Source organism: Pan troglodytes, chromosome 18 (assembly GCF_028858775.2).
Source record: "Pan troglodytes isolate AG18354 chromosome 18, NHGRI_mPanTro3-v2.0_pri, whole genome shotgun sequence".
NCBI classification, from domain to species: domain Eukaryota; kingdom Metazoa; phylum Chordata; class Mammalia; order Primates; family Hominidae; genus Pan; species Pan troglodytes.
In genome coordinates this window covers 50399981-50519873 of record NC_072416.2, presented here as the reverse complement: position 1 = coordinate 50519873, position 119893 = coordinate 50399981, and the positions used below count along the sequence as shown (strand labels likewise).

Below are 119893 nucleotides of genomic sequence, written 5' to 3'. Positions count from 1 at the left end.
TGTGTAGGTTCACTATGGTGAGAGTCTTGGTAGGTTCTGACTTGCTTTTATCTGCATGTGGTTTAGACTATGCACATGAAGTGTTGATTTGCAGACACGAAACTCTCCTAAATTTCATGAGGATACACATATTAAGAATCCAGTCTGGGTAGGAATGCTACGCTTTATGACACAACACCAAGTTCAGACATAAAACTGAATATAAGATATTTTAGCAATATAATACATTAGCTGTTACTATGGGAATAGATGAGAGGAAACGTGAGTAGCCCTGGCCTTGTTAATTTCCACTTGGAGCTATCGTTAATTTGGTCACATTACGTATTGCAAGGATCATAATATTTGGATAGGATTTTTCATCACCAAAACTCAAGAGAATTAAACTGTATATACTGTTTAATAGTATTTGCATCTCATCTTGGGCAAGCAGAACACAGAGGGGTTAAATTACTTTCATAGATTCGTAAAAGTGGGGGTTCCAGTGAGGTTTTTGGTTATAAAACTCTGGCAGGTTTAATGAAGTCCTCATGGGGACTTTCTTGCATAATTTGAAACCAGATAAAGTAGAGAAAGTTTTCAGGTTCTGTCAAGATGTAAGGTAGTTTTCCCACAATGTAAAGTTTGTGTATTTTCTCCCCATTTTTAAGGGATTCTTGGATGACATCAACTATTTAATTAGAAACATCAAGTATTATAATAAGATGGACAGTTTTGATCCGAATCATCTCAAAACCCTAAAGGAATTTTCTTATGCCCAGAAGTTGTATTTTGGCTGCAGAATTGATTCTTCTGCTGCCCTTCTAAATCAATAACTGTTAGCATTGTTCAGCATAAATTCAAAGCATATTTAAGATATGTTCTTGGAGAAGGTTCTTCAAATTCAAGGCTAATCCAGTATAAAGGAAACCTTTGTCTATGGCTTTCAGAAACAAGACTGCTGACAGACTGAAAATAGTGACACCCTTAAGATAACAAATACCATGACAGTTACAATTGCATTTAATTTTTTAAAGCATTATTCTAAAGTTTTTAATGGATAGTCTTCAAAACCACTGGAACTCTTAAAATTAGATGATAGTGCGAAAGCAATGGAGAGTGTAATCAGATCAGTTCTAAAGGAAACCACATAGGATCTTAGTTTTTATGTCTGCGAAGGGTCTACAACAGCAGGGTGCAAAAGGCCCCCACCCCACCCAAAGTAGATTGTTCTAATTCACATCAGAGGTCCTGGATACACTCTTCTCAAATCCTGCCTTAAGGTTCCCTGCAAATAAATTACACTATTAAAACATTCTGTTTTTTTTTTCCTTCTTCCTTCCCATGTTCTTTCTAAACTTTCTTTCTTTAATGAATATTTATTTCCTGCAAACAAACTATGTACCAAGCATGGTCTGAGGTTCTTGGGATCCAGCAATGATGTAGCAGTGTGCACTGCCTCATCCCTTGAGCCTTCTTATACAAATACCATGGGGGTGTAGAAGCTGGCATCCTTCACACTGTATGTGAGTTTGTTTTTCATGTCGCTTCTCTCAACAGCAGCTAGTGGCTGTGCCATGACAGTATCTCCAGGGGACTGGGATGGTTCAGGGCATGTATACACGTGTGCATGTGAGTTCGTGTGTATTTTGTGTTCCAAGAGCCCAAATCATAGTCCTCTTTGAGGACTTCTATATGTGTCATGTCGGGAATTGAATCCTCTTTCTCATTCACAAGTGCCTAAAATCATGTCTGGCACATGGTAGGTACTCAAAAAAAAAAAAAAAAAAAACAATAAATAAAGATAGCTGCCAAATGCGTGGAGATTGGGCTAAATCGTCAAGTCAGCAGCCTTCACCAATGCCCTTTTTCTGTTCCAGTGATTTTCTCATTCGAAATGCCTCAACATACACATCTTCAGCTCATCACCCGGATTCTTCCCCTCCCTCTAAATCAAAATCTAAACTCAGATCTTTTGCTTACCTTATATCCTAAATCAAATAATAAAATGCAGACAGATGAGTATTGTTCCCTTCACAAAGGTATTTGCATCCTAACAGGGAAGGGAAATTTAAGAGAAAGACTTTTCCAAAACAATGGCCAGGAGTTAGGGATTGTCACCGAGCATTCCTAGCTCCTGAGATCCTTAGGGGTAAAGTTCTCGCTTCATTTTCTAGGCTCTACCGCCCAAAGCTGAATGCAGTACATCAGCCCACTTGCAATTCCCATTCTTGCAGCTAGCGGGTTTCCACTGCGAAGCGTATTTATATTCCTGATCCTCGAAGTCTGATTACAAGTTCAGGTTTAGTCTCTGTAACTTTGATTATACTTTTCTTCATCCTTTAATCAAGCTCAGATTGCTTCAGATGCAAAACAGAATGAGCAGAAGGTGAGGATTGTGAGTGTGCAAAGAAAAACTTAGCTTTCCAGACTTTTGGCTCCTTGTAAGAGCTATCTGTAAAATTTTTTTTAAAAAAATTCTTTTTTGGTACCCCAGATCATCACACTGCTCCTCTCCTGTGGCCAGATCCTGCTCTGTAGGCCATTGTTAAATACTAATAGCGAAACTTAAAAGATGTTCTCTTGCGAGACAACAGGTGGCCACTGCAACCTCCAGCTCTGATTGGTGGAAAGGCCACAGGCGCCCAGTGGCCCAGAGAAAGGGCCTCCACTTCTGCGTTTCAAGAACTTACTCAATGGGGTGTTGTCCTGATAATATCTCAGCTCACTGTCAATTTGTGCAACCTGCTGGGCCATTAGGGAGCGCCGCTGGGTTGTCAACGTTAAATGGAGACTAGGGAGGGGAAACCAAAGCTTTTTCGGGAGGGCGGGGATCAGAGTCAACCCAGGGACAACGTGGGCAGTTGTTTCTTTTCTGAACACACACTGCTCTCTCATGCAGTAGTCTCCTGACCCAAGTTTTTGCTAAGAGAAGAGCAAATACACAAACTTTCACCTAATTGAAGTTTATTTTTTTCTGCTCCGTTCCAGAAAGATAATATTGAGTGAAGGTACACACACAGGTGTCACAAGCCCGATCTACTTTGGAGAACAGAAGAAATGAAAAGAAAACCCATGTCATGCTTGTCTGAAAAAGCTCAGGCCCTGGGCCAGCAAGGTGTGACCAGGGGATGAAACTGTTAGCGAGTGTCATAGGAAATATTTCAGAATGTCGCCACTCTGGTTAAAGTAGCTCGCAGATAACTAAACTGGGGAGGGCGCAGATCTCACGGCCTCTCCACAACGTTCCCATTTAGTATAAAGCCCCTTCCCTTCGCCAAGGCTGAAGGCCAAACTCTCAGATTAACTCAAAGCAATAAAGCCGATGAGAAAAAATAAATAAATAAAAAGACGGAGCTTAAGAAAGATAAAGAAATAAAGAGGGGTGGGTGAGTGTAGAGTGGGGAAGTTAATCAGCTAGGACCTTTTAGGAAAATAGGGACATTTTCTCTCCCAGAGCAGTGAATGATCTGCCTAGATCCAGTTACTCAAATGCCTTTCGAATACAAACAAGAGCAAAGAGAATACGAAGAGAACCGACACGAGGCTTCACCTGGGAAGCTTCAAGTCCGCCTACCTGTGAAAGGTCAGGCCCCAACACCCCTTCTGGGAAATCCTACAGGTGAACTTGGGGTCCCGGCTACCGGGAGACACTCGTGCAGGTTGGCGTCTGGGTTAGGTGTGTCCACGCAGGGGACATTCGAAAGGCAAGGCGGGGTCGAGGAGAGGGGCCCGGGGACAGGCACCCATGAAGAAGGAAGGGGGGCGTGGGGAGGAAAGCGACAGGAAGGGAGCAGACGGCTTGGGGATGCTGGGGCCCGGGGAAGCTGTGGTCGCGCAGGAGGAGGGTGGGACACACGGGACGCAGGGCTGGCGTCCGCTTCGGCCGAGGAAAGGAGGGGAGAGAGGAGCGCTCCGAGGCAGCGGGGACAAAGAGGACCGGAGCGGGAAGGGGGGCGAGGTAGGGAGAAGAGGGGCCCCGGAGAGGGGGCGGCCGCGGCGGGGGTGATGGGGCCGGCGGGGCGGGGTGGGCGCGCCCGGAGGCGGTCCGGGCCGAGGAGCGCACCGGCGGGGCGGGCGGCGCGCCAGCTGCCCGCGGTGGGAGGGGCGGAGCGGCGGCGGCGCGGGGAGGGGACCGGCGGCTGAGGCAGGAGGGGGAGAAGGAGGGGAGGGGCCGGGCCCCTTGTCTCCGCGGCTCGTCTCCTCAGTCCGCCCCGGGAGGAGGAGGAGGAGCGGGGCCAGCCGCCGCCGCCGCCGCCGTCCCAGCCTCGCCCAGCGCACCTGAACTCGCCTCGCCGACCCGGGCCCCCGCGCCGCGCCCCGCGCCCCCGGCGCCCGGCCCGCGCGCAGCGCTGCTTCGGTGCCCCGGCGGGGCGCGTCCCCCCGGCCGCCTCCCGCTCTCCCGCGGCTCGCGTGGCCGCGCCTTTGTGTGCGGCGGCCGCGGCTCCCGAGCTCCTCGGGCTCTGGTCCCGGCGCCCCTCCGGCCGCGAGTCCCGCGCGCCACCCCCGGGCGCCCTCGACGGTGGATCTAGCGGCGGCGAGGAGGCGGGTCCCGGCCCCGGCGAACCCCAGTCCCGGCCCCCGGCCCCGGGCCCAGCTTCGGCATGGATGTGAGGTTCTACCCCGCGGCGGCCGGGGACCCTGCCAGCCTGGACTTCGCGCAGTGCCTGGGGTACTACGGCTACAGCAAGGTGACCGGGCTGGGCCGGTGGGCCGGGGGGCGGGGGCCACCTCCCCATCCCGGGCGCGCCCCGCGCTCGGGCTCACCGCCTGCTGCACTTTTCTTTGGCCTCTTTCCTCCCATGTCTCCTCTACCTTTGAGCCTTCGTCTCTGTCCAGCTCTCCCCCCTTCTCTTTCTGCCCCATCCCACGCCGCTTTTTGTCCCCCAGCCGGCGTTCTCCTCAGCCCCTCCGCTCCCTCCCACCTCCCCGCCAGACTCTCCTTTGCTGCCCCAAAAAAGCGAAGAGAGCCCGAGGACTGAAAGAAGGGCTTGCGTGTGATTGTTTGTTGCTGTTATTAGTAAACACGATCGCAGCCCCCCTGGACTGAGTGGGGGCTACGCAGGGGTCCCTGATCTCCTGGTCCGATGATCTTGCCCTCCCCCACCCCCAGTCCTTCTTACCTCCCCCACCTACTCCAGAGCCGGCCTCGGGGCCGCTTACGGACGGAAAGGAACAAACTTTTGAGTATGCCTGGACAGGGGAGTGGGGGGAAGTGGTGGGACCCCGCAGGTGGCCTTTGCTGCCCTTTCGCTAGGGCACTTTGGACCTCGGAACCGGGGTGCCCGCCCCTCCCCGCTTAGAGTAAGTGGCTTCTTTCCTCTCATTTTTTTGGGGGGGCTAAGTTTTGCATTTCGGGGAGATCGGGATTGGAGACCTCCACACCACACCCTGGGGTCACCCCACCTTCTCCACCTCCCCCTGCGCCAACTTCGAGGACCGAGCGTTCCAGGTGGCGAGGTGGACCTCAGAAGGGCAGCGGGCGTCGCTCGGAGCAGCGAGGCGGGCGAGAGTCGCAGCCCTGGTACCCGGGCCGCGCGGAATTCCCCCCCACCACCCGGTGTCCTCTGTCCTCCCTGAAGCCCCCAGCGCCGAATTTGTCGAAAACATCACCCTGAGGGCGAGATTCAGAGAAACAGCCGGGCTCTGGATGGCCTGTGCGTTTTGAATGTGATTTTCTTTCCCCTTCCTCCTGCTCCTCCCTCCTCCCTCCCTTTTTCTTTCAAATCGTAGTTTGTTTGTGATTGCTTGGATAACAGGAGGAAATAAGGAGCCTGCTGAAAGAAAGGTGCTAAACAAAACTAATGAATAAATAACAGGAAGAGGAGGAATTGCATCTAGAGTGAGGAACAGTTTGCTGTGCCCCGTGGCTGATGGAGGCTCGTGTTCCTTTCTATTTGTTTATACTCCGTTCCCAACTCCAGTGCTGAAGTTTGTAAAAGACCATTAGGGTCTCTCTTGCTCGCCCTCGCGTGTCATCATCGCCCAGCTCAGCGTCTGGCACAGAGGGGCCTCCCAAAAAATATAGATCGAGGGGACTTTATTCCGTGTGCTTTAACCCTTTGGTGGTTGGAGCGTTCCTGCTCTCCGAATTCTAAGGGCTACGCTAAGCATTTATAGAGAGGCAAGAAAAGGCCGATCGCTGGAGCCAGAGTTAAGGATTAGTTTGTGTCCTCTGATTTTGGATTTACTCAGGTTATTAAATGCTTTAAAAAGTCCCCCATGTATGCTCAGTAAGGGACTTAGGCAGCCTAATTAAGTATGTAGTGTTTCTGAGAATCCACCTAATTGTTCCAGTGGGGTATTATTTATCTCCTTACAACTTAGCATGTGGATGCAAGCCTTGTATAAACTGGGCATGCTCTTATTTTTGGAAGCCATTACCTTGCCTAATGTAACTCCTTCTTTCTCTGATTTAAGATCAGCAACACTCGAATGACACCAAAATAGAAACCTATTGTATAAATGCAGTCACTGCAATGCGTGGCAAATCTCTGTTCACTGGGATCCCAAGGGTACTTCAAGGGACCAGAGGAAATTGGGGGTGTTTTGTGTGTGTCTCTTTTTTATTTTCTGAGAAAGGCTATTTTGAGTCTATTTAAGCTCAGAACATTTATTTCAGGGAGGGTATATAAAGCTTGAAAACAGACATTATTTATTGAGATGCTTGTTCAGCTTCAGAAGTGTGGATGCAAGTTGGCTTACTGTCGTATTTTCTTAATGCAGCTATTTGCCTGAAATAACTTGCTTTCTTACTTATTTAGCAATCTGATCGTCATCAGTGCTCTGTGTACCCAAGTTATGAAAGTTAGACATAGCGCTTAATATTGGTAGGAATCAAATTATACTTATTGTAAGGGATGTTTGTATTGACTTCCTTGCAAGTAAAAATATAACTATCTTATACTGAGCCACAATACTATATTTTGCTACTTTTATTTTCAGAAGTGAAAAACACAATTTTATTTCCCATAATTTTCCTTTACAGAGAATATAGTAGAAGAGGAAGTATTAACTTTATGGATATAAAGCAGCAAGTGCTAATTAAAGGTTTATAGCATTTTGTTTCACAGCTAATTTGTGTGTCTGAAGTGGTGCTGTTCAATATAGTTTATACTGAAAATGTAAAAACTACCATATAAAGACATGCATTTATTTTATTTGAAAATACTCACATTATTAATTAATCTCTAAAGACTTAACTTTCGATGACATGTATTATCTTTCTGGATGGGAAATGATGGATTTCAAAGAAAGTATGTTTCTTCCCTCTCTTGTTTTAATGACCATCTGGGAAACTTTAGAAGAAACACCGAACTCTTGGCTCTAGGCTTAACAAGTGAAAGTTAGCGCTTATCTTTAAATTTATTTACAAACCGTGAATAATAGGGTTTCATTCATTTCTCTCTTTAACAAATGACCAGAGTCCTTTGTATAAATTATATGCATGTGTATTATCTTTACATTCTGTGAGTATATGGATCCTTTTCAAATGTCAGTGCTCATGAAAGTGTACTGTGTCTGTGGAGAATGGATGAAAGAGTTTTGTGGGTTCAAAAGTCGTTGCAAGTAGGAGAATAACTTCAAATAAAATATAGCCAGGATCATTAAAATCAGTTAATAATTCATGAACCAGCCACTGATGTATAAACTTAAAGTCATCACTGTTTCCTAAGGGCTAATTTCCATTTTAATTTCAAGTAGAAAGTCGACTGTTTGAACATTTCTTTTTCTGGTGTGGTTAACAAATTAAACCCTGTAAATTAAGAAATAAAAACTCATTGTGTTGCTCAAATGATTTGGTGACTCTTTGACTATATATTTGTAATTTTTCTTTCCTGAGTTCAATTTGTCTTTTCACCAGTAAGAAAACAATACACAGAATATCAATTGGCAAATATAATTTAGCACTAATCTGAAATCCAACATACTCCAAAATCCAAAACTTTTTAGAGCACTGATGTGACAGTCAAAGGAAATGCTCATTGGAACATTTCGGATTTCAGATTTTTGGATTAGGGATGCTGAACTGGTAAGTATAATGCAAATATTCCAAAATCCAAAGAACCCCTAAATCTGAAACTTCTAGATCTAAGCATTTCAGATAAGGGATACTCAACCTGTAGTTGTCAGAATTCTGCCATCCCAAAATAAGATACTGTGTTTAATGTGGGTGTGAGGTGAAATCATACAGTGGGTTGTTAACAAACTTGGACTAAACTCTAGTTACTAGCTATTTCTGCATATTTTTAGGGCTTTTCCTTTTGAATTATGGCTATTGACCTCTCACCCTTACTTAGATTAGTGCTATGTTGTTTTTATTCTATCAGTCCCAGACTTTGCTTTCTAATTATTATGTGTATTATTTATTGATCACTCTGATTAATTAAGACATTCTTATATTAGTGCTTTGACTCCACCTGATTGGGCTTCTGCCTTGGCTAGCTTGAAGGGCAAAAGAAACTGCAGGGTAATTTGTCATTTGTCCATCTTCTTGGGGATCATGGTTCAAATTGAGAACATATTGAGAGGGAATTTGATTGAAACTCTTCTTAGATTGAGAGATTCCTGTATCGTATCATGACAGGTCTTCACGTAAGATATTGAAGCCACATTGTGAAAAAGAAATAAGGTTTTCCTAAGAGCCTTAAACCAGGGGGCATAAACTCAATTGTCTCTTGGGACAGCAAGTTAGCCTACATGGAGACAGGGTTTGCGGCCAAGTAGAGAACATACCCCATTTAAAGGGATAGCCTTCGTCAGCATTAGTAGAGTGTTGCCATGCCAACATTTGGGTCCAATATCTCTATACTTTACAATTCTTTTTTCAAGAGGATGATAATCTGGGTTTTTATGTGAATTATCATGAATTTTAAATGTTGGAATAAATTAACAAAAAATAATTAAAATCATTATGTGGGACCCTCAAAACTTGCTTGTGTGCTGATTCTTGTACTTCTTGTCTTAAATTCATATGTAGATGAGGATCCAAACATAACTTTTTAATAAGTCATTTATGGTTTACGTGCAACTATGTGGACAGTTCTGCTCCCATGTCCAACTATGTAGACAGTTGAATAGAATGGAGTAGAGCTGTGTAAAGAAATTTGTGACACCTGTGAAGACCAGACTTACCACAGAATGGTTGGCTTCAGGTTGGTACCCAGGGCCTTTTTAGAACCTTGGCAGCTCTAAGCACTATTGATCTGAGCTCCCCTCCACGCCCCATCAAACATTAAAATGCATCCACATCCTGCATTTAATCTAATGTGATATGATACCATATCTGAGTTGATATGGATCCGTTGACTTAGTTTACATTTTGTAAATATTTAGCTCCACATCTATTAGTTGTAATTTTGTAGTTTTCTGGTGATGTGTGGCGTTTATTTTTTTCTCACATTTTAAACATTGTTGTGGGCCCATGAGAAGCTTGCAGTTCTAAGTGTGTGGTGTATAGTGACTAATGGATAAAACAGTCCTGCTGCTCCTAACTGGAGGTCCACAAACTATTTGACCACTCCAGATGCTGGGCTACTGATGAAGACCCTGTGCTCAGTAGAGACTAGCATATAGTTAGCCAAAGAAAATTAATTTTAGTCATTTTAAATGAAGTCAATGCATGTAGGTGGTCACAGTTTTCAAAGTATGTGTCGATATTTCAAGGAATCTACTTCATGTCACAAACTCAGCTGGATGTGAATCCACTTGAAAATTTGTTTAATCTGCAGAGTATTAAAAAAGGCTTGGTTGTCTATATCTAAAAAACTTTGCATATAAATCTGGATTCCAGCTTTTCTTTAGAAATCTGGCAACACTGAACCAATATCCTTGTATGGCAACATCTGCTCGGTGTCCTTCAGATGTGCCTGTACCCCATAGTTCATCACGGCCTGTTTCACAGCCTGTCTCATATTCAGACCTTTGTAATCCTCTCAGGACCTGAAGGCTTCAAGTTTGAAGATTTTGATTAAGAGGAGAAGAAACTAAAGGAGCAACAAATGATGCTCAAACCCGGAAAGGTTACTGCCACCAGACAAATTGCAGATCAAGTGCATCTCATGCTATGTACGGTAGTAGCTGAGATGGTAAAAAATAATTTGTGATCACTTTGTAGGGCAGTGTTTCTCAAACTTTACCATGCACAAGAACCACCTGGGAGCTTGTTATAACACAGGCTTTTGGACTTTGCCCTTGGAGATTCTGATTCATGGGCCCAGGGCTGGGCTCCCAGGCAATGCTAAGGTTGTGGGTCTGTAGACTACACTTTGAGTAGCACATCAAGCAGAGGGCCTTCTAAGGTCAAGAGTTTGCTCTTTCTAAGTTTATCAGTTAGAGTGCTTTGGGCTGCAGAGAACAGAAAACTCAACAAATGGTGGCATAAACCATAAAAGTCACTTGTTTACCTTCAAAGAAGTCTTTGGGTTGGCAGTGCCAGGTTGTTTTGGATGGTTCAATCATGTCTTGAAGAGCCCTTCTTTGATTTTCTTTTTATTCTGCTATCCTTGGAGTTTTATCAGTCTTCCCATGGCTACAAGTTGGCTGCTGTAGCTCTGGGTGTCACATTGTCACATGAAAACACAAAATAAGAAGCAAGGTGATGGTGGTGGGAGTGGTCACAAATGAGTACTTTCTCTTCCTGTACATCTCTTGGCAAGAAGGAAAAGCTTTTCCACTAGACCCTCTCTTTTATCTTATTGGTCAGAAATGGGTTGCGTACCAACCCTAGGCTACTCACTAGCAAAGAGGAAGATTACTTTGATCAGTTTAGACCAATCCAATATCCCTTGAGGCTGGGCATTGCTACGTGAGCATAATTAATTAGTGTTATGCTCTGTTAGCAAGGAAGAAGGCTGTTGGAAAGTCAACGGTGTCTGCAACTGAGTGCATTCGAAGAACATATATATACACATAAATATTTTTTGAGATGGAGTCTTGCTGTGTCACCCAGGCTTGAGTGCAGTGACCATGGCTTATTGTAGTCTCAATTTCCCAGGCTCAAGAGATGCACACATACCTGTGGTCCCAGCTACTCAGGAGGCCTGAGTAGCTGGGACCACAGGTGTGTGTTCGCCATGCTTGGCTAACTTTTTCATTTTATTTTTTGCAGAGATAGGGTCTTGCTGTGTCGCCAGGGTTGGTCTTGAACTCTTGGCCACCAGTGATCCTCCTGCCTTTGACCTCCCAAAGTGCTGAGATTACAGGTGTGAAACACTGCGCCCAGCCTGAAAAATTTTAAGTGGACCGGTGGCTTGGTTAGAGTTTTACTTTTGTAAAGATTGATCTGACCTTTTGAGTAGATTGGTGTAGGCCCCGGCAAGAGTAGGAGAGACCGGGAGTAGGAAGCCATCACCCAGTTGAGGTAAGGTATGGGAAGGATTTGAATCAAGGAGATGTGAATTTGGATGCAAAAGAAAAGAAAGCACTAAACAGAACCTCCCGACTGGAAGGCAGAAAGAGGAAGCAGAAATGATTGAGGGTGTTTGAATTTGGGGCCTGGACGAATGGTAAGACCTTGAGTGGAAGCAGAGCGGAGAGAGGAGAAGCTGGTTTTGAGGAAAGATAACCAGATCAAGCTCATTTTGGATATTTCAGTGGTATATTCTCACAGAGTCATGCACTGGAACTCAAGAGAGAGTTTGGGGCTGAACAACCAAAGATGGAGTCTTTCTGTTTGTAGTAAAGCAAATGAATGAAATGAATTTGAGTCCTTCAAGAGGAAGGAGACAGGAAATGCAAGGACAACATCCTTGGACCTGAGGATTGGCTGGTGTTGCCAATTCAACTTCCCAGTCAGTGAGGCAGTAATTTAGGAAGTAACATGTGAAACGGAGAATTTGGAAATCCTACTGCACTGTTAAAAACAATGACATAAACAAGGAATGTGTGCTTATGTGTGTGTTTGCATGATGAAACATCCTTTCTCTCTTAATAGTTATTTGGAAGGAAACATTCTTGAATGTGTGAAACTCGGAGAATTTGGAAATCCTACTGCACCATTAAAAACAATGACATAAACAAGGAGTGTGTGTTTATGTGTGTGTTTGCATGATGAAACATCCTTTCTCTCTTAATAGTTATTTGGAAGGAAACATTCTTGAATGTGTGAAACTTGAAGAATTTGGAAATCCTACTGCACCATTAAAAACAATGACATAAACAAGGAGTGTGTGTTTATATGTGTGTATGCATGATGAAACATCCTTTCTCTCTTAATAGCTATTTGGAAGGAAATATTCTTAAATGGTTATTAAGGGGGAATGATGCAAAATTTGTGATAACATAATTTAAAACCATATTAGCCATTTATGAATGAAAACATTTATTTTTTTGGAAGACACATTTGTTTTGGATTTCGTGAAATGTTAATGGTGTCATAACTATTTTAGAGAATCTGTTTTGAGTATGGTTAATAAGAAAGGACAGGATTTTTGTTGAGTATACTTACAAATTCAAATATATTTTGAAGGTGGATTTAGTGCTCTAAAAAAAAAAAGAAAAATCCTGTTTAAAAATATAAGGAGTAGAGGCTTTTATTTAAGGTCCGCATGAGCCTCTCACAGGTTTAATCTTATCCCTTTGAGGTAGATCGTTTTATTTTCTTTGTTTCCTAGGTTTGTATCCTTAATCTCTTCCTCAGGGAGGCCATGTTCTCTTAAATATGTTTCATGCTTGTGTAAAACATGCCAGGCCCTGGAAAATGGCCCTTCTTGTATGATTAACATTCTATCTTTAATCTTAATTCAATTTTGCTTTGTTTGTAAAAGAAGAATTTGAAGATAGACAAATGGGCTAATATGAAGACACATTTGAGTTTTTACTCTAAATTCATATTTGAATGATATATACTCATTCTTTTGGGGGAGTGAGGTTTTAAGCTGGGTCCTTCTATTCCAAATGTTGCAAATTTAATGTAGCCTTATCTACATTGACTAAATTGTTTATGCAGAAGAATTATGTCAAAGATGGTGATGAGTGAGTTTTAAAATTCAATTTATTTTAAATGGATGTAGTATAACTGTACCATATTGTGAGATTTTTTCCAGCAATTTCTACAGCTAATTTGTAATAAGCAAGGGATTTACTGTAGAATAATAAAAATCCTACAGTTTCTTTAAAAAATCTCCTAGGTGTAGGAAGTAGAAGTTCAAAATGCTGACCTGACTAGAAAACTTTTATTAAATATGTATGATTGGTTGGAAGTTGATCTTCTTCAAAAGGGGATGAGTTAAATCTAGAAATATCAAACGGTTAATAAAATATACTCGGTAGATCCATCGTGCTGCTCCTTGATGGCAACTTATCTTTAATGAGAGATTCAACCCTTATTATTTGACTTATTTAAAAATTCTAATAAAAATGTTTAATGGAAAAGTGGTTAAAATGATTGTTTTAGTAAAAATGTTTGGTTGCAGTTCAGTCAAACTGAGTTAAATAGAAAAGGGATTGTAAGTTTTGTTTCAGGCATAGCTGGATCTAGAGTCTCAAGGGATGCTATCAAGACTTTCTTATATTAGCTCTGCTTTCATCTGTTTTTTTCTTTTTCTTTCTTTCTTTTTTTTTTTTTTATCATATCAGCCAGGCTGTACTCAAGTAGTGGGAAGTTGTCCAGCAGCAGCTCCAAGTTACATTCTCACAGCTCAGCCTCTTCAAGAGGGAGAGATTCTTTCTTGCATGTTTCAGCAGCTTTTCTGGATCAAGTCTCATTGGAGAGACTTGGGTCCCATGCCCAGGCTCGTAGCCACGTAGGCATGCCAGTGGGGGAGCTGGACACTGTCATCTTCTTGGAAGCCACACGAGCTAAGAGTATGGAGCAGTGGTTCTTCGGAGGAAAAACAAAGTGCTGATGTCACAATGAGAGAATGTGGGTGTAGGATAGGAAAGCAAAGTCCATTGAAATGGCTAACTGGAGTGAAGCTTGATGATTTTGAAGATTTCTGAGGATTTCCATTGTCTATGTTTATTATTATTCTTTGTGGAAACCAAAATGAGCCTGTGCTTATGTAATGTAAATATCATAAATATTGTTTATATTAGGAACGCCCTTCTTGTTGAGGCTGAGATTGGATGTGGTCTGCCTTCAAGAAACCTATAGGTCACATGGATATTCTATGGATATGAGATTTTCTCTTTCCATGGTGGGAGATGTGGTTGGTTGAGAACAAACTGTGGAGACACTAGAATGTCTGGTGAAAGATCCTAGGTTGTATTGAGTAGGTACTAGTAAACTGTGTATGTGTGTGTCTCGGTACATTTGCATATGTATGTGTTTACATACATATATGTGTGTATAGGTAGAGGGTGACATTTTGAAGTGGGGCTAATAAGAAGATATTTTCAAGACAATGTCTGAACATGGTTGAAGAAAAGATTAGAGAGAGAGTGAGAGAGCTATTGAATGATGGATTGGGTGGTCAGTTGCTGTTGGAACGAACACTGTAGATAAAGGAGAGTTAGCCCTTAAATGAAGCCTTGGTAACTATTTCTTTGTGATAATAGGAAAGAAAGAGAAGATGGCTGAAGATTCATATATATATAAAATATGTAAATATGTGCACACATGTGTATATATACATATATATGTACACACACACAGACACACACACCACTGCACTTCCAGCCTGGGAAACACAGCAAGACCTTGACTCTTAAAAATGTCAAGAGTTAAGGAAAAGGGCCAGTGGATTGGACTGTGGGAACAAGATTCTCAGTGGCTGTATGGATATAGAGTGAGAAATATATCTTGTTCTATATATACACATGTATATATATATATATATATATATAGTGTATATCTATATATATATATATAGTGTATATCTATTTCAGTAGAAAAGATGTTGGGGAAGAGAGGAGAGAGAGAGAGAACAATATTTATGGGCATGGGAATTGATTGACAAGCCTGAGATCTATCCCTGTGTACTTTTCCTACCTCATTTTCTTACCACTCCTCCCCTCTACCCTCGCTTTATGTGTTTTAACGGTACCAGCCTTCATCCCATCTTTTTGAACTTGATATTCTTTCTGTCTAGAGCCCTCTCCCCAAATGTCTTCACTTGGCTGGCCTCTTCTCAGCACCCATGTCTGAGCCCAGATATCACCTTCAAGTATGTCCTGACCATTTAGAAAATCTCAATTTCTAAAATATCCTTTTCCCCATTCCTCTAATTAATATCTGTCTACCTTCATAATTTTGTTCATAGCATGTACCCTATTTGAATTTCTTGATTATTCATTTATTCATCTGCTTCTTGTTGATGTCTTTCCACTGAAATGTAAACTTCATGAGGATAGGGGGTGTATTTACTTTGATGCACATGGAACATCTCACATTTAGAGAAGTGCCTGGCACATAAAATGTGGTAAGAAGTGAACTAGAGATGAATAAAAATACTGTTGAGCAGAAGATCTGGTTGTAGTTTAGTATTTGAGTGAATATGTGTTGACATAGTATGGGTCAGACACTTCTAGGCAATAGGAATGCAGCAGTGAAGTCACTTGTCCATTTTCAAGGAGTTGGACTACAGTTGTGATGATCCCTATTAGAAATGTTTAAGTTTACATTTTATTTTTAATTTTTTTATCAGTATTTGATGTGTTGGTGGCAGGAAGAGAACAATGGTTATGAAGATGACTTGGTGGTGGATTTTGCCTAGGCAGGGATGAGAGAAGAACAGGAGTTGAGGGAAATGTGGTATTGAAGTGACTGCTTTTAATCCAACTATTCAGGCCATTGAAGAAATGGTCAAGGAATAGGAGGCCCCCATAATAGCAAAGAGGGTACATTAGGGTTCAACTTACATGTAATAGAAAAAATCTTGAACAGCAATGTCTTAAATGAAGTAGATACTCATTTCTTGTTTCCATAACCAAATCTAGAGGGAAGTAGTCCAAGGCTAGTATGGAGGCTTCTTAAACACTGAAGAGCCAAGCTGCCTCTAGCTATCCTGTGACCCTTATCCTTATGGCTCAAGATTGACCTCTAGTCAACCTCCATGGTCTGACCAGCAAGAAGGATGAAGGGGATTGAAGGGGATCAAGGGCAAACGGAGGTTTCCAGAAGCTGCCACATGCCACTTTGCTTATATCTCAGTGGCTAGCCTTCATCACATGGCCACACCTGGGTACTCAGGAAATGTACTTTATATTGTGGCTGGCCATGTGCCCAGTGAAACTCTCAATTACTATGGAAGGAGTGAGTGGAGAGGAAGGGACACCAGGTAGTTCAGCAAGTGTGCTGTGTGTGAGTGAGCAATGGGTGAGGTCTGAGAAACCCTTCTTGGGTATCTCCAAGTTTGAAATTTTATGTATACTCTGTAGTGTTCTTGTTTTTCCTAAACTTCAAAGTTTTAGTTTTTATGTGCTTCTTGGATGATCCTCTTTTGGTGAGAGAGACACAATGTGATAAGATTTATATCTTTTCAGGCCTTTCTTCAGTTTTGGGATTTTATTTTGAGCACACTTAAAATACCCAGTGATTTATGTTCTTTGCAAGAAGCACACATCATTATGTCCTAATTTTAACTGATTACCTGCATTTTAGGCCGAAATTTCTCTTCTTTTCAAAATTTTTCCTGAGTTTTTGTAGTGCCATTTATCAAGTCCCAACTCTTGGTAACAAAATTTTGAACATTAGTTAATATTTAGTTGACATTTTAAAAACCAGTTTTTTAAAAACATGATGTTTTTCCTTTTTGATCAAACCTAGTTTATTTCTCACTTCTTATATCCCTATATCCACTGAGAATCTTGTTCCCAGAGTCCAGTCTACTGGCCTCTTCCATTAACTCTTTTTTGTTTTTTTTAAGAGTCAGGGTCTTGTTGTGTTGCCCCGGCTGGAGTGCAGTGGTGTGATCATAGCCACTGCAGCCTCAAACTCCTGGGTTCAAGCAAACCTCCTAATTTAGCTTCCTGAGTAGCTAGGACTGCAAGTGCACACCCCATACCCAGCTAATTTTTAATATTTTTGTAGAGATGGGGTCTTGCTATGTTGACCAGACTGGTCTTGAACTCCTGGCCTCAAGTGATCCTCTCGCCATGGCCCTGCAAAGAGTTGGAATTACAGACATGAGCCACTGCACCTAGCCAACCTTTGACTTTGTATGTAACCTTGACTATGAGGACTTGTCAGCTATGCTTGCCACTACTACCTAATCTCTTCTGCCCCCTTTCTTTGCTGTTGTATTTTTTGTGTCAGCCTTAGAGTTTCATTTCTCAGCTTTGGGATAAACTGTGTCCATTTTCCTAAAAATTAATGCTGCCTGACTCTCCCTGGGCCTTTGCTGCGGAATCCTTTTCATCTGTTTATTCTCTTGGGCATTGTCCACAATGGATATTCCCAGTCTTTCATACTCTTTTGCAGTCCCAGTCAAACCAACCTACCCTCATTTTAGAGGGGACCTCCAATCTTTTACTTATGAAGAATTTGATATTATCTGCCTTAGATCTCTGATTTGTCATCCTCACCCATTCAGGGACCAGTTCTTTCTTTCTTCCAGGCCCAGAGAGGGCAGCTTCTACTCTGGGATAAATCCTTCCAACAGTCCTTCCTGCCTGTTGAATATTCTTTGTTCTGCAAACAGCTCCCATCTTTCCTGTCTCTTGCCTTTCTACCTTCAAATGTGCCCAGATGTCTTCTGACTTCCACTATAGATTTTCCAGTCTTCGCTTTGAGTGCCACCTCACTTGTAACAACTTTTGCTGTCTTCTCATTTGCATCCACATTATTATATGCTACATGTTTTTATTTACCTCTTTTTTTCTCTTAAATAAATTAATGTGAAATTAAGACTACTGCAAATGGAAAACCTGATTGCTTTCCACACATAAAAGAAAATCCTAAAAATAAACACAAAAGGGGTGTAAACAGTGTTTTTCAAATCTCACTGGAGACCTTGCTTGCCTAAGGCTCTGCTCTCTGTTGAACTCTGTTGAAAAGGGAGATTTGCAAGTGTTAGGGAGGTGTCGAAGATGGCTTAGTACCAAGGCAAGACTTTGTGTTATTTTATCTGGGGGATTGAAAGGGAATTCAAAACAGAATGACTTTCTCAAGATGTCATTAAATGCTCTTCAGTTCCTTGTCTTTGTACTTCCTAGAGCAGAGCTTCTCAAACTTGAATGGCACATGGGGATGTGGATAAAAGACAGGTAGTAGGTCTGGGGTGGGCCTGAGAGTGGGCATTGCTAACAAGTTCCCAAGTGATGCTGGCATGGATGGTCCCAGCCACACTTGTGATTGTAGGGTCCTAGAGAAAGGACCATTCACATTTACACTTTTGTCCAACTCTGTTGACCTCGTCTTCAATATCTCTCTGAATGATTCTTCAAACAAGTAATCTTTACCTAGGGTTCCATATCTTTCCCACCCAGGCCCTCCTTAACACTCCATAGACCACTTCTATTCCTCGTTACGTTACTGACACTGTCTTCTCACTCTTCTCCAGCGAGCTCTGCCTTGACAGATCAAACTTCAATCATTCATGCAAAAATACCAGTGCCTTCTCTAGGCAGATTCTCTGCTAAGCCCAGTGCTATACTTCCCTGATGAGTCCTTGATTTCTCCTACCCCCACTTTTATCCTCTGTGTCCCCTGCCCCCATGTTCCTGGTTCCCTGATACTATATACTTGAATGTTTCTGATTGCCATTGCCCTGTTGTCTTGTCTACAGCTTTCCCCCTTCTTCCCAGGAATTGGGAATATCCTCCTAAAGCTTGACCTCTTACTGTTTTGCCTTCGTATGTTTTTCACTTTTTAGGCAGACCCGTGTTGTTTGTACCAGTTATCTATCGCGAGTGATAAACCGCCTCTAAACTTTGTGACTTCAAAAACACATATTTTGTTTCTGATTCTGCATATCAGCAATTTAGGCTGGGCTCAGAAGGGCAGTGCTTCTCTTCTTCTGGGTCTCTTATGTGTTTGCAGTCAACTGCAGATTGGCAGGGAGGGTTTGCTTCAGGAGGTTGGCTGGCTGTCCACCGGGGTCCCTCAGTTCTCTGGCATGTATCTTTCACCTCCAGCACGCCAGCCTGGGCTTGTTCATGATGGCAGTATTTTGGGACAGCAGGAAAGTACACAAGAACCCTTGAGTCCAGGCCCAGAAATGGCACACTGTTCCTTCTACTACATTCTACTGGCTAAAGCAAGTCACTGGGCCAGCCCAGGTTCTAGGGGAGAGGACACAGAATCCATTTCTTGATGAGAGGACTCACAAAGTTACATTACAGAAGGGCATGGATAGACAGAGGTGTGGAGAATTGTGGCCATTTTTGCAATTTACCCCAGGGTCTCAAATCCTCATCTCTACTGTGATCTACATTTCTCATCTCCTGCATAGTGGCTCTCTCCAGGCTATGACCACTTCCCTGTCTGCCGTCAGTTCAAATCCAGCATAAGCCAGAGGGCAACCTGCATCCCCACTGCCCCCCAAACTCCCCTTTGAACTTCTGTTTTTTTCAGTGCCATATTTCCAGGTGCAAAACTTCAAAATTAATTTAGATTACTTGGCTTCTTTCATTCCCTTAGTCCAGGGAGTCTTCATGTCTTCTTTATTATCCTTCTGATAATCTTTTTCTTTTCTTTCAGCCGTCAGTATCCTAGCCCAGGCCTCTCTCCCTGCTTGTCATCTTTTCTCACCTTCAATGGAATCTATGCTTTACTTCTGGTTTAATCTTCTAAAGGATAGCTTAGACAGCTACCATTTTCCTTCTGAACACTTCCAGTGTCTTGCAATGTGTTCTCAGATTTGCTACATTCATTTCTGCTGTATCTACCTATCACTGCTATTATTTATAATTTTTTACATTGACCCACTTTTTAATTTGTATCACCATTGCATATGGCGACCCTGTATTGCTTGCAATGTGTAAAGATTACCCATACAATAAATGCATAGCTATTAAACTTTTAAAAAGTTTTTTATATACCACTTAAGTTAATCTAATATGAATAGTAGACACTGGGAACACTGGCCTGGAGGGTAAATTGCTATGTCCTCAACTTGACATTGAACACCCTCCGTATTTAGTATCAAACTTACCACCTTAAGCAAAAATAAAATTCCTTGGAAAACAACTGGTGAGTTTTCTTAACTGTTTGAGTTCTGCTCAGGGTCACTATTGACAGTCATTGCAGTGGTAATAGATCAGCACCACAAACTAGGATTGCCTGCCTTTATATTTTTGCACCTTTCCTGGATATATTCGTTGTTTTTAAAATAGCTATTGTCCATGTGACTCAAAACCCATTGTTTACAATAAATAACTTTCTTGGTGGCATAAAAGCCTTGCTCTGTCTGCATTAATAACTTTTCAAATATCCTCCCCAATCCTGGCTTTGGCTAACGATTTCTAATTGCCAATGGGGTAAAATAATATATTACATGTTCCTCTTTTTACATCTTGTCTCAATCCTAGATTCCTAGAAGACACTGTAGTTTTGACTATACAGCTTTAATCATTGGAGCCTTTCTTCATAGTTTAAACACTGAAAACAGTGGAGCTTTAAGCAGGTACAAGATGGCAGGTGACAGCACTTTCCTTCCTCCATGTTTTTCAAGGCTGCATGATTATTAGGGTGAAGCTTGTGGAAGTCCAAGGCAGAAACCAAGTAAAGGAAAACGTAGTCAAGTTAAAAGCTAGTAAGATGAGTAAGAAGAGTGATAACAGAAGACCAAGAAGAATGCAATGGATGGGAGTGATCTAGAAGATTCTTATATCAGGGAGAAAGACCATTCAGTTGTAGAGAGGAAAAAGAGAAGGGTATAGTTAAAAAAAAAAAAGAAAAAAAAAAAAAAGAGGGGCCAGGCATGGTGGCTCACGCCTACATTCCCAACACTTTGGGAGGCCGAAGCAGGGCATATCACCTGAGGTCAGGAGTTCCAGACCATCCTGGCCAACCATGACCAACATGGTGAAACCCCGTCTCTACTACAAATATAAAAAGTAGCTGGGCATGGTGGCAGGCACCTGTAATCCCAGCTACTCGGGAGATTGAGGCCAGAGAATTGCTTGAACCTGGGAGGCGGAGGTTGCAGTGGGTTGAGATCATGGCACTGCACTTTAGCCTGGGAAAGAGAGTGAGACACTGTCTCAAAAAAAAAAAAAAGTGGGGTGGGGGGCAGTTCAACCCTAAGTTAACAGATACATTTGATGACAGGCAAAACTCATGGCCTGATTCCAGTTGCACACTAAAATTTCCATTGTAACACCACCCATACATTAGAATTCAACTTCCTGGGACGCTTTTCCTGATGATAAATGTTGCCAACATATGTAATGGTTTTGACACAGGATTTTTGTCCTTCTTGAAGTCCCTGCTGCCCAGTTTGTGTTAATAAAATCTGTTGGAAGAAATAATATATCTAAGGAGAATGGCATGAAGAAGATGCCTTGCTTCCTTCCGTTCATCCAGATAACCTAATTTGATAAGAGATTTCTGCCAGACTTGTGAGAGAGCTGAATGCTCACGATGGCATGTTATGTGGCACCCCACTTCACAGTTGCCTTCACAGGCCCTCTCTGCTTTATTGAATTGCACACTGATTAAGGCTTCACTTTGTATTGAGAGGATCATGAGTAATAGTTTCATGAACATCATTTTTTTAAAAAAGTTCTATTTACAATGTATAGCTCATTACACCTCATGGTGTCTTTTTAAATGATGATTTACAGAGAATCTTCTTAGGTTACTATATCAAGAAGAACTGAAAAAAATCCACTTCACTGTATCTTATTGGGTATTAATCTTACCATTCTTGTTCTTTCTTTGCATTGATGGCCAAGAAGCTTGGAGTCAAACAGGAAACCCATTTAGTAGCTGTCTAGGGCAGTAGGATATGCATTCCTGTGTGCTGGCCATCTAGGCTTTATTATTTTCTCAAATTTACTTTTTCCTTGCTTTGATTCACCTGTTACTTACCTTTTAAAAATCAAATATGCTTTTAAAAGTCACCTCACTTCCTTTGTAGAGAAAGGCAGGCTATGAATAAATACTTAAAGCACTTATAAGTACAATGACTATGTTTGTATAGTGTCCAGGCTAGTATTCTTATCGTTCTAAAAGGGAAATTTCCACATTAAAAAAAAAATAAAGCCTACTATGTCAATATTGTAAAACTAAAAAACAAGCTCTTATCTCTTCTTCTTTTAGTCTTTTTATAAAGGTGGATACAATTCTTTATTTACAGTACTTGCTAGAATTTATTTCTTATGGGATATTTCCCCCTAGAATTATAGAATCTACTGAAATGATGAAAACAGGAAAATTAGTATACTCTCTGAGACTTTAAATTAATGTTTTCATTCTCTTATCATTCAAAAAGTATTAATTCCTGAAAGTTGACCTCCTAACATAATCAGCATTGATCTAGATTTCACCCGAAGACTGTGCTAAGGTTAACTTGGCATTGGGGTTCCATTGGACTGGTGGCCAAGTTGTTGTCTGGTCCACATGTAAATCCCATGATCCCTGAGTTAGATCCCTAGTGGTTGCAAAGAGTTTCTGCACTCATGCAGGGCATTTGTCCTTTGAGAAAGTGGCCATTTTAGCTTCAGGAAGCCTGCCCGGTGCCTAGTGCCTGGTGCCACATGAGTCTTGCTGAAACTGAGAAGCAGTTAACCTCTTATAAAACCAGCCACCCTCTTAGATTGCTTTCAAGTGTCTCATGGCAATACAAATGTACTTCACCATTGTCTTGGGGTCACTGGTTTGTTTAATCAGTCTCTTGAATATTGGGAAACTTTTGGTAACTTTGGAAAGCAGCCTAATTCCTTCCCCCTTAGGTTGGTTCTGCTTATCTAAGGTTAGACTCAAGAGGTCTAATGGGTTTCAATGACTCCACATATGAAGCAGTTGGCCGGCTGGCAGGGTGCGAGAGAGAGAGGCTAGGGAACCAGGCAGTCTGCCCGGTTTGAACTGGGGTTCCACCATTTATTGGCCCTGTGATCTCTGGCATGTTCCTGAGCCTCTCAGCATCATCATTTCTGAAATGGAGATTTCACTCTGCTGGGTGCTGGACAGATGGTGGTGAAAAAAAAACAGATCAAGTCTTGCCCATAGCACACACTTCCTAGGGGGTTATAAACCCACCTACTCCATAGAGTTATTGTATGTGATTAATACAGTTACCTTCTGGAGGACACTAATAACATTTGCAACATAGGGTCGTTGTAAATATGCACTATAACTCTCTGTATACCAAGCATTTCATTAATGTTACCATTATCATCATTATTATTCTAAAATATTGTTAACATCCTAAGATCAGGTCAGTTTTTAACATCTGGTTAAGTTGCTAAACATAGACTCCGGGAGAAGAATCCTACTTCAGAATATTTTAACAGAACTATCTGGGGTCACCAATAGATGCCCCGCTGTTCTTTATTTAATGTATAACTTAAGCAGGATTTCTTAATCTCAGCACTGTTGATGTTTTGGGCTAAATAGGTCTTTGTTTCGGGGAACTTTCCCGTTTATCATAGGATGTTTAGCAGCATCCCTGGCCTCTACCCACTAGATGCCAGTAGCACCCCCAGTTATGACAACAAAATATGTCTTTAGATATTGCCGAACGTCCCCTGGTTCAGAGCCACTGAGCTAGAAGAATATTTTCGAAAACTTTCTGGTTCTGTCATTTAGAAAGTGCTAACTGGGATGAGTTATTCCTTTGTTACAAAGGGCATCTATCTAAATATAGGGCAGTTATTTCTCTAGGGCCTGATGGAGCTAAAAGGAGCCTCCATCATTGTGTTCCCCAGAATAGCTAAGAAGGCCAGCACTCATTCTGAGGAGTAGGTAGTCACCAGGGAAGGAGGCTCCTGGATCAGGTAAAATAATCTACGCGTGTTTCAGCACCTTGCAAATGTTTTCTTTTTCCATCTCCCTCTTTCTGTTAGAGAATATCTCTAGGTTAGCAAAAAGATGTTTCAAACTTATAAAGCTGTGTGATCTGGCGGATTGAGAAGAGAAGATCTTTGTTCATTCGAGGAAATAGTTGTCCTTCAACAGGGGACTTGCCTGAATTGGGGCTCATCTGTCTCTGGGTGCTTGGACTAAGTCACAAAGCTATTTAGGAGGAATTGTTAAAGCACCACCAATGACTGGTTCTGTGCAACGATGATATTAAAATAATAAATAGGAGCAATATGTCAAGGGTTTTGATTTCTTGTTCCATTTCTCCTAATATTGTGGGAGCACACTCTGGCTCATTATTTTGTGTGTTTGGTTCTAGTATACCTGCTAGCCTTTTCTTTTCTTCTTTTTTATTTTTTTATTTTTTAATCTTGAGTCACATGAACCTCAAGCTCTGAAGTCTTTTTATGCATTCATCCCTCAAATATTTATGGAATGGCTACTGTGTCTGGCATGGAGTGCACAGAGATTTAAGAAGCAGTTTTGTCTTTCCTAACTGTGATTTCCAGAGAGTAGTGACCGCTGTGTTTCGTTTGTTCGCTGCTATGTGTTTAGTGCCCAGCACTGTGCCTGGTGTGTAGGAGAATCTCAATACATAACTAGTTATGAGATTTTATGCTAACATTTAGTGTTCTTTGCTTAAAGATTTCATAAGCTGATTACACATTTTTGGAACAATTGACAGGATGTCTTAAGAAAGTCTGTAGCAATTTGTTTAAAAGAACACATTCCAAGAAAATGTATTGTTGTAGGCCAACTTTTCCCAAACAGAAAATCGCAAAGACTACCTGGTTAGAGCCTTCCCAAGCAGTTGTCACTGTGACCCTCTTCTCTCTACTACGCCTGGAATTCCCAAAGGAGAGGGGAGTGCTGAAGACAACAATGTTCCCTCTCTGGCTCTGATCAGGGGTTTATTGTCAGGAAATCCCCCTTTTCAGGGACTTCATTGTCTGTATCCTCTAACCAGCCCTCCCCCACCACCCCCATCCCCTGCCGACCAACGATTTCAAGGCTTTATGGAAATGAAAAGTTGCTCTTCTTCACAAAAAAGATTGGGGGAGATAAAGTGATTAACACTTATTTTGTTCAGGAATCCATCCGAGCTACCATCCTTGAACACTCATTTGGCTTGTTGGAAGGGTAATCTCTTTCAGAAACATTGGACAGAATTGACCAATTCATTATGTATGTAAGTCTGCTTAAGAATGTTTAATTCAGTGTGCCCTCATCTCCTGGCTTCGTAATCTCCTGCCTTGGCTATTCTGTTCTCTTTGAGTTTCTGCAACTCATTTCTCCCTGATTATTGAAGCTTTCGCTGGACATTCCAGGCAGGCTTGGTCGAATCTTGATGAATAGATTTATGAGGGAAAAAAATACCATCCTTTTTTATTTGGTTATTGATGACCAGATTGTTCTGGGGTAATTAAACTTGGGAAACTACAAATTTAGGCAGAAAAGTATGAGAATACTTAAGCCAATGGGAATGTCAGAGAATATTTCAAAGGCAGTGGGAAATTCTTATAAAAAGTAGCTACTTTGGGCAACATGGGCAGTTCCTGAACAGCCAATTCTGGAAGATCTAGATTAAAACAAACAAACCTTTAGTTCTTTGTGGGCATACTAATATTTGCACTATTTAAAAACGGTAACAAGTAATTTAATTATGGGCACCTTTCAATGCGATGTATTGCATATTTTTTTCCTAATCGTTTTCCTTTTGGGTTCATTAGGCAGGTTTCCATTAAAGTACATTATCACTGCTGCTACCCATAACAAGGAAGAGAGGGAGTGGACAAAATATGGGAAAATGTTGGAATGGTGTGCGTGTGCGTGTGTGTGTACGCAGGCATGCACACACTTGCATTTCGGCATGTGCACTCTCTAGAACTCAAATGGACTTCCCAATATTGGATAGGAGTAGAGGTGTGAGATGAGCCCCTCTTTTTAGTTATTGCCTTTGTAGTTCATGCCCCCACTGTCTTTGATAGCAAAGATACTTTGGGTTGCAGTGATAAATCCTTGACATTGCTCTTGATTTGAAATTAGCGTTTGCCCTCTGAGTATAGATGGTAATGTTACTGATTGCAGGATGCATGCTCTTAGCAAGTGTCCAAGTACCCAAAGTAGCATTTGATTATCTTCTTTTGTATGTCCTTTATTGTCTTAGTAATTTAGGTAGGCACTCCGGACTCCACATAAGGTTTTCTTCCATTCCCTTTCCAGTAGGAGAGCTTCAGGAAAAAAGGACAGAGGAAAAGATAGAGAACCCCCCTCCCCAAACTTAATTAAGTGGATCTTTAGTATACTCAAAGAAGATACATGAATAGCCCTCCACCCACAAAATATCATCAGCCTTTGCATTCGTCAGAAAGGTTCTCAAGTCATTTTATTTACTGTACCTGATTAGATTGCAGTGTGATCAGCACACACAAAGCATGGGATTGTCAGGTCCTGCAAATTTATTTTTTAAAAAGCAACAAAACAATATTCTCTTTTTTCCCTCAAATATCTTGCCTTTCAGGTTTTTGAAATCAGAATAGAACAAAGTAGGATTTTTTTTTTTAAATTTAATAATGATCACTCTAGCTCAAGAGACTTTCTGGGGAGGTTACCATCACAGAAGAAGAACATTGGGGTGGGTGAGCCAGGGAGGGAAAACAGCATCATGCATAAGTGTGGAGTTGTGAAAAGGCAGAAAATAGGGGTTCTCAGAAAGGAGACCCAGAGAGGAGGGTCGGGGCCAGATTTTGAAAGGTCTTGCCTGTCGTGCTGCAGTTTAGGCTTTATCTTCTAGGCACTTTTAAGCTCAATGTGCTTCAAGGGCCATGCTGCGATTTCTGTTTGGATGGTGGCTGAAACTGGGGTGAGGGATGGACTGGGAAGAGGAAGAGAGGGAGGAGTGGCCGTGTTCTTGTAACAAGAGTGAGTCCCTTTCAGCCCTCTGTGGGAAGGGGAGGGCACTGAAGAGTTCATTTGCTTTATGTCTTGTTCAGTGAATGCTGAAATCTTCTCAATGCTCATTAAGAGACTTTGTAATTGAGTACACGTACCCGTGGTGATTGGAAATCATTTGCATTTACTGCTCCATACATGTAAATCATAGTAATTTTAGGAAGAAAGAATTGCAAACATCTAAAAAATTCATTTGAATTCATTTCTAAAATTCCATTTTTAATATATCATTTTCTTTCAGGCAGTCTAAAGTCTTATCAGAATTATTTTTTAAAACTGAAATAGACCACTTTTAGGCCCTATTGGATTCAGTGAGTTATTAAATTTCACATCTTCCAGGGTTTATTTTTTCTGATGCCATAGTTCAAGATAATGTTTTTAATACTACATGCAGAATTCTAGAGATTCATAATAGCTTATGACATCTTAATGTCCACAGTGACATTCCACTGGTCATATCCAACTGTGATAAACAGCTCTATACTGCATAAAAGACGACAGTCACTAAGTAAATGCAGAAAGATGCAAACAGCCCCTCAATCTCATGAATAATGTTACAGATCCTGAATGTTAATTTTGAAGAAAACACATGCTTAAATTTAAAGTTTATGTCTTCAATTCACAGTTCTTTTATTCTTCCAGGAAAAAAAGATATCAAGCAGCTATACTTTAAATGAATCTAATGAACTGCAAAGACTGACATTTTCACTATAAAAGTCACACTTCATTTAATGAGTAGTTAAATATTGATGCTATATTCAAATACAGGCAGAATAAAAATGGCACAATGGATTTCAAAATAGGAATTCAGGGTTCTTTTATGGTGAAAATTTCATGAACTGAAAAAAAAGTCTCGTTCATCAGGATATCTTCATAAACACAAATATTCCAGTGAAATAGAATATTAGTTTGCAGTATATAAATCCCCATAAATAAACTGAGGTAAGTCTTCCCTTTTGCTGTTTGGTTCCCTGTCAGTCTTTATTCCCACAGGACTCATTGATGTTAAACGTGGTTCCTGTCTTCAATGAGAGGGGATGATGAAATTATAGAAGGTGGGGAATCTAGTTTCCTTGGACTGACCTCCTTGAATAACAAGTCAAAACAACTGGATGTCGATGACTATTTGAGAAAAATAAGTAAGCTAGGTCCCTGTGACTCCTCTGCTTGGAGCTCTCCAATGGCTCCCTGATTCATTCAGAGGAAAGCCTGGTCTTAACTCAGTGGTGGACATTATTTCCTTGACCTCATCAAGGCCTGTCTGACTTCCCTCCCACCACATACCCCGCTCTTCTTGATCACTTGGAAACCCCTGGCACATGCCCACCTCAAGGCCCAGGTCCTGTTTTCCTCTGCCCCAAATACCGTTGCATCAGATATTTGCATGGCTCAATTGTTCATTCTCTTCAAGTCTTTCCTCAGATGTCCCTTTTCTCAGGGAGGACTTTGATGGGCACCTCATTGCTTTCCCTGATACTCTCCGTCCTCCTGCTTTGCTTCCATTTTCTCCAGGCACTTACTACCATTCAACATTCCCTCTGCCTTATTTATTGATTGTCTCTCTCCTCCATGCTAGAACATAACCTGGCGAAGGCAGAGATTTCTGTCTCTTTTGTTCGTTGCTTCATCTCCAGTGTCCAGGACTGTGCCTGCTATAGAGGAGGCCTTCATCCAAGAAGTGCTTGAATAGCACATGATAAACATGAAGGAAAGTGTGTTTTGAGGCAAAAGTGGGATTCGCAAAAAACAAAAAACAAACAAACAAAAAAATGCTTCTCATGGTACTTGGAAACATGGACCAGATAGGAGAGACACTTGGATTGTAGACTTGGGAACCATCTGCACAGATAGGGTGACCATTTTTTCCCAGGTTTCCTGGGACTCTCCCTGTTGTTGCATGAAAGACCAGTGTCTTGGGAACTCCCTTGCTTTCCCAGTGGGACAGTTGTCACCCTGTCCTGCACACAGAGGACACACTTAGAGGCCTTAGAGTTTGCAGAAGGACAGGGCTCACAAACCCCTATGTCATAGGTGTGAGGAAGATGGTGCATGACTGCAACTGAACTGCCCATTTGTGTGAGACTGCAGGAGACGAGACTTCTTCAAAGGAGGTGGTTGCTCCTCCACTCTGCCTGCCAGTAGCTCTAGGGAATCCTAGAGTAGTGTTGTCTGAGGTCCTGATTTTTCAAGGGGAACCAGAAATTTTGATTTCTGTGATATTTTAACATTTTTAAATGTTAGCACTATTTGGAAACTGTCTAAAGTCGGCATCTGGCCTGTGGCCTGACATTTGGCTGTCTCTGCTGAAGTTCCACATTTCCACTTTATTAGGAGACAAAGCCTATGAACCTCATTTTGAGTGTCAAATGAAGCTTGTAGTTATTAATTGTCTTTATTATTTGGAGAAAATACTATTATTTAGCTGTAAGTAAAGGTTTTATGTAGCTTACATGGAATACTATTGATATTTGTGCAGTATTTTCAGGAACTATTCTAAGTACCCTATCTGTATTAATAAATTTAATCCTCCACGACTCTATAAGGTAAGTACTATTAATGTCCCAGTTAACAGAAACGGAAATGGAAGCATGGCTGAAATTAAATAACTTGTTCAAAGTCTCAGGCGAGGAGGTGATTGATCTGGGATTCCTTCAAATCAACAGGCAGGTTCCAGAGACTGTGCTTGTTACCCACAGGCTTTTCAAACTTCACTGAGCATCAGAGTCACCTGAAGGCCTTGTTAGAATCCACGTTGCCGCTCCACACCCAGAGTTTCTGATTCAGTAGGTCTGGGGTAGGGCCCAAGAATTTGCATTTCTAACAAGTTGCTAGGTGATGCTGATGCTGCCTTCCTGGGATCACAGTTTGAGTTCTACTGCTCAGAACCATCCAAAGGCCTCTGAAGGGACCCGGGATCATCGGAGAGATCATACTTGCATCCACTGAAGCTGTGTACGCACAGTTGATCACTGCACTCGTATTTAGGTACTCTAATGGTAACAGTGTCATCGGCACAGATGGCCATGCACAAAGGCAAAACATATTTAAGGGGCATAAAGTAAAATGGGCTTTATGTAAAATGAAGCACTTCCTGGACCCCTGTGGTCTTATACCACTGAACTTTTTTTTTTTTCCCAGCTGAATACTACAACCCTTGTATGTTTCCAAATATCTGGCAGAGAAGGTAGAGCTGGCCAGGGACATGAGCAAACATGGTGTGCTGTTTGGCATAGGATAGATGGAAGTTAGGCAGGTGTTACTGGGCTTCTACCGTTGGTAGGCTGTAGCTTGATTTTTAGCTACAAGGATATGTTTTTAAACCATATTGAATTACATAGAAAGCATTTCCATTTTCCTTTCAGGCTTGCTTATTACATCAGTGAGAAAATCTCAGTTTGGTGCAAATATGTCTTTAACACCTAATACTTGCTAATCTCTTTTTTAGTAGAGAGATTGAGACACATTATAGGGGAAGAGAGAGAGAGGGAGAGATGGAGGAGAACATACAGGACCCAGTTACAACCCTTCTGTAGCTTTGGTTTGCTAGAATTAAATAGATTATTTTGTATTTATTGTATTTATTTTGATGGTTATGTGCTATTTATAGAAAGGAATACCAGTTTTCCATGTATGACATAAAGTGTCCTTTTGTTAACAAAAAAGCATATTAATTTTTATGCAAATGCATGAATTAAAGAAAAATAAAGGCTCACAATACTATACCTTAGCCATAATTCCAAATTCTAAATGCTCTGAAAAACAAATTAAAAAAAATGTTTATGGTTACACATTTGCATCAAAACTTGACCTGAATTCACATGAAATTTTTTTTCCTGTATTTATCTTTATGTGAATATTCAGACATTTTGCTACAAAAATGTCCACATGTTTGACTATGGGGTGCTGCCTCAGACCACTAGAGGTATTATGTAATAATGGAATATGCACCATATTACTTTTCTAAATCTTGAAAACTTTCAACTGTAAAATACATCTGGCCCTAAGGTTTTGGATAAGGAAGAGTGTGGACCTGCTTTAAATGGCAAAATGCATGAAAGTGATATACAAATAACTGAAATTTGGCAGACACTGGTCTAAGAAGATGAGCTGTCATTGAACATGAGTCTATTAACACGAGCAGAACAAACATAACACCTAATAGGGCTTCCCAGCTTTTGCTTGCTGTAAACAGCTGGCAGTGGTTACATCTATATTTGTTAAGAGGCAGAGCACTGTATTTTGTATAAGATAAGGTGCTAGTCTTGGCCAGGCTGCCAAGCATGGGCTTTTAAAATAAAAGTTTTAAAGAAAAATTATAGCATAATAAATTACACAATTTTATTGGAAAACTGAAGATGTTCAACCAATGCTAGTTTTTAAATATATTTAGAAATACTATTTCAGGAACTTTTAACTACACTCATTAGTCTTATGGATCTGATTTTTATGTTTGGATTTTATATACCGATATTTAATAAAATTAGATATATGGGACATGTCATATCTGCATCCATACTTCAGTTTCCTTCAGCCATTGGGGCATTGTATTTGTAGCTCATCTACTACTATTTCTTCTCCTTCTTCTTTTTTTTTTTTTTGTTTTTGAGACAGAGTCTTGCTCTGTCACCCAGGCTGGAGTGCAGTGGTGTGACCAGTGCTCACTGTGCTCACCGCAGCCTTGACCTTCCAGGCTCAAGCAATCCTCCCACCTCAGCCTTTTGAGTAGCTGGGACTGTGGATGCGTGCCACCCTGCTCATCTAATTTTTTAATTTTTTTTTTGTAGAGATAAGCTCTCAATACATTGCCCAGGTTGGTCTTGAACTCCCAGGCCCAAGAGCTCCTGCTGTGTTGGCCTCCCAAAGTGCTGGGATTACAGGTGTGAGCGACTGCGCCCAGCCCATTCTACTACTTCTTGCTTGGTAAGAAGTGATGTCTTCTCAGTGTGACAAATAGCTGATTGCCCAACCATGTTGGTTTTTTTTTTCGTCTGCTCAGCTAGGATGCATTTCTCTCACTGAACCCCATCCAGCAGAGGACAGAAGAGTCAGAAGAGGGTAGAGAGGATTTAGATACTCATAGAAGATGTAGCAGAGGATGATTAGTGCCAACCTTGCTCGGGAGCCAGGCGCATTGAGGAGAGCCTTCATTACCTGATAACTACCTATCTGAAAGTAAGACCTAATCTTCTGGTGAGGTTTCTAATGGATCTGGACAGGCTAACCAGATAGTGTCTTTTATCAGTTTGTCTGATGAATGCACTAACCCTTACATTTCTAGTTTAAGAATAAGATGAAAGTGGTTGGGAATAATGAGGTGTAGATTCAAATATAACATGCATGAGCGAATGTCAGTTTCAGTGGCTTTAAACAATTTGTGGCCCCCGCAGTATTTGTAGATAACTGAAGACGGATTAGCCCATCCATCTGTATGGTGCATTTAGCGCTAGAACAGGTTGGTTCTACATGCCTCGCATGATACCATTTCCCTTTGATCTTCCTGGCAATAGTTGTCTTGTGAGTCGTCCTTACTATGAGGAAGGATTTCCTGATACCTGACATTTTGCTCCCTGTATCTTCTAACAGCCTCTAAATCCAGGCTCATTAATCATTGCCATTGGTGTTTACACTCAAGTGTAGATTTTGGTTGGAAAAAATGGAAATGATTTGCTCAACCACAGGATATTAATGATTATTGAAATACGATTCAAATCAGAAACATATCCAGCTACAGAAGAGAATGGGAAAGCAGTTCATTGATCATCAGGCTTGTAATCTGTGAAAACTATATCCAGCAAAGTGGTTGTTCTTTTTATTTATATTACTCAAATGAACATTAAACTCAACAATTCCAAATTACTATGAGGTGTTCTTCATCTCTGTTCCATATAGTGTTGCATTTTATCAAGATAATGTAGATATTTAAGAAATACATTGCTGACAATTCTTGTAAATATTAGAATTCTGTATGAGAATATTGATATTAAAGCTGTATTAGGATGGATACCATTAGCAACAATATAGAGAAGATGTTTTATTAAATACTAATTTCATATGTTATTTAACAAGTAGCTGGCTTTGAACACATTAATCTCTCTTTTTAATTCAAGGTTGATGGTCTGGGTCTTACATATTGTATCCCTGAATAGGCCATTCAATAACTATGCAAAATATCTATTTCTCCCATGGGTGTTTGTGCTTTGATATATTCTGATCCTTATTAAATTTAAACAGGATCAAATTTATACAGCTCTGGCAGAGATTTATTAAAATACACTGAATGGGCAGCTTGTGGGAATGCAGTGTACTGTAATAACATATGCCTTTTACCAGAGAATAGTAATTATTGAGAATCAAATAAATCTGTAGGAGGTTAAGTATATACGGAAAAGATATCAATTGCAGTTCTTCAAAACTAGCCTGAAATATTATTAGGAGATGTGTTACTGTGCAAAATAATGAATCTCATCTTTTTAGACTCTAAATATTTAGCAATATTTGAAAAATGCAGATCTTATTCGGGATGTTTCAAATTCCAAAAGGGGAGGGTGTGGTTCAACATTATCAGAAGTGTTACATGTATTTAGTATACTCCATCTGTAGAGGCACCTGTTTTTTACTTTGCCCTACTTTTTATTAGATAAAATTGAAAGCACTTATATTATCCTGTTAGTAAAATATACTTTGTTTTTAGAAGCAAAAATCTGTGTCTCTTTCGGTCAGAGGTTTGGGAGAGAGATCAGAGATGGACTAAATAGAAATGTTTTTGATACTTTTAAACTGGTTTATATTTTAAAAGTATTATTTTGTTCTTAATTTAGTGTTTTCCTCCATACTTTCAGAGTGACCTTGGTGTGTTTAATCTGATCAGATTGCAATAGTTCCAATGGATTGGTCTTCTGGGTGGGGCATCACTGCAGAGGGCAGCTAGGATTTTTAATACTCAATGTGTAGGTAAGATGCATGTAGTCTACCTATTCTTTCAGAGCTCTCATGACTCTGATATTTTATCCTTCATAAATTATTTAATTATGTTACAATCATCATTAGTGCTTTTCTCTTCTCCTATTTATAGACACCCTTGAGGGTGGGCTGGGGCACCACCAAGAAGAGAGCCATCTGTGTGACAAGAGAATATTTTGCCCCAACAAACCATCCTGGCTTCCTAATACCTTCTTTTCCTTCCAGTATTTGAATCTCTTTCTCTGCCTAATCCTTTCTAGTATAGAGGCAGAGGCACAGGTGGAGGTGGGGCACCCTTCTTTCCTGGTCAAAGTTGTATGAATGTCAAGTGAAGGCTCTGGGAACCACGGGAATCTTTGAGTGCTGGTATCTAGAGGAAGTGAATTAGGAAGTGAATTAGGATACTCTCTGAAATTCCCCCAATTCTTAAATTCCATTGAATGTTGGTAAATGATAGTTATGGCAGGGGGCAGGAAATCTGTTTCTGCCATGTATTATGGTAGCTCCCCTAATTTTTGTACTCATTTCTTAACATATTGTGTATGTGTGTAGATTTTATAGGAGAATCACTGTTTATGCATACTTTATAGTGTTTTCTTGGGTCATGGTTAATATTTGAGTGTTCATGATGTTCTAGGTAAGTCTCTGTAGGAATTATTTTTAGGTGTCATGGTATAACAGAGTTTTGGTTTTTTTGGTCGGGGAGTCAGATATGTTACATACAATAAAATCTGCCAATTTTAAATGTGCTATTGGTAAGTTTTGACAAACATGTACAGTTGTGAACAACCACCACATAATAAATATAGAACATTTCCATCACCACAAGTTTCCTTGTACCCCTTTGCAGTTAATCCCCTACCCCCAGCCACTGATCTGCTCATCTGTTCACATGATATGTATGATATGCATATTCATTTATATCAACTAAGTTAAACCAATAAGTACATAAATGTTTAGATATATCATATTGATAAACCTTTATGGGTAGCATATATCTGATTGTTTTTCAATCTTTCACTCCATTTTGCTCACATGAAGTCATTATCAGTAGAATAAGGAAATGTCAGAAATCTGGAGTTTGAGCAAAAAATGTATATTTTAGTGAAAAAGATTTTTAAATGCCTCCAATTATTGGCTACTTAGAAAGTAAGTATACTTGGCTCTGTTGCCAACTTTTCTCCTTCATTGCTGCTGATGAATGAGACAGATTTTTCTAAATGCATATAACTGATGAATCCAGTTCCCTTTCTCTTGCAATTAAAAGTTTTCATTTATGTGTCTATCTGTATATTGGGAAATCTTTGTAATTTTTCTTTTATAGTGCTTGTTAGATCTATAGGACAATATAGACCTAGTTTCTGAAATTTGAAAATGGATAAAAATATTAAATGAAATGATTTTTAAAATCTAATGTCTTAATGTTAATCTTTGATTGATTTTCTTAGGTATTAATATTCATTACCATTTGGATAACTGTGAAATTTGAAAGTGATTTTACAATACCAACACTTTGGACCAGATGAACTCCAATATTCCTTCAGTTCTGTAATATGTGATTGATTCTTTGAGGATTTTTTTTTTAAACAAGTATATGTGTGTGTATTTGATTTATATGTACGGATTCAGATACACACACACACACAAGCACACATTTCAAATGGGAAAGAAAAGAGAAAAAGGTAATTGTGCTGTTTATATTTTCAAGTTAGCATTTCAGAAGATTGATTATAAAGATAAATTAAAATAATTTGTACACTTTTTGGATGTTGATTAATGCTAGTGCAAATAGTGGAGAAAATAGAAAGCTAATATAGTTTGCTATAGATATCCTTAAAAGGAAAAAGGAAGTAAAGAAACGAAAAGAAGAAATTTAGCTTATGCCATTCTTCTGTTTTACCTGCTTCTAATTTAGAGTAACGTGATCACTAGCTTCATAAATTCAAAGCTCTTAAATCGTTTGCAGTAACAAGAGCATGTTCCAGTGTTCTCAGAACTTTTGTTTGCACCTGGTGTTACACTTGATCACTGAATAATTGAGTGATAATGACTGTTATTTTTAAACTAAAGCATAACATCAGGAGAGGATGGTAAACACAAACCGCCCAGCTTCCCAAAGCTGGTAGGGAAAATATTTCTAAGTGTCAAAGCATGATAGAATTGTTGAAAGTACATGCAGCCAGCTATGTAATCTCAGAAAATAAGACATGGAATGATTTGTTCTGCAGCTTAAAAATTATACTTTGTAGTTTCATGGAGATGGAAAGTTCAAACAAAGAAAAACTAGTAGAATTTGAACACCATGAGCTAGGGTTAGGAAACCATACTATCTGGCCAAACAGTTATTCAGGACCAAGGACAAGGCCATAGGCATGCCTCTCCCCACTTAATTTTTTCTTTTTTTGTTTTTTCAACATTCATAGCTGTACTTTTAAGTTATTCATTTGCTTAATTTATTCATTCAGAAATTAAATTACATATTGAGTATCAAATAGGTAATGTGACAAAACAAGACAGACTCGAGCTCTGTTTTCATGGGACTTATATTCTCTTGGGTCCTTTTTTTTTTTTTTTTTTGAGATGGAGTCTCGCTCTGTGGTCCAGGATGGAGTGCAGTGGCTGTCATCTCGGCTCACTGCAACCTCCACCTCCCGGGTTCATGCCATTCTCCTGCCTCAACCTCCCAAGTAGCTGGGACTACAGGCGCCCGCCACCATGCCCGGCTAATTTTTATATTGTGGTAGAGACGGGGTTTCACCATGTTAACCAAGATGGTCTTGATCTCCTGACCTCGTGATCCACCCGCCTTGGCCTCCCAAAGTGCTGGGATTACAGGCCTAAGCCACCGCACCTGGCCCTGGGTCCTTTTATAGTTAGCTGTTATATTCTGTCTTTCTTCTTCTGGGGCTCTGCTCTTCCTTCAAGGTAATTCCTGTCTCCCATATAAATAGCTCTTCTTAGATTCTTGACCTACTGATCTTCTTCCAATATACTCATCCTCCCATAGCCTTCACAAGCTTTTCGGCTGTATTGAACTTGCCAAAATGTTCTTATCTCAGCTTTTACAGCCATACAGAGAAAACAATACCTATTTTTCTCATTTCTTAAATGGCTTCTTTTCAGTGTGTTATATAAATGGTTTAGTGGTTAGGCATCAATTGGGCTCAAAACTCATCATGTGAAGTTAAATTTGTAAGCATTGGCTTCTGATTCATGGTTGACATGATATTCAGAACACAAGGGAAGAAGGGCAATATTGAATCAAAAAAGTGTCTATTTAGGCCCCAATAATTTGGAATTTGTTAAACTTGTGTATTTGGGTGGCAGTCTGATAAGTGGAGCAACATGGATGTGGAGCCTAGTAAGCCAGGATTTGACTCCATTATTTAGCTCCATGTCTTTGTTTACAGTATTCTGATTCCCTTAGAAATAAGGAGATAGTAATACCTACCTCAAGTTCATTGCCAGGCCTAATGCATATAAAACGTCAAGAAAAATATATGTAAATCTCTTGCTCTCCCTTTTCTGCAGTGGTCAATGACTTTTAATTAATGAAACCCAGAATACTTCTTTCTGTACAAATATTTAGAGTTTAACTTTTCCAAGCCAAGGTTTCTGTCAAATAGAAACATACTTTCAAATTATGCTAGACATCTTGATCTTTCCATTATGGTTGAGAAACTTTTATATAAATGGTTTAGTACAGGCCTCCCATTATTATTTCTTGAACTTCTAATTGAACAATAACATATATAAAATGCACAAATCATAAGTCTACAGTTTTAAATTCACAATCACTAGGTATTTTTATTTTTAATGAGTCAAATAAGCAGTGAACATCCCCTTATTTTAAAAGTTTGACATTTTAGACTTTTCAGTTTTAGATTGGCCTATCTCAATTGTAAGTCGCTCTACTTTTATTCAGTAGAGGTTTAGCTTTAGATCTCAAGTGGGAGCAACACAGAAAAATCAGGTCACTTTTACTTTGGAAAGCAAACTAACATTTATTCAGCCCTTATAGGATTGTAGGTACTCTGTTAGGAACTTTGCATATATTATCCCATGTTAACTATAGGAATCTTTAGGTTTTAGTGTATTTTCAATTTCCATCTCATCTAGATTTCTATAATTTTAATTCATGCCTTTACCCTTGTAACAGTTCCAGTTGCATGAATATTTGGGAAGCAGAGGCCTAGTCTTAGAGATTTCTGTCCATTGAATACGCAAAGAGGAAATGATTATCATCTTTGTGATGAATATACCATACATCTCCAGTTATAACCCAAATGTTTCTATAACACAGAAGTAACATTGTATTACCTGTTGTTTGGAAGATGATGCCATTAATTGTGATAGCTCTCAGAGGGCATGAGAAGCATTGAACCAGTTGCCTTTTCTACAGCCTATGCCCTTAATATTGTTCTTTGAGTAAGGTTGTGATTTATTCAGCCTTTTGTGTTGGTGCCTGGACTTCTTTTTTCTTAAACTCCCCAAAGAGTCAGTTGCTGTTTGTTTGCATTATAGCTCTTCTTTCCTTGTGTTCCACCGCAGTGGTGTGCAACGTGACATTATGTACTTACATGTGTTTTGGCATTGGAAAAAGAAATCTGATCAGCTTTTGGATGTGAAGAATGGTATTATTTATTGTTTTCGCTTACGTTACTCACACCGTGTTCTCTAGCTCTTTCCTTCCCCTGCAAGCTCACATCTTAACACTTCTTGGCTTCACTTTGTTTAAGCCTTCTTTTCTTCTTCTTCTTCTTTTTTTAATAACATGCCAGCCACATTCCTAACTCAGAGCTTTTCCATTGATTCTTTCTTCTGCAAGGAATTCTTTCCCCAGCTCTTTGTAAGGCCAGCTCCTTGTCATTTGTGTCTCAGCTCAAAAATGTCACCTCTTCTGAGAAGCCTTTCAAAAGTATGCTACCCACCAAGTCATTTTAAGTGACATAGTCTTATTTTACTTCCTTCATCTAATATTCTTATTTATTGCCATCCACCTTTGCCTGTCCCCAGTCACCAAGGGCATGGACTTTGGCCTCTTTTGTCACTAACTGCATCTTAAGCACATAGAATGTGCCTGGCATGGGATCATGAATATGGCATTTGTTGCATGAATGGATGTATTGAGCAGCAACTATGCTCTGAGTAAATAGAAAACAGAGGTTCACGTTGGTTGGATTATCTCTGGAGTCAAGTTCTGGGTAATAGAGCATTTTGGGTTGGAATCATTTTGAACATTCAATCTGTCAGCTTCCTAGTTTTTCCTTTGAAACCTCCTGGTACTTGGTCAACTATTTCTGGGGCAAATTTTCATCCCTTTGATTCAGGTAAAACAAAATCCCTTTGATTCAGGTAAAACAAAATCCATTTGAGCCAATATTTATGTGTCTTTACCAGAATGTGTCCTGATTTTGAGATAGGGTCACAAAAAGTATCTTGCTATCTTCATGGGCAAACTATCTTAAAGATGGACCTGCAAATACAGTTGAACAAACATAAACCACAGGGACAGTTCCTCAGACTTACCCTGGGAGGCAGATATGGCAGGATTGATCATTTTTAAAGTTGGGGAATAGGCAACCTGGTGCTTGAATGTGGAATATCTGATTCCAAGTTCTCTTGCCCTCTGTGTTCTGCTCGTTCCCTCAGGAGTTCTGAATGTGTCCATTTAGGCATTTCCCATCCTGCTTTAAGTATTCTTTGAAATTATAAAGGCAAACATGACTTTACATTAAATACTTTTTCTCCATGCACTAAACTTTCAAGTCATTAGAATATAGGCTAACGGTTCTCAAACTACTTGTTTTCTGACTCACTCTTCAAACTATTGCTGCCGTCTTTCATGGTATATTCCTACTTTTCTGGAACTATTTGGGTTAGAATTCTCTGCATTCATTCTGTCCTACAAACACACAAAAAGAAAAATGCAGATTCTTTCCTCATAAAGAAGCACATACTTCACAGGAGAAAGAGAATATCCTAATCTTTAAATACTTCACCATCTATTTTTAGGACATCTTATAGTCACTCTTCTTTGGTATTATGATACAAATGTGTTTTCAGTAGGCCTTATTGTTTCTTCTCCTGCCCCGAGACGGAGTCTTGCTCTGTTGCCCAGAGCTGGAGTGCAATGGCACAATCTCGGCCCACTGCAACCTCCGCCTCCCAGGTTTAAGCAATTTTCCTGCCTCAGCCTCCCGAGTAGCTGGGATTACAGGCGCTTGCCACCACAGCCAGCTAATTTTTGTATTTTTAGTAGAGACAGGGTTTCACCATGTTGGCCAGGCTGGTCTCTAACTCCTGACCTCGTGATCCACCCTTCTCAGCCTCCCAAAGTGCTGGGATTACAGGCATGAGTCACCGTGCCCAGCCAGCCTTACTGTTTCTCTTTGAGTATCCCGGACTCTCAGCTTTTATGGGATGCACTTGTTCTAATTAATTATAATTCATATTGTCATGTCGATGCTCAGATGGTCACGGCATGACCTGCGGGAGTCCCTTTAAATGTCCTCTTTGGTCCCCTTAGCATTACCCCCAGGCATTCTTGAAAGCACTGTTGTTTTCTGGGAACCACAAGTTCCAGTGGATCTTGATTTTCTCATGACCCAATACATGGAGTCAGCTATTCTCTGAGGAGCTCTGATTCCTTTGATAGAGCATAGTGGCATCCAAAATTTAGGTGCTCCGCATGATATCAAGCTGTTCCATTCAAATGCTTCTGGAAGGTAGAAATGACTCCCCAGTTAGTTCATTTTAGGGAGAGAGCTAGAAGACAAATTTTCTTCTTCTTCTTCTTTTTTTTTTTTTTTTTTTTTTTTTGAGACAGGGTCCTTCTCTGTCTGTTTCCCAGGCTGGAGTGCAGTGGTGCCATCTCGGCTCACTGCAACCTCCACCTCCCAGGTTCAAGCGGTTCTCCTGCCTCAGCGCCCCAAGCAGCTGGGACTGCAGGCATGTACCACCATGCCCAGCTAATTTTTGTATTTTTAGTAGAGATGGGATTTCACCATGTTGGCCAGGCTGGTCTCAAACTTCTGACCTCAAGTGATCTGCCTGCCTTGGCCTCCCAAAGTGCTGGGATTACAGGCGTGAGCCACCGCAGTTGGGCAAGACAAATTTTCTTTAAGGTCATGAGTTTAAACAGCTATTTCCAATTTAAATCCAGCATTACTAAATCCATTTTTATTTTGTTCTAATGTAAATTTTTAGTATCTATTTCTGCTCAACATACTTACTCTAGATTTGTAAGACCCTGGTCCCAAATATTACTTTGATTCATTTCTCTAATCATTATGTCTTGTCTATCACTTTATTTTAATCACTTTATTGACAAACAAATATTTTGAGATTATTCATGCCTATTCTAAGAGAAAGGGGAAAAAAACAAAACACCTTGCCTTTTATCTTGTAAATAGCGGCATTTTTTTTTTTTTTTTTTTTTAACAGCAAGGCTTATATCATTGTTCTTTCCCTTGGAAATGCAACAGAAATTTTTTGAGGTATCAGAGGTGAGGGCAGATTTCCAGGGAATGAAAGAATAGAGCTGATCTTGTACTTAGAAATCCCCTCCTCATTATTACCAGCAGCAAATATCTCTGGTTTCTGGTAGGGGCAGGACTGAGGGGCCTTTTAGACTCATGTCTTGAATACCATGACTTGCCATTATTGTACCGGCCTGAGAACCACTGCTCTCGGTCTTAGACTTTGAACTTGATAATTCAAATCTAAAGGTTAATTACATTAATGAAACTACTAATATCAGTCATTATGTTTAATAAGTTGGTATGCTGCAAGCCTGTTTGTTTCAACCAATACCTAGCAATGAATGTGTTTATATGTATTTAAACATTATGACTGTTTGTGTGTGCACATGTACATACATAAGCATACACATTAGGCCACATTGCATCATCTGGAGGAATTGTGAGTGGGCGTGTGTGATTGGCAAGTGTGAAATTGAATTTAATATGAGATTCTCTGTCTTAGGTAAAATATTTGAAAGAACGTGGATAGAGAAAAGCTGTCTAGCTTTGGAAAAAATGGCTTATGTGTTTTGGGAGCAAGAGGTCTGAATGTTAAAATTTCATTTAAATGGCAAAACACTTTTAGAACTATGCTGAAGAATTTGGTTTTAGTGGGAAAACTTTAATTTGCCTATAACATGAAGTACAAGTTATTAATTGCACCAAAGATAACATGCTAATTAAAAGGTTCATGCATAATTGTCAGAGGTTAACAGTGCACACTGACAGACTTGGAATAGAAACTAATTATATTATGTTCTCTGAAAGGAGTATTTTTACCCATGAATGTAAGATACCTTATTATAGCACTGTTTTTTCTTAGGTTGGAAAAAAATCTTTTAGATGTTCTTTGTAATGAGGCTGTAATGATAAGCATTCAAACAATGATGAAGCTATATATAAATAGCTTTATTTGAAACATGAGCTTCCAGTATAGTTATAATTCCAAATAAGCATTTATTTGTATTTGCAACTTAGAAGAAAGACACTCAAAGTAGAAACTTCCTAAAATTTATTTTTCTGGGGTAATAAATAATAAATGAATAATAAAGCAACCAGGATTTCTGGAAATAGTCTTATGTTCCTTTTTGAGATACTTTATGAATAACAATCATCTTTTGATTGGCAGTATGCTAGAGATTTGGGCTTGTACACTTTTTTATTGCATTTTATACCTCTGAATTGTTTTATATCTATAATACATAATATATAGCTATACATGTGAATTTAAATTATGAGCATGTTTAAATAATAGTAATAAAATGATCACCTATTTGTCTAACATCCAACTTTGTTGAAAGTTATCAATAATTTTGAAGTTCTCTCTGTGCGCTTCTCAGTTGCAACTCCCTCCCTTCCTGCCCCCAGAGATAGTCACTTTCCTGAATTTTACATTTATTATTCCCTTGTTTTTTCTTTATATAAAATTTTACCATACATCTCTTTATCCCTTAATAATATATTACTTAGTTGTACATATTCCTGGTTTCTTTATATGTGGAATGATGTTATATATTTTATTTTCTGACTTGCTTTTCCCCACTTCAATATTAGTTTTGTAATATTCTGCTAAGTGGATGCAGGTGTCTTTCTTTTGGTTTGCCACTGTACAGTATTCCATGGTCTGAGTATACTCCCTCTGGACATTTGATTTGTTACCAGTGCTTTGCTATCATGGGCGGGTCCTGCAAACACCCTTGTGTATGCACTCTGTTGCACATGTGCAAGAATTGTTCTCATGTCTTTACTTGGGAGAGGAACTCATGGGTTTTAGGGAATGCTCTTGACTTGGCAACGTTGAATTATTTTCCAGAATGGTTGTATGAATTTAATACTCACACCCAGAATGTATCTGCATTATACATTTCCTCCAAATCAGCCTTCATAATAATGTCTTCAGATATTTGTATGTTTAATTGACTCTCCAATTAAACAAAAGAAACATTTTCTTATACAATGGAAACTTACAGGAGTCCTGCTATGATAGCGTATTTCTTTGCTTACAGTGCTTAGTCAAAACTGCTCGATATTTTGGATCAAATATTAAACATGTTCAGTAAGAAACCTCAAGCTCATTTATAATATTGTTATAGTTGTGCAAACATCACAGCTTAATTGTAATATAGTTCAGTCATCTGATTTACCTTCACTCCTTCCTGGGAATTCTGTTGCCTAACATGATTGAAGCCATTATTTACTTTCAAATAATGTAATCTAGAAATTCTAAAAAAGAAAGAAAAACTAGTATTAGGCTTAGTAAAATGTAATTAAGATCATAGACACACTATAAAAATTATCTGATGTATTTCACTTCTCAGTATCTGACTTCTGGATTACCTGGTATCTTGGATTATTCATGGTATTCCTTTGCTCTATTAATATGAAAATAATTGATTATGTATCTTTTTTAAAAAAAGGTTTTTGAAGCAATATTGCTTATTTGTGACTTATTTTGCTTACCAAGCTGTGTGCATACAATTGAGTATGTTGAAGTAAAGATTTCAGTTACCTCCTTTAAGGTTTGCCTTCCTATATGTAATCACAGAAGCACTCCTGATGACAAAGAAGGCAGAGAACTTATATTCTTTAAGTCACGCAGCCTGCAGCAGTTCTTTAAAGCCTCTAGTTTCATTTTTTAATGCAAAGATGTTTTTGTGTGTGTGGAGATGGGGTCTCACCCTCACTGTGTTTCTCAGTCCTGTCTTGGACTTCTGACCTCAAGCAATTCTGCCTTGGCCTACCAAAATGGTGGGATTACAGGAATGAGCCACCACCCTCTGGCATTAACAATTTTGATAATTTCTTTTACACAGGATCTCCTTGTTTGCTGTGATACAAAACAGCCCCCTCCTTTTTTTTTGTCATGGCTCCCTTTCTATCCCCACTTTTTGAATCAATTGTTAATCTGAGACACGATCCAGTTCATTCTGTAACTCTGGGAACTTCTAAGATGTAGGTCTTAAGTGTACATGTACCCCAGTTGAGAAGTGAAGTGCCGAACATTTTAACATTACATGTGAACTCTATGGGTCTCTTCACTTTCAGAGTCCATCACTGTTTTGTTGTCAGCTTTGAACTGTTTGAGCAGAATTCAGATTTCTATGGGCAACTCTAATCAGGGTTTCCAGCTACTTAAATCCATTAACCTTCAAGATAACCTTTTTTGAGAATTTGACACAAACAATACTACATAATAAATACTAGTGCTTCTTAGATGCAGTGGATGTTGGACATTCTAAGGAGAGTCAGAGCTCTAATTAGGAGATTGTTAACATGTGATTCAATCATGTTTTTAAATCTTTAATGTAATTATAGGTGATATCTCATTGTTGGAGGCCTCTCCAATAATTCCCCACTCCAGCATAAGTGTCCTCTTATCTGCACCCTTCCTGTAGCCTCTAAAGAGTCTGAATCACTTTATAAACCTGACCAATAAGCTTGTGGTTATGAACAATTTATGGTAGGGGGCTGGCTTCCATGACTCTGTGGGTTCTATTCCTGTCTAGAAACCCCCCTTCTTTAAAAGAAGGGCCAAGAATCCAGGAGGTCCTTGGGTTGTGCATGCCAGTTCTTTCATAGAGTCTCCAATCCAATCTGATACATTGCTTGGTGGGTTGGGTTGAGATGAAGACATTGGTTGACTCTGTGTTGATTTCTCACCTTTGAGAGATGGTTTACCTTCTCGTTCTATCCTCTTTCTTCACCTTGGACTTGCTTCCATCAGTTGGGGGAAAATGCTCCTTTTTATCTGTCTTTTGATAGCTAGACCTTTGGACATGTGTATAAAGGAGTATGAGCATTTTGCTGTGTTTCAGGCATCAGCCTAGTGAGGCTTAAACCTGAGAGGTGCTTTGTGCATTGATTTTAGTGTGAGAAGACTTTTAATTGCAGTGCTCCCAAAATATTGGATGTGTATAAAATAGCCTTAGCATTTAACATGACGGCTCTTGTCCTACAGTGATTGCAGTTTTCCCCAGGAATGTCAGTTCAGGGCTAAGTTAATAAAATTCATCACTGAATTTTCAGATAGGTTTAGATAAAAATTAAGACTTTCCGAGAAATTCTTTTCTTTTTTTGAGACAGGGTCTTGCTCTGTCACCCAGGCTGGAGTGCAGTGGTGTGATCATGGCTCACTACAGCCGCCATCTCCTGGGCTCAATCAATCCTCCCACCTCAGCCTCCTGGGTAGCTGGGACTACAGGCATGTGCCACCATGCCCAGCTAATTTTTATATTTTTTGTAGGACGGGGTCTCCCTATGTTGCCCAGGCTGGTCTTGAACTGCTGGGCTCAAGTGATCTGCCTGCCTCGATCTCCCAAAGTGTCTGGATCACAGACATGAGCTACTGTACCCAGCCTTCTAGAGATTCCTAATTCTTATTGTGACATAAAATTATTAATTAGTTGAATGTGATTTTGACTATTTTGTAGTTTTTGGAACTTGGGGCTTATCCATGAGGCCATTTTCTGGAAGCCAAAGCAGTTAGTGATTTTTGTGGCAAAATCCAGTCACGAGCTTCATGAAAACCCAATCTAGTGATATTGTCTAGCATCATCTGTAATTATTCCTATGCTTCCGAATTGTCAATCAGTTTGTTTAATGCTTAGTTTGGTGACTCTGGCATTCAGAGTTTATTATAGCTAAAGAAACAAGCAAACAAGTAATCCCGCTGAAGAAATGGATTAACCAGATGATTATTTTTATTGGAATGAGAAGTTAACAAAATTAGAGCTATTGGTGGCACAAATTAATCACTATGTGATTCGATATGATTGCTTTGATTCTTAACTGCATTGATGACTAACAAGAGAGTAGTGAAATGAGAAGGTTCAGGGAATCCTAGCCAGGCCTTTTCCTTCCCATGCAGTTCTCTCTTTAACGGATCTTCCTATCTTGCTTATTTAAAAGACCCTCTTCTTGGCCGGGTGCGGTGGTTCACGCCTGTAATCCCAGCACTTTGTGGGGCCAAGATGAGGAGAGCATTTGAGGTCAGGAGTTCAAGACCAGCCTGGCCAACATGGTGAAACCCGTCTCTACCAAAAATACAAAAATTAGCCGGGCGTGGTGGCGTGGGCCTGAAATCCCAGCTACTTGGGTGGCTGAGGGAGGAGAATCGCTTGAACCCGGGAGGCAGAGGTTGCAGTGAGCCAAGATCATGCCACTGCACTCCAGCCTGGGCAACAGAGCAAGACTCTATCTCAAACAAACAAACAAACAAACAAAAAGACCCTCTTCTTTAAATATATCTCCAGTGACTGCCATTCCATTGGACTTCTTTCATCTCCACTCACCACTTCCTGAGATCGAGTCCCTTGCCTTGCCTTGCCTTTCTGTCTCATTGATCCTTTACTTGTCCATCCCATAAGCCCCTAAAAGCGTCCGTTACCCCATCCATGAAACAAACGCCATTTCTTCCATCCTTTAAGTCTCATCTCTGCTTTGAAATGTCACATGAGCTGGAGGGTGGGCATGACTGTGGTCTCTAACTAATGTGTGCATGTGAGACGTTGTGTGCACATAGACATTTCTCATTTCTCTTCATTTTAGAGTGTGAACTTCTTTTTTTTTTTTTGAGACGGAGTCTCGTTCTATCACCCAGGCTGGAGTACAGTGGCACGATCTCGGCTCACTGCAAGCTCCGCCTCCTGGGTTCACGCCATTCTCCTGCCTCAGCCTCCCGAGTAGCTGGAACTACAGGTGCCCACCACCACGCCTGGCTAATTTTTTTGTATTTTTAGTAGAGACGGGGTTTCACCGTGTTAGCCAGGATGGTCTCGATCTCCTGACCTAGTGATCCGCCTGCCTCAGCCACCCAAAGTGCTGGGATTATAGGTGTGAGCCACCGCGCCTGGCCCTTTAGAGTGTGAACTTCTTATGGGAAAATACTTGGCTTTGTTATCCTCTCCCAACACAAAAATTGTTGCTCAACTAGGAACGGCTGGCATATGCTACCCTCATATTCAATTTTGCTAAAAGAAACTACTTAATCCCTGGATTATGATGTCCTATTATTTATTAAATATCTCATCTCATGCTGTAGTGAATATGAAAGTGATGATTCTTTTGGAGAACAAATACCAGAGTATGACAATTGGATTTTACAAACAATGATAAAGCGGACTTCGGAATGATGTATTTATTTAATGTATTTATTTAAATTATTGACATGATGTACATAGATTATATGATACATTTATTCTTGGAAGTATTATTTTATAACATTGAAACTGATTAATTTACAACATGTATGTTGTTACCATAAACACATTCTTTGGTTCAAATAATGTCTTAAAATAACAGCTCTTTAAAAAAAATTTATTGCTTATTTTTGGAAGTTGGAGAATAACAAGTTCTATAGAATTTTCCCTGGAAAACCTGTCAATACAGCTTAAATATTAATTATTGGTTCTGATTGCCTTTCCTTTTTGTAAAGCATTAAAAAACTCAGGTTATACTTTAGCTTGGAAACCAAGGTAAAATTTTGCCATTGCACTCCCTCCTTTCATTTGCTCATTCATTCAACGTGAGCAGATCCTTATGCTGGCGTTATGCTGGGTGTTTTTATAGTATCATTAATGATAAGCTAGAAGAAAGTTGATAGCAATTGCTATAATAGGGTAGGTACAGGGTTATCCATAACTATGCTAAGTGCTGTATGCATGTTCACTTGTGTGGTCCTTGCAGTGAGTGACCCTGTGAGGTGAGGGCTATCAGCATCTTAATTTTACAAGTGAGGAAACTGACACCTAGAGATGGCAGATCAGTTTCCCAAAGTCACACAGCAGTCCTGGAACCCAGTCCTATTTGACTTCATAGCCCAAGGCTTGCTCTTTATTCTGTATTTTAATACTTCCCAAATCACTTTCATAAAAACATAATTTTCATGATGGAAAGACCCTAAAAAACATCATCTTTAAAAAAACGTAGATACTAATAATAATTTAAACCAAGTTTCAGCAAATTACCACCCATGGGCCAGTTGCCTGTTTTTATTAATAAAATGTTATTGGAACACAGTCATACTCATTTGTTTATGTATTGTCTGTCTTCTGTGGTTGCTTTCCTGCTTTTCGTATAGTTGCAACAGGGGTGATATAGTTTGTATAGTTGCAGTGTGTCTGTGGATGACCCATAGAGCTTAAAAGCTTGACTATCTGGTACTTTAAGAAAAAAGTTTTTTGACCCCAATTTAAAGTACATTGCATTGTCATTGTTAGGATTATTCTAGCAAACCAATGTTATACTTAATGCAAGAAGCAATATTATTTGGTAGTGTTTTAAAATTTCTAGAAACTGCATTACCTGGGTTCATTGCTCTTTAGGATATCATGGAATTCTTATGTTGGTGTAAAAAATTTGTAATATTAAAAAATACTTCCTCTGCTTTCTTAGTTTTGTTAAAAATTGTATTTCAGAGAACTTTCTGGCATTCTTCATTTTGATGACAAAGTAATTTATTTGGTTGAACTTCAATGCTAATATTTTCTTTAAGACCTTACTGCTTTTTATTAAAAATGGCAACCTGGATCAATGGTAATTTTCCTTTTTTGCTATTGAATTAGTTTCTCAATCTGTGCTTTTTTTGTTGAATATGGATTTTTAGATTTTGACTGAAAATTATTTCCCTTTCTTGAAGACCCATTCTCGTAGGTTTGACTTGCATAATATTTATTTCTGCTTGTCTTGCTGGAAACTGGCTTTCTGGCTAACATATGAGGACAGACATTTTAGAAATGGAAACTAAACTTGAAGCATGGAAAAGTGTGGCTTTTTTCCATCCATGTTAGATTTTCCTCCTATTTTTCATTTTGAAATCTTGTTCCTGAATGGCCATAGCTTTTATTTTTGTGTTCCTGGTGCTGCATACAGCCTGGCAAATAGTAGGCACTCAGGAAGTGCTTAGCTGTTTGTCTTACAGTGCCTACAGGCTTGGAAGGAACTTTTAGGAAAGAATGGAGTTGCAGTGTGTCAGAAAACTGTGTATTACTAAGCCACCTGGGAAAACGCGGCCACTTTTTCCCTCATTGGCATGGCTCAAGTTTTACTTGCGGAGGCAGGGAGGTATTTAAAGTACAGGAAACTGTGTTACCCTCCTTCTCTATTCTGTTGCTGCCTTCCTGCAGGTAATTGGGAATGGTGAGAAGAGTCCATCTTAGCCCACCCCAGGAGGGAAGGCAGAAGAACTTTACTTGTTGACATGGTTGTCTCTTACAGACCATTCTCAATAGGGAGGCTTCTTAAAAGGAATCTGTTTACATTAGTGGGTTAAGGCAGTACTTTCACTAGTATAATCCACATAGCTCAGGGAGTGAGCATTAAGGTTGGAGAAGAAAATATTAGTAATCCTCTCTCTGTTTTTTTTTTTTTTTTTTTTTTTTTTTTGAGATAGAGTCTTGCTTTGTCACCCAGGCTGGAGTGCAGTGGCGTGGTGTCGACTCACTGCAACCTCTGCCTCCTGGGTTCAAGTGATTCTCCTGCTTCAGCCTCCCTAGTAGCTGGGATCGCCACCATGCCCGGCTAATTTTTGTATGTTTAGTAGACAGGGTTTCACCATGTTGGCCAGGCTGGTCTCGAACTCCTGGCCTCAGGTGATCCGCCCGCCTCAGCCTCCCAAAGTGCTGGGATTACAGGCATGAGCCACCACGCTCAGCCATCTCTATATTTTTATTCATCATTTTTAATTATAATTTTTGGTATGTTCTGAAATACACATAATACATCAGGATGGTGGTAACTGTGTATATAGTTTATAAATAAATAAACAAACAAACCTGCATATGTTGCAATTGGGCGCCCATGTTATTAAAGAGACAGTATAGTGGCTCAGAATGTAGACTTGGAGGCCTGTTTGTCTGCATCATCATCATGTAGGCTTGGCCAAAGTCCTCAGTTTGTTCCTCTGTAGAATGGGTACAGTGATTGTACCTGTCTCATAGGCTGTTGTGAGGAATTAATGAGTTAACATATGGAAAGTGCTTTAAACTGTACTTGGCACATGGCAAATTATATGTATGTGTTAATTGTTATTATTTATATGAAAATCTTTAGTAGAGGTGTGTAGTAAAAAATAATTGGAGACTACTTATTTAGCACTTAAGACTTCAGACTCAAACAGTTGTTAGTTCAAGTCCAGACTTTCTTGTGTGTAACTGTGGACAAGTTAGCTATAAATGGGCATGGTAATAATAGTAGCATATTTTACTGACTTAGGCACACATATTTTTCACATTTTAACATGTCTGTAGTTAGATTATATCTTATAATCAATGGTGTCTTAGATTTTATGAAATATGATAGTTTCTACTTTCTAAGGTTGTGAGGAAGAAATAAGACGATGAATGGGAAGTGGTTAGCATAATGCCTAGAATATAGATGGTGTTTAATAAATGTTAACTGTTATTATTAAGATATATTGGCATATGCATTATTCTAAGAGGGAAATGAGAATGCAAAATGCAGTGACAATAGTTGGAAGGTCTTGATCAGCCTTTGATATCTAGTAGGATTATAGATTTTCACCTTTACAACTCTTGGAATACTTCTATGGTACCCAGCTTGGGAAATATGGCCACCTTTTAATATTCTCCAAAAACCCTGTGAAACACTGCCATGTGATATTATTGCTTCATATGATCGAATGCCGATTAACTGGTACCCATAGTCTTCAATTAACAGGGTATTTTTTGATTAGAAGTCTGTGCCAGGAGTTAAGGCCTAGGCTAAGATGATGTGCATGGGAGGTACCTGTTTTATTTACATACTCTTTGGTTTTTGCTCCAATCATAGTGCTGCGTCCTCTAATAACCTAAATGTTTAAAACACACGAGAAGGAAGCATACAGATATAGAGTAACATTTGATGCGATGTGACTTCCTTTACAGACTAAACATTAATACGTTTTTAAGAATCTCTTAAATATAGCAGAATCTCTTCTGTTTGGAGGAGAAAACCATGATAAGCATTTTCATTTCCAGTATCAGAGCTCCCTGTGTCTGCAGAGGTGGAAAACTTCTGGCCAACATAAACATATCTCTTGTTACATTGGATCAGAAACAGAAATTTGTAGTTGTCACTTTGTAGCCAGCCACCCTTGTGTTCAGGCCAAAGATTGGTGCTTGTCATGGTTTTCTGCTCATCTGAGATTGTACACTCTCAGAACCTGATGGAGAAGTGACTTGGAAAGAGCTTTTATAAAGAGCTTTGCATCCTTTCCTTGTACCTGGGTGGCTGGAAAGTTGTTCAGCAGCTTCTCTGTTCACCCTCTGCCTGCCTAGGCAGGTATGTGTTTGAAGCCATAGGGAAAACATATTTTCAGCTCAGTAGAACCATGGCGTCCAGGTGAGAGTATGCTGGGGTGGGTCTTAGATCTTGCCAGGCTCCTGTGGAGGACACTGGTTTAGAAATAATCACAACTGGTTTTAGCATCCTTGTTATTTAGGGTGAGGGCCAGGTCTAAAAAAAGTCCTTTGACCTCAGGCAATTTTGTTTCTTGTGGATTCGTAGAATCAGTCTGGTTCTAAGAATCTGATTCCTGAAGTGATAGATTCTTCATACTTTCCCTAGCATCATCTCATTTATGTTTTTTGTTTGTTTGTTTGTCTTGTATTTATTTTATGAATCAGTGAATCTTGCCTTAATACTATACTCAAACACAGCTTTAGTTAACGTTTTGAGTATCTGGAACACTTGCCATGAAGAAAAACAAAAGAAAACCTCTTGAATAATTTGCAAGGACTGGGTTTTGCATGTCGTTTCGAAGTAAATGCTGCCTGGCTTCATTTGAGCAGCTGTCTGCATTGCTAAGGCTCTGGTGTGGAGCACCTAATTCCCTTCTGTTGCTTACTGGCTTTCTAATTTTTCCCCTGTGATCATAGTTATAAAACCTAATTTCCAGGGGGTCTTGTGAATCATATTAGTAGCTTTGTGTTATAATAGCAATTTTATATTGCATTGGTATTCATTTTCACTATTACGGAATAATCAAATCAGCACCTCTCTTATTATGCCGTTGAAATAGAAAATAATGGGACTGTAATGTAAAACTGCTAATGTGATGAAACTCGCTCATTGTGTTAGGGTAAGAATGTTCTCCTTTCTTGTTCCAGCTCACTTGAAACTGTGATTGAGGAAGGAAATGGAAAGCATTTCTACATCTGTGATAAGGCCCCGCGTACATCCTTCACTTGAATACGTAATTGTCTTTCGATGGCGCAGGGTGTGCTTGTTCGCACACTCGGAGGCCTTCCCTGCCACCGTGGCGATGCACGGGGAAGCAGGATATGCACGGACCAGTTTTATCCTGTGCTTTCCCTTTTAATCATGAGTTACATTGAATGTCTCTTTGTTTCCAGAAGACTTGTTTGCACCCTTTCTTGCTCATGGAGGCCTTCTTCCGGCCTTTTTTAAAACTTGAAGGGCACATTTTGACTACGTTGTTAGAAAATACAGCCTCCCCCCCCAACCCCCACAAAGGTTCAGATTTGACAGGTATGTTGGGAGGCAGGTCAAGTGACTGCCTAATGAAGATGAATGAAGAAAATTGTTGGTACCAGGATCATGCGGGGGCTCCCAGCCCAGGTTGTTGCAAGTGTGATGGAATCTCATCGCTTCATTTATCAGTGTCATATTTGGGCTAAAAGTGAGCAGTATTGTTCTCATTTTTCCCAGATGGATAGGTCAACTTTAATATTTATTGCTCTTGTATAACATTTGTTTGATGTATTTCCATTAGCTAGGCAATAATAGAAAAGCGGTGGAGAGAAACATAAAACAGTTCCCTTCCTATTCAGTTGAAATACAGTGTACACTAATGTATAACTACGGCTTGAAGTGCCATTGATTTTCCCCCCTTTTGGTTGATGACATGATTGTATATATTAAAGATTCCCATGAAAATAATGGAGAGGCAGCGTGAATGTCATATACATTGAGAGCAGCTGGCGGGGTAGAAATTGTGTTGTCTTTTTATTTTCGTGATTTGGTAACATAATTGGTGAATTTCTCTTGGCCATATATTAAATTCTTAGCCCACTATCATATTTTAGAATGGGGAATAATGTGCAGTAGATCGCATCATCCTCTGGGTTCTACGGTGAATCTCAATAAAGCTAGAATTTTCTTCCCATTATAGAGCAAATTGTTTTCAGTTGCTGAATAATGTTGATTTTTTCTTTATATCTTTGCGGGTGAAAAATACCTTGTTATGAAAAGTATTTTCCCCTATGTTTTGAATATATTAAAGATATGGCCCTAAACATCAAAAAAAAAAACAAAACAAACAAACAAAAAAAAAAACAACTGGCTCTGTAAGGACATCTAGCTCCTGAGATATTAGTTGATGATCACATTTTGCAGTAATCTGAACATTGGGCTATTATTTTGTACTGTGGAATAAACCTAGCTCTTTGTGAGGTAGGTGTTGTCTTAAGTGCAAAGCAAACATCCTAGCCATATGTTTCTATAATTTAAATTAATTTGGTACAGTCATACTGTTAATCTTTAGTGACTTGTTGATTGGCATTTTGCAGACATATTTCTGGAAGGCTCCCAATACCATTTTCTGCAGCCTTTCTGGCAGTAGCAGAGAGCAACATTTCCACAAATTGGAATCTTGTACAGCACTGGGAAGCAAGCCAAGATTTAAATTAGACAATAACCTCTGCTCTGTATATAGCTTCTATTCTTCAGCTGTAGGCAGAGTGATTTGTTTAATACAGTCAGCCCTGTAGCATATAATAGACTGATATATGAGTCACTCCTTGGCAATGTGTGTTTCTTAAATTTATATAGATTGAACAACTGGTTGGTAATGTACTTAGTTACAGTTGTACAAACAATAACTATTAGCAGGGCTGAAACAGGCCTAAAAAGGCTGCACTGGGCTGGTGTTTGTGAGGATCCCGAAGTATCGCTGATTTTCAGAATAATTCCCCTTTTGAGGCTAAGGGAGACTCTATTTCATAAACATGAGTGTGCTTTTTTAGCAAAGTAGCAATAAAAGTTTTATGTTACAGTTTTCTGTTTCTCATTTTCTATTTGCTTGAAATTGAATTGGGGAACCTAATTTGCTTCAAAAATTAAACTTAACATCCGTCTACATTAGGGGCAAGATAATTTGATTGCAGGGGTTTTGTTTTTGTTTTTAAACACTTGCTTTTTTTAAACAAATAAATAACATAGGTATAAATATGTATTTTCCATTTTTTTTCTCCCCAGGTTAGACTGTCGTGGGCACTAACTGTTCATGGGTTGAAAGAAATCTTTCTGAGCAACAAAGATCTTTTCTTAAGGGAAAAGCTTGTGCTCCAAGTTCAGTTCATGTTTATTTAAAAGATTAAAATCATTAGACCAGATCTCACTTTTTTGTCCAAAAGAAAATTGATTTTGCTTCCCATAAAAGTGGGATCTGAAAGAGGATATTCAGGAATACGCAAATAGAGGCAATGTAGAAATCTGTTTGTGCAGCTGAACAAAGCAATTCTGTTTTTACCGCTGAACATTTACTTAGCCTTGGTGTGAAAATTTCTGAACAGAATTGTCACCTGTCTTTAGAAAGTACTTCTTTTGTAAGGCAAAGAGGATCATTTTGATCTGAAATGTTTTAATGCTTTTTCTTTTTAAACTTCTGCCAACTGGAGCATTTATAAAATAACGTACCCTGTAAATATTGAACAATACAAAGACATCTTTCATAACAGTTTATAGTATGTTGCGTGTGCTCAGTGGAAGCCAGGCAGCAGTTAGTGGCAAATGATATGCCAATCAAAAATTATTACTGCAAGTATAACCTGGTATAATGCAGTATCTTATCTGGAAGTGTCAACTTGATATAAGCCAACTCTTTGTCTTTTAAAGTTAAGCTCTTGTTTGCCCTCAGTTAATTCTGTCTCCCAAAGGCTCATTTGAATTGCATAAAGGATAATCTGCTTGACAGTTTTATACATTTAAGCAATCTTGATTATATGGTATTTTACATGTTTTTTAAGCTCCCAGTTACTATTTTATTTGGCTTTTAAATCTTTAGTTAGGAAAGAATGAGAGAAACTGATAGGTAGAATTTGATACTCTTTCTGTGAACAGCATTTAGTAAAACTGATATAGCACCTCTTTTTATTGCCCCATGGTTCATGATGGTAATATTTGATAATTGTTGATGATGGGGTGGAGGTGAGAGTAAATTCTTGTGAGAATAAATGGAAGAAAATGTAGTAGCCAAATTTCATTATACTGAAATACAGATTTATAGACGATCTTTTCCTCCCTCTCAACCATGACTTAATTTGGAGAATTTCTAGATGAATTTTGGGTGAAATTTTAGGATCAAGTGCCTAGTGGAAGAATTTGGAGATTGTATATGTGTTAACTGTACTCTGGAAAGGCATGAGTTGTGTGTTAACACCGTGGTGGTAGTTAAGAGCATACCATCTGGTATTATACAGACTGGCTTCAAATTCTGCATACACCACATGTGCATGTGCTGTGTGATTTTAAAACAAGACACTAAACCTCTCTGAGAGTCTGCACCTATAACCAGAGGAGAAAGTAATACTTCCCCAGTAGGGTTATGATCAAGGTGAAATGTGCTGAAATGCCAATAAATGCTACTGTTATTAAGGTCTGCCTTCCCCCACACTTTAGGCCTGGTGAGATTTGAAAAAGTTGGTCCAGAGTGGTAGCTTTAGTACTTACCTTCCTTCCACTAGCAAATTATTTGATAATCATTAGTGGAGAGTCACGTGGCGTTCTCTATATCCTGGGATGAAATGAATTTAATTTTGAAGAGAATACAAGCCATCAGGGAATTGCATTTTGGGGAATTAGGAAGCTCTTCTGTTTCCAAAAGCACGTTCTGGGCTCCCAACTCCTTTCAAAGTTTTATTATGATGTCTTAAAGGTAAAAGGGGTTTGCTTACATTGCTTTGTCAATTGATGGGCAACAATTCTGCAAGTTTAGCACCAGTATTATCTTGTTTTAAAGATAAGGAAATGAGAATGTAGAGAAGGACCTTATAAAGAACGTACCTAACCCCAGCAAGTGGATGGGATTTGAACCGATGCCGCTTTCACCCACAGCAGGTAGTAAGCCTGTTTCAGGAGGGTCACTTCTCCATGGAAGATCTCCCCTACCTGTATGGTACTGAGAATTGTGGTGTAAACAAGCCAATTACTAGCCATTTGACATAAACTCATACCTACTGGCCTATGCCACAGGTCGATGGTTTGTCACCAAAGAGCAAACAAACTGAAAAAAACCTCTCTCCTCTAGAATCATATAATCAGATTGGTGAAATAATTTTGCATCTGATGTAAGAGTGCTGAGTCAATATTTATTGATGGAGAGGCTGAATGGGTGATGTAACCAAATGCAAGTGAATGTAGTAGAAACATCCTCAAAATGTTGAGAGGATGATCTTGAGTGGAAGTTTTTGTTAGAGAGATGGATTTAATCAGAGACTTGAAGGGCAAGAGGGGCACAGAGTAATCTAACAAATGTAGAACTACCGCGATAGCCTTAAAGGATATGGAAAGTAGAAATAAATAAATAGGATATGGTGGCTCAGTTAGAATATCGTAACAGCTGTTAACACATAAACCCACCATGTATAATGAGGTAAATGTAATAGAGGCGTATTTCCTGTTCAAGTATTAAGTTCAAGGTTGTTCTGGTAGGCAGTGGAGGAGGGACCCAGGCCGGTGGAGGCCTTGCCATCTTGTCTTAGGTTCGAACACCCAGTTGGGGTGGAACGGGACATAGAGAAGGTGGAGAAGCCACACCTGCTCAGCTGCTTTGGCCCCAAAGTGAGACACATCCTTCTGCTCACATTGCACTAGTAAGAGCTAAATTGCCTGCCCCCCAACCCGCATCAAAATGCAAGGTGGTTGGAAACAGCCCATAATGATTTATGATGGTAAGAGGAGCATGACTCTTAGAAAATAATTAGCCTAGCTGCCACATATGACAAGCAGATTTGTTTGTCAGTATTAGAAGATTCTTTGGGGAGTTGGAAGAAGAGATAATAAAATTATTATTACAGTTGTGGGTGAAAGGGTTATAGGGGAGTTTTGGATTATCAGTCAGAAAATATCTGTTCTCCTAAGATATGAAATTCAAGCCTTTCAATATTGGTGAAGATAAATGTTTAAAGAGCATGTGCCCACAGGGAGAATTATCAACAGTGGAAAAGCATCTGAAGTATTGACATTGAATATAAGGAGTGTGGCAGTGACTGAAGAACTGTCTGGGTAATTATGTGCTTAAATGGGTAGGAGTTTGGGAAATAATTACCACCTTTCCTCCAAATGAAAAGGGAGACTTTGTAGGAAATGTGGGATTTCAAGAGGTAGAAGCAAAGACTGTTTAGATGAGAAGGCTTGTTCTTTAAACTAGGCAGTGTTTTTAAGATGATTCTGTGATGGAGTAGGATAAAAATAAGAAGATATGGAGGACATTTTCTTGTGAGAAAAAAGGGGCTAGGGAGAACAAACGAGAATATTTAGGTTTGTCAAATATTTATAAGCAATTTTCTCCCTTTATTCTTGCCAGTAAGTAATTCTCTTCAGATGATATTTGGCATAAAATGTACTTTATTGCTTTGCATCACCTTGTAGTTTATATATACATTTATTTTTTAACCTCTCCTGGGAATTCACCATTACCACTTTCATTTTATGGTCCAATTTATGGATACGCTGAACTCGAATAAAAATTGCACTCTCACTTTCCCAAAGAGCTGGATTCTGAGAGGAAGAGGGCTGATATGTATGTGGTTATACGATGTGTGTGTAGGTGTGGCTATGCATATAGGTATATGCGTGTCCAAGGTGAAAGAGTTCTCAGTGTTACCTTACATGTCTTTCTCACTTGCACCTTATTCTGCGCAAGTTCCTTGAAATACTGCTATTGAGATCCTGTTCCCGTTGCCCCAGTTATAAGTCACTGATTCCAGGTGCCTATTTCTTTTGTAGGACTGTAGTGTTTTGCGGGTATGAATATTGACTAAGCACAGGGAAGCTTGGTTCTGTCCACTTGCTCTGTGTTCAGTGAAAGTACAAAGTACATGTTTGTTTCACTTGTAAGTATAAAGGGGAAAAACCCACCTGTTTTGCCTTCAGAAAAATTCTTTTGATCTGACTGTTCTCAGAACGAAGCTGGAGTGAACTTTTTTTTTTTTTTGCAGTTGGGTTTTCTGATCTACCTTGTGCCTCTCATGAAAACACAATTGGGAGTTGAAAGAATCTACTGGTGAGGAAAAAAAGGAAGGGGCTTTTCATCATCCTGCAAATCAGAAGCAAAGATAGGGTCTTTTTTTTCTTTTCTTATCATATCTGATAACACCTGGTAACATGTGGAGCCCTAACTCAGCTGGGAAAATGAAGAGTAACTTAATTTTGATTGGCCATCTGTCTTAGGTCTCAGATTCAGTATATGAAAATTTAGTTTCTCATGAACATTCTACCTGAAAGGAAAAAATTAAGGAATATATATATATATATAATATATATATATATATATATACACAACTAATATAGTGTTGTATTTTTGGTCATTTTTCAAACTAATATATAATATTATATATATCATATATTATATATATAAATTGGTCATCATATAATATATAAATATTGGTCATTTTTCAAACTAATATATATATAATATTTATGATGATAATATTTGATAATTGTTGATGATGGGATGGAGGTGAGAGTAAATTCTAGTGAGAATAAATGGAAAAAAATGTAATATCCAAATTTCATTATACTGAAATAGAGATTTATAGATGATCTTTTCCTCCCTCTCAACCATTATATATTTATATTGTATAATATATAATATAAATATATATATTAGTTTGAAAAATGACTAATAACACAGCACTATTAAAAAGTTTCCCAAATATTGACAAAGTAATTTTGATGTTAGAATTCATTGTACAGACCCATTTTGAGAAATAGATTTCACTTACAAAGATAGGAACAACTGAAGAGGAATGCTTCAGAGTCAGCCTTTGTTGTGTCAAGGGGCCTAGTAAAGCTGTTCAGATTGGAGTCCTGCAAAAGCTCAATGCTTCCTACTGCTCCTGGCAATGTGGTGTGTAGCCCCGAGTGCAGCTTCATCTGTGGCCGTGGTACTTTCTTTCATGAGAGGCAAGAAACCATCAGAAAAATTAGAACGGAATATTGAAACATACTGGCGTGTCATCTTCTCATCTTTGATGTGAAACCCAACCAAAGGAATTCTGCTTCAGTTCCCCTTTCTAAGGATGGAGATAACACTGTGAATGACCTCAGGGGGTCATTTCTTCATCTATGCAGAAAATACATATTTAGCATCAACAGTGTTCCACATAGTGTATCCAATACTGAGAACAAAAGAGGGAGCAAAAAGAGATGTAATTCCTTTGTGACATTTCCAGTCCATGGGTAGGACAAGCAGATCAGTCCAATAATTACCCAAAGACATGTAAAATTGCAACTCTGATGATCAAACAAGGTTATACATACCAGCACATACTTAGCACTCAATACATGTGAGCTCTTGTTAGAAATATTACACAATAAGTCCTTTTCTGCTGACAAATCTAAATGAAACAAAACATTACTCCCATTTATTTAACACAGATTTGAGGAGCTGCTGTGAGTCTTCAGCTGTGTGGTAAGATTACATGTCTACTGGGGGCGCTCACAGCTTAATTAGGAAGAAAGACAAAGAAACCAATCATAGTCCAGTGTGAAAGGGCTTCAGTGTAGGGGCAGGAGGAAGAAGAGCTCACCCCATTGGATGTTAACAGAAAAGGATCCTTCTATGAAAGGGACTGGAAGAACCAAGAAGAAGAGAAGGATTATGAGAGTAGAGGTGATGAGGTTGGCAATGGAGGAGAGGAGCAGAAGGAACAGAAGGAATAGAAGGGAATGAGGCTGTATAAACAAAGTGATGTTGATTTGTAAATGGCTTTTTCCTTCAATGAGGAAAAGAGTTTTAATTAGGCTGTGGGTAACTGTGGAAGTATTTTAACCCTGACAGTGACATGTATGATCAGACTTCCATATTGGAAGACTAACCCTATTGAAAACCAATTAGGTAAATTATGCTTTAGCCATGCCTTGGCATACTGTGTTAAAAATCACATCTTAGGCCAGGTGTGGTAGCTTACAACTGTCATCCTGGTATTTTGGGAGGCTGAGGTGGGTGGATCACTTGAGCCCAGAAGTTTGAGACCAGCCTGGGCAACACAGAGAAACCTTGTCTCTACAAAAAATAAAAAATTAGCTGGGTGTGGTGGTGTGCATCTGTAGTCCCAGCTACTCAGGAGGCTGAGGTGGGAGGATTGGTTGAGTCCAGGAAGCTAAGGCTGCAGTAAGCCATGTTCATGTCACTGCACTCCAGCCTGGGTGACAGAGCAAGACCCTGTATTTAAAAAAAAAAAAAAAATTACATCCTAGAAGGTCTCAGTGAAGAAAATGATTACAGAATACTTTTCAATTTAAAAAATATACTAAATATACTTTTTGGTTCCCCCTTGTGAAGTGTTCATCTTGAGAGTGGGGTGAGAAATGCCTTTTGTGTTAGTCTTCAGGCTTTCCAGTATTTTCCATTATTTTAAACAATGCAATATAAATGACAAATGGAAATAAAGATGTATCAGTCCATTCTCACACTGCTATAAAGAACTACATGAGGCTGGGTAATTTATGAAGAAAAGAGGTTTAATTGACTCACAGTTCCACAGGCTTAACAGGAAGCATGACTGGGAGGCCTCAGGAAACTTACAATCATGGCAGAAGGCGGAAGGGAAGCAAGGACCTTCTTCACATAGTGGCAGGAGAGAGGGAGAGAGTGAAGGGGGAAGTGCCACACACTTTTACACCATCAGATTTCCTGAGAACTCACTCACTATCACGAGAACAGCAAGCGGGAAATCTTCCCCCATGATCCAGTCACCTCCTACCTTGGCATACTGCGTTAAAAAATCACATCATATGCTGGGCGTGATAGCTTACACCTGTCATCAATTCAACGTGAGATTTGGGCAGGGACACAAATCCAAACCATATCAAAGGGTAACTCCAGGTGCAGTGTGGAGGATGGGTTTGAAGGGAGGAAATTGGCATCTGAAGATTGGTTAGGATTGCTGGTACCATTAGAAAGATATGCAGTGATGTGAAAGATGTTGGTGTGGTTGGTGTAGTTGAATGACCACATGTGGAGGATAAGAGAGAATCAAAGGTCGTGGCTTTGGAAAGGAAATTTAATAGAGTGATTGATTTCTGGATGGGAGCATATCTGAGATTGGTAAAGATAAGCTCTGTATTTGATTTGTTGAATATAAGTTGGTAGTAAGTCATCCAAGGCAATATTCAGAAGGAGTTAGAAATTTGCAACTCAGTATAGTGAAAGATATTCAAACTGGAGAGTGTTCGTGGTTGATGCATTGGGACATGATGAATGTGTTAAGAAGAAGCTGAGAACCTTTCCAGGGGATAAGACCACTGGCTTAGAGTGACTGTTTCCAAATGAAAATAACTCTTTCCAGAGGGTGATAGCTGAAAATGTCAGAGGAGAAAAAGTAATCATTTGAGACCTAGATACTATGGGGGACATGTCCATGGGCTTTGGAGATTAGAAGTCCACAGTAGACTTAATGATCACAGCGCATTAAATAGAGGAAGACAAATTGTCGGAGGCTTAAAGGTGAAGGGGGACAGATCACAATGTGGAGATGGACACACAGTTAGTGGGTTTAGGGGAGGGAGGTACAAGATTAATTTGAGAGGGGCTCAGCAGTGTTTGCTCCCCTAACTCTAAGGGTGAATGGGACTGGAACATTTTGCTAGGAAGAAACAGTGGAGTGGGAAAAGATGAAGAATCAAATGAGAGGTTAATTGATAGAGCCAAACCAAACCATGGTGGAGTGGGATTCAGAACACAGATGGAAGAATATGTTTTGCTGGGCAAAGGAAAAAAAAGGGATGATTTGAAGTTCTGGTTTGGGGTGATAGTTGCAAAAGAACTGCATACCTCATGGCCTCTGTTTACTCATTGAGGGACAAAGTACATTAGTTGACAAGTGGGTGAGGTTTGGTGCTGAAAGCTTGGCAGAGCTGCTGTGGGGAAATGGGATAGGAAAAGTTACAGGTGCTGAGTGCTTGGAGAGGCTCTGCTGAGTCAGAAACCTAACAATAAAAAAGCTCATGCCTATTGGGAGAGAGACATTTTTGATGCTTATGTCTCCAAGGTATATTAATCGTGTGTGTATCTGTATGTCTCTCTCTGTGTGTATATCTATTCCATAATGAGAGCTCAGTACACATTTGTTGAATAAATGAGTCAATCATAGATTTGTGGACAATTTTTTTGGTCTACTTCCTAGAACCCAAGTAAAAATAATGCCAAGATTTGAGTCTTTTTCCTGAATCTGCTTTACTTTTTTAACTTTTGTTTTCCTTCTCTATACTTGGTATTGCCTCTTCCACTAAAAAGAAAGTTTGTGCAAGAAGAAAAAATTACATCCAAACACTTCTTGTGTCTTTTCTGTGGATAAAGCATTAGAATTGCAGAAAAGTCATGGCAACAAAATGGTCATTGCCCTTAGAAGCTTCCACTGTAGTGGGCATGGGGGTGGTGGGATGGAGCAGAGGAAGAATTAACCATTATCAACACAAGCTGTGTCATAAAAAGAGATGGAAAGGAAGAGCTTAGGACATTCCAGAGAAGGAGGTCAGTAAATCTGGTAGCTTGAGCTGAGCAAAGTTCCTGCAGTAGGTGAGGTGGTTTACACGGGACACTGATGAAAGCATGGAATTTCAGCAGGGGGCCACTGGCTAGGGGCAGGGTGTTTTGGAATGGAGGTGGCAAGAAGAAGAGTTTCCAATGGAAGAGAAAGCCTGAAGTTGGGAAAATATGGAATGTGGTCAAGAAATAAAATATACATACCAGGATACATAGGCAGATATATCCATATGCAGAAAGCACAGTGAGTTAGTTACTCATTGTCAAGTTTTGGCACTTGGAAGTTTCCCTTTGGCTTACTTAAGATAACTGATAGGACCTCAGATGAAAGGGGAAAGGATTCAATACGGGTCAGTTTCATTTTTTTAGACACATCAGAATTGTGGGGAAAAATTTGCTTTTCCCTCTTAGTCATTAAATATTTGATTCCAAAAATCACAGACTTAAATTCACATTGCTCCACAGACACAACTGTCAGTTTCAAAGGGTCCCAACATCAACATTTATCAAAACCAAATTATGTTGAACAATGGTTTCAAGTTTTGTCAGAAATTTCTTTAAATTCCCAGTTAATATTTCATGTATTAACTTTAACTGCAAACCCTCATCTGATTCTCTTGTTTTTAAGACCTTATTGAAAAGATACAGGACAACAGTAGTTTGGGGCTTATACATTTTGTTGTCCTAGAGACAAAAACAATCCTTTAATCCTGTTTCTTTTAGTAGATGTCACTTTCTTATGAACACATTCAGATACTTTCTCCTACTTAAATGACGTGGGCATATAAAATTGGGGTGGAAGTGTTTCTCGAGCAATACATGTGTGTTTAGTTTTGAACTGACCCTCCTTTAGAGCTGTTAGTTCTTGAAGTGAAAGCAATCTACATTACCTTCTGATATATGACACTCCCTAGTAGTGAAAGGGTATTGAGGAAGCTTATTTTTCTTCATTTTGCCACCATTCATGATGAAGGGATGTCTTTTTCTTTTTCTCTTTCTTTTTTTTTTTCCATCTGACTCAGCTGCTCTGGTGGTCATGATGGAGAGGATTGTGGGATTAGGGGGTGAGCTTGGTGCCATGCATGGTCACTACCAGAAGCCAACAGTTTTCGAGTTGTACAACTGTTGTCATCCCATGGTGAACAAGGCCTTCTCACTAATCCCAAAAGATGCATCTTCTGCTTTATTATAAGAAAATAGTTTTTGTCCATTTGTTCCAAGGATTTCCATTTATGTACCATTTTGGACTCTTTATCTACACAGGGATAATTTATATGCTAGGGGCATAATGCTTATTATATTTCCCCTTAGAACAAAGCAAGATCATATGGTGGATGGTCACCACTTTTTTTCTTTTAAAAATTAATTAGTTAATTAAAGACGTAGAGGCTCGCTTTGTTGCTCAGGCTGGAGTGCAGTGGTACAATCATATCTTAATACACTCTCAACTTCCAGGGCTCAAGTGATACCCCCATCTCAGCCTCCAGAGTAGCTGGGACTACAGGCGCGCACTACCACACTCTGCTAATTTAAAATACATTTTTTGGAAAGACAGGGGTCTCAATATGTTGCCCAGGCTGGTCTCGAACTCCAGGGCTCAGCTGATTCTCCTGCCTAGGTCTCCCAAAGTGCTAGGATTACAGGCATGAGGCACTGCACCCAGCCCACAATTTCTTTATATCTATAATTCTTCCTTGGCCATAGCAGGCCCTCTTACTCTCAGCCACTTTTCCATTCTCCCACCAAAACTGGAGTTGAGTATTTGAATTTTTTTTGATATGGTTCTGTGTAGGTACATGCATGTTCGTCCTGTTTTCACAACTCCTGGAGGGCAGCTGGTGCCATCCCTCCCTTATACTTCTTCTCCGTGCTTTTGATAAATACCAAAGTGTCTTTGATGTCATTGAACCCAACAGATCTATTTCAGCCTCATTGTACTTCAAGTTTTTGCAGCATTCAACATTATTAATCACTTTCTCTTTAGTGAAGTCTTCTCTTGATGTCAGGGATCCCACCCTTGCTAGGCTTCCCTTCCACATCCCTTGCTGCCCTTTCTCAGGCTCCTTTTTGGGATCCGTGTCTTGGTCATCAGACACTGGTGTTCTTCAGGGTTCTCCTCTAGGCCTCTTCTCATCTCACTTGGGATGTTCTCCCTTCCCAATCTCACTACAGGGGGCCTCATTCATTGAACACCAGCACCCATGTGTCTCACAAAGAGTCTCACATGAAAAGATCACTGTATTCCAGACTTTTCTGGTAAATGACAGACATCTCTTGGCACCTCAACCCCAACAATGTTTAAAATGCACCCGTGCTTTGGCCCACTGCTGGAAGACTGATTCTGTTCAGCTTCCCCTGTGTTGATGAATGGCATTGCCACATATCCAGTTATGCCAGCCCCAAACCTAGAAGCTTCCTTGATGGCTCTTCTCCCTCACCCCTCTCAATTCATCATCAAGTCCAGGGAAAACACTCCAAAGGAAGTTCTTGGGATCCATCCATGACTCAACTTTCCCCATCTTTGCTCTCTTCTCTCCATTACCATCTGGGGTCATGCTCTCATCATCTTTCATCTGGTCTGAGGCACAATTTTCCTAACTGATCTGCCAGTGCTCACTCTTATTTATTCTCCATCTATATGCTTCCTTTTTTGTTAATTTTATTTTATTTTAGATTCAGGGGGTACATGTGCATGTTTGTTACATGGGTATATTCATGGGTATATTGCAACCCAACTGGTCGGGTTGGTCTTCTAGTGTACCTGTTACCCAAATAGTGAACATTGTACCTGATAGGTAATTCTGCAACCTTCATCACCCCCCAAAGTCCTTTTGGAGTCCCCAGTGTCTGCCATTTCCATTTTTTATGTCCATGTGTACCCATTATTTAGCTCTCACTTTTAAGTGACAATATGTGGTATTTGGTTTTCTGTTTCTGAGTTAAGTTTACTTAGGATAATGGCCTCCAGCTCTATCTATGTTGCTGCAAAGAACATGATTTCATTCTTTTTTTATGACTCCATAGTATTCCATGGGAGATATATATATATATACACACACACACACACACACACATACACACACACTACATATACACACACACGCATATATACATACATGTATATATACACACACACATATGTATACACACACATATATATACATACATGTGTATATATATACACACACATACATGTATATATGTGTGTGTTTGTGTGTGTGTATATATATATATTTATCTCACATTTTCTTTATCCAGTTAGCTGCTTATATGTACTTAGGTTGGTTCCATGACTTTGCTATTGTGAATAGTGCTGCAATGAACATAACAAGTATAGATGTCATTTTTATATCATGATTTCTTTTTCTTTGGGTAGATACCCAGTTCTGGGATTGCTGGGTTGAATGGTAGCTCTATTTTTAGTTCTTTGAGAAACCTCCATACTGTTTTTCATAGAGATTGAACTAATTTCCATTCCCATCAATAGCTGTATCCTTCATGGCATAATTCACAGGAGAAGTCTCACATTCATTCATTTATTCACTTATATCTGTAGTTATTTGACTGTTATCTTATTTCTCTGCACTGGGCTAGATGCTCCATGAAGGCATAGATTTTTTTTTTCTAATGTTTTTTCACTACCTTAGCAAACTTTCTGGCACATAGTTAATCAGAATATATTTGTTGTAAGAATGAGTAAATGAATCAACAGTAAAACTTGATTATTGCTGTTTGTTATTTTCAGAATTTATGTTTATTTACATGCTTCATGCCGATGGAGATTAATGAAATCCTTCTTGAGCAGTTTCATTATAAATAAATATATACTTTTTTTCTGATTGCAGAACTAGTAGGTCCTAATGTTAAAACACCTGGAAAGCATAGAAAAGCAAAAGAATAAAAGAATTCTGTCAAACTGGATATGGTTTTGAATCATGTTTTTCTGTTATACCGTGACTATTTTCCTTTGTCATTCAAACTGCTTCAGAATTGTTTAAAATTAAATTGACAAATTTGAGACCCAAAACCTTTCTAGAATATTTATCTTTGATGAATGAAAACTCTTGGAAAGACTTTGTTTAAAGAAATTTCCCTAAAGTATTGGAGTCCATAAGGTATGATGAACTTTAGGCTCCTTTTAAAATATATTACATTTTGTTTAGGGTCAAAAATGTTTTCTGCTTCAGTAACTACTGCCAGTTTATGTAACCCCATGTTATTATCTAGATATTCCATCATTCCAATTTCTCAAGGCTAGTATGAGGATTCCTTGGTTAGTATTTTTTACAAAGCAGCATTGTATATAGTTCCAGTTAACCACATTAAGTGCTAACTTCAGGTTCTACCACTAGGAATTAAATATTTCTTTGTTAAGGTTACTTTTCTTGTATTAAAAATACTGCCCTGTGGCTCCTCTCATGCCTGTAATCCCAGCACTTCGGGAGGATGAGGTGGGAGGATCACCTGAGGTCAGGAATTTGAGACCAGCCTGACCAACATGGTGAAACCCTGTCTCTAATAAAAATACAAAAATTAGCCGGGTGTGGTGGCAGGCACCTGTAATCCAAGCTACTTGGGAGGCTGAGGCAGGAGAATGACTTGAACCCAGGAGGCAGAGGTTGAAGTGAGCCGTGATCGCGCCACTGCACTCCAGCCTGGGCCACAGAGCAAGACTCTGTCTCAAAAACAAAAAAAAAACCAAACTGCCCTGTCTAGTAGAGGAAGCAACTTTACCATTTTACCCAACGGTGAATGGGTAGGCAACATGTAGGTTTCATCTCAGCTCATTTCACAAAGGCACACGAAGGGAGATTATAACTGTACAGTGCTGGAATGAGTTACGCCCGTGGTGTTTTCCCAGCTCTCCCCTTCTAGGCAATGCAAGAGTCAAGAACTTTGACTTAATATAATGTATTTTCTGTTTTCTCTGGAGGGTTTATTTTTCCTTGGGGAATTCTGATCCCTTGTGTCTAGAGCTTTCCTTTGATATGCACCCTTTTATTTTCAGTTGTGCATTAAGATATTCAGTGTCACCACTTTACAATCTTATTAAAGTCATTAAAACATGGAAGTGAAACAGTGTGGGTGATGTGCGTCGTTGTTGAAGGCATGGTTTTCCTGGGAGGTTTTCTTGGGAGGGCATATTTTTGGTCTGGAGTATTTAGCACAGTGGAAAAGGAGTGGCTTATGGCTAGTGCCAGATGGACATCCCTCATGGAATCTGTTACTTATCCCAGGGGCCCTATTATACGGGGTTTATTTTCAATATTAATCTTGATATGAAGGCAGCTGCAGTTCTTAAAAAAAATCATACCTCTAACTTATTTTTATTATGGCCAAAGAAATTTATAGATTGGCTTTATAGATGGATTCTACTATTCCCCTCAGTTATTAACCAGCACTGTGGAATGTGTAGTAATTTTTCCTGTGTGCCATATATATTTTTCCACTAGTAGCGATGAGAAAAATAATTCTTTTTTGTTAGGAATAAATGGAGTCAGTGTGTATGGTAATATGTACACTTTGTGTAAGAGTTGCTGTAAATAAGGTGCTAACATTTTACTTTAAAGGTAAGTAGTGTGTCCCCCCTCCCTTTTTTTAGCTTCTCAACAAGAATTTTCTCTCCAAATATGCTGCATTTTTAACTGTGGCATATCCAGAGGGTTAATAAATATTTAGATAGTATATATAGTGTCTTTAGCTTAAAATGCACCCTAACTGATATTCTTTTGTGGTTGTTTTAAGAACTTTTACATCTGTTTTTCCTCCCTTTTGGTCACTTTTGCATTTACAACTTGATATAATTTGCCTAAATACAGTTGAGTCACTCTTTTAGAATTTGATTTTTGCTGAAGTGAGTAAAATTTAATATATGATTTAAGAAGAGCTACTTAAAAATTGCTGTATAATCACATCTTTTTAAATGTTTGTAAGGAAATGTTAAGGTAATCTTAAATGTATTAGTATGCAGTGACTGTTTGGGATCCCAAGAATAAAATGCCTCCATTATTTAGGAATACTTAAATTCATGGTTATTTTATATAAAATGCTAAAATAAGTTGTAGCTGAACACCCGATTAAAATTTACATCTTGACTGAATTCCATTATTTTTCTTCAAGATGAAAGCCAGCAACCCCTACTTTGAAGGGATTTTATTTTATGGTTATGTTTAAGAAACCATTAGCCACATACTCAAACTAATTAAAATATAGGTTTAGCAAAAACCCTTCTTTTAAAATAAATATAAGATATAAAATCTTAAGTTACAGATTTTGGAATAGTTGGTTGGGAGGAATGTGATTTCTGTCCTTCCTGCCCTAAGACCTCGTCGGAAGTGGGATTTAGAGTCTCATGTGAGCTCTTTCCTAGTAAAAGATTTTAGAGAAACACAACTGGTAAAATACAGAGAACTAATGATAGCTATATGATCACCCATCTGGTAAAAAGTTGTCCCTACAGAATTCCGGCAATCATAAAATCACAGAAAAATGTATGTAATCAAGATATTCTTGCAGTGTGAGCAAAAGCTCTCTGCCACTATGCAGTAAAACATTAGCCCTGACATGTTTCTAAAGCCAGACTGGTACCAGTGATTTCATAGATTCCCATAATTTCTTATCAGCTATCTTAGACTTGCTCTTAAACAATGATAAATGTGAATTAAGAGACATTAATAGACCTCAGATGTAATCCTGTTCGGCTTAAGTGATTATATGTTATATATGCTTATGAACTTCTTATCATTGATGATTTGTGAGTTAAGTAGGCTTTAGGTATTTGGTTTATCAAATATGATTAAGACTGGAAAATAAACACATTCAGTCCCTTATAATACTTAAGGAAGAATTTATAGGTTTATTGATCTTTTTAAAATGTTAGCCTTAAAAGAACACGTTAAACTATTTCTGTTTCTTGGCTTATTCTCAGCAGGAACAAAAAAAGCAACTGGGTGTTTATATAAATGGAAAACTTCATTGCTGAGAACCTACTGGTTGATATATATTTGAAACACATTTAAGAGAATCTTTAATTGCAGTCAGTAATCTTATAGATATATCCAAAGGCAACACAATGCCCTCTTGAAGAAACAACACATTGTATTTGGATAGTGTAGAAGCAATGATTCTGTAATATTTATTGTAAAATACCTCGTCTCAAATTTATGTTTAATGTATGGATTGATCTATATCAGAGTTTCTCAGTCTCTGTTGATGCTTTGGATAGGGCAAGTCTTTGTTGTGGGAGGCCGCCCCATGAATTGTAGGATGTTTAGTGACACCCTGGCCTTTATCCCCTGGATGCCAGAAGTCATGACAATAAAAAAAAAAACTCTCTTCAGACATTATCAAAGGTCCCCTGAGGAATAAAATTGCCCCGGCAGAGAATCACTGATGTTTATACCTGTCTGTTTATAACTGTTTATGGCTTTATCTGCATCTGTGTATTAGCACATTAGTTTTTGGCACCTGACCGTGATTATGGTTTAAGAGCATTATATTTTATACTTTAGAAATCAAAGAATGGAAGATAGTATAGGAAGTCATTGATGTTTTGGTGGAATTCACACTAACTCATAATTAAAGGGATTTATTGAAATTAGAGAGCACATGTTTTTACTATTGGTTAGTGAAAGTTTGGTTACTGAACTAAGGGAGTTTTGTAATTCGTTAAAAGGTTTTCATTTAAAAATACTGAGGAACATTTTATTTAATTTGTTGTTCCTTTTCTACATTTCAAGTTTCACATGGTTGTGCAAGAAGTGATGCCCAGGAGACTTACTCAGGGTGTCCAGTATAAATATATCATGTCATTAGAGGCCTGAAAGTTTGTTTTCAGCAGAAAGTCTCTAAGGTCCTTCATTGGATTGCAGCAAGAACTACGAAGTCTGGCAGTACAAGGAAAATAACTCAGATTTTATCTTACATGACTTTTTATTTCTATTTTGTTTTAAGGCTTGACAGTACTTTGGCAACCATAATAACAGTGGTTCACCTGAATTTGATGTGGGCTGCATCATGTGCACAGAAAAATAAATGGCTTAGTAACAAGTGTCTTTAACCACATTCAAGCTGCCAAATGCAAGCCTCCCTGGGGTTGATCCTGAGGCCATTGCATTATCAATTGAGAACCTGTTGTGTGCCTGGCCCTGGTGTTGCAATGGCCAATGAGGCATTGCCTCTGCCCCCAAGGACTGTAGCAGGGAGACAGACACTGAAATGGGATCATTTTAACACAATTTAGAGCAATGCACAGGTTGCCTTGGAGCTTAAAGGAGGAGAATCCAGTCCAGCTAGGCGAGGGGAAGGTGGTGCCAAGGAAGTCTTTTCCAAAGAGTTGTTTTCTGAGCATCCTTGAAGATGATACCCACTGTGTGCATCAGTAGAACTGCTTATTATGAACGAATTCACACTAAAGTGCCCATGGCAGATGAGAGCTAAGTTGTTATTCCTCCCAGCGATATTGGGATTTATAACAGGTCACAACCATTTCTAAACCCAAGAGAGGATACTGCTAGTAATAGAAGCTTGCATGTCATATCTTTCTATGGAGAAGGGGTCTTTTCAATTCTAGCAACGTCAGAGAAAGTAACCACCTTTTCCATCTGGACTAATGGATTCTCTCAGCTGTCATTTCAGTGATTCTCACAAAAACCAAAACAGACTAAGCACATCTCTTTTGTAAGTTGCTGTCATTTTATAAGAGATGCCCAGTAGTTTGCCAAATACAAGAGAAGACACGCAGAATAGACATTATTCTTACCTTCTGAAAATTATGCCTCAAATTTTATCTTCAGCTGTCATGGTCTGATCTTCCTTCTCCTTTGTGCTTAGTTTCTTCTCTACCTGCAAACATTCCCAAGTCTCCTTTTATTCATAAGCATGTTCAAGCTAAGCCTCCCCTAAGCACAGTGTATACTTGCAGGCTCCTATATCAGCCTTGTCTCTGTCCTTCCTGCCTAGAATGCATACATCTTCATTTCTTGGTATGCAAGGCTCACTTTGATGACATTAGGTAGGCCTTTGCCCAAGTAGTTTTATCTACCAAAGTGCTTTTGTCTTACAGGTGAGATCCTACACATCCTTCAAGACCCCACTCCAGTGGCTCCTCTTCTTTGAAAACTTATGCTGACTTTCAAGGGGGAGTACTTCAAATACCTCCTCCACGTAGTACCTGTCATGAGGAGTCATATATGTCTTTTCTGTTAGAGCTGTTCTTGGGTAGAAACTGGGTCTTATTCACATTTTTAGCCCAATATTTACCATTGTATCTTTTATATTGTAGGCACTTAATAAATGTTATACAGAATGTTTCAATGACCCATTCATTTTCCCCAGATCATTGAACTTCTGTCTTCCCAGGCTTCTCATTTCCAACTCTGACATTTATCAAGTGCCTCTCTGTATGACATCCTTTCCTGGGAGTTTGTGTTGTCTCCCTTCTTCTTGCAAAGCCCAGTCCCATATAGTTCTATGCTTTCCTCCTTAGAAATGAGGAAACAGAAGTTCAGAGAGGTAACATGAAGCAACTTACCTGATGATACCCAGCTTGTAAGTGGTAGAGCTGGGCTTTGAATTTGGATGTTTCTGGCTCACTCATTCACTTATGCATTCAACAGAAACATACTGAGCAGCTCCTGTGGGCCAGATACTCTTCCAAGGAAACAGCATTGAACTAGACAAATGGACTGCCTATTCTAGAATGGAGAGAAATAGTAAATGGACAAATAAATCCAGTACATTAGTCAGTGATGAGTGACTTTGTGTCTCTGATGAGATATAAAGGAAGAGAATGGGCAAGAGACAGGGAGGGCACATAGAGGTCCTTTTAGCTAAGCTGACCTGGGAGGACTCCCTGAGGAGTGAACATTGAGCAGAAACCTACGTAAAGTAGGGATAGAAGGGAGAGCGGCCCAGGCAAGAACAGCAAGTTCAGTGAGTGGCCCAGAGAAAGAACTGAGGACCAGGCAGTGCAGTGTTTCTGGAGCTTAGTGGGTGGCAGCTGCTCTCTCAGGAGGGAGTTTGGAGAAGGAGCCAGCACCCAGATGATATAGGGACTTGTAGCTCATGGCAAGGAGTTTGAATTTTACTCTAAGTGTCTTTGGGAAGCCATTGGATTTCTCTAAATAGTAAAATTCTCTTGCACTGCCATATAAGCTATAGCAGTTTGTAAAACAGATATGCTTGGTCTCTGTTGGTTTCTTCAAAACTCATTGAAATGTCACCTGGCCATTAGTATAGATACAAAAGGTGGCTTTAAGCCTGGCATGGTGGCACATGCCTGTAATCCAAGTGACTTGGGAGGCTTAAGTGGGAGGATCATTTGAGCCTAGGAGTTTGAGGCCACAGTGAGCTATGATAGCACCATTGCACTCCATTCTGGGCAACAGTGCAAGACTCTGTCTCTTAAAAAAATTAAACATTTTTGAAAAAGAAAAGGTGACGTTATAATACTTACCCATTTAATCCTCAAAACCCCTGTGATGTGGCAAATACTGTTCTTATCCCTGTTTTATTGATGGGAAAATTGAAACACATGGAGAGTAAACAGCTTGTACACAATGACCCCTAGCAAGCAGTTCAGCTGGAAGCTGAACTTGTTCTTAAGGCAAGTAAGACAGCTTGCCTGCCATCCCACAACTAGTTTGGTGCTAGGATTGGAATTCAAAGTTAGTCTGACTCCTGTAAAGCGCTTTCTGAATTTTGTTCTTCCTACTGTTGCCTCTGCCCAGTCTAGACACTTTCAACCTCCTGCCAGCCTTGAAGTGTTCTTCACTGGTCTCCTTGGCACCAGCCTTTCTTAATACTACTGTTGTGCATCTCACACTATTGATAAGTTCAGGTGTGGGCTTTACATCTCTCTCTCTCTGCCTCCTTCCTCTAACAAAATCCTTTGTGGACACTCTTATTTAATATATTTCAAAATATTTAGGTTAGCCTTCAAGGCCCACCAGAGCCTGGCTTCCTACCATCTCCTCCAGCTTTCTTCCTTTTCTTCTGTAGCCAAATTGCTCTCTGCTTTGTTCTTTGAACACAGCCTGTGTACAAGTAGGTCTGAAGCTTCACTCACTCCCTCCTTTTTGCCTGGGACTCCCCCTCTGTCTGCCTTCTTTCTTGGTTAAAGACTTGTTCCTAACTATTGGGTACTATGCTCAGTACCTAGATGACAGGATCATTCATATCCCAAACCTCAGCATCATGCAATATACCCATGTAACAAACATGTACATCTACTCCCTGAATCTAAAATAAAAGGTGAAATTACATATTGAAAAAAGACTTGTTCCTCTGAAAGGCCATTCCTTTTTGACTCCTCCTCCTAGATTTGCAAGCCACTTGTCACTGAGTTGGCCCTTAGCTTGATATATTTTTTTGTCTCATCACCCCAACTGAGTTTTCACCCCTTAAAATCAACAGTCATATCTTCTACTTCTCTGCATCTACAGAGAAGTAGATAATATATTCCACTAAATATATCCTATTAAGCAGCATTTAATAGGGACTCAGTTAAGTGTTGGTAAGGCTTTCAGGCAGAAGGGAGGGAGACAAACTGGAATTAACACAAAAGATGTAGTCACTTCGCAACATATGTGTTACCATTGGCTTTTTTTGTGGGTGTGTATTCGAAGAGAACCAGAGATCAGAGGCCTTCTCTTCCTGTTCTCCAAATATTGGTGATGATTGGTTGCTTGGCCAATCTCAAAGATGGCCCCATTTTTGCTAAAAAAAAAAAAGCAAGAAAAAACTCCCCAAAACAAAACAAAAAAGCCCCCTTAATTCTGGAACCTTAGTATCCACTCCTACTTATATTTGTTTTCCTGATATTAAACAAGTGCAGTTGGGTTTGAGAGGGTGTTTTTTCTTTCTTGCCACTTTTAACTAGTCCAGATGGTTATGCGATTCACAGACTCAAATGTGTCCAGATCATGAAAATCCCAAGGCCTCCGTGTTTGAGCAGAGTCCATATGTTTAGGCATTGTTGTTACTTGTGTGGGTCCACAGAACTTGTTGAAGAATCCAACAGTGGAACTTGTGTTCCTACTTGATCCAAGTTTGGATGTTCCCATCCTTTCTCCTGGTGATATGGGTAGAAGGGGCCGGATGGTCACTTCACAAATGGTTGCATGTCCCTATCATCCAGGAAAGTGAGAGGAGATTGTAAATATGCGTGCCAAGCCTTCATTGCTATCAACAAAACAGCCTGTGCTCTATCAGCATTTCTGTGAGATGTGTAGAAATGTTTATTTTAAAAAAAGGAATTTCCATATTAGTCTAAAATGAACTAGGCTAGTCGTTCTCAAATATTAGAGTGCTTTGGAGTTCCTTCAAAGCTGGTTAAAAATACATGTATTAGGGTCCCACCGCCTAGAGATTCTGCTACAGTAAATCCAGAGTGGGGAGCGGGTAATGCGCATTTTTAACAGCCATCTGGTTGTTCTGCAGTCCTTAGCACAACACTTGGAGAAACCCTGACCTATAATATAAAGCAGCTTTTTTAGAAGAGGAAATTTTAAATTAGAAAAAAAAAAATTAGCTGTCAAATCTAACACTTGAATCCTTGCCCCCATTGACTTTATGCTGTTGGTTCTCTCTTCTCTCAGCATTTTGCCTGCAGGCTAGAATCTGTGTTGTTCATTGCAGTTTGTGCTCAGCCACGGAAAGCACCTATCCCTAGCACCCAACCCCCATCCACCTAGGGCTCTATAAAAAGGTTAGTGCATTTTCTAGAATAAAGCCTTTTTCTAGGTAGATAGTTCTGGGGTTCAGAATGGGACTTTATTATAACACAGAAGCCTTAATGTTACCATATTTTTCCCATAGATGTAGTTTGGGGAGTGACTGGCGGTGTTGGCTGCTGGACATCTTATTTTCACTTGGATTTCAAGTACTGTGTCTGGATGGGCTTGGACAGCAGTTCTGAGTATCATTATTTTGCACCCAGAAATTCATTTGTGCCTATTGAACACCTACTATTTACCAAACACTCTTCTTCTTACTGGGACATCAGTGTAAAAGGCAGACAAAACATTCTTATCTTTATTGAATTTATATTCTAGTGGGAGGAGAAAGGCAGTAATGATATTGTTGGATGTTGAAAACTATTCATGGAAAAAGTAGACTTGGGGAAGAGGGATAGAGAGTGTTGGAGGTGGAGGAGGGTAGTCAGAGAGAAGGTGACATCTGAGAAAAGACTCTAAAGGCAGGGAGTGAACGAACCCTGGGAACATTTACAGGGACAATAGTCCAGACAGAAGAAACAGCCAGTGCAAAGGCCCTGGGGTGGGAACATGTCTGGGGTGGTGAAGGAACAATAGGAAGCCAGTAGGCTAGAGGAGTGTGAGAAAGGGGAAGGACGATGGCCAAAAGGTAAGAAGAAATGGGGCAATTGTAAGGATTGGGCATCTCCCTTGAATGAATCGGAAGCCATTGGAGAGTTTTGAGCAGAAGAGTGACATGGTCTGAGTTAGATTTACTCCCTCCCTCCCTTCCTTCCCTCCTTCCTTAGTTCTTTTCTTCCTTCCCTCTGTCTCTTACTTTCTCTTTCTTTTCCTCTGTCCCTCTCTCCCTCCCTTCTTTCTTCCTTTCCTTCATTTTCTTTCTTTCCTCTTTCTTCTTTTTTTTTTTGAGACAGGGTCTCACTTTGTCACCTGGCTAGAGTGCAGTGGCAGAGTCATAGCTTATTGCAGCCTCAAACTCCTGGGCTCAAGCAATCCTCCCATCTCAGCCTCCTGTGTAGCTGAAACTACAGGCGTGTGCCAACATGCCTATAATTTTTTTTTAGTAGAGATGGGGTCTCACTATGTTGCCCAGGCTAAACTTAGATTTTCGAAAGGCCTCTTTGTCTCTGTGTTGAGGATAGTCTGTTGGGAAGTATGGTAGAACCAGAGGGACTTGCTGGGAAGGTAGTTGCAGAGGTCCAGGAGGAAATGGATGGCTTGGGCCTGGGTGGATCCCGAAAGGCAGGCACACATGGTCCATTTTGGGTACAGTTGGAAAGATAAGCCAACAGAATCTCCTGATGATTGGATGAAGGAAGGGAGACAGAGAGAGAGGATTTAAGAATGATATTTGGCCTGAGTCACCAAAAGTGAGTCATTTCCCCATCAAAGACTGTGGGTGGAGCAGGCTTTGAGGAGAAGATGAGGAATTCAGTTTTGGACGTAGGTCTAAGATGTTTACTGACATCCAATTGGAAGGGCTGTAGACCGTTGGATGTATGAGTGTGGTGCTCAGGGGATCCTCATCTAGGAGTTTTAGCATGTGGACATGTGTGTGTGTGATTATATGTATGTGTGTGTAAATCTATATAATTGTATGTACATAATTAGCAGAATTGTGTGCATATATGCTTCTGTGTATACATAACTATATATGATTATATATAGATTCCTATATTATACCTCATAGCCTGTTGTTTGCAATGTTTTGTTTCTAAAGTATTGTTGAACCTCCAGCCTTTGGTGTAGATGGTCTTTAGTCACAAAGTCATGCTTTGCTTCCTAATGTGGTGCTCCAGACCCATCCACGATAATCATCAGTATTCATCATCATCCGCCATATTGGCTTGTTTTCACTCTTTTGGGCTTTGTGTCTTGAAACAGATTACTAATGCTGAAAATGGTTGAACCTTGATGATCTCTCCTAAGTTCTCTTCCAGGGGGTAGTTAACCGAGCCTTCACGTGCGTGTGGACTTTGCAGTCCTGCCTCTGCCAGCATGTGACCGTGCTTGGCACACTTGATCCATCATGGCACAGTTCATTTGTGTAAGTGACTTTACGGACGTCCATAGTGAGGCATCAAGTTGGATGGTGTCTGCTAATAAATCTAATGGGGGAAAAAGAAAAGAGAATTCGAAGGATTATCTTTTTTTTTTTAGGATTAAGTTTGTGCCATTTAGCTGTTTGAGACCCTGTAGTTAATGCTGCTTTATTAGAAGCCTATACAATTCTTCACATGGGTGTCAAAATAATTTCAGTGAAAATGATGTTGTGTGGACGCATCAAGCTGAAGTATTCGTCTTGTGATTACAGATGGGTTTTTGTCTGGGCTGTTCCACTTTCTTCCGGCCCCTTTGCTGGACTAGCTAGACTTAACAATCCACATTAATTTACTTTGGCACTTCACATGGTCAAATAGGCCACAAACACGATGGTCCTTAATAAATTTCTAAAAAATCCTGCGGTGCTCCTTTTTAATTGACATCCTTCATAAATTGTATTTGCCCAAGCTGTAATTACTCATCAAGCAGCAAAGGCAAATCTACCTCCAAGTACAATGAAGATGTTCTTTTTGAAATTATTAAGATACAGAAGTTCAACGCAGAGTAATTTAGTTCTGCTTTATAATGATATCTTTGGGGACTCTATCTTTGGGGATCACATCTATTAGAGCCTATCAGCACGGAAAAGGACCTATTACCACCAGTGTGCCTCATAAATGCCAAATACCCCTGATTCCCAGTGACCATTTATGTGTCTTTAAAACAGTTGGAATTGCCTGATTTCTTTAATGTTTGTATACGACCTTTAGAACAATTAACTACTTTACCTGATATTCATTTAGTTTATTTGGAATATTTTGTTTTGACTCTTGAAATTGCATAGAAGGCCCCATATATGGTTGAGTAGGGGATCTTTGAGGGAACATCAGTGGAGGGTTATAATCTAGAAAGTTTAGAAATAGACCAAGTTAAGGTGACTTAGAATGAATAATTAAAAATTCTTATTTAGTTGATTCATATTAATAAAACAACTACATTTTACCATGGTGTAAAATTAGGATATTAGCTTTCCTAAGAAAGATTCAGGGGAAATAAAATAATATTGTCAATAAAGGGCTTAGAAGAAGCCTTCCCAAACTGTGTTTTCACAGGGTATTGCAGGGGAAACAGAAGCAAGTGATCCACAGCTTGTTGTTTGTTTGTTTCCTGTCTCCCCCTTAAAGAAAAATGTAAGCTTCATCCAAGTAGAAAATTTGTCATCTTTTCCATCATATTGCCTCCAGTGCCTAGCACAGCCCCTTGTACATAATAGGCACACAAATATTTGTTGGATGAAGGAACTGTGGGACTTCTCAGAGCCTTTAACTTTATAGCGAGCATCGTGACTCATCAACGGGAAGTCAGCCTTTCCCAAACTTACTGGACCATGGACCCATTTCTTGAGGAGCATTTTACTAGACTTGAGTACCTCTGGGAAATTCTAACTTTGAGTAAAATAGATAAAAAAGTAAAACTGAATTGATCACTGAGTGAAATACTCAAGCTTTTGCAGATACCGGAATGTAAATGATAGAGATCATGAGGCAGGGAGGAGGCTAGACTTCCATGGTTGAATCTATAACCTTCGGCAAGTTACTTGAGCCCTAGAAGCCTCAGTCTACTGATCCATAAAATAGGGATGATAATTATCTTACTGGGTGTTGGGAAAATAGATTATGATGAGTCCCAGTTTGGAAAACTAAATGAAATAAAGTATGTAGAGGGTGTCACTGGGCTAAATACTTATTACTATCATCTTTTAAAAAGTAAGTGAAAATGACTCCAGTTAGGATGGGCGATTAGGAGGCATTGAAGTTTATGTGTGATCAACCTTTCTCCCTCTCTCCCTTCAACAAATACTAGAGTGCTTATAATATTCCAGACATTGTTAGTTCTGGGAGAGATGTCAGTGAACACAGTTAAGGCCCCTTCCCCATGGACCTATGGGGTTTTGTACTATAATGTGTTTACTGATGTCACTGCCTCTTAGAACATAAAGTAAATTTAATTGTACACAATTCACTTAAAGTTAATTGTTCTGAGGTCATTCTATTAGGGACCTGCCCCAAAGGAGCACTTTTTCTCTCAGAATCAGATCTGTTCTTACACCAAATGACTAAAGCAGGATTCATAGGTCACATTTTAAAATAAAACAAATAAGATCAAGCTAGCATTACTAGGTAAGGTAATCAAATGAAAATACCACCCTTTCATTCTGATTAGTTTAACCACCACGGTAGGGTAGCCAGATTTACCAAATAAAAATACACAGCACCCAATTAAATTTGAATCTCAGATAAATAAAGAATAGTTCTTTTAATATAAGTATACCCCAAATAGTGTGTGGGATATACTTATACTAAAGCAAATTTGCTGTTTATTCAATAAATTTAACTGGGTGTCCTGTATATTATCTAACTACCTTGCCACACTGAACTAGGGTCCCAGGTACCTATGCAGGAGAAAGACAATTGCCTGCAACAAGTCAATATTTAAAGCCCCCTTTGTAGAGGGGATGTTTTACCCAATACAGAATAGAAACCTTTAGTTCTGTTTGAAATGATTTATAACTGTTCCCGCCTGATCAGCAAGTGTTTCCAAATTAAAAGCCATTAATTAAGGCCTTCTATAGATACAAAAGATATGCAAGGAGTGCTTTGTAATGCTAGCTCAGTACTTCAGGTGAGAGCGTTTCAAATTACCTGGACCACTGGAGCCACCTGCTTGACTAAACGCTGCGTGGCCTGCTCTGCTCATCAGTGTGCACTGCGGTGCCAGCGTTGTTACTGATTTTTCTCATTTCTCCAGGGCAAATACTAATTAATGGATACAATTCACAGCTGATTAGCTGTAGTTTCTTCAGTAATTACATTCGCATGCTAACTGTTCAGAAGAGGATTTCTAACCCAGTTCTTATTTCACTTCAAGCTTAATTTGTTTTTTGAATTGTTTAGGCCTTTAGTTTAATAGCCATTTTATTTTTCTTTGTTGTTTTAGGTGCTATTAGATAATAAGTAAGTTTAATCTTAAAAAATACTCTGTGATAATGAGCTGTTTGCTTTAAATGGATTTCTAATTCCCCAACAAAACCTACATTTAAATAACATTGAGGTTGAGATATATGCTGTTAGGCGGTTTGGGGGGCCAGGACTGGTGCATGGAATACTCATCTCGCACCCAGGTTCTCATAAATATCCAAAAGGAACATTTGCATGGAGACCTGAGATTTTAACTCTAGCATCATTCATTCATCAAAAATTTCATGATAGAAAATAAAATACTTAAAATACTTTTTCTTGCATGTATTTAACATTGTAGAAAAACAAGGGAAAATATGTGTGTGAGTGTGTGTGTGCCCATGTGCAGCCATGCACATGTTTCTGATATCACATGCCTTCAGAGAAACCAGATAAAGGTCTTTCTTAAGCACCAATTCATCTTTCAGAAATCCTTATAAAGATATTTACCTAAATGAAGCTGAGTGCTCAGTGAGAGCTTGTCGGATGACTCATTGTATGTGCATTTTGGTGTGTTGGCTGTTGTGGGATACTCTGGAACCATTAGAGTCTTTCATATAAATCCTGCTTAGTTCTTGGATCCCTGACATGATAAAGTGTAGCATGTCAATCCTGCTTCTGGGTGTAAGTCCTTCAGAGTCAGGGATTGAGAGCCCCCCAGAAATAAGTGTTAGTTTATTGAGGAAGAGGATTATATGAGTCTTCCATATCTATGTATCTCTCTCCATATTCTATTTATTCTCAATATTTATCTGTGTATTTATCTATGTACCTACCCATTTATCTCCATCCATCCATCTCTCACTCTCCTTGGGAAAATTGTATCTTTAAATAATTACTAGTTTTATTTATATTAGAGAATAGATATACACATTTCACCCTTTGGAGACCAAACCTATGTTTTATTTGATGCATTCAAGGAAGGACATAATACACTTTATAAAAAGGACATTCTTTTACCAGTTAAAAATCATGAAAATAATATAGCTCTAGATTATTATACTCACAGAGCCTTTCCATATTACCAGACTGTTAATGGAATGTTTAAAGCAACAAAATGTGCCGATTTAGACCATTTGAACCTGAAAATACATTTCTGCCAAAATCCAAGTTTTACGTTTTGATAACAGGTCCCTAGAAGTAAAGAGCTTAAGTCTGAAATGCTGATACGGTCTTATTTGTGATGATATGAATGGCCCATTGTGTTAGCGAATGAAATAAAAATTGCTGTGTTCATGAGATCCCGCTTATTTTTAAACCTCTTTGCACTTAATGTTACATTGAGAGATTAAATATCACTGTTTTCAGCAACTCTGATGGATATAGATATCGCTTTAAGCTCTGTTTGGAGATTTTAAAAATATTCTTTAGTCTTATAATTTATTTATATTCATGCCACACCCCATTCACTAGAAAATAGAATTTGAGTCCTGGGAATTGAATTTTATTCCCTTTAATTCACATTTTAACCTACCCACACTTGTGACATCTGTTCTTGAAAACTAAGCTATAAAATCCTTACATGCTTTTAAAATGTGTCAAGGTGATTTTCTTGGAAACTCTTTTCCCTCTCACCTCTCACAAATGCCAGGTCAATAAGCAACACACACTGGTGACCAGTTGGCTTAATGTTTGTAATCCTTTCCCTTCACTGTTAGTCTTGATGAGAAACAAAACTATTTTATAGAATTATTGAGTTAGCTTAACTCTGTGCTTTATTTTCTGAGGGAACCAGCTGACAGTATAGCCTTGAAACCTTTGTCATGTTTTGCATTTGGGCTGATAAAACTGTCTTTTATTTAGCAACACCAGCATTCTTTCCAAATCACAGCCAGAATGCTTTATTATGCCGCATATTAACGTAAAACAATCTGTTTTCTTTCAGTTTGGAAATAATAATAACTATATGAATATGGCTGAGGCGAACAATGCGTTCTTCGCTGCCAGTGAGGTAGGTGACTGTCTTAATGTGTTTGTTCCTGTTTTTTGTGTTATTGAGATAATTTAATAGGCTTGAAGGGAAAAACAAAGTATCAAATTTATCTCTCTCTTATGTGGCACAAGGTAACGACTTTGGAGGAGAAATGAGAAAAGCTTATTGGAAAAGAAAACCTGATAAGTCTTTTATCACTTGTCTGTAGACTGTTACTAATGTTAGTAACTTCATACGAATCTTTTGATTAAAAAATAATGCAAACAAAAAGTAAATATATAAGAATGTATGTTAAAACACACACACACATATACAGTGTTGGTATCTAAGCAGATAAGTGGTTATTTTTTTAGATACCAGGCCAGAAGTGACTTTTAATGGAAAATAGTTGAACTTCACATATATCTAGGGATAATTAAGTGTCATTAAGTTGTCATGGTTTGGGAAACTATGCGACAGAAGAGTATTATAGTTTCCTGGGGCTTGGGGTGATGTGAAAGGAGTGTTGTAATTTGTTGCTAGATCCCCACAGCCCAGTACAGTGCCTGGCAGTAGTAGGTGCTCAATAAATATTTATAGAATGAATGAATGAGTGGCTGGCAGGCTCCAAGACTTGGTCACAGCTGGGGAAACTGGGTGATGGAATCTAAATGCAGCACCTCATTGTCTCTGGGTCTGTCTTCAGTTTACAGGTGCAGATGAAACAAGCATCATCTTCTTGCTGCTGTTTTTACTGCATTTCCTATTATTGATTTTGGGCTGCTGTTTGGTCTCATTGGCCTGCCCTCCAGAAAAACCTCAATCTTGATTAGATACAACATGGTTTCCTAAAAATGGTAGACTGTGTGAGATTTAAGATTTTAGAACAAGAACAAACAGAAGTGAAATTGGCCCAAATGGAACATTTCCTCTTGTGGTTCATGTAATATAAAGTCCTCATTTTCCAGATACATTCAAATACAGGAAACTGAACTAGCTTGACCCCAGAGAATGAAAATAATAATGGCTTCATAAATGATCTTGGTAAAGGGAGGCAAGTGTTATGAAAGAAATTAACTTTGAGAAATTATTAGAATAAATGGGGAATCAAGAATTAAAGGTATTCCTAGATTAATCATTTTTATAGTGACCATCATCTCTCTAACCAACAAGACAGTTTAGATAAGGGAATATTGTTTGGCACTGGCTGCTGTGTTGTTTGTGGTAATGAACACAAACCCCATCTGTAAGGACAACATGATGTTTCATTCTGTAGGATTTTTTTTCCCTACATTTGAATCAAACATTGATGAAAGCTCTACTGCCAGCAGCTGTTCAGAGACAATTTAATTCCAGCTGTGATAATTCACCGTGTCAGACATTGGCTGTTATATGTTGATACAACAGTTCTCCAGATTTGCATTTTTATCAAAAGGAACAAATGTTTTGAACATTTCAGTACAGATGGTATTTAACCATGTACATACTACTTTAACATGTTCAAGGTAAACATTGAAAAGTCAATATCTGTAAAAAATAATCACGTAAACTCTAAATGATTAATCTGATATTGGTCAGATGGCACAGTTACTAAAGTCAGTGTGTCTTTTTGTTGTTTTTGTTGTTATTGATGCCATATGTGGTTATTTTTTTATAATCTCAGATATCCAGCATTTTGGATTCCTTTTTTTCTCTAAGGAAAGCTTAATTTTAATATATTACCTGCCTTTAAAGGTACTTTAACATTTTAACATTTTCTTGGTTATTTCAGTGGATTATTATATTAGGTTAGGATATTGTAATATGCTTAATTGAAATTAATTTGTCGTTAAAAAAATTATACCATAGGGACATATTGCATATGACATCTCTCTCTGTTCCTTAACAAAAATAAAAACCTTCCTAATTGTGACTGCTTAGCATAGACATGTTTTATGTTAGTTTTGGAAGTAATCTTATGTAATGATTTCTCTGTACATCTTTTCTTGAACAAAAAATAAAGCCCAAGTAAATGTTAATGCTACATTATAGCATGTGCCTAATTTCCCAGTCACTGCATTAAAAGTAAATTTACTTGGTTTTTTAACATTTTAATGAGTGTAAACTAATTCAGGAAGTCTTTAGGTTTGCATGCTGTAAAGTCTAAATTGTGCCTGAAACCAATTCCCTTCACATGGATATTGTCCTGTAGATAACACTACAGGGACTAGGATACTCTGAGTTTGAAATTCACACATTTGCTTTATGTTTTCTATCGGTGTCATGATTACTCTGACCATTTTTAAAGTACTTTAAATATTTATTGAAATAATATTTCAAGTGTTAATTACAGTGGTAATGAAAACAGCCAAATGCCACATATCAAGAATGAGTGTTTATCCGTATTGTTAATGTGATATGTTAGATTTCATTAAGCAGTAATGGGGTAGCAAATGAGTCACAAATTACAGTTGCATCTGTTACTAGACCATATTAGTGCCAAAATAACAGCAAATGCAACCATAGGGTTATGCGCATTAGCCAACCACGTTTGTGGCCAATTCATCCCTTTGTGTTTGGGAACTAGGGGTTCCACAGTTAGAAACTGACAGCTTTTGGGGTCATTATTAGAATGCATGTGTCAGAAAATCCAATATTTTAGTCTAGCATTCAAATGTATTATTCTGCTATGATGTTTTGCATATATTGAGCCTGCTAAGAACCTCAAGATGTTCAGTTGTCCCACCATAGACTGCCATAGCTCGTGACCTCTTTTTTTCTGGTGAGATACAAATAACATTTGACAGGTTCTATATGTAAGAAATGTTTTTTTTTGTTTTTTTTTCTTGAGTTTTTCTTTTCCCTCAAGTGGTCATTACATTATATCATGATTGATAGCTTGAAGAATGATGATTTTCAACACTTAATTAGTCCTCTTAACTGATAATAGCAGACTCAAATTATCTTGCACCAGTTCATTCTTTCAAATACTATTAATAATAAATGAACTATAAGTTTGACTCTCTGAGCTAGGAATAAAAAATATGAGTAGTCCCCCAAACCCTCCACCTGACCAAAAAAAAAGAAACAAAAAAATCCTAGACCTTGCCACTCCCCCAGAACCTCTTGCCAAAAAAATTCCCCCAAAAATGGTTAGTGTGGTTGGGTGGAGCAACACTGATTTATATCACAAGGCCCTATTTTAAAACACTGCCTTTAAGAATCTCAGTATTGGCTGGGCACGGTGGCTCACTCCTGTAATCCCAGCACTTTGGGAGGCCGAGGTGGGTGGATCACAAGGTCAGGAGATCGAGACCATCCTGCCTAACACGGTGAAACCCCGTCTCTACTAAAAAATTCAAAAATTAGCCGGGTATGGTGGCGGGCCGCCTGTAGTCCCAGCTACTCGAGAGGCTGAGGCAGGAGAATGGCGTGAATCCGGGAGGCGGAGCTTGCAGTGAGCCGAGATGGCACCACTGCCCTCCAGCCTGGGAGACAGAGCGAGACTCTGTCTCAAAAAAAAAAAAAAAAAAAAAAAGAATGCATTAAGACTTACTTAGGTCTTGAGATATAATACTTGTCTAAGTAAGCGAACAGCATCAAATCTAGTTAGTATTTCTTTATCAATAGAGCTCTATGCTCTCTAGATCATCTTTAAAAAGTAGAAGACTGGTAGAAAATGTTCAGATAAATACATATTAAAATGTTCATGTAAAAGAAAATAACCCTCTTTGTAATTTAAATAAAAGCACTGGCATCTTTTAATATGAACTATGATAATCCTTATATAAAACATTGTATTACACACAGTAACAATTTCCATGGAAGTAGTCATTGCACTTGGGAATATACCAATGAGGAAATTAAAAAAGCAAACCACAAATTTAATATTACTTGTTTTATATGTTGTGGCAGAAAGTAAATATATGTAATGTTCACTTCTGGATTAATATGTCTGTGTGTGTGTGCATGCCACAAAATCATCAGCATTTTATAAAGCATGTGGATAGTGTCAGCGGTTTGAGCTGTTTCACTAACATATCAATAAAGTAGCAATTTGTTATATGCTCCAACTAACAACAAAGACAGATGTTGCTAATTAAGTAGGCATTAAAAAACTGTTAATACTGATACTCCATTAAAACCATATGATAATGAGACTTAAATCTTTAATCAGAATGATCAGCAAAACTTTATATATGGAAATCTGTGTTTAAGATGTTTTCATTTGAGAAATAAATATTTGGCCTAGATATGTATGTAGTGTTTTCATGCAATGTCTTTCTCTTTCCCTCCCCGGAGGAATAAGATATAGGAACAGAATATGAAGATACCTATATTTTGTTTCCTTTTAGCAGACATTCCACACACCAAGCCTTGGGGACGAGGAATTCGAAATTCCACCAATCACGCCTCCTCCAGAGTCAGACCCTGCCCTAGGCATGCCGGATGTACTGCTACCCTTTCAAGCCCTCAGCGATCCATTGCCTTCCCAGGGAAGTGAATTCACACCCCAGTTTCCCCCTCAAAGCCTGGACCTCCCTTCCATTACAATCTCAAGAAATCTCGTGGAACAAGATGGCGTGCTTCATAGCAGTGGGTTGCATATGGTAGGCACCACATTTATTACTTAAATTATTTTTTATCATTTGCACAAATCATAGAAAAAATCTGAGAGTCCATGTTCTGAAACGTGCTCTTGCCTGTTCCTACTGGATTGATCCTAGCGCTATTTACATGCAGGGACTGGATCGCTGCCTGGTATTGAACAAAGGGGTATTGGGTTGGTTGACAGTAACCAAAAAGAGGATGATCCAAAAAGAGTCTGCTGATTTAAAATGATTTTTTTTTTAAAGTCTAATTCATTAGTTTGGAAGTAGCCAATCTTCCCTTGCTGTTGGCTTAACACAAAGGTGTGCTTGAGTTGAAAGTTTGCCCAGGCAAGATTTTAGAAATGGAAGTCCTTATCAGGTGCCTAAGTCTTTTGAGTTTTTAGTATTATAATGCTTACGATACACGATTCACTCTTATTGCAAATGAAATACCAAACTGAGATACCAAAAAAGGGAAAAAGTATAATTGCTTATAACCAGCAGAGAAAAATATAGAACAAGCGATTATGTGAAATACACCTAATTGTGTTATTTATTGTCATAAACATCGATTAAGGCACTCCAGAGAGCCAAGATAACTAATGCAATAATTTTGGTTCTATTTTTCTTAGTGTGCAATTATAGTCAGCAATCACTAGAGTAAATCTGCTTAAGTATTTAAAACTCTTCTGCTGGGATTTTTCTTTTTTTTCCATCATAGCATATAATGCATTTGTGTCTATCTAGGTGAGGTACTAAGTAGACATTTTTAAAAGAAGATTAATAGTTTATAGAGCTTTTTAAAAAAAACCCTGATAAAATGAAACAGATGTGTTGGTATAACAAAAAACAAATCCTCTTGCTTGTTTACATATTTCTCTGCACATTAGGACCATGCCAGTGATGTTTATTGGCTTCATTGTTAATTCCCCAGATAACAACATATGATTGCAAAACATGTAGTGGATTAGTGGTGCAAAGATTCAAAGTGCTCTCTGAAATATAAGATTGCTTTCCCAAATAGGATTGCAGCAACATAATTTTCTTTGCCTGTGATCTTTTGTGTTTGAGCTGAACATCGGGGTTTTTATTTTTTACTTTTTTTTTTTGGTCAGAAAAGAATTCAGTGAACAGTCGGAAATAGTCATTAAGTATTCATAAACGTTACTAGACATCACAAATAATTGTTTCCTGGGGACTTTCTTATATTTTTGTACCTTTGACACTGGAATGGAGGGTTCTATTCTCTGTTTCTCTACAGCCAGGCTTGCAATGTTTTGCTTAGAAAAGAATAAAAATAAAATGGGTGTGTTTAGTCACCAAGGGAGTTTGCCAGGGTTCACCATCATTCACAGATGCTCAGCGAGGCTCATTTAAGTTGCAGAAATAGTTAAATGTATGTTAAAATGTGTACTTTCTTAAATTGGTAAATATTTATTAATAATATAAGAATCTGCCTTTAAATTAAACATCTGATGAATTACCTTGCCTTAAAGCTATAAAACTGTTATTGCTGCCATAAAAAAGTGTAAAGGAGGCATTTTGACTATGAAATTTCATTTCATGGTCAATTGAATTTACTATATTGGAAAGAACTAAAGATGGAATCATAAAATAATTATGTTATTCACATACACTTAAAGAACAATGCTTTCACGGACTGGCGTTGGGAAAGAGGACTCAATTTTTAATGCTTCTTTTGTAATGTATGGCTAATCACTAAAGCAGTTGAATTATTTCATTGATTTTTAAAAGTATAGGTACTTTAGCTAAGTGCAGGCTGTTGTCATGGTATTTACATGGACCTCATCACATTTATTGGTGCCTTTTTGAAGTTTTGCTGAACCTGAGTGATATTTATTTTGGCTTGAAACAAACTAATCTTGTTGAAAATTCTAGTAGAATTTCACCTTGAAGAAATGCCATGGGATTTTAAATCACAAATGTTGGAAAAAAATAAAATGTACTAGGACAGAATTATGATGAATACAATGTGTCGTTGGCTTTGTTCTATGTACTACCTGACATGTTCACCTATAAACTTGAATTCAGAATCGCCAGAGGCATGGTTAAAAATTGGTTATGTCAGGGTTCTTCTATATCTCCCTCCGGGTACTGAGTTGGCTGGCTACATCATAACACTCCACAGAAGCCTCCTCAGAGATTTCCCTTAGGAAAGTCACCAGAAAAATAATAAATAATACTTTATACATCATGCATTCAGCTTCCCAGTGTGTGTTGGATATTTCATACCTTATGCAAGTAAGAAGTTTTATTATCCAAACGAATATGGCTGTCTGTTAAGGATTGCTATGGTGAATTAAGACTATCATATAAGAAGAAAAGCCGACTTGTTGATGTTGTATTGAACCAGCTTTTCTTCAGAGCTTCATCGGTTTTCCTTTAGAAAGAGTGACAGTTTGTCACATTACTGATTAGCTGCATTATTGTTGGCAACAAGCACAACATGTTTATCTTCGTTAAATTTATGCCATTATATTTAAAAACAGAAGGCAGGAACAAAAAAGGGGGATTAAAAAGAGTCCAGTGATTAGCATTCACATTTCAAAATATGCAAATAATGCCCCAGTATTCAAAAGCGAATTGCTGAAAAATTGAATGTCGATGCATTTGTGACTTCAAAGAACAACCTTGATTTGCTTGTCGTGAATACGTGTATTTTAAAACAGGATGTGGTTGGCAAGTCAAAATCAACAGTATATTTTGGTTAAAAATTTGTTACCTCTAAGTGTTATTGTCAGTTCAGATGATCAGAGGAAATTGTTTTAATCCACAAAAGATTGCAATTCTAAAAATCTACAATGTGAGTTCCAAAGGGTTGTGTGTTTTTTTTTTTTAACACCTCTCTATAATCTGCCCAGCCTGCTGAGTAGCATTGACATCAGTAGTACATCAATTTCAGAAAGTGGATTATTTTTACTAGACAGCTATTGTGACATATTGGGTCAGTCATAAATGAAAGATATTCATGCAAGCATGCAATACTTGTAATGAAGTCTCACTCTGACCTTCTGTATGATTGATTCTGTAATTTAGTTTTCTCAGGCAGTGCCTGAAATGAAATGAAATCATGTTGAACAAGTTTTGAATACCCACAGTGCACCAGGAGAAGAAAAATCTGCAGCCCTAGAGGCTTGAGAGAGAGCAGATGAACGATTTATCTCTATGCTATTATAGCCTTTGCCAGCATTCAACATTTCTTTTTTTTTTCTTATTTGGCTTAAGTACTTAATTCTGCAGGTAGCTGTAAATGGGAAAATAAAATGCTGTTCAGATTTAAAATGACAGGACAGGAGTATGTGCAAGGGACTGATAAAATATCTTGAATAGAACTGACCTTTCATGTAGCTGAAAGTTACTGGGGGATTCATCCTCATAATTACCATATAGATTATTTTTATTTCTTTCCTGCAATGAAACATTTCAGAGAGCAGTAGTGCTGATTGAATGAAAATTGAACTTGTTAACATTCTTTTCAGCTTAGCCTGTTGTACATAACAGAAGGTTAGCTTTGATGAATTTCAAAATTCTCTTTGATATCTAAGAAACAGACAGTAAAATAATTGTCTCTGGTCTGATATTTTGTATGCCCCCCAAAAGAGAATTTATAAAACACACTGATAATTCACATACTTTTCTTCATATATTATATTTCCATGTTTAGAGGACTGACATTTTCTGTTTGATATTACTTTGGATTTAATTGTGATCACACATATTTATAGAAAATGCTATAGTGGTGCTCTAGCAATATCAAACGGAGTATTAGAAAACTGAAAAAGATGGAAGTAAGGAAAGTATCTGAGTATGGTAGTATTCGTACCTGTTAAAGGGAAGAGAAAAAGAGAAGAAAAGGTCCTATAGGAGACACTTATGCAGAGAAGAAAATTATGAGCTTTTAAAATATTCATAAGACTCTTAAGTCATAATCCAGACAGATATCATTTTTGATAGAAAAATGGCAATTTATCAAAATATTACATCTAAAATTACCAGGCTTATTTTAGAAGTTTTTTTTTATTATTATACTTGGCATGGCTCTAATTTTGAAGTTGAATTATTATATTTATTTTTAAGAGAATGACTTTCATGCCATTTTTATACTTAAAAAAGTCTTACGTTAAGAGAAATAGCAGACTTTCAACTAATACGTTGTTTTTAGCAACGTTGCTTAATGTGTTACAGATAAAGCCGTTATTTCATGGGTCATTAATGTGTTTAATGCATGGAACGTTCTATTAAAACAAGCCTTTATTATTGTTATGAACGCATTCATTGCCATTGTCAATAGAGGCTGGGGAGCTAAAGTTCACAGGATGATGACTATTTAGCCATGGGGGGACAAGCAATTTCTCATACAAATTGAATGCTTACAAATTTATCATACATATTGAATAATTTTGGTCAAGTTACGGTCAAAAACTATTTTATTATAAATTAACAATGTAAAGGTCACAACTTACCTAGGCAAAAATACACATTGAATGGAATAAGACCTATCTGCGTGAACTCTAAATTATAAAACTGAAGCCATATATTAACCTTCAATGAATATTTACTGAGCACCTAGTAAGTGCTGTATATTGTTTGCTGTTTTTTTTTTTAATTTTACTTATTTTTTAGAGAGAGGATCTTACTCTGTCACTCAGGCTGAGGTACAGTGGTATGATCATAGCTCATTGCAGTCTCGAACTCCCGTGTTCAAGCGATCCTCAGCTTCTCGAGTATCTGGGACTACAGGTGTGTGCCACCATGTCCAGCTAGTTTTTAAAATTTTTATAGAGACAGGGCCTTGCTGTCAGTTGCCCAGGCTGGTCTTGAATTCCTGGCTTCCAGCTGTTCTCCTGTCTTGGCCTCCCAAAGTGCTGTGATTAGAGGCATGAGCCACTGCACCTGGTCTGTTTTTAATCATTAGAGATTGATTATACTGTTTGTGAAATTGTTTTGTTTCGGTTTTTTTTTTTGACTACCAGTGTCCCCTCAATGAATTACAGAGATTCAATCTGACTGCTGCCTGAAAGAAGCTTATTGTCAAAAACCAACTTTAATTTAGCTGTTACTATACCTTGATAATTGTCTTCCAAAAATACCCAGGCCATAGACACTTTTACAAGCTGCCTTCTTTGTAGAGCCTTGTACCACACTAAGCTTAAAATAAATATTCTTTATTCTTGGCCTGTGCATACTACTGACTCTGAACAGATAGGAATTGTCTTTAGGGCTGAGTTAACCTGAGGGTCATCTGTCAAAGTAGGACTGTGTTCCAAACTTCTACTAAACCTAATTAGACCTTGTGCAGTGTGATACATGATTATTGTTTAGTTTATAACATTTAAAGGAAAGTGTTATGAGAAGGCTGACTGTGGTTTATTTCCCTGTATCTTCTTTTTAACATAGATCATCTACAGTTAAGTATTGTAGAACTTAGTGATGGTTCAGAGACAGCAAAGACACCCTTTTACAGCACTTAGATTCCCACATAAGACTAACACGATGGCTCAAATATTTTTTGGAGAGGTGAGAGTTACTCTGTATGCCATTACCCCTGTTCCTTTTATTCACAGCCCTTGTCGTCCTTTGCAATGGTTTCCTTTGCTTGCTTCCCATCTGTCTCCTCCCTACCAGAATAGAAGCTCCAGGAAGGCAAGTGCTCCTTGGGTCTGTTTGGTGTCATCCCTGGGCCTGGAATATACTTGGCTTTCAATAAATATTTCATTTGTTCAATATATAAATGAATAAAAGGACAATGAAAGAACATTTACTTGTTATTAAGAGCATACTTAGACTGCTAAGTTAAAATGGAGGGGAGGGGGCTTGAAGTATCAACAGCTATAAAAAGTGGAATTGCTCTTTAAAATTTTAATTTAGGACCGAATAAAATAAGTGTGGAGTTGTCCCTTTGGTAAAACAAAGGCAGTTGCAGGGTACATGAGTAAACTACCATTAAGTGTTCATAATAAACTCTTGAAAATTTTATTTTGCCAAGAAACTATTAATTAACTTTAGGGAACACTGTTTTTTACAAAACTTTCATGGGTAGGTATGTCTGATTACAACCCTGAGAGTAGTTATTAAGTAAAAATGATCTATTTCAGTGCAGATATTTTGATGAGTATAAAGGTGGTGGTATGCAGGTCTGTAATTATCATTGGTATGCATTTGGCATTACTGTGTCAGGGTCCATTGGAGTTACAAAAGTAGTAGCTATGCATAACTATTTGATCGTTGTTAATTTGGAGATAAAATTTTAACATTGCTATAAGACATAACTAAATAATTGAACATAAAATTACTGGCCTGCCTTTCCTATTTGCAGTTAACTCTGATATTTATGAATACAGAGTAATTTTTATTGCTGATAATTGTTTAATTACTTCATTTCTCAAGAAATATTGGTTAAAAACTGGCACAGTGAAAATATATTTAGTCACACTCTAATATATTTGGGTTAGTTGCTTCTTAATTGGATGTTATGCTCTATTTTGAAAACCTAATATTGGATCGTTATGGAGAATATTTATGTGTAAGTATAGATAGAAGATGCATTAAACACATTTGCATATTAGAATTTAAAAAAATTTTAATGATGAAATCAACCCAAGTGTAAGTGCCATTGTAATAAGTATAAACAGATAATATAGAATAATAATGTATAATATTTACAATAAAATGTCAGGGTGGAAGCTTATATCTTAGATTTGCAAAAAGAAACAAAACAAAGCAAGACCATAGTATGTATAGCTATGGACTACTAATTGTGCATCACAAAGATAAATGCAGCACGGCTCCAGGCCTGAAAAAATGAGTGAAAAGGATTTAAATATGTAGAGTTTTCTCATTTAAGGAAATTAGAGCAAGTTTTATCCATTCTCTTCTCATATCCTGCTACCCTAAGACATATCTTCATATGAAGTACAAACATGATATTATACCATAGTGACTTACACAGTAAGGAAGTTTTTCACCTTTCAATTCTCTTTTAATCTTGATTAAGTCCAGGAGAAAGACTCAGTTTGGGGCTAATTAAGTCTTTCACACCTTTCTTTTGCCTTCTTAAGTTAAAGAAAGCAGAACTCAGGCCCAGAGCCTTAGGCAGGCCCCAGTATCCACACTGACTATAACAGTATTGTTTTCTTTTCCTGGTGTTTATTTGGCATTCCATTGGCCATGAATGATTTTAATTTTTCATTTATGCTAGTGATCTAAAGTTTCCTTATTAATATAACATTATTCAGATTTTAACCGTTCACTCAAATGATTAATGTTCAATAATAGACTGGGTTTCAGGCAATTTAAGAAAATGAGGGATTGCTACCCAAAATATCCATTCATTGGATTTTTCCTGTTTAAAAAAGACAAAGAGTCTCTTTCATCAGGTGGAGAGAGAGGCGAGCCTCCGCCAGGCACTCCCCTACCCCCACCAAGACATACAGAAACCAGAAGGCTTTGTTGAACACCACAGGCATGAATCATATAGGCCAATAGATAGAAGGCAGTGCCCCTCCTATTAGTGAGAGCATTGTATGAGATCCATGGCCCACCCATTCTGAGTGACCTTCTGTGACTGCAAATATTAATCTTTGGGTATTCTTCGAAACACAGATTGAGGTGGCAGGCTATACATTTATATTTAAACTAAATAGAAATGTCCGCAATTGATTTAGATGGGTTGGTTGTCCATGAGGTATGGTCAGTTAATATTTATTGCAATGAATAGTCCCACTAGATATATACCATGCTTTAAACTTTCAATGGCAGCCTTCTACACTGTGAATATAATCCAGACTTCCTAACCCAGACAATAAACCTTGTCACTTTATGGCCATGACTTGCCGTTCCAGCCTCATAGCCAGCTGTGCTCTTCCTGGCCCAGTCACACTGGACTGTCATTTCCTTATCGGCAGTATGTTTGCCCATGCCCCAGGTTTGGGTACATGTTCATCTCTGTCTGGGATGCCCTGGCTTGGTTAGTTTCTACTTCCCTTTATACCTCAGTATAGTAGGTCACCTCTTCGGGGAAGCATCCCATGATTTCCCCACCTTACACAATGAGGCCAGTCTCTCCAAGCCTATTGCATTTCACCCTTTACCTTGCCTACCCTGCACTCAGCTTTCCTGTCCACCTTTTCATTTCTCAAGCATGTCAAGATCTCTCCCACTTCAGACCTTGCACATGCTGTTCCCTCTGCGTGAGACATGCTTTTCCCTTCACTTCACAGTTGGCTTCTCCTCATCCTTCAGCATCAGCTCAAATACTATCTTTTTCGAGAGGCCTTTCCTATTGACCCAATCAAATGTAGCCATCCTTCCCCAATAACTCTTTTTTGTATAACCTATTTATTTTCTTCCCAATATTTATCACAGTTGGAATCTTGTTTATGTGGATGCTTTCTATTTTTAGGAAAAGAACATAAGCTTTGAACATTCACTACCTGCCTCCCCCAAGGAGATGATTTTTATGATATTTGTCTAATACAGTAATTTGCAAATGAAGGGGATTTTGACATTTGCTAATGTCTGTATACATTTTGGTTGTCACAGCCCGGTAGGGAAAGGGCGGCTACTGGTATCTAGTGGGTAGAGACCAGAGATGCTGCTAAATATTCCATAATGTACAGAATGCCCCTCCCCCAACAAAGGATCATCCAGACCCAAATGTCAGTACCACTCAGGTTGAGAAACTCTTATCTAATATAGCCAATTAGAAGACAAAACGAGACAAGGCAGAGAGAATGAGTTTTTCCCAAATACTGAAAAATTTAGAAACTATATAAAGGAACATTACATATAAAATGTAATTGTGAAAGGAGTTGAAAAAGCTACCAGCATTCAGCTCTTATTGTTGGTTATGATAGTGGGCAATCTCTTAGAACCCAATAGCTGCTTTGCCTTTAAATGATCACTGGTAAATCTTTCAGGACTTAATTTTTGTAAGTAAGAAGTAATATTAACAAAAGCACATTAAATTTCTCTGGGCTATATTCATAGTTATACATTTCCTTATTGTGTCATTACTACTGGGAAAAATTGTGAGCAATTTTGGTGGGAGTATATAAAAATTATTCTGGCCTATGTTATGTTGTAGTAAATTTGTTCATCCGTTCAGGATTTTGTTTAATGTGTAAAATAATCACATGGTAATTTCCTGGTTCTCAAAGATATAAGGTTTGATATATTGCCTTCTCTGGCCTGATACATAGTAGGGGCTCAGTAAATACTTTTATACTGAGCTGACATCTTTCTCTTTTTATGTGGTAGTCCTAAGATCAAGGGTAACATCTTTTAAAGGTTACTTTTATGGAAAATGATTGGAGCTGTTGAGGATCCTCAAGTTCCCCAAGGCAGTTGTTAATAATTTGTGGCCCTAAAAGGGCTTGAATTTCCAAAGAGACACTTTAGCCATTAATCGTCTTATACTATAATCTTCACTCATAGGAAGTGATTATGGGATAACTGTGAACCGTGGTGAGTGGTAGCCCATTTTGATGCATCAATTATGTGGGTCAGAGGTTACTTTAAAAATAGTCTAGAGGCCCTTGGTATCTTGTCCAGTGGGAGATGGCATCTTTTTGGATCTGAAGACTATGTGGATGACTCTAAGTTTTGGCAAGGCCTTGGCCCCACCACCAGTACTCTTCAGGAGTGGTTTCCATACTGTCACACTGCAAAAGAATCTTTTTTTTTTTTTGTAATGAAATATTATGAGGAACCTCAATTTATAAAACAAATGGAAATGGAGTTGATTTTGTTAAAGGGGGATGATGGCAGTGGAGATCCCAGAGTCTTATTCATCTCTCTCTGCCGGGACACGGCTCTACCGTGAAGATACCATGGCTCTCTAGGGCCCAGGTTTTCTGTCAAGCATTCACTAGCTAGCTTGGGGGCCTGGGGAATCATTCTTATCTAAGAATGAGTATAGTACTAGTATCTAATGCAGAAAGCAATCTAGGGGATTAAATTAGAAAGTGCATATTAAACTTAGCACAAAGGCTGGCGCATAGTAATAAACACACAGTAAAACTTCCTTTTTAGTACAGTGAACCTTGGCTGTCTATCAACAGGAGCTCCCCAGCAACAAGATCCATAATAAAGGCATAAATTGCAGATGGAATTCAGGAAGGGCTGACAAAGCCAAGGAGACATGCTTGTGTTTGGCCATGAAAGCCATCTGAAAAATGCTCTAGGTGTGGGGTGAGTCAATCGAACACCTATATGTGCAAATTTTCACAGGCATTGGAGCAAAGAGAGCAAAGTAACTCTCTGCTAATGAGAAAACTGCATAAATCAGATGATCACATTTCATGGCCATACCAGTTAACTAATTTAGTATTATACAGTCAGAATTAAAATACTTCATTTAAATGTGCCCTAGAATTTGCCTGTAGATACTTTAAAACATCTAGATTTAAATAAGATGGAAAGATTTTTAAAAAGCATTCTGGGCCGGGCGCGGTGCCTCATGCCTCTAATCCCAGCACTTTGGGAGGCCGAGGCTGGCAGATCACTTGAGGTCAGGAGTTCGAGACAAGCCTGACCAACATGGTGAAACCCCGTCTCTAGTAAAAATACAAAAATTAGCTGGGTATGGTAGTGCGTGCCTGTAATTTCAGCTACTCAGGAGGCTAAGGAAGGAGAATCACTTGAACCTGGGAGGTGGAGGTTGCAGTGAGCCGAGATGGCACCACTGCACTCCAGCCTGGGCAACAGAGCGAGACTCCATCTAAAAAAAAAAAAAAAAAAAAGCATTCTGAAAGACATATATGTAGACGAAAATTTAGAATAAGCTAGATGGCGTAATTACCAGTAGTCTGGGGGTGGAAGTTATGTCAGTGAGCAGTGGTTACACTTCAAGAGAACATGGAAGACTGAATAGATAGCTCAGATTTTCTAGGAGAAATGAGCAAATGTGGTAGAATTCCAATAAAAAAAGATAATTAGGATGAACAGATAACATAAAATCCACACAATCTGTAGAAAGACACCTGCAAGTAGAACGTAATATTGTAGGAACAATGAAGGAGAACATTGCCGGTGGTATAAGGGAGTGTGGTGTTCTGATACTTGTGACACTTTCCTCCAGGATTTCACAGTAATTATTCGGAAATTATTAAGAAATGGGAAATGTATGTATTTAATATTCTAACACTTGTTGACAGACTCTTTTAACCACTTGCATTATCTTCCTTTTTTTTCTGATTAAAGTGTTTTAGTTTTTGTTTACTTTTTTTTTCCATTTCTTTTTTTTTTATTATTATTATACTTTAAGTTTTAGGGTACATGTGCACAATGTGCAGGTTTGTTATATATGTATACACATGCCATGTTGGTGTGCTGCACCCATTAACTCGTCATTTAGCATTAGGTATATCTCCTAATGCTATCCCTCCCCATTCCCCCCACCCCACAACAATAGCAAAGACTTGGAACCAACCCAAATGTCCAACAACGATAGACTGGATTAAGAAAATGTGGCACATATACACCATGGAATACTATGCAGCCATAAAAAATGAAGAGTTCATGTCCTTTATAGGTACATGGATGAAACTGGAAACCATTGTTCTCAGCAATCTATCACAAGGACAAAAAACCAAACACCGCATGTTCTCACTCATAGGTGGGAATTGAACAATGTTTACTTTTGTATTGTGGTCACAGCTTATCAAAACGGCATACACATGTACGTAGAAAAAGTTGAAACTCTCCCCTCCTTGCCCCTCCCATTCTACCCCTTATAATGTAACCATTGTTAATGTTAGGATACACTTTTTTTTCCCAAAGAAAACAAGGCTGTCCTGTATAGTTATTTTTTAACTTGCCTTTTATGTACTGTATCTTGGGTAGGTTAGTGGTTCTCAACTGGGAGTGGTTTTGCCCCGCCTGGGGCAAAGTCTGGAGACATTTTTCATTGTCATGACTGGTACGGGGAGGGACGTTGTTAGCATCTAGTGGGAAGAGGCTGGGGATGCATCTGAGTACCTACAATATGCAGGACAAGCCCCCTCAATATGCAGGACAAGCCCCTACAATAAAAATTATCTGGTCCAAAATGTCAAGAGAGCTGAAATTGAGAAACTCTGCCCTAGGTCAATGCACATAAATCTAATTCATTATTTTTAAAAGCTTCATAACACTTTGACGTATGGGTAGACCATAATTTATTCGACTAGTTTTCTTTGATAGATCTTCTCATTGAGTGGCATTTATATATTTAATATGAAGAAACCAAATGCTCCAATTTAGTTATTTACAATTCATTCCGCTTCTTTAAAGAGCAAAAATAAGCCTTATCGGAAGGACTCAAAAAAGGAACAGTTAAGAATTCATAGGCTTGTGTATAAAATTAGATTCTGGGTCACTGTGAGTCAAGAGAATTTGGTTTCAGCAAAATCACAGACTCACTCCAAATGACATGTCTTAAAGTAAGTCATTTGAAAAACATGTCTTCATTTTTTGATTCTTTGGAATTAAAAAAAAAATAGAGAATAAGCAGTAACAACTATAAGGCCTTTCTGTATGACTACCAAGAACAGAGAAAGCTGCATTTGAAGTAACTACAATAAGTTTCAGAAAAAGCTATTTCTGATGGTCTCTACCATCTTTTTTTACGTATTTATGAAAAAATTCATTAGTACATTAAATCATGATGGATTGAACAAAAGAAAACAAAGTAAGTTTAAGTGAAAAAAGTGATATCCAATCCAAAAGACATTGAATGACTTCCAGATGCCGCTGACAATGTAATTCAGAATCGGAATGACCGTCTGCTTAACCACAGAGGATTTCACAGAAAGGGTGCCCTAAAGCAAGCAGATGTTTGCTCTGTGAAACTAAAGCTCTGTGCTTTCCTGGCCCATCCTCTGCGTGCCCTGTGCATTTCTGGGAGAATAAAATAAAGAATGGCTTCGCCTTCTCTCATAACAGCTACATGTTTGGGAAGGATGGTAAACTAATGGATGAGCCTAAATGGGTGCGGTCTCTGCTTCAGCCCTTTCCCTGCCACCAGTTTACTCAATAAGAAACAAGAGATGAAAGATTATATTTAGTTTTGCTAATTTCCTTCCTTCTTTTTTTCCTTCCTTCCTTCTTTCCTTCCTTCCTTCCCTCCCTCCCTCCTTCCCTCCCTCCCTCCCTCCCTCCCTCCCTCCCTCCTTCCTTCCTTCCTTCCTTCCTTCCTTCCTTCCTTCCTTCCTTCCTTCCCTCCCTCCCTCCCTCCCTCCTTCCTTCCTTCCTTCCTTCCTTCCTTCCCTCCCTCCCTCCCTCCCTCCCTCCCTCCCTCCTTCCTTCCTTCCTTCCTTCCTTCCTTCCTTCCCTCCCTCCCTCCCTCCCTCCCTCCTTCCTTCCTTCCTTCCTTCCTTCCCTCCCTCCCTCCCTCCCTCCCTCCCTCCCTCCCTCCTTCCTTCCTTCCTTCCTTCCTTCCTTCCTTCCCTCCCTCCCTCCCTCCCTCCCTCCCTCCTTCCTTCCTTCCTTCCTTCCTTCCTTCCTTCCTTCCCTCCCTCCCTCCCTCCCTCCCTCCCTCCCTCCTTCCTTCCTTCCTTCCTTCCTTCCTTCCTTCCTTCCTTCCACATCCACTGACAGTTCTATAATGAAATATTCTGTGCTGGATATTTGGATTTTGTGCTTCTCAACTTTCAACTTCTTGGCATGGGTCCTTATACTTAATAAATGAACGGAGACCATCATCCTGCAATAGGTCAGACCTATCAACATTGCAACAGTTCAAACCTATCTAAGGAGATGCTAACCTGATAAGTTCACTGATATCTGGAAAAGCTGAAATATTTTCCCCCTTTGTTGCTGCCTTTCTAGGATCAGAGCCACACACAAGTGTCCCAGTACCGGCAGGATCCCTCCCTGATCATGCGGTCCATCGTCCACATGACCGATGCTGCGCGTTCTGGGGTCATGCCTCCTGCCCAGCTCACCACCATCAACCAGTCTCAGCTCAGCGCCCAGTTAGGGTTGAATTTGGGAGGTGCCAGTATGCCTCACACATCTCCTTCACCTCCAGCAAGCAAATCAGCCACTCCCTCCCCTTCCAGCTCCATCAATGAAGAGGATGCTGATGAAGCCAACAGAGTAAGTTAGAACTGCCTTAGTGTGTAACCTGCCAGAGAATATGGGATTACCCCATGCTGTTTGAATTTCATTCATGGTGTTACCTTGTTTGTCTTCATGGATTTGGAGTAGCATTTAAATGTATGATGGTTTGTTGTTTTTCTTCACTCTTTCATTTATTTTCTGTAGAAAGTATATTGGACTGGAAATTGAGAGATCTGGCTTCTCCTACTATAGCTGTAAGGCATTGGACATGTTATTTAATTCTTGTAGGCCCAATTTTTCTAATCTGCAAAAGGAAGGCTTGGACTCCCTGCTACAAATTTCCAGAAATTCTAGACATTCCAGAAATTCTAAACTGCTCTGGTTCTAAGTTAATGTCCATGTGAGCAAGTTTCATCCAGTGTGTTGGTCAAGCTGCTGCCACATTTGACAGCCTTGCGGCTTCAGTGATGTTTATCGCTGAGTTCATCCTCATCATCTTACATTTTTGCCTTTGTCATGGGAAATGTATAATTTGAAATGATACGAAGTTTGAAATAAAAACTGTGTTCCAGTATGACTTTTCCAAATGCTTAGAATAATGAAAAAGAGTACTGTAATCGTACATAATTACTCATTAGTCACTCATTAATTATGTGCTGTATACCTACTCTGTGCTTGGCATTTTGTTTGGTTCTTGTGATAGAAAGATTTATAAGAGAATTACTGCTAATGAGATTCCCCTTTGGGGATGAATAGCAATGTTTAAAACTAGCTCCAGATGTGATTAGTGATATAATTGATGTATCTGTGTGCTGAGATTCTAATCGATTCTGCTTGGGAGAGTGATTTGAGGAAGACTTTACTGAGAAAGTGATATTTGAATTAGGTCTAAGAGGATGAATAAAAGTTTGTGAGGCAGAAGACAGAGGCCAGCATTTTGGTGGGGGGCTAGTGAGGAACAGTGGAAGTACATGCTATTTATGGGTATAGTGAAGTTCGATATGGGGGAAGAGAGAAATAGAAGTTGAAGAACGAAATGGCTTAAATGTGGTGGTCTTTCTTCTGTTGGTAGCTGAGAGCTGATTAATTATTTGCATCGAGGAATGGCATAAGTAATTTATGCTTTAGAGAGACAACTTTGGCTATATATAGAATGCCTTATAAAGGGAGGGACCAAAGAAAAGGAAATTAATTAGAAGACTCTTTTGTTATGTTTCCTTTCATCAAGGGAGGGAATGAACAGAAGGTACCAGATTAGCAGGCATTTTAGGAGTGAAAATCATAAAGATTTTAAGGATTTGGTGATCCAGTGGAATTTGAAGAAGAGACAAATTGGGTTTTAGTTTGAGAGCCAGAATGGCTATCAGCAAATGAGAGGAGCAACCCACAAAGAGAGGAGTGTTCTCCCCCAAGGGGAACATGAGAGTTTGGGATGTTAGAGTTGAATTTGACGTGCTTACATTGGAGTCTAGAACTCAGTCATGGGAACTGGAACTATAGATTTTGGGACCATCAGCACATGGATGAGAAGATGTGAAAGTAATCAGGACTTCTCAGAGAGTATTAAGGAGCAAGTCAAGGACAGAACCCTGAGCATCATCTATTTCTAAGTAGCAAAAGAAAGAAGAGGAGCTAGAGAAGATTAAGAGTGATGAGGAACAGAGGAGGGAGGTTCAAGTGATGCTGCAGAAATTGAAGGGGTTTCAAGATGAAGGGTTTATTCTATAACATCATGTTAGCACCCCCATTGGGCCCAGGAATGGTAAATGCACTGACAGTCTTCTCACAGTCACAGAACTTCAGTCCAGAGGATTGAGAAGTAATGGTTAAAGACTCTTGAGGGATATGATCAGATGGGGTTAGGTAACAGCTTAGCCATTACAGTTGAGAGGGATTCCTTTCCCTCCAATCACACATCCGCTGATCTTCATACTTGCCACTGTACCAAACTGAAATTGTCATGTCTTAAAGAGGACCTCTTATGGGACTCCTAGCTTGCTCCATTTTAAGCGAGGGTCTAGGTTTTGTGTAAAGGCAATACAGCCAATGTATCTTCATTGAACCTTAGCTGAGAAAGGAAGATTAAAACTATCATTGATTATGTCTCTTTGGGGTAAATCTTTTTCTCCAGTTTTCTGTCTCAACCCTTTTAAGTCAATGACACAAAAATTTCCTTAGGAGAATTAATTCTGAATTTTTGTTTAAAATGTGAGACTCCACATTTCTTGTTTATTCTTAAAAAGTAATAATGATTAGGGCACATCATGGTTATCCAAGAAAGGCGTCAAAGGTGGTCGACATTTGAATATTGTTTTACAGAGAATGAAATTGAACTCCTCTTATTTGGAAAAAAAGCTCCTCTGGAAAGTAATAGCATCTTGCCATTGGTCAGGGTACTGTGGCACTAACAGTGCCAGATTTTCTTCCAGGAGAAGAATATAGTTGTTTGACTCAACTAGAAAAATATGTGTGTCTGTATATAGTTTTTCTTGTTTAAATAATGTTTTTCATTGAAGGAAAACTTGGCTCCAGGTGAAGCTCTAACTGAAAGGCATCTGACTCTCTTGGAAATTCACATTCATTAAGTAGAATTAAACAAGTGTCACTTATTTTGAAAATTTAGAAAAAAGACTATGGGCTCTAGAGAATTATTGAATCAATTGTGTGAGTTATGAAAGATGGCATTTTGGAGGAGAAGTGAGATATGACTTAAAACCATCTGAAGCTTGTAAACTACTCAGATAAAGTGTGGATACTGTTATCACTTAAATAGTGCAAACAGTAGGCTCACCTAGAGGTAGGCCAGTGGTTTCTTAACACTTTGAGTGTTCAGAGCTCTCTAAGAAAAGTTCCTTATCCGTTTCCCCCCTAAGAATTTTAGTAAATGGTAAAAATTTAGTGAAAGTTCCAAGTGACCCTCATTTAGAAAGTAAATAATACTCTAGGAAAATTTGAATTAGAATTCAAGCCATTAAAAGCCTATCTGTTAGTAACTTGAATCTATCTTAGTTGATCTTGCCCAAGGCTGGCTTTGAAAACAGATTTTGTCAAACATTGCAGGATTCTTGATGAAGTTAACTGCAAAATTATCTTCGAAATTGTAATCTAGGGGAATAAAACAAGGTTTACAAATCATTTCCCTGCTTCTCTGATAAGTATGTTAAATGATCAGTGAACTTAGATGGTGGTAGCTGGTGAGTATGGAGCTTAGTCATCTTTAAATTGGGAAACTATACCCATATCAGTTTGTGGTTCTGATCTCTCAGAGTTCATATGGTCAATGTGTGTGAGTCTCTATGGAGTATTCTTGTGAGCAGGGTTACTTGCCATAAATAACAAACATCTTCTTTTTAGTCTTCTTAGTGATTTTTAAGTATCAACTATTGCTCTTTTTTTTACACGTTTTTAATTTTACGGAGAGTATCAATTTCCCTTTTATCTCCACTTAAAGTAGTTTTGACATCTTTACATTTGCTGTTAATCTTCAGAAAATTATTTTTAGAAAATAAAGATGACCTTTTCCTAATGCTGCAAGTATAGAAATTGGAGCTAATTTCCATTTGAATTTCTGGAGAGCCATTAGCACAGTAACATTCTGGTAAAATTAAAAAATCAGCCTCAAAAAAAAAATCAATTCAGGCAGATCACACATATGGCATGTGACTATGGCTAGGGACCTCATTTAAAATATTTGAATATGATCAACATCCTGAATATTATTTAGGTTTTACTTCTAAAACCTCTGAAGATATAAAATATTTTGCTGATGTATGTATGTGTAGTATAGCATATATATAGCATTGCCTGGTACAGAGTGTTCTGTTTTTCATTACTCATAATTGCTATTTAGAGCATATGTTGGGAACGTATTGAAGATACTTCTGGGTCTCATTAATCGATGTTCTAAATGCTAATCTCTGCTGTCTGGTTAACTCCAAGCAAGTTTACCCCTCCCCCGCTTTTGGTGGTGATTCATCTGTTGATGATGCCTAACAAAACCTTCAAAGAACAATTATGGATCTGAGTTAAGTCTTGTTGCATTCTCTGCAAGTACATTCTAGGCAGTGAATTTTCTTCCTGCTTTGCAGGCCATTGGAGAGAAAAGAGCTGCTCCAGACTCTGGCAAGAAGCCCAAGACTCCAAAGAAAAAGAAAAAGAAAGATCCCAATGAGCCACAGAAGCCAGTGTCAGCATATGCCCTGTTTTTCAGAGACACACAGGCTGCAATTAAAGGTCAAAACCCTAATGCAACCTTTGGAGAGGTCTCAAAAATTGTAGCATCTATGTGGGACAGCCTTGGAGAAGAACAAAAGCAGGTGAGACAAAGACCCATCAAGGCTCCATAAATAAACCTCATGATCATTTAAAATATTCCTCACACCTTTTCCGAGTGCATGTGTTCACTTAATATGATTGCTTCTTTTGAAATCCTTTTCTAAGCAATGGAATTTAAAAACCCAGACATATAAATCTAAACAACTCTCCAGTTATATTGATTTCTCTGTCAGCTTATGGGTGCATGTTCAGAACCCATTCAGAGGAAGGTTGGAAGAAATCCAGGCAGTATCCTGCAAGCATAAACTTTTGATGATAATCTTTTCATTTTAAATAATGTGGAATTTTTTCCCCTTTGTTCAAAAAGGGCACTACAAAGGGATTAGGTCCATCCCGCTTGCCTTTCCATTGATCATCTTTCTGAACCCGTGTGCTGTCCTGGTGGGTTTCCAAACTTTGAAGCTGCCTCTGCGTGTCTCATTATTGTCACCGGGCATTTGAAATGTTATTCCAAGTTCATTTTAAAGCAAGGCAGTATGAGAGGTATTCAGAAATTAGCCATGCTTGTGGGAGATACTTCCTTGGGGGCTTCGTCTCCTCTCCTTCCCCTTGCAACTCCTCCACACAAATGAAGGGAAGAATGGGTTCCTTGGGGGTCGATCCCCCCCTTACTCCTTGCATGAAACTCCAATTACCATTAAAAGAAGTTAACTTTTACATATCCACAGAAGAATAGATCAATCCCTATGAGTGATAAAATAGAATAATTGTTTTCAAGAATGAAGAGTGGAAAGTCCTTGATTTTGTTTACAAATCATGAACTTATTTCAGGAACTCATTCCTAGAAGCTTGTTTTGTTGGGAAGGTGCAACATTAGAAATTTCTTGTTAGTTTGCACTGAGTTTATTACTGTAGATAGCAGACTGATTTTCTGTCCCAGAAATATAATTCTGAGGGACTGGAAAAGTGCTGCACCTAACTTTTAAACTCTGGAGAGAAAGATGCATGTTGATTGAACACCCAGCCATCAGACCACTTAAGAAAAGGAGAAGCCCAAATCATGTTTAGTATGCTGGAATTTTATTTATGTAACTCAGTGGGGTCACTAATGGAAATCTCCTAGCTTGGATGATTTCTGACTTTTAATTTTGCTCCAAAAGAAAACCAACATTGAAATGCTTTGCTCTTTTCTCTTCTGTCTTCATCATTCTACCTGTTGTTTTTATCCTCTTGTTTGGTATAGTTTAGAAAGGTATCTGAGGGAAAGAAGACATTGATGGAGAAACTCATTACTTTCTCTAAAGTAAGCCATTTGCAGGAAAGCTTATTCTTCTTGCTACCTTATTTATTGCCTTAGCATGAGGTTGTCAGCTGTTCTCAAGAAAAAGTGATTCTCAAGTAATCTGTATTGCATCCAGAAATCTTTTTCTTATTTGTGATAGTAAATATAAAAATTGTGCTCCAGTGAGGGTGGCAGGGTTCTGTTTTGTTTTAATATCCGTGTGTGTGTGTATGTGTGTGTGTGTGTGTGTGTGTGCACGCGCTAACATTTAAAAATCAAAGCCAAGGAGACCAACCTTTTTATGTGAGTTGTGTTTATGTGACCTAATTTGTGCAGCAGTTATTTTATAGCTGAGAATTTATATGCTAAAGGTGGTGCTAATTGTGGTCTTTTAATAGGTATATAAAAGGAAAACAGAAGCTGCCAAAAAAGAATACCTGAAGGCCCTGGCGGCATACAGGGCCAGCCTCGTTTCTAAGGTAAACCTGGGCAGGGGCGGCCAGGCTCCAAAATAGTTACAGCATGGAAAACAGCCCTCAAGCATTGAAAACATACTTGTAGCTCCCCTAAAAGTTGATGGAAAGGCATCTTGAACAACTTGTAAACTTAGGCGTTTCCATTAGAGATTACCCAAGTGATGATCTGAAAATATGAGTTAATTTAAGCAGCCGAGTCTAAGTTGTTTCTGAAAGATTTCCCTGATCTTTATATATGTGTATGTAGCTATATACATAAATTTTAAATAGGCTCTTATGCTTTCTTCTGGTCAGGGATTGGGACCTGTGCTAATGTCCTCTGTTTAAACTGGGAGGTATGTTTGTCACACATTTTTGGACATCATATTATAAATTCTTCTGTGGTTATATTATTACAATAGGGGGGCATTGCATTTTTGACCAAACTGTTCCATATCATATAAATAAATAAACCTCATGATCATTTAAAATGAAATTATACTCCAAGTACTAAACAAAACCTACATGTATTATATAGAGAGTATACAGTGGACCCTGGTGTGTTATAAAATATCCCAATATCCCAAGCAAATGTCACTCTAGCAAATGAATCCAAAGGAATATGAGCTAATACATTATATTAACATTTAATTAGCTTTTTCTCTTGCCTTTCTAGATTTTAGAGGTTTTGGAAAGGATAATTTGATCTAATATATTTTTGCTCTAGATAAATTTTTTCTGACAAGTAGGGATACAATTTCATTGTCACTGTTGCTGTCTCAAGTACAACCTGGGGTCTCAAAGCCATTTAAAAAGGGTTCATTCCTTTTTTTCTCTTTTCACCTGAGTTGCTTCTTCTTTATATTATCTGTATTAAGTATTTGTATCAAGATCTACCATTTGCAGCTGCTCAGAATCAGATCAACAGAGGTCCTCCTCTCTTTATTGACAGCTATTAGGACACTTCCCACTTCATTAGATAGATAAAACATTTATCAGGTCAATAGCAAAACCTCTTTCTCAGACTCTGGAAGACACATTCTGGAAGATATACTGATGTTGTACTCAGACTTGCACATTGGCAGAAAACAGCTGACTGTGTGGGCTGCAGATGTTAAGAATTAAAGTATAGTTGGTTAACTAGATGGAGTGAAGTGAATAGAGTAACAGTGTGCATGTACTTCTTAAGTGGATCATTTATTCATTCATTTATCCAGAGCAGGTATAGGTGATTTTGTGCATTAAAGCATGAATAATTGACCGTATATGGATTTATACCAAGATCCGGTATCTCAAAAGGCATTCAGGGAATATTAACCATGATTGGGCTCATGAAGCCTGTGACTGACTTAGAGGGGATAACTTAAAACTTACACATTGCATACTAGAATCAGGATTCAGAAATACTTCCAGGTGGAATTCAATGACACCAAAAAAGAGAAAAAAAATCAATAGGATAGAATTTAGAAGGAATAAATTTAAAATACTAGGGTTTGGTTTGTTTGTTTTTTAATTCAGTAAATGCACTTTGAGAGGATCCTAAATCTCTATTCAAAGAACTGTGAGGCAACTAATATAGTCCTTTAGGTATAAGTTTAGAATAATTTCAGCCTGAACCCAAACTGTGAAGTAGCTGCTAATATAGTGATCGCACAGGAAGCAGCATTGAATTGTACAGTGATTATTAGACCGCTTCTAAAGAATTGGTTCTGTTTTGGATCCCACAGTTTAAAGAGAGATGACAATCAATTGATGTCTCTCTAGAGCATTGCCTCCATGATAGTGAGGACTGAAAATCACATCATGTTAGAATAACTGAAAGAATCAGGGAGGCAAGGACTTGGAGGCATATGATCTTAGTCCTCAAATATAAGGGCCGTTATATAAGGGAAATGAAGTCGATCTTTGTGCCCAAGAGAGGAGAACTCATCCAAGGGGTGAGCTTACAGGGAGTGAGAGTTCAGCCCCAGCATCAGAAATATCAATAGGGTTGCATCATATACACATTTAACTTATGCCTCTGCACGCAGAGCCTCAGACCTCCCCCCTTAAGATACGACTCTGCTATCACTTTTAATCTTTACAATAACCAAAGAAATTCATGGAAGCTTACTATTAAGCCATAAAGGAACAAGAAGGCAGGCAAGGAAGAACTCTGTGCAATCATCCACCCATCTCCATTTACCGTTAAGGCAGCATCTTAAAGGCACAATAGTGCAACTGAGCTGCCCAGGTGTTGAAATACAGACTTTCTTTGTGTTTCTTTCTTTAAGACAGCTTGTTAATTTTTAACTACTAGAGTATATAAGAATTATGTACATGTTTATTGTGTGTATTCAACTTTATGGGTGATTTAATGGTTTTTTGAAGACAAATTTGAATATTTATAGGCTGCTTCTTACCCTAAGACCTTAGAACATGACGGTTCAGGAACATGCAGCCCCACTGAGTTTTGTAATGTGGAGAGCTGCCCACTGAAGGGGAGTGCCTTATAATGATGACATGTGTTCAAACAGAAAACATCAGAGATGGCTTTTCCTACACTGGATGACTCTCTATATGAGGTTACATCTCAGTTTCTTTCCAACAGCAGGATTTTATAAATCGGAGTCATAAAAATTTAGAAATATAAAATTATTGAAGATAATGGATGGCTGCTTGATGTCTCCTAGGTGCCCCTACAACACACCCCCAAAAACATCCTAATCAAATGAAAAATACAAGGAAAAAATCGTCTCTGGAATGAATCATTCCAATCACTGTTGCATTAGTGGAAGAATTTCTTTTTGTAGAGGCAGTGAAGTGTTTTTAGTACAAAATGTAATAGATAGTTTCTCTCTATGTTCAGCCCTAGATCTGCTGTTTATCTTTTAACAGGTGATTTGGTCCCATGAAGTTGAACATTTTCCCCTTATCTATGACTCCTTTGATAAATTCTAGAAATCTTCAAAAATAGTTGATGAACTAAAACATTTCTAAAATTGTGAAAACTTCAATTTGGTATCTCTGAGGAAACCAATAATGGTTTTCTTATACTTGAGTGAACCTTGTTATAAATAATCACACAACACAGGGCTTTCAAGTATTCCAGTGGCCATTTTCTGGTAATAGTAACTGTTAACTAATAAAAATAGCTAATATTTATTGCTTCCTATGGACCAGGCGCTTTCCTAAATGCTTAACATGTGAGTTCATTTAATTCTCACAACCTCTGCACAAGAAAAATACCATATAACCTGGCCAGGGGTAGTGGCTCACGCCTGTAATCACAGCACTTTGGGAGGCCGAGGTGGGCAGATCACGAGGTCAGGAGATCGAGACCATCCTGGCTAACATGGTAAAACCCTGTCTCTACTAAAAAATACAAAAAAATTAGCTGGGTGTGGTGGTGGGCGCCTGTAGTGCCAGCTACTTGGGAGGCTGAGGCAGGAGAATGGCACAAACCCAGGAGGCAGAGGTTGCAGTGAGCTGAGATCGCACTGCTGCACTCCAGCCTGGGTGACAGAGAGAGACTCCACCTCAAAAAAAAAAAAAAAAAAAAAAGAAAGAAAGAAAGAAAGAAAAATACCATATAACCCAATGTTTCAGATAAGGAAACAGGAAGAGATGAGTAAATTAACTTGCCCAATGTCACAAAGTTGTTAAGTCAGAGAACTGCATTTGAACTCAGGCAGCCTGTACTCTGTTGTCTTTAAACATATGGTACTCAATGGTAAAGTCGTTAGTACAGACTTAAATGCAGAAGAATTGTTGCTCTTAAATATGTGTATCGGTTATCTTTTGCCACAATAGTGCTGTGTAACAACCATGCCCAAAGCTCAATGATGTGATATAAGATGAGCATTTATCCTCAGAGAGTGCCAGTTAGCTGGCTGGTTCTTCAGATCTAGGCCAGGATTGGTAGAACCAGCTAGTCTTGCTTTTCTGTCTGGGGTCAGCTTGCATGTTGGAGGGGGCTGGACTCATTCACATTGATCACAGTTGGCTGGCTGGCAGTGAACTGACTCTTGAGGGGGGTAATTGGGCCACATGTCTGTCATCATGCACATGGCAGGGGCAGGCTTGAAGCCTCATCTTGGAACTGGAGCAGTATCACTGTCATCACATTCTGTTAGCCAAAGCAAAGGCACAAGAGCAGCCCAGACTCAAGGAGGTAGAGGATTTGACTCCACCTCTGGGAGGAGTGAAAAAGTCACGAGACAAAGAGTACAGATACAGGAGGGCATGAATAATGGTGGCCGTTAAAAAAATCAATTTATAATATCTAAAAATGCTTAAATATTTTAAATACTTATGTGTTGTAACAGTCTGGAATTTTCTCCCCCAAAATGCAGGCTGCTGCTGAGTCAGCAGAAGCCCAGACCATCCGTTCTGTTCAGCAGACCCTGGCGTCGACCAATCTAACATCCTCTCTCCTTCTCAACACTCCACTGTCTCAACATGGAACAGTGTCAGCATCACCTCAGACTCTCCAGCAATCCCTCCCTAGGTCAATCGCTCCCAAACCCTTAACCATGAGACTCCCCATGAACCAGATTGTCACATCAGTCACCATTGCAGCCAACATGCCCTCGAACATTGGGGCTCCACTGATAAGCTCCATGGGAACGACCATGGTTGGCTCAGCACCCTCCACCCAAGTGAGTCCTTCGGTGCAAACCCAGCAGCATCAGATGCAATTGCAGCAGCAGCAGCAGCAGCAGCAACAACAACAGATGCAACAGATGCAGCAGCAGCAACTCCAGCAGCACCAAATGCATCAGCAAATCCAGCAGCAGATGCAGCAGCAGCATTTCCAGCACCACATGCAGCAGCACCTGCAGCAGCAGCAGCAGCATCTCCAGCAGCAAATTAATCAACAGCAGCTGCAGCAGCAGCTGCAGCAGCGCCTCCAGCTGCAGCAGCTGCAACACATGCAGCACCAGTCTCAGCCTTCTCCTCGGCAGCACTCCCCCGTCGCCTCTCAGATAACATCCCCCATCCCTGCCATCGGGAGCCCCCAGCCAGCCTCTCAGCAGCACCATTCGCAAATACAGTCTCAGACACAGACTCAAGTATTATCGCAGGTCAGTATTTTCTGAAGACGCATGTGGCAGATGGATTTGCGTATACCGAGGAGAGTGGCATAGGAGGGAAAAGCATATGTGGCTGAAACCTGTAAGTTGGTGTTGGTTATGCAGACATGTGTAACAGATCAAACGGTCCTCTCAAGTGTCTATTAGATAGGCAATAAGAACTGCAGTGTAGCTGAGTAACATCTTTTAGCTGACTATAAATCACTTTGTTTTTAAACAAGAAAAGCTGTGCTCTTTTATGTGATGCCTTTTTTATTTATTCAGGCTATACCTACAATATGTGAATCAAACTGTTTAATGAATCCTGGGACATACTGATGACTATAAACTGGCCTCTCTGAGTCATAGAAAAATGGCCTTATTTCTCCAGAAGTGAGTAAACCACACTTCCAGGCTATCTGAACTTCTGAAGCCCTAAAAATAAAAAGCACAGTTGTAACTACCTGAAATATGAAGATCCAGTTTCATACAAACATTTGTATGACGTGAATAGTTGATGGCATTTTTTTGTCATGAAAAAAATAGTGTAAATCACAGACTTTTGCCAAAGCTCTTATTTTTTTTTCCTAAATCTCTCCAGAAAAAAAATGCAAGTGATTAAATTCAATTATTGACTAATTTCCACTTTTTATCCATGACTTCTCCAAATCAAACCACAGTATATGTTGTAACAATATCTATGACCACTGTTAGCCCATTATATTCATTCCAATTAGAAGAAAAGAAATGTGAATATTATATTCCGTGTTTTGAGTGAGAAGTTTCGAAAAATAAAAACACTGTATTTTTAAAAGGGAAATGCACTTAAATGAAAACAGTTATTACAAAAGTTAAGATTTAAAAAGAAAAAGCAAGAGTTTTTATTATGATGTAATACCAGTAGAATATTTAAAAGGCACACCACATCTGAATAATCAATGTAAATATTTTCTTTCAAAGTTGTAAGTTTTCATATCATGTGCTGTAAAGTTTTCCTAAATGAGGCTTTAACGTAAACACTGGTGACATAAACCATTCATTGCTATGTTGCTTATTGTGTTTTTATGCTGTTTTATACTTTTTTATGAGTTATGATAGCAGCAATTAAGTTGTTTGTATTTTGCTTAACTAAAACAAAAATGCTTTTATCTTGCTATAGAATAAACACATTTCAGTAAAAACTGTGGACTGTATTTTGATGCAACAACAAAGAAACTGTTCACTTTTCAAATAAAATGATATGTCAGATTTCATTTTTGGTTCCTTGAATACATGTAAGATGGGGAAATATGCCACATACCAAGTTTCATTTTAGCCCAATCATCATCTTCCATTTTTCAATTGGAAATATATTTATGGCCAAGAATATGCATTGCATAGCCTGAAATGAAGATCCTTGAAAAAACCAAAACAACGCATTGGAAATATTTGTGTAATTGTCTTTTTTTTTTTTTTTAAGATGCAAGTACAAGGTAAGTATAGAGAAAAAAGTAATCGCTTTTTTGAGGGAGCTAGAACTAGCTGGGTATTGTAATGTTATTGTGATTAAAATAGATGGTGAATGCTAATTCTTAAGCCAAAATAATTATTTCGGTGCCCATTTATTCCCCCCTTTTCTTGCTCTGTAGCGGTTCCTCTTTGAGAGCAGTGTGACCACTATCCCCAGTTGTCTTGCATGATTAATTACAGCATCTGTCCTGTCAGAAGCTATAATGAAGAGGTCTTGATAAAAATTGCAAATTACCACTGGCAACAGTCTTAAACTGCTTATGATAAAATGAAAATTAAAAACAGCAAGTGTCAACCCTGACCAGAATCCTAATCTGGAAAGAATGAGGGTGTGCGTGGTGCGCTCCACAGCTACTATGTGCAAGACATTCAAAAATAATGGAATATGGATCCCTCAAAGTTGTTGTATTTCAGAGAATATTTACTGTATGTTGTGGGTTATGAATAATGAATTCAGCTTTCAATATTTCATAATCCTCTCCTACTCTGTATTATGTACAAATATTGAACAGCAAGAGATTCTAATTATAAATTTATGGATTTCTTGCTGTAGAAAAATTTATGTCTAAATTGAAGCTTTTCATAAGATGTATTAGTTGACAGGTATCAGTGTTCAAACAGCCTTAGAATGATGCCTAATTACATCTACAAGGGAGTGATTGTATTCCACAAAGAAATGATGTGCTAGCATCAGACCCTTCAGAAGTAGAGCTCGAATGGTAAAAGATTTTCTGTGAATTGAAACTAACATTACATAACAATAACCATTTTATATTCTGTTGTGAAACCTTTAGACAAATGTCTTCAAAATTAATTGCTAAACTACATGTGACAGTAATTGTGTATTAGTTCTGTAATTGTCATTTTGAAAACCCATGAAGTATTGCTTGGAAAAAAATGTCACTAGTGATAAGACTTAATTGCAAGTGAAGTCTGTTTTCAACTGTTTGCAGTTAGAAGCAGGTGTTGTAACATCTATTAAATGATTTTATAAATCTTAGCTTTTATCACATTTGATTAAATGCTGCTAAGCCACTGATGGTCAATTCCAGAGGAAAAAAAAGTTTAATGACTACAGTTTATAAAATTAATCACCAGGCAAAACTACATATTTAAAATGTCAAAAGGCTTGAATCATGAAAAGAATTCCTCAACCTTGCTACCAAATTATTGTTTTCAGGATTCACAAAGCATGTTATATATCCATTTATATTTCAGTTTATACGTATGACTGGTTTCTATTCCTGAGACTTAAGTAAGTACTTGGTGCACTTTTTCTTTTGTTACAGGTCAGAAATAAATCAGGATAATGAAAAATAGACATGAGAAATGTGGTATCTGATTAGTGTCATATCTAAATGGCCTAAATGCCTTCCCTCTTAAGTGGTCTACAGACACCCCCCCCACCCCCACCACCTCCATTTCTCTCTCTCTCTCTCTCACACACACACACACACACACCCCTTGTCTCTCCCAATGCCACGTAGACATTATTTTATTACTCTGGCTAAACATGTTCTCTCTTTGCATTAACCTGTACTGCTCTATGATGAAAGAACATAAGGCATTTTCATTTTTAGCTGACAAGGGGTCATTAGTTCCCGAGTCAGAGAACAAAAGCTTAAATGCCTTCGTGCAGCATAATTTCTGCAATATTTTACCACCTGATGGAGGTTTGAAGGCTTTCTAGACAGATGGATTAATATCTCAAGTTTAAGTAGAAGTCCTCCACTGTGTCCATTCAGTGAGTTTTAGACATCTGAATGGTTTCTTTCCCATTTCTCACTTCATGGAGCATTTTTCAGCACTGGACTTCAATATAACCTTTCCTCCCCGCCCCCCCCCCCAACCCCCCTTTGTTTGGCTTTTGTTTTGCAACAGCTGTTATTATCGTTTTTGGTCAGCTGTGATTGCTGGAGGCAAAATAGGACCAGATGGTGTTTTGCTATGCATGAATGGAGAGTTAGAGGAGTTGGGATTGAATAGGCCAAGTTTGAATGGTGTCTATGCACCACCTGCCTGCCTTAGCTGTGGCGTACACATCACAGTAGCATGATCCGTCTCAGACCTACTAGAATCGGATGGGAAAGTGGAGAGCTGGGGTGGCTTTTCCTCATATTTATTGATCTTCCATGCACTAACAGAATAATGCAGTGTACAGTCAATTTGAGATAATTGGATATGACACAGCATGGACATGTAATCTATCACTCCAGAATTCTGGTTCACTTTAAGGATCTGACTGCTCTCCCAAATACACGCACACACACACACACACATGCATACACACACACACTCATTCACTCAGTAGTAGCAAAAAATGGGCTAAGTAGGCACAAGTTAAAAAAATATATAAAATAGACTTTTAGGAGTCTGAGGTTTTGGGAAGGGAAGACGTTGAAAAATGTGAATGCAAAGTGAAGAAAACCTGGTATTAATAGAAAGCCCTCATATTTGTACATTATTCTTCAGGTATTACACATTTATAAAAAAAGTGCCTTACTAAGAAAATCAAACAGATATACAACCAGACTTGAATTCTCTTAGAAAATAGTCTTAAATATATAAATGTTTTCTCCCCATCCCCTCAAATGCAGTTAGCTTTACTGATGATCTGAACTGACCTCAGAATAAAGACTTTCCCTGAATTTTAAAGCCAGTGAGTGGGTTTAATCCTTGTAGATTGTGATCCTACAGGTGTATGGGTTGTGTGTGTGTGTGACTGAGGAAAAGTTTAACCATCCAGGAGACAACGGCATCAGATATGCAGACAGACAGCTCCATTTGCCTAAGGCTCTAATTACTTAAATTTACCTCTGCTACATGCAAAACACTGTGATAGGTCCCAAAGAGATGCAAAAACAAACAGTGCCTTCTGTTTATTTTGTATATGTTTGAAATTTTTCATAATAAATGTTTAAAAAAATAAAATAATAAAATAAAGCCATTCTGACCTTTAGGAGCTTTCATTTTTTATTGGGGTGGAAAAGATACCCACCAGACACAATGATCTGTGTGCCCATAAGAGCCATTTTTAAAGTGTGTTTTTTAATCTGAGAAAATTAAAATGTATTTAGAAAAGGGAGAGATTGCCATTGGTTAGGGGTATTAAGGAAAGCTACATGAAATTATGGGCATTTAAGATGTGCCTTGGAGGTTGTGTAGGATCTGAACAGGCCAAGATAAAAGTCATCCTGGTAGATGTAGAAGACATCTCCCGCCATGGGGAGAGCAGAGAAAATCCATTCAGGTTGAAAGCACAGGCACCTCAAAACAGCAGAAGAGAATCAAACAAAATTGGACAAACTGCTTTTGTGGAGGTGAGTAGGAAAAGCACTGGAGAGGAAGTGTGGGGTCAGATTTGTAGAAGATCTGCTGGGGAATTATGATGAACTCAAAAAGCACTGAAGGCATCCAAATAAGGCAGGTATGATGAGAATTAATTGAATGCATGAAGGCTGAAGGGTTTAATCTATTTTTTTAAGGGAGTGTCCAGGGGACACCGAAAGCTGAAAGAAAAGTGGAACAAGATGATCACTTGAAAATGTATCTCAATATTTAATTATTCATATGGATAAATGAAGCGGTCACTTCATGTGCTTTCTCCTCTTTCTCTTGACACTCCCATCTTCCTGGTGCAAGAACACACCATCAACAAAGCCAAAGCAAATCAATCAAGGTGTTTTTTTCATGTGTGTGTGTGTGTGGTGGCAACTGTAGAATAAGCCTTATCCTTCCATTAGCATCAAGAGAGAGATCATTTTCTGTGTTTCTGCTGTGAAAAGAAAGCTATTTTCACCACTGGTAAAAAGTACCTCTTGGTGCTTGAACTCAAATGTGATGAAGGATGAAAGAAGCCCTTGCTTTGTTGCTGAGTAAAACCTCAGGCAGCACTGGGAGAGATGTTGGTTACGGTCTCAATTTAATTTCAAAGAAGAACCTTCACAGAAAACGTGAATGTGGATGTACCCTTCTTAGCAAAGGAATAATGCTCTTTTGTGAAACATATCATTATCCCTGGCATTTGTATAGCACTCTGGACTTTTCAAAGCAGTTTTCTGTGTATTACTTCATTTGGTTCCCTTTCTAGGTAGGGTAGAGTTAACCTCATGTAACAAATTAGGAAACTGAGGAACAGAGGGGTGGTGGCGGCTTGTTTCAACATCTCTTTGTTTTTAAGAGGGACAGCCAGAAATGGAATGGATATGTCCTCGCTCTAGGTCAAATATTCGTATATGTATGACATATATATTTGATATAGATTTATGCCTATCATATATTTGTATATAAGATGTGTAAATATATGTTTGTGTGTGTAGCTAGCTAGGTGAAACATCCATCACAACACTGAACAGAAACATTACTCCGTGCTTTCCACATGGCGAGGCAGGCAGTAAGGCAGAGTGAATGCCACAAGTAGTAGCCGACGTTCTCAATGGGGCTTAATGCCACATGGCACTTTTTTTGGTGTGAATGGTTTCCAGTCTATTTTCCCTACTTCTCTGTCATTGTTTTATAGTCAAGCAAACAGCTTTGCCTTGTGGGGTTCAAGTGTTATGGCTGGAGGTATACAAAAGTGCCAAGGCATAGTATCCTTCTATACGTTTAAAAAGAAAAACAAGATTTAAGGAAGCTTGAGATGGGTGAGCATCGGGTAGGTGTTCATTGTTATACGTTATTTAAGGAATCCAATGAACCGCTTCAATGTTGAGCATGAAAAATCTAACAGTATAGGGGATGTATCTTCCCAGGAATTATGCAGTAACAACACTGTATACTGCTTCATGAGTTACCATTCAATTTCTGAGACCACATGCCCCTTACTAAGTGCAGTGCATGCTACCACTCATTTGTCAAAGGAGATATGTCCCAAGTCCACAAGATTTTATTATTGTCTTAGTTTTAAATGAACAGCACACTAAAGCTACCTTGAAAATGGTCACTTGCTAAAACTGGTAGAAGTGAATGACAGTTTTGAACATATTCATCCAGACACCAGGTATGAGCATTCTGGTATTTGAGGCTTTAATTTGCAAGGTGTTTGAGTGACTTATCCAGAGGCAACTGAGTAGTGGTTTTTTTGAGATCCAGGTCTTATGTTTATTTTCAGATTTTTGGCCTATTTTTTCTTACCAGGCAGTTTGCCTTGTGTCTAAGGATATATTGTTACCAGGAAAGATGCTTCTGATAGCATTTCTTGTTCTGTCATTACTGTCATCCTTCTGACATGCAGAGAGAGCCTTAATTTCCAGTTTGTCACAGTGAGCAAAAATGATGCCATGTTCTAAACCTGCCTTAATTGGTAATTTGCAAATTTGATATAAGATCTTAGTCCAAATCATTCAGGCCTGCTGTTGCAGCCCTCACCCTTTTGGCCTATTCTTAATCCTCTCCTCTATAATTGGTATTGCGTATGTGGGATCCCAGGGGACAAATAATAGCATCTGAGGAAATTACCTACATACAGTCTGACCCCTTGTGTGTATTTTGGATGCCAAATTAAGACATCCATCTTTGGATATTTGGACAGTTACCTGGAAGGAATGGCACCATTTTGTCCATAATAACACTTTTATAAATTGTGTCCAAATGCTGGCATACCTAGCTTTCATCTTTTAAATGATGTTCAGAATATTTTGGCCAAACAATGTGAATATAGCTATAGTTCTTTCCAAATCAGAAACTAATTCCATGGGGGAAATGCAATATCCTTTTGCATGCAACAAAACCATTGCTTATGCTGCTTGGAGGTAGAAATTTGGTAACAAAAAAAAAGAGAGAAGAAACAGTATGTTTTTTCATAGCTTAAATCCTAAAGTCTTAGTTAGCAAGGAGATCAGGCTTTCTAATAAGGAAAATTTTCCAGACTAAAATATGCTAAAGGCCAGGCACAGTGGCTCACTCCTGTAATCCCAGCACTTTGGGAGGCCGAGGCAGGCAGATCACGAG

The 119893-nt window shown here is 38.8% G+C and overlaps 1 protein-coding gene across 3 annotated transcripts; it reads left to right on the top strand.

The window, feature by feature from the left end:
- Positions 1–3756: 3756 nt before the first annotated feature.
- TOX3 (TOX high mobility group box family member 3) lies at positions 3757–113688 on the top strand. Of its 3 annotated transcripts, none has more exons than XM_054668383.1 (7): positions 3757–3937; positions 82708–82773; positions 87072–87323; positions 101136–101405; positions 105458–105685; positions 107325–107405; positions 111716–113688. In XM_054668383.1, the coding sequence occupies exons 1-7, from the start codon at positions 3785–3787 to the stop codon at positions 112460–112462; spliced, it is 1797 nt and encodes a 598-aa protein (XP_054524358.1). In that variant the 5' UTR covers positions 3757–3784; the 3' UTR covers positions 112463–113688. The 3 variants fall into 3 exon arrangements, with proteins under 3 accessions (XP_054524358.1, XP_001165206.1, XP_009429057.1); XM_001165206.4 differs by lacking the exon at positions 3757–3937 and adding an exon at positions 4161–4667 and having other exon boundaries at positions 87069–87323; XM_009430782.5 differs by lacking the exon at positions 3757–3937 and adding an exon at positions 4467–4667.
- The last annotated feature ends 6205 nt before the right edge of the window (positions 113689–119893 follow it).

What these genes read in the sequence shown, in the direction of transcription:
- TOX3 (XM_054668383.1), top strand. Translation starts at nt 3,785, where the DNA reads ATGCTGGGGCCCGGGGAAGCTGTGGTCGCGCAGGAGGAGGGTGGGACA. An exon ending in GGAGCGGGAAGGGGGGCGAG is followed by an intron (nt 3,938 to 82,707) that starts GTAGGGAGAAGA and finishes GTTTTCTTTCAG; the next exon opens with TTTGGAAATAATAATAACTA. An exon ending in ATAGCAGTGGGTTGCATATG is followed by an intron (nt 87,324 to 101,135) that starts GTAGGCACCACA and finishes CTGCCTTTCTAG; the next exon opens with GATCAGAGCCACACACAAGT.